The following is a 144,179-nucleotide window of genomic DNA, read 5'->3' on the forward strand; positions in this document are numbered from 1 at the left end:
ATATCCAAAACTACCTCAGAAACAACAGTCCACCTAAAGGAACCCGATATCATTCTTTTTTCTTACGATTTATACAAATTGGCAACCTTATACCTGCTGTCATCATTTTGTTAGAAGTAGACATTGTTTTCTTCTAACCTTTTGAAATAACCAGAAAAACTTGTTTCTCTACAAGAACTACCACCTGCTACCTAAGCAAGTTATTAGAATTAGGAATGATTTATAGCATCACCATACCAAAAGACATACTATTAGAATATCTAAATTCTTTAGGTAACTTTCCCAACCGATTAAACCAAGCTATTGTGTAATACCCCTAATTTTAAAAGGATAGTTCAGCTATTTTAATTAAGTATTTTGTTGTATTTTTTTTTATTTAATTGTATTATTTGTGTGATTTTTGACTTAATTTAATTTTTATTTCTTTAATTGGATAAATGGACTTAACTGTAATTCTTTGAATTGTTTGCCTTAATTGTATTATTGGATTATTTGGTTTAATTAAATTATGTGATTTAATTGGTAAATTATTTTTATTGTGTTTATTTTCTTTAATTGTCTATTTATATTTTTCTATTTGGAATTCACGTGTGTATTTGGATTAACTTGTTTAACTGTTATAATGTAAAAACTTAGGGTTTTCTTTTGGTTTACACGTTCTAGCCGACTAGGATTTAGATTAGGGCACTGTCTCTAATATTACATGGACTAGGGTTTATTGGTCTACGCCTATAAATATAGCATTATGGTGGTTTAGGGTTTTCAAAAACTTAAACGTGTATCTGTAAAACAAGAAATAGGGAGAAACAGAGAGGCTGTGAGGGAAACAGAGCAATCTTGGTGAGGGTTTCGGCTGTGGATCAACGGACGGACGTAGGAGAAGGTGGAACAGTAGGAGGTTGATTTGTCAGTGGATAGACGTCGTCGGAAAAGCTTAGAGAGACGGCGACAAGGTTTGGTTACCAAACTGTATAGACAAGTTCTTTTCTTCCTCTCTCCCTTGGCTTGTGTTCTGTGCATACCTAGAGGATCTCTAGGATGTTAAATGAATATTAATTGAACCTTTCATGATTAATATATGTTAATTTGATTGTTTGTATGGGCTGAATTTTGTTTGAAACAATTATTGCAACTGTGTTCTTCGTTGACTGTTTTAAGCATATAAATTGTTGTTGTTTTAAAATACTGTATTAGTTCTTGCCGTGGTAAACTAAGGACTGGGGGTTGTCACTGGATATACATTAGACAGTTAGGACCAATTTTAAGGAAGAATAGAGGGGTAGGAAAAGGCCGGAGATGAGGCAGAAGGTCGAAAACGGAGAAGGAAACAAGCGGGGCTCTCAAAGGAGGAGAGAGTAGGCTCCAGGAAGTTGGGAGCCGGCTCCCCTTATAGAGCCGGCTCCAAGGGCTAGGGAGCCGGCTCTAAGTGGTCTAGAGCCTGCTCTATTTATTTGAGAGCAGGCTCCCTTGGTTAGGTCACGTTTGGTTGCATTCTGGAGTTGTTTGGGCACTATTTGGGCCAAGTTTGGAATTCTGAATTGTTTCAAGGACTGGAATAACAATTTTAAAAGTGATTTCAAAGGATTTTAGACTCTCTAATTGCATGCTTTGATCTATAGAACTAATAGAACAAACAGTGTAAAAATAAGCAACTTTGCATGTTACTAACGGATAGGAAGGATTAAACTGTTAAATCACGTTTTAAAATTTTAACGGATTGTAGCATGGATTCTAATCATGATATTAGACTGTATTAGGACTACAAGGCATAATTTATCTTTATATGCTCATGGTGTTCATAGTATGGATGTTTTTAAACAATGTCGCACACTGTTAACGGATATAAAGTGTCTAGTTGGTTAAATTTATTTAGGCAACTTAGACGATTGAAGGAGGATTTTGAAATCTATATTAGATACATAACAGGGTCATGTACTGGTTAGATTTTACTTGTTCTTGGGTTGAATTTTAATTAATGAACTGTTAAGATTCTGTTCCATTAATTAAATGGATGTTGTGCTGGATTTTTAATTGTGTAATTGCGTTCGCAGTTGCATCAATTATTGGTTGGAATAAGCATGTTGACTCATATAGTTTCTTGTATGCTTGTTAGGAAATAATGGATGCTTACATACCTTACATGTATAATCAATTATATGGACATTGTCAGGGTAGTATCAAATAAGCAGGTTAACTTATATCTTTAATATTTTATTATCAATTGTTGGAGTTGTGGTTTAGTTGATATTTACATTCATTATCTATATTATCAACTACTGGATAGATGGATTGTATGCACTGGTATGGGACGGTGGCATACTAAGGATGGATTAGTTTCAAAATACTATATCTTACCTATACGGAATAAGGGAATGGATTATATAATAAATCCTACTTATATTTAAGTCGAATCAGCTGAAACAAAGTTGAATGACTGACTAGATTATTTGCTATGGATACGTAAGTTTGTGCAGCTGAACAAGCAGAACGGCTTACTATGGATACGTAAATCTGTGCAGCTGAACAAGCTGAACGGCTAATTGGATGTATGGATGGACAGGATAGGATTTTAAATATATATTTATGGTACCACGGTTTGAGCTTGAGTCTTACAGTTGACGGTTAGGGAGCGTATATGTAGTGGATACGTAGTTGGCTATGATAGGTTGAGGTATACCCTGTTAGGTCTAGGTACTCACGCCCACCTTTAGGTGCGTTTTCGCATGTTGCCTTCTATTCAGGTTGAGGCCCCTTCGTAGTCCAGTGAATGTCCCTTAGTGTGGATATATATGTATTTATGGACTAGATGCATCTTAGCATTGCTTATCATCCTCAGACTGATGGACAGACTGAGAGGGTTAATCAGAATATGGAGGATATGCTTCGATCGTGTGTTTTTGATTTCAAGAGCCACTGGGAGGATTATTTACCGCTTGTGGAGTTCGCTTATAACAATAGTTTTTAGAAAATTATTGGGATGGAACCATTTGAGACATTATACGGCCGACCGTGTCGATCGCCTGTTTGTTGGATGAAGGTTATCCCTTTGGTGCGTGTTCAGTGGAGTCCTCACAATGAGGCTGAGCCTACTTTGGAATAGGAGGATGGTATTCGCTCGCAGTTTCCTGAAATATGGGAAGAAGGTAAGAGCAAATTCTAAGGACGAAATTCCTTTTGTTAGGGGGGGAAGAATGTAATACCTCTAATTTTAAAATGATAGTTCTGGCATTTTAATTAAGTATTTTGTTGCATTTTTTTTATTTAATTGTATTATTTGTGTGATTTTTGACTTAATTGAAATTTTATTTCTTTAATTGGATAAATGGACTTAATTGTAATTCTTTAAATTGTTTGCTTTAATTGTATTATTGGATTATTTGGTTTAATTGAATTATGTGATTTAATTGGTAAATTGTTTTTATTGTGTTTATTTTTTTTAATTGTCTATTTATATTTTTCTATTTGGAATTCACGTGTGTATTTGGATTAACTTGTTTAACTGTTATAATGTAAAAACTTAGGGTTTTCTTTTGGTTTACACGTTGTGGCCGACTAGGATTTAGATTAGGGTACTGTCTCTAATATTACATGGACTAGGGTTTATTAGTCTACGCCTATAAATATAGCATTATGGTGGTTTAGGGTTTTAGAAAACTTAAACGTGAGTCTGTAAAACTAGAAATAGGGAGAAACAGAGAGAGGCTATGAGGGAAACAGAGCAATCTTGGTGAGGGTTTCGGCTGTGGATCAACGGACGGACGTAGGAGAAGGTGGAACAGTAGGAGGTTGATTTGTCAGTGGATAGACGTCGTCGGAAAAGCTTAGAGAGACGGCGACAAGGTTTGATTACCAAACTGTACAGGCAAGTTCTTTTCTTCCTCTCTCCTTTGGTCTGTGTTTTGTGCATACCTAGAGGATCTCTAAGATGTTAAATGAATATTAATTGAACCTTTCATGATTAATATATGTTAATTTGATCATCTATATAAGCTGAATTTTGTTTGAAACAATTCTTGCAACTGTGTTCTTCGTCGACTGTTTTAAGCATATAAATTGTTGTTGTTTTAAAACGCTATATTAGTTCTTGCTGTGGTAAACTAAGGATTGGGGGTTGTCACTAGATATACATTAGACAATTAGGACCAGTTTTAAGGAAGAATAGAGAGGTAGGAAAGGGCCGGAGACGAGGCAGAAGGTCGAAAACGGAGAAAGAAGCAAGCGGGGCTCTTAAAGGAGGAGAGAGCAGGCTCCAGGAAGTTGGGAGCCAGCTCCCCCCTTTATAGAGCCGGCTCTAAGGGCTAGGGAGCCGGCTCTAAGTGGTCTAGAGCATGCTCTATTTATTTGAGAGCAGGCTCCCTTGGTTAGGTTACGTTTGGTTGCATTCTGGAGCTGTTTGGGCACTATTTGGGCCAAGTTTGGAATTCTGAATTGTTTCAAGGACTGGAATAACAATTTTAAAAGTAATTTCAAAGGATTTTAGACTCTCTAATTGCATGCTTTGATCCATAGAGCTAATAGAACAAACAGTGTAAAAATAAGCAACTTTGTACGTTGCTAACGGATAGGAAGGATTAAACTGTTAAATTTTGTTTTAAAAATTTAACGGATTGTAACATGGATTCTAATCATGATATTAGACTGTATTAGGACCTACAAGGCATAATTTATCTTTATATGCTCATGGTGTTCATAGTATGGATGTTTTTAAACAATGTCGCACACTGTTGACGAATATAAAATGTCTAGTTGGTTAAATTTATTTAGGCAACTTAGACGACTGGAGGAGGATTTTGTAATCTATATTAGATACATAACAGGGTCATGTACTGGTTAGATTCTACGTGTTCTTGGGTTGGATTTTAATTAATGATCTGTTAAGATTCTGTTCCATTAATTAAATGGACGTTGTGCTGGATTTTTAATTGTGTAATTGCGTTCGCAGTTGCATCAATTATTGGTTGGAATAAGCATGTTGACTCATATAGTTTCTTGTATGCTTGTTAGGAAATAATGGATGCTTACATACCTTACATGTATAATCAATTATATGGACATTGTCAGGGTAGTATCAAATAAGCAGGTTAACTTATATGTTTTGTTATGCATATCATGGAACAACTGATATCTATATTTAATATTTTATTATCAATTGTTGGAGTTATGGTTTAGTTGATATTTACATTCATTATTTATATTATCAACTACTGGATGGATGGATTGTATGCACTGGTACGGGACAGTGGCATACTAGGGATGGATTAGTTTCAAAATACTATATCCTACCTATACGGAATAAGGGAATGGATTATATAATAAATCCTACTTATATTTAAGTCGAATCAGCTGAAACAAAGCTGAATGACTGACTGGATTATTTACTATGGATACGTAAGTTTATGCAGCTGAACAAGCTAAACAACTTGCTATGGATACGTAAGTCTGTGCAGCTAAACAAGCTGAACGGCTAACTGGATGTATGGATGGACATGATAGGATTTTAAATATATATTTATGGTACCGCGGTTTGAGCTTGAGTCTCACAGTCGACGGTTAGGGAGCGTATATGCAGTGGATACGTAGCTGGCTACGATAGGTTGAGGTGTACCCTGTTAGGTCTAGGTATTCATGCCCATATTTGGGTGCGTTTTCGCATGTTGCCTTCTATTCAAGTTGAGGTTCCTTCGTAGTCTAGTGAATATCCCTTAGTGTAGATATATATGTATTTATGGACTAGATAGATATTGTGAGATATCTAGGTTGTATCTGCGTATCGGGTCACTGTGTGGACTGCAGTTAGATTAGAACTTGTTCGTGGGCCTGACCCACTCTTTTATATTTTTCAGGTATCGGGCGGTTCCAGCCTTAGAGCTTGATTGTGCTTGTCGAGGACAATCTCTCAGTCATCCTGTAATACTCCCTAATTTTGGAACACGGGTTAATCAAGTCCGCGCACAAAATTAAGGGATATCAAAAAATTAAAGTATTTAAACAAGCACCAAGTACAAAAAGAAATAAAAAGAATAAATAATTTGCTGAAGGAAAATCTATTAAATAAAAATTCCATTAATAATTCTCCCAAAAGTTACAATTCGGAAATCCTTTAAATCAAGGATCCCTGATAACATAATCCAATAATCCAATGGTCTCTAAATAATATCCATTATCTAACAATAAGAAAATATCCTACATTGAAATAAGAAGAAAGAATGGATAAGTCCTCCAGCTGCGGATCCTCAACCTTGAGACTTGAACTTCTAATAACCTGAAAAATAAATCGCAGGTTAAACCCTACGAGCAAGTTCTCTCTACCAGACCTCTGAAAACCAATAAATAGATCATCTCTGATCAAAACCAAAACTAATAAACTATCACAACTATTACCAAGTTCATCAATTCCAAAACCATTATCAATGATTAATTAATAATCAAACCCAGCCCAATCCACAATTTCTTTTAAAGAAACTCCTTTAACCCTAACTCCATCCTAGACAGCAATTTAATAACTTAAACCATAAAATATAATTAAAAGAACATTTTATTTAATTCCCAAAACCAATAATGATTTTAAGTATTTAAATCACACAGTCAATATCTAGACCTTGACAAATCATCTATGTCACTACCAGTATTATTTTATTAATATGCATAAAATAATACACTAACCTGTAAGTACTAGACTATTCTACTTTAAGAATATCTAATCCTAATCCAACTTACACAAACAGTAACCATAGATGATATATTTTAATCATCTAGCACACAACAATATAATTACACTTTGGCAAATCAGCCATGCCATTTTAAATATATTTATTTATATATCGGCAACTCAACCATGCCTCCTTAAGTATGTTTATTTATACATTGGCAATTCAACCATGCCTCCACAAGTATATTTATTTATACTTTTAATTAGCAACTCATCCATGTTTCCCATGTATGTGTTATATTCATACAAATATTTAGGTAATATATTTAACCCTTTAGTAATTCATCCATACCTACACCTTAACCATGAACCATTTTTAAATTTAACCATATGCTAAATCATACATAACCATCTCATGCATATTGTACGCATATCATTAATTTAATAATTAACATATCAAGACATACCAAATAAGAATGATAATATTAATTATCTTAAATGATATATATCTACATACCCATATATCATATAATATATATATATATATATATATATATATATATATATATACTTCCCTCCAAACCAATCACATATTAGTTAATTCATATATATACATATATAACATAAAAATATATATATGTACACTTCCTTCCATAACCAATATATTAATTAATTATAACTACGCCAATTAAATGCAACTAAATATTGTAGTAGCATCCTACAGCGCTCAATCATTTGAAGTAGATCATCTAGTGCTTAATTTCAACATTAACAAGTGTGAAATCAATTTTGGGACATCACCGGACCCCACAAAAGCTTTCCAAGACCTCACACTCATCTCCACGCGTCCACACGCGCTGCCACATGTTTATAGAATAGCCACACGCGCTTCCCTTTAGTAGCAGGCGCGTCCACGCGCCTGTAGCCTCCCTCAGCACATGCTGGCACGCAACCATTGGCTACATTCAGTGGTCCACCATGTAGCCACCCGCACTGAATCCCTCGCCTTCATCAAGCCGCATCCCACGGTTATAAATCCAAATGCAAGGGAACACGCCCACACTGGATTATCCTACACCCATTAACTCTATCCAACGGCCTAGACACACACACTTACCCTGGTACCATATGCCGTGCCACACTGAATCCTTTTTTTTGATTATCAGGACCATCCTAAGGTCCTGATTTTAAGCTCACAGTAGCGCTGTACGCCGCGCCGCACTGTAGCGCACCCCTTATTGGAGCGCCAACGTATATATAAACCATATATATTATATATATATATATATATATATATATATATATATATATATATATAAAATTTTACACAATTAAATATAAAAATGAATCTAATTAATTCCAGGAAAATATAAAAAAAAATACCAGAAAATATAGAAACCATAATTAATCCTCTTGGGTCACCAATTCACCTATACTTTGATTTTTAAAAATATAAACAACACCTACGTACACCATTAAAATCCCATAAATCCACAAATAGATATAACAATTTATATTTTTAATTATTCTGATCTAATTATGATTTAATCAGTAAATTTAATTTAAAATTCTGATACTCAAAGTGATAAACTTATGGGTCCTAAGAGGAGAGTTAGAAAATAACTTGCCTGAAGGTTTCGAAACGAAACCAACGCTTCAATCTTTGATTGTCTTTTCAAATTCCGGCATCCTCTTTCTCAGATCCGGCCTACTCCTTGTCAGCTTTCCCTTCTTCTTCTCTCTCTATCTCTCTTATTTTTCTAACGTATCAACCTTTTTAACCCTAAACCTTATGTGTATATTTATACACATAAAAACTTAAATCCTATTCCTAATAGGATTACCAAATAGAATAATAAAATTATACTCTTTAAATAATATAATATATAAACATATATTATATTACATATACATATATATATCTCCCATAATTAAACCATCGGTTAATTAAATCATATAGACTTATATATATCCATAAATATATATATTTCTATATACATCTTTCCCTAACAATTATTAATTAATTATATTTATATAGTTATAATTAATACAAAAATGATCATTTAAATAATTAAATAACCATGGGCCTTTATTAATTAACCAATAAGGCCTCCTTCAAGCCCAAGACCATATCCTCTGGTCCAACTTTCCTTAAGCCCAAATCCAATTAATTAAAATAATTAAATAACCACTTAAATTAAAATAACTAATTATATAAAGCACATAAATAAACAAGAATTTACAACTAAGTCATACCATAGTAATAAAATCAACACGCCAATAATTTAATCAATAAAGAACCACACAAACAATCAATCATCATACATAATCACGAAATATAACTTAATTAAAATAAGATAATTAATCTAGCACTCAATAAAATAAAATAAATCATTGAAAAATCAAATAAAATAATTAATCCTAATTAATAAATCCTTTAAAAATATCGGGGTATTACACATCCGCATACGTAGGACTTCTCTCGATGTTCTAGTTTAGTTTTATTTTCTATTATCTCAATTCAGTTGGAATTTTTATTTAGGGGTCCACTAGATGGATTCCTAAGTTGTACTTTTGGAGGTTTTGGAGGATTTGATATTGGATACTTCTTTTAGCATTATTCTATTTCTTATTTCATTCTTTTTATATTCTGTGTTCGCTTTAAAATACTTTAATTGTTTGATACTTCCCTCGGGTTTGGGCATGGGCTTGATCAACCCGTGTCTCGAATCTGAGGGGTATCACATATTGCCTTCGAACAAAAACATACACAAAATTTCATACCAGAAAGTCCAATTCTCCTTCAAATCCACAGTACTCCTCCAGAATGGGTAAAAATGGAGCTGTAATTCTTGGACAACATCAAATTTACATTCATTTTGACCCAACCGAAGTCAAGGTTCTAACAAGACATATCGATTTTGTAAATAGCTTTCATAATGATATGGAACCAGCTACCTTTAACCATTTGATGTACTATAAAGCTTATCGTCAGGTTAACCCAAGTTGCAACCCTGGTTTTAGACTCTACGACCATAATATAAATATGAAAATTTTCATCAAAGATAGAATTCCCTATGTCATCAGATCTCCCCCAGAAATTGAGACATCTCCAGAAGTTAAAGAAATAATAAATGAAGAAAAAATGTTGCTTGAGCAGTTCGAACTTGCCTACAGAAATGAAGAAACTAGTTCACCTGACAGCATTGATGCATATGTGGCCCGCATAGATGAAAGTCCAGCAGATATCAATACCGACAGAAATTTGTCCAATATGCTAGAATTCTAATAATTTTAAGAGCATCCAAGAAAAAACAGATTCTTAACAGTGTACAGATAAAAGCAGATCCACCGAAAGTAGACTCTCAACAATAAAAGTTGATAATACTCTCCAGAAGCAGACATCAATAGTTCAGCAATAATTCAAACCATCTTATCTCTAAAGTATCTTGCATCTCAACCGTCTATGCAGTATCTGCAATCTCAACTGAAGATTCATCTCCCACCATATCTATAAAAGGAGCCACTCTGCTCAAGAATAGATCATCGAGTTTTAAAGCAATCAAGTTAAGAGCCATCAAGCATTTCAGCTTTTAGTTTCCTAGTGTAATTCCTTTCAGTGTGTTTCTTTTTGTAAAATATTGTGTGAGAGTGTATCCATGTATAAACAGTGTGTATCAATGTATATATTTATCGTGAAATAAATTATCCAGTTTACTCTTATTCAAAAATTCCTTTTCTTTATTTAGTATTTTCAGTACTTCTGGGCAACAGACTTCTGTCGGCCAAAAGATCAAATATATAGATTTTATTTAACCAGACAGTGTAAATCTTAGAATTTTCTTGAATCCAACCAGTATAAGCAGCCTTAGTTTTAATATAACAATTTCTTCTGTGAGTTGGCTCGAACTGTTGGCTTGTTGGCTCGTTCTTGCCGGTGTTCAGACGTTTTTATAGGGCGTTATCAGAGTGTTATCAGGTTCGGCAGTCATTTATGTGATTTAATTGTTAATTTTATTTCTACGTTATTTTGCATGCTTCTATTCGACTATATTGAACTTAATTTTGGTATTAGAGCCTATACTATATAAGATCTTTTGTCTAAAGAAGTGTACAAGTCCATATTAATCTATTGTGAAATTTTAATTTATTTTGAAAAATTAAAAAGTTTAAAAATAATTTGTTCAAGAACCTTTTTGTAAGTTTATTTCATGTTCTAAGGCTTTTATGTTATAATAATTTATTATTTTGGATCATTATAGTAATATAATTTGTTGTGGGGTATAAAGTATAAAATGAAGTACATTTTAGAGAAATATTTTGATGGTCCACCCAATTATTAGTACTTTAAAACCTAGACCTCATTGTATCGAAATATGTGAACCTTAACCCATGTATAGGTAAAAATCCTAATAATATATCCCCAAAATCAAATTTTAATTGAATTGGACCACTGACTGAGTGATGGTCCTACCTAATGTTCTGGTAGCTCGTGTGATTTGACAAAAGTTGGGGAAAGGAGAGCAGAGTAGTGAGTCACGAATGAGCGAGCATTTAAGCTTCAATCAACGATTGTCTTCTTCTCAATTAAGATATAAGGCGGCTCGAGTCGTTTGAAGAGCCTCCCATTAGTCCATCACCACAGGCACAGACTCTCCGATCTTTGCCCAATCGTCCGATCCGAAAATGAACGACACAGATGTCTCCAAGCAGATCCAGCAGATGGTCAGATTCATCCGCCAAGAAGCCGAAGAGAAGGCCAACGAGATCTCTGTTTCTGCTGAAGAAGTAAGCCAATTCTCATCTCAACTCCAATTTATATCCAGATATCATTCAATTTATATATATATATGTATGTGTGTGTGTTTACATGAGAGTGATATCGATTGATGGATATAGTTACGTATAGGTATAGAGATATAATGGATTTATATACGAACGTTACGATTGTCACAGGAATTCAACATCGAGAAGTTGCAACTGGTAGAAGCGGAGAAGAAGAAGATCAGACAAGAATATGAGCGTAAAGAGAAGCAAGTTGACGTTCGCAGGAAAATGTATTTTACTTTAACTCTTCCCCTTATACGCGCGCACACACGCATATATGTTTGAATGTATGTATAAACTCAGTACACAATTTTATATCTGTTTAGAAACCTAGGTCAGTTTTAAATTTTAATCGTTGTGGTTAGAATGGGTTGAGGACCATTATAAATCAGTCTGGTGATATGATATGGTTTTTATTGTTTCCTTGTCTGATCTGACTAAACTGATTGTGGAGTGTATTTTATTGTTAAAAATGGATCTGATTTCTCAGTTTCTGATGTTTTCATGTATCAATTAGACTTCTTTTCTTAATGTTGAATTATGTTCTCTAGATCCGTATAAATTAGACTTCTTTTCTTAATATTAGTCTAAAGTGTTAATTGTACACCAGTTTAGCAACCAAAAATTTTAATAATATTTATGGATTGCATTTAGATGGGGGCAGGGAGATAGATGGAGATTTGATTTTTTTGGGTTAAATTTCCCCCTTCTGATCATGTGTATAATTTGCCTACCAACTGCTGCTGATCACATGAGTGGATAGCCTTCAACTCATGATCAAACTTACTATTGTATTCCTTGCTTTAAAACATGCACACTGTTGCTGTTTGTAGTTCACAGTTGATCGCATGTAATGATGCAATGCAGAGGAATTATTCTGGTCTCAAATGAATCAGGGCCCCATGCTGTAAAAGAAAATTTAAGAAAGTAAAAAACAGTTACATTTGTGTTTGGAAGCCAAATATCCACGTCTTGGAATTTGAGGAATCTAGATGCTACCAAACGTATCTTTACAGTTGTTTTATGAACTCTAGAGGACACCAAGATAGGGCAGCTATACTAAAAAGTTCTGTTTTCAATTACATGCTTTTTGGAAACCACTTCTCCCCTCACCCGACAAAAGAGGGGGAATAGTATTTTTCTTTTTCTTTTTTATACTCAAGTTTGGATTAAAAAAGGGAATTACATTTAAATTAGTTTTCGAATTTGCTAACCACTTCAACTATAGTGAGGTTCCCCCACTGTTAAAAACATATATATGCGGAATTAGGAAAATAAAATAAATCGGTTTAGAGGGCAATAATTTCATAACCAGATTATAATATCATATGCACTTATATGGGGTAAAAAGATGGAGCTTTGAAGAGAAGACTTCCTATTGTCATCTTTTGAGCATATTTAAATTTAATGATGTCAATAAGTGCTAATGAATTTCTTTATATTGATTTGCAGTGAGTACTCTATGCAGCTCAATGCTTCTCGGATCAAAGTTCTTCAAGCTCAGGATGATTTGGTTAGTTCCATGAAAGAGGCATCATCAAAGGAACTCCTGAATGTCAGCCTTGGTCACCATGGGCTCACGGAACTCCTGCATATCGGCCATGATCACCATATGTACAAACATCTTTTAAATGGTCTCATTGTTCAGGTCAGTGAAAATTTACTAGATTTCGATACCCTTATATAATATATATACTATAATGTTTTTCTGTGAGAATATATTTCATGCATCACGATTAACTTGTTACATCAGTTAAGTGAATGATATAGTTTGTTCTGTTATTGATAAATTTGGGTTATGGTTCTCCCAGTCTTTTAAATTTTATACTTTCTCAGAAAGTTCTCGTGAAACATTTTCTACGAGTTTATAAGAATTAGATTTTTCCATCACTTGAGTTTTTGGTAAAAGAGAAAGAAGTGGTTGAGAGGATTAAGGATACATTAGGAGCCATGTGAAGTTTATATGCATAAATATTCAAGTTATCGCATAGGGAAAAAATATATATAAAATGCACATGAAAAATATTTTTTTAATTAATTTTTTTACTTCTGACATGATCTTGAAGTTCATTTGTGAAAACTCGAAATGTCATCATGATTACTCTTAATTTTGCTATAGTTGCTAGAATTATTTATGTTGGCATTAATATTCTAGTAGTGGCATTAGCCTCGAGGTTGAAGTTTTGCTTTCCAAAGCCAACGAAAAAAAGAATGGATCAATGCAACTTTTATAGGGCATTGCATTATGCATTTTAAGTTCTGAAAATGAGAACTTCTAGAATGCTATATAAAAATAAAATTATTATTGTAATTCGGAGATTTGACTAGTAACGCTAGGTTTGCCATATTTATTGCAGAGTTTGCTCAGACTAAAAGAGCCATCTGTATTATTGCGTTGTCGGAAAGATGACGTAGATTTGGTGGAGTCTGTTTTGGACTCAGCAAAGGAAGAATATGCAAATAAAGCGAATGTTCATGCACCTGAGATTATAATTGACAACGTCTACCTTCCTCCTGCTCCTTCCCATCATCACGCGCATGGTCTCTCTTGGTAATCTATTATTTGGTTAAAAATAAATATTTAGAATAACTGGAGTAGAATCATTCACATGGTTTTTATTATGTGCTGCAGTTAACTAGACAGCAGCCAGGCAATTAAATGTGCCGAGTCAGATTTTAGCCTCCTAACACCCAATTTTTAGTACTTAGTTAATTGTTATTATGAAAAATTGATGATGGAAAAATCCTCTATTGATGCTCTTATTGGGTTTTCAGCTATGGAGGTGTAGTGTTGGCTTCTCGAGATGGGAAAATTGTGTGTGAGAACACCCTCGATGCAAGGTTGGATGTTGTATTTCGTAAAAAACTTCCAGAGGTAATTTTGATCTGAATACCCTTATTTTTTCCTTTTTTCTATGACTATGAGTATTGTCGTGTGTTGTCTTTGCCTTAGGATTTTGTGATGTCACAATTATAGAGCATCCTTAAGTGTTCATATTTTATCTTTTCATATTTTCTGCAAGTATGAAACATTAGAAAATGCATCAATCTTCTACAACCGAGGTGTTTGGAACGCTATTTGTCCATTACTCCACCCTTGTGTGCACTTGTTCTCCTTTTATCTATATGGACAACTTGACATTCTGTGTTCGCCTCTAATTCACTTCCGCTTTTATGGATAAACTTAAGATCAAACTTCATCCAATGTCAATGAAGTAACTGCTTCCATGGATTTCTCTGCATAGTTCTTTCATGATGAAAATGCACCAGCATTGTTAGTAAATGATGACAATTATGCTTTATCTGCCTGATAGGAATATTAGTGGTGTATCCTTCTGTTCAAATTGCAACTCTGACAATAGGAGGCGTAAAATATTTGGTGCTTACACATTTCATGGATGGGTGTTTCTTATATGCTTGAAACTCCCAGCAGAACCTGGTTTGCCAATTATATAAGTGAAAGAGTGATCCTAAGTTAAATTCTTCATCAGTTAAAGCCCAATTTAACCTTCTACAAAAAAAAAATCTTTTCATATGGATATCAACTATGTATTTTTTTTTCAAAGTTCTGTTAAGCATTGTGTGCTATAAGGGAAACCATAGAGAGAGGGGGGCTGGTCCAATTGCTTTAACCAATATTGTGTAGAACAGGCGGTCCATTAGCTACCAATTTCTGCTGACATAAAGAAATAGTTTTTATGTGTACAAAATAATTATTCCTTAAGGCTTTTGATAAGTAAATCGAATTTTCTATTTTTGTATCATAAAAATTATAACTTTCATAATCGTTATTTTGAATATGATCAACACACAACAATGATGTGCACTTTTCTATTTAGAGATAGTTGTGATACTCCTATTCTCCTCCCATGCAGACCCATGCAATAAAGCCTCCCCATGTCGTACTTTAATTTTTTTAATAAATATTATAAAAAATTCAATTTATTTTTGTGTGTGAACTAAATGGTTAACCGAAATTATGAAACCATTGTTTTGAACACAAGTCAGGCAAATGTCTTGAGAGGTTTCTGTGTCAATACATGCCTGGCACAGACGCCATTCCTTCAATATGTCTGTGCGTCTTAAATGCTATGTATGACCTTGTTTCAAACCCGTGTCTGTTATTTTTTCGTGTTGCAGATTCGCAAGCTGCTCTTTGGTCAGATTGCTGCATGAAGGGCTGGTGTTCTTTGTATTTATCATTTCTTATTTTTTCAAGCTCTCGAGATTAAAAGATTCAATTATGGACAACTGTTGTCTAATGGCTTATTCATGTACGTTTTTTTTTCGTGTTCTCTAAAATGCTTTATTTGCTTGCATGAATGAGGCTGCTCATTCTGGGATACATTGAAAAACATATGTGGTAGGCTGTTCATTTCTTTGTTGCTGCTCATTTTGCGATACATGGCAAGACATTTGTGGTTTGAGTAATATTTATTTGAGAATTCAAGCTTGAGCTAATTTCTTTTACTGAATAAATATACCTTGATTGGATTTAGGCTGTGTTCGCTTGAATTATTCAACATATAAGTTTGGACATAGTTGTCCGTGGACGTGACCCCTAAAAAAAAATTGTTTGCACATTTTATGTTGTCAGCATCACAATACTACCACTTGAGGTACTTCTGCTGAGGATCCACATAAATATAGCAACAAAATAATCATATAGAAGCGACACAAATAAATAGAACATAAGTGAAAATTCAAACTGATTCTCTAAATAATTAGCGTTTCAATTTTTAAACACATGGACTTGATTCTCTAAATCTCTTGTTTAACAATATTATTTTTAATTTTAATACAGTTAAATACATTTGTTCCATGTATTAAAATATAAAATAAATGTGTTGAAACCGAACATAATGTGTTAAAAAATGAGCTGTTACGGTACATGGATGCCTTGCATAAAGAATATCTAAACAACCAAGTTGTTCTGAATATATATATAGATCATTAAACTTTCTCCATACCAAATATGATAACAGATATTTAAGTATAAAAACGATAATTATCAAAAATATATTAGTTTTAATAACTTTCCTTTCATCTCAATTCAATTTCCCAATTTGTATCTTTAATTAGAAGAGCCAAGACCAAATTGTTTTGAAACCATCAAGAAGGGGAATGGGATTCAAGGGTCTTTTGATGGTGAGATCTGTTACTCTGCCATGTTAAACAAGAACAACAATGGAGAGAAGGAAGGGACCCCACCAAAAAGTTTTTTTTTTGGTCAGGAACCAAAAATTATGCCCAAGTTGTTAGGAAGCCCTCTCATAATGAGTTATTATTCAAGCAATGAATTAATTAACTCATTAAATGAGGTATTTGGCTTTTCACAATTTTTATAAATTGTCTTAATTTAATAATTAAATTAAAAAAAAAAAAAAAATCATGCTTCATGTCACAGGCTCAAGTAGAGATGACAAAATTCTTATTCTCTCCGGGTTCTCGCTCCGTCCCACCTGTCCCATTTAGGATGGGTGGGTTTGGAGACCCTTTTATGTCAATGTAGATTTCTGAACCTCGGCAGGTGGGGATAAGATAAACGGGCCCCGTTTATAATGTAAGCTTACAAAAATACCCTTAAATATATATGTTAAAGTGTGTGTGTGTGTATATAACATGTGGAAACAATTTAAAACTTAGCAAACAACCTTTTATTTTTATTAATAATCTTTTTCTCTTCACATTTTTATATCTTTCTTTTACTTTTTTCTTCCTCCAACAAAGGATATAATTTTTTTTTTTTTTTTCTTTTAACCTTTTTTCTTTCTCCAACAAAAGTAAACAATTATTTATTTATTGAATTCAAAATATCCTTCAACTGATAAAACAACTGCAATGATAATAAGAAGGTTAGCCGTTATGGGGGTGGGATGGGGATGGAGTGAGAACGAGAATGGAGGTGAAAGTGAAAATTTATTTAAGTATAAAAGCTAGAGTAAGGGTGAAAAAATTTACGGGGACGAGAATGGGGGATTGAGATCCCCCTGGCATCCCTTTTCTCAAGACGGCATCACTTTTGTTAATTTTCTCACCTAGCAGATTTATTTGTTTTTGGGTAAAATAATGGCCAACACATTTTGCTTTCAAATCCAATTGTAAATCTTTGTAGTATCGAAACCGATGCTGCTATTGTTTACCTTAGATCGCACCTTACGCGATATACTTTTCAAATCAAATAAATAATCTTCGCAAGATCCAAATTGAAACCAATGACACTACTTATGTTTAAATTTTCCTTTTTTAACAATAACATTTAGTTTCTTGATTTGTGTGAAATGAAAGATTGCTAAGAATATTTCTAAGATTGCTAAGAACATTTTGTTTTAAAAAACTTGACAATTAACCCAACCATTGTAAACTCAATATATATATATATACACACACACTTACTGTTGCCTAATTTTATTAGTAAAATAAATAAATAATTGTTTAGGATCGAATATTGCCTTTATGGACTTCACGTGATTTGAAAAGATAAAGGCATTGTCTTTGCAACTTTTATCAACTTTACATGATTTGAAAAGATTATCTCCATGCCTCGTAAATGTTTTAATAATATAGAATGACCTATTTCCCTATTTAAAGTTTAAACCTACCATCTTAACATTTTTCGTTACCATACGGTCCATACCTATAATAACTTGTCGTGTAGCAAAGATTTACGTCACTGTAGAATAGATAGTTGTGTGAGTTCTTTAAATAAAAGAGAAAAGAAAGTTGTTACACCTCCCTCCTTCACCCATTTTAATTAATGTGCTCATTTCTAATACTTAATATCATTTTTATATGTTGTCAAGACGGCTTGACACGCGTAGAGGTATAAAGTGAAATCGTTAATTAGGTTTTTTAACGTTAAAATGTACTCAGTTTTTAAAATAAAATGGTATTCCTTTCGTCCCAATTTAAGTGTCATTTATAAAAAGTAATAATTTTTAAAGAGATATGTGAGACATTTATTGTTTTTCTGAAAAATTATTAACTTATTTTTTTAAGTTTTGAATATTCAAATTTAAAATTTTAAACTCAACAAACATATATGGAAAGTGAAATATATTGTTATTTTGGGGCAGACAAAAAAAAAAAAAAAAAAAAAAAAAAAAAAAAAAAAACCGTAATACTTATTTGGGGACAGAGTGAGTATAAATGTTCCTAACTCAATAATAGAAAAATCAAATATTTGGATATTTTTGTCACTTACACGTATAATTTTTTTTTTTTTTTTTAAAAGTAATTGGTTAAAAGAAAAGTTCATTTATGAGAAAAATTCACCGTGTGCGCAATGTGCACATACGGACAACATCGAAATCACAATCAGCAATAACTGCATGCAACCCATAAAATTATATTAATGGTGAAGTTATGTTGCATATTAGTGATTCTCAGTTTATGCAAAAGCAAACACACACAATATTGAAGTAACATATTATCTTTAATTTTAACTTTCCTTTTCAATTCTTTCACCCAACCGTGTGTTTTGTCTACATAAAAAAAATAAAAAAAATTAGAAGAATTATATTTTATTGACCAAATTAAAGAAACTTTTTTAAAAGCGACCTTGTTAATTATTATTTTATTTTCACAGGAAAATAAGAGAAAAGAAAATGAGAGAAGAAACCTGTAACATTGATAACAATAAATATTTATAATCCATAGAAGCAATCGTGATTAATTAATATATAACGAAAGTTGACAATGAAATTGTTCACAAGTCACAACTATCATATATATTATATAGTTAGGGTGTAGTAATAAAAACTTAAGCTTTGCAAGAATAATGCAAATATAGAATGATTTAAAGAAAGACAACTACTGTATTCCATATATATGTATGTATGTGTGCGTGTGTGTGCGCGCGCCTGTGTTATATATATATATATAACAGATGCAATGATGCATCAGTAATTAGTTGTGGGGTTTACTGCATTCCACTGAAATGAAAGACAGCTACTATATTGATTGCTATTTAATGTTCGATATTAATTCTGTCCTAGTCCTTTGCCAGATTATACCCATTTCTAATTAATGCATGTTGCTATTTCTATCAAGCTTGGCAATATTTGTTTTGACTGTTAGATGAATTACGGAGTATATATGAATATCACTTTCATGTCATCAACATTTCAACCACTAAATATTTAAATTTGTCTCGTGTGATATATATATATATATATATATAAATAAATAAGTCAAGCTAGGTATTCAACAACAATAATGCATGATGATATATATTTGCCATTGCAGTACTGTGAGTGCATGCACCTCAAGTTCTTGGCAACTGTTCATCAGAAGCCGATCGAAGCATCGATAAATCTTGCATTTTCAAGCAGCCTATTGTTTGCTACTGTTTATTTGATCTTGAGGGCTCCCATTTTTGCCTCTCTACATCAAAGATTTCGACAAGTTTGATCTCAACTAATGGACTTTTCACACGGTGAGTAATCAGAACTGATGAGTCAATGCTTGTTTTTTGTGTTTTTTTCTTCCCAAATTTGCATTCACAAATTCATGATAAAGACACAAATGGGCAGTGTGATATTCTAGGAAATTAACAGAAAACTAAAGTGGTGTTGAATAATTTCATATGAAAAGATATATAAATTAAGGTGTCATCTAGATCTGCATGAGAGAGATGATGATGATGATCACAAGTAGCACTCGCAGAGAATACAAAACTGAAACATCTTGTCAATAATATTGTGTTGTTATATACACATTTATGCAAATAGTGCATGATTTTGTAACTCATCTGCATAATTAGAAGTTTAATATTATTAACAATAGTCCAATTATTATGTTGCTCCTCCCAAGAGGACAACGCATCTTCCTTTCTATATATATATATATATATCTAACATTTATATGAGAAATCAACAACATCATAGTTGCATGTACAACATGAGAGATTTTCCGTCGTTTGCTGCATCATTTTCCATGTCTCGCCAAAATTCTGTCCCAGCTTCCCCCTTCACCTTAAGTGACTAAATGTGTCCATGGGAACACTGACAGAAACCTTTCGAATAAAGTGAATTTGTACAGCAGAACCACATGAATTCAAAGGTCTGAGCATTCGGTAAAATATTTAATAGTCCGTGAGCAGCGATTATGTTATGTCCCTGGCCAATGAAAATCTCATCCTTCCCTTTACGGTGGTAGGAAATGGTTAATTAGTATTAGCAGGGGAGGGAGCAAAGCCAAGGGCGGATTTAGAAGTAATCCCACAATTCTTTTTTTTACTATAAGTAATTTTAGTCCAAGCCAAAAAAATATAAAAATTTATTATTATTATTATTATTAATATTAACCCATCCAAAAAAATATTAACCCACCTCATTAAAAATTCCTGAATCTGCCCTTGGCCGGGAGTACTATTTATCCAGTAGCCTAGGTACTGAATACTCCCAGTATACCGCCAAATACAGATTAGATTCACTACAGAGGATGTTGATTCTCATCCCACTTAAACATAATACGTGGATGGCACATTCCTATTCCAAAAATGTGACTGTGACTGTGAGTGTGTCCTTCCATGCATCACTGACTTTGATTGAGGCTTTCTTGTCCTTTATTATTTGGACCAACAAACATTTTTTTGACTGGTAGCCACAGGAGGAATCCTAACGCGCTCGTCATTTCCAGCTACACGCAAGTGAGTCCTATCACTCCACGTGAAAGGTGAGAAATCAACTTTCCACAAGTTTGTAGTGTACTGTGGTAGTAACGTAGTGCATCTCCATTTTATAGTCCTGCAAGTAGTTCATGAAAACTGAGAATCAATTTGACTAATCTATATAAACATATGGTGTTCACCTTTCTAATCGTCCTAGTTTGAATTGTAAGTTCGATCCCAACTCGAAAACTTCTATTTTCATGTTGATGTTCTTCATGTTTGGTGTGCTTTTCTTTGGTTCAGTTGTAAATGTAACTGCGTGTATTTTTCTTTGGGATTGTGTTTTCTCGCTTGGCTTCTAGATGTTTCAGTACCAGTCCTTCCGTTCTACCAACAACTTTTATTTGTATTTTTGTTTCAAATTAAAGAATAACTTTACATTTTGGAACTGAAGGATCAAGTGTGTCCGTGTCATTGCTCGTGTCATCTGCTTCATGAAGATGACGAAATGTGTTGTGAACTTAAAACCTAGCCAAGTAACTTTTTGAAATCAATTTATCTTCCATTCCGTTCTATCTAGGATGATATAGCCTCAGTCAAACCACTTGTTACAAATTCTACCCACGTTAACTTTGATCTACACTTTCCCTAACATTACCCTTAAGTGACATGGTCACCTCTTTCTATCTAGCTCAAGATACACAAATCAATATGCAATAATTATCAACGCATCTCAAAAGGGAACCATGAAATTTGATAGATGCCATACCTGCTTGTTTGTTTTGAGAGAAGCAAATGCTGCAAGCACCACATCAGATTTTGTCAAGTCATGAATTTAATGAAATTCAGAACCACAAGCAATGTTATTTTTTTATTTTTTGTCTCCCAAAGATTCAGTGCATGAAATGTTCCACAAGTAATAGGGTGAAAGTAAAACTCAAGCAAACAACTGAAACCAAGTCATTGAACATATTGATATTTAGCAATACTATTTATTCAACTAAAACACCAATATCTAATCAATAATCCTTTTTTCTTTTCTTTTTTTCTCTTCTGAAGCTGCATATTTCTAAGGAAAGAATGGGTGCAGACATCTGGACCATTTTCTGTGGGGATTCTGAGTTTTCATATGAAGGACAGAATTGCAGTTCTGGTTTACGGACCGTTATTGATCCATATTCATGTATCAACCATGTTTTGAACATTTCTTTCGATATCATTCTCTTTTTCATCGTATTATTTATGTTCATTCATAAATCATCCTCGAGCAAGATGGTAGCCTTGCCACAGTCTCAACACTACTGGCTAGTATCAATTTCTTCGGTCATTTTCAATAGTGGGTTGAGCTTGGCTTATCTTGGACTTGGGATATGGATAATACAAGAGAAATTGAGATCAGAACAGAGTGTACTACCTCTGCATGGGTGGCTAGTGGTTTTGTTCCAAGGATTCACATGGTTGTTACTGGCTTTAACCATGAGTCTCAAGAGGCAATATCATACAAGAACAGTTAAAATTTGTTCAATTATAGCTTTCTTGGTTGCAGGATTCCTCTGCATTTCATCTCTGCATAAAGCTATCACAGACAAAGTAATATCAGTTAAAATTGTGTTGGATATTTTATGTTTTCCTGGAGCAATTCTACTTCTCTTCTGTGTTTTTCAGAGAAAAGAATGCGTAGGTACTGAACCTGGCACCAATATTGATGCACTCTATGCACCTTTACAAAGTGAAGATGCAGAGGCCAGTCGTGAGATCCATGTGGATGACAATACCACTCCTTTTGCCAAAGCAGGATTTCTTAGTAGGATGTCGTTTTGGTGGTTGAATCCATTACTGAAGACAGGTAAAGAGAAAATTCTTGAGGACAAAGATATTCCAAAGTTACGCCAGGAAGAACGAGCAGAGACATGTTACTTCTTGTTCAAGGAGCAACTGAGCAAACAGAAACAAAGAGACTCATCGAATACCCCATCCGTTTTCTCGACAATATTTTTCTGCCAATGGAAAGCTATTCTAGTGTCAGGGTTCTTTGCATTGTTGAAGGTAGTCACAGTGTCTACTGGTCCTCTGTTTCTCAAAGCTTTCATCCTGGTGGCTGAAGGCGAAGTGTCTTTTAAATATGAGGGTTATGCACTGACTGGAGGGCTCTTCTTTGCAAAATGCTTAGAATCACTATCGGACAGGCAGTGGAACTTCCGGACAAGACTAATTGGGCTTCAACTACGGTCTTTGCTCTCTGCAGCTATTTATCAGAAGCAACTACGACTCTCAAATGCTGCAAGGGAAAATCATTCTCCTGGCCAGATTATGAACTACGTCACACTGGATGCTTACAAAATAGGCGAATTTCCATACTGGTTTCATCAGATATGGGCAACAAGCCTTCAGATTTGTCTTGCATTACTTATTATTTACAATGCTGTGGGGCTAGCAACTGTTGCAGCCTTAACGGTAATAATACTAACAGTGCTAGGAAATTCTCCAGTGGCAAAAATACAGCACAAGTACATGACAAAGCTAATGGTGGCACAAGATAAGAGACTGAAATCTATTTCTGAGGCACTTGCAAACATGAAAGTTTTGAAGTTGTATGCTTGGGAGACACATTTTAAGAATGTTACAGAAAGCCTAAGGAAAGAAGAATCGAAGTGGTTATCAGCAGCTCTGACACAAAAAGGCTACAATCTGGTTTTATTTTGGTCATCTAATATCATAGTTTCAGCTGTTACTTTTTGGGCGTGCTACTTCCTCAGTATTCCTCTCAATGCTAGTAACGTTTTCACATTTCTAGCAACATTACGCCTTGTTCAGGAGCCTATTAGGTTGATCCCTGACGTCGGTGGTGTGTTCATTGAAGCAAAAGTTTCATTTACTCGGATTGTGAAGTTCCTCGAGGAACCTGAATTGCAGAACAGACATTTTAAGCAAAATTTTTCTAGGAAGGAACTTGAGCAGTCTATACTCATCAATTCGACAAGAATTTCATGGGATGCTACATCTTCAAAGCCCACCCTAACTGACATAAATTTTGTGGTTAAACCTGGAGAGAAGGTTGCTATATGTGGGGTAGTTGGCTCAGGTAAATCAACCCTTCTAGCCACAATTCTTGGAGAAGTTCCAAACATCAATGGCATAGTAAGTCCTTAATTTATCTTCTTAGTTTCTCTTCTAAACCAAGGATTTAGTATCCTATCATTTCACGTTAAGGCATGCTGTTGTCTAGAGAAAAGTACCATGTCAGCATTGGAATATTAGCACAACAATAGCTTGCTAAATAGTTAACCACTTGCAGGAAATAAACTAGAAGTTAAATTGTTCCTAGGAAGCTATAGAAATATGGAATTTTTTTTTTTAATAATTGAGAAGTCCATAGCTTCTAGATTGGTACTTTAATTTACCAGTGTATTTTCTGCATCATATTCCAGGTTCAAGTTAATGGAGAGATTGCATATGTTTCTCAGACAGCATGGATCCAGACAGGGACTGTACAGGAAAATATTCTCTTTGGATCTGCCATGGACCGACATAGATACCAAGAAGTACTTGAAAAGTGTTCCCTAGTAAAGGACTTGGATATGTTTCCATTTGGTGATTGCACTGTAATAGGAGAACGAGGTGCTAATCTCAGTGGTGGGCAGAAGCAGCGGGTTCAACTTGCACGCGCACTGTATCAAGATGCAGATATATATCTCTTGGATGATCCATTCAGCGCTGTTGATGCGCATACAGCAACCAGTTTATTTAACGTAATTACAATCCTCATCTCACCAATTTATTTTTTAAGTTGAAAACTAATTAGTACGTGTTATGGTCAGGAATATGTCATGGGAGCTCTGGCAGGGAAGACAGTATTACTTGTGACTAACCAAGTTGACTTCCTTCCTGCATTTGATTCAATTTTGGTTAGTAATTTAACCAATACCTCTCTTCATTATCCTTCTGCAACAGTATTCTTTTATATTCGACAGTATGGCAAACTTCCATTTCTTTTATATGTGCCTCCAATAACTTGATACCTAACACTCTGAATCTGTCCTTCTCAGCAAGAATTTGTAATAAAATAATATCATTTTGTTGGCAGTTGATATCTGAAGGGAAAATCCAGGAAGCGGCTACCTATTATCAGTTGTTGGCTGCTAGTCAAGAATTTCAGAACCTTGTCAATGCTCACATTGACACTGCAGGTTCCAAGAGAAACACTGAATGCAGTTCTTCTCAAAGGCCTAAAACTCCCAAAGAAGAGATCCAGAAAGTTAACACTGAGGAACACTTAGACGCAACAAAAGGAGATCAGTTGATTAAGCAAGAAGAAAGAGAAAAAGGAGATACCGGTCTTAAGCCTTACATACAGTATTTGAGACAAGACAAGGGATTCTTGTACCTCTCCCTGTCAGTTATAGCCCACATTATATATATTGTTGGGCAGTTTGCTCAAAATATTTATTTGGCTGCTGAGGTACAGGATCTTAGTACAAGCAGATTGACTATGGTCTTGATATACTCAGTTATTGGGTGCGGCATGTCACTGGTCTTGTTTCTTAGATCTTTATATTTTGTTATTTTAGGCATCAAGGCATCAAATTCTATTTTTTCCAAGTTAATGAGCTCTCTTTTTCGAGCTCCAATGTCTTTTTATGACTCAACACCTCTGGGAAGGATACTAAGTCGGGTACGAACCTACAAAGTTTAACTTCAATGCAGATCATGATCCAGAGAATTCCATGACTTAATCCTTCTATTTATTTATTTATTTATTTTTTCTTTACAGGTATCTTCTGACCTGAGTATTGTGGACCAAGAACTGGCATTCAAATTCAGTTTGGGCATAGGGACAACCATGAACACATATTTCAGCTTTGGAATATTGGGTTTCCTTACCTGGCCAATCTTATTTGTCATAATACCCATGATTTATGTAACCATACTCATACAGGTAATACACCAATGCTAGTGGTTTTGTACTGCACTTTACCAAAAATATTAATTGAAAAGGTAGAATGCATCCTCTGGACTTTTCTGATGCATCACAATATATTTGTTACTGGGTTACTACCCACACAAATTATTTAGCGACATACCTACACAACATACATTTGTTAGGGGCCATTTCTTGGCGAAATGGTAAAAGGCTGACAAGCATGAAGATACAGATTTGAGAGCAGCCACTTTATACACAAGTACTGTTAAAAGTCAAGTCTATCTCTAGTTGTTCTCTCTCGACATTCCACATAAGGTGGGACCAGCACTAGGTAATGCTCATTTACCTACAGAGCATAATATTTTCTTCAAAACACTGGTCCATCAGGTGACTTAGCTTAAAAACTAAAATTAGATGGTTGTCTACAACAAATTTGCCTAAATCCACAGAAACATATGCCTTCTCCCTACCCCAGAAGATAATATATCAATAAGTCATAGAAATATCCACCATGTTCCTAATGCAATTGACAGATGTAGTGCAGGCAGCTCCATAAACTTTGTATGTTTTCTTTTACTTTAGTCTTCCAAACATTTTATTTAACTGTTTTGTCTTAACAAACAGAGATTCTATTTTGCTTCTGCAACTGAGTTGATGAGAATTGAAGGCACAACGAAGTCTCTAGTTGCAAGCCACCTAGCTGAATCCATTACGGGAGTAATGACCATCAGAGCTTTTGGACAGGAAGAACGATTCTTTTCAGAAAATTTGCAGTGTATTGACAAAAATGCAAGTCCAAACTTCCATAATTTTTCAGCAAATGAGTGGTTGATCCAGCGTTTGGAAATATTATGTGCAATTGTTCTCTCATCCTCAGCGCTTGCCATGATTTTGCTTCCTTCAGAAGTTTCTCAATCAGGTTAGTGATCATTATCTTCACCCATATCAATTTTGCATTAAAAATTTGCCTTAAAATTTCTTAGGGTTTCTGTAATATTTGGACCTGTGTCAGTTCAATTTTAAGGTTTAAACTATTTCTTCCAGTAAGTTATTTGAATCCAACTCCTTAAAAAGAGTACCAGCAAATCCTGCCTTGCACTACAAGTTATGCCTTCATAATATGAAATTTCATGGCTCTTAGTAATATAAACCGTGCCATAATTGGATTTCGTCTATTGTATAACACCTTGAACATGCAGAACACACTCTCAAAGAATTCATAATGCTCATGGCTTCCTGATCATGCAGAAAACATCTCAACTTGAGCCCTTAAACATTGCTACATGCATAAATTAAAAGGAGTGGTTTAATTTAGTTGAAATGATACATGATCAAGTGTGGTTAAACTTGGTTATCGATGTTCTGATGGCAGGATATATTGGAATGGAGCTATCCTATGGTCTCTCATTGAATTTATTCCTTGTATTTTCTGTCCAAACCCAGTGCACGCTGTCAAATTTGATTATATCTGTAGAAAGGCTAGAACAGTACATGCATATTCCTAGTGAAGCCCCTGAAATTATAGAAGGCAACCGACCTGCACTCAACTGGCCAGATGTTGGCAAAGTTGAGATATGTGATTTGAAGGTAAATATGACATAAAGTAGACTATTTTCTTTTCTTTATTAGTTTACACTTTCAAGATTTAGGGACTAATAATTGAAAAATGACATGAGCAGGTTAGATATCGGCCCAATGCACCTCTAGTTCTTCAAGGGATCAGTTGCACATTTGAAGGTGGTCACAAAATCGGAATTGTTGGAAGGACAGGTAGTGGGAAGACAACTCTGATTAGTGCCTTGTTCCGCCTGGTAGAGCCTACAGAGGGAATGATAATTATAGATAACCTAAATATTTCTACAATTGGGCTTCACGATCTGAGATCTCATTTTGGAATCATTCCACAAGATCCAATTCTTTTTAGTGGATCCATGAGATACAATCTAGACCCCTTATCGGAGCATACTGATCATGAAATATGGGAGGTAAGGTTTCTGAGTCATATTAGAAATGATTAGGAATATGGATAAGAGTTTCGATCCTACCATGTTCAGTGGCTTTTTATATGTCCATGAAATGTTAGACAAATAGTTGCTGATCAACTATACAATACAACTGTATATCCACCAGAAAACCTCCTGAACTGTGTAAATGAATTGACAAATGGCAATGCAATCTTAGAGCCCCACCTAATCTTTAAATAAGTTCAATTAATTACCAGGAATATTATCGCTGTGGAGGAATATGAAATACACATACTATGAGCTTACAATTATTATTTTTACTGGGAAAAACTTACAAATTTGTCCATTTCTTTTATACATCCAAAATAAAATGTTCTAATGCATATTTTTTTAAACAATGGTATAAAGATCCCTCTCTCTAAATGCCCTTAAAAAATATTATTTTTAGAATTTCATATTACTTTATTTCTTTTAAAAGACCAGGAAAGTATTAATTGGAGACAAAACTATTTAGACTTGCTATTTCATTTAAGAAAAAAAGAATAATAATAAAAGGACCATTTAGGTAAATAACATTATCTTCATGTAACTTTCATGCGACACAATCCATGAAATGGAAATCTTCTAAAACTTTTCTATGAAATTTTCATCTTAAAAGAATGCATGTTAGAAAACTTATTTTCTTTTCTTCCACTTCACTTTCTATTACTTTCACATTCCAATATCTTTTTTCTTCTAACCAAAAGATGCCTCAAGTAAATTGACAAAGAAAGTAGGGACATCAAGTAGCTATAAAGAAAACTACGTGCCATCAATACAATAACAAATGGTGAATGCCAATATGTCAACTAAAGTGTTGTTGCTCCTAATACAATTTCTAACAATGTGTTGAAGGTACTTGAAAAGTGTCAGCTTCGAGAGGCTGTTCAAGAAAAAAAGGAGGGCTTGAACTCCTCAAGTAAGAATCAGAATCTCTCTGTTCAAATCTCTTAACTAAAACTGTTACTGATAACCTAGATTGTAGTTGTGCAAGATGGTTCAAATTGGAGCTTGGGACAAAGACAGTTAATTTGTTTGGGAAGAGCAATATTGAAAAGGAGGAAAATATTAGTGCTAGATGAAGCCACCGCATCTATCGACAATGCAACAGACTCTATTATCCAGAAAACTATACGTACAGAATTTGCAGACTGCACTGTCATAACAGTGGCCCACAGAATATCTACCGTTATGGACTGCACAATGGTGCTTTCTATTAGCGATGGTGAGTTTTATATCCTGATGTCGTGTATAATTAAAAAAAGTCCCATTTTGTTTGTCCAAAGATTGTAGGACAATAAACTTGGTTTACTGTTTACAGGAAAGCTAGTGGAGTATGATGAGCCCATGAAGCTCATGAACAAGGAGGACTCTCTATTTGGGCAGCTGGTTAAGGAATATTGGTCTCATACTGGAAATGAAAGTGAGCACTCAGAATATTGACAAGGAATGCAAGAGTTGCAATAGTTAATAGAGTTTTCAGTCTTGAAGGCATTGGAATGTTATGATATGCATAAAAAGGCTCTCCCTGCTGGACACCAGGTACTGTGAAGTATCAATCAAAGTCGTGTGTTGAAATCTTTAACACTATACCAATCAGTTTTTGGCATAAATTATAATATATATTTTGAAGGAATCAAAATAAATCCAAAACTTCCCCTCCTAACCCAAATTTGGTCAGGGAAATTGGGAATTATAAGAGTTTTCTTAGATTTAGTAGGCTGACATTTTGTCAGAGATGATGGTGCTGAAACAGGTCCCAGTGAACTAACTGAGCTGGTCAAGCCGTTGAGGACCGTATGAATCTGCAAAGCCGTGGTAACGGTAATGAGCACTATGCTGGATATTGTTGGTGTATCAAGGTTATAAAATTATGATATTCAGGTACCTTTGTGTTGGAAATTTTAATGTATAATATATTTTGTGGTCCTTTGCACAACGTTTTCTAAAATTGAATTGCAATGTAATTATCAAGGTTTGATGGATTGGGTTGTAATTCCCAATTATGTAATCAGATTGGTAGTGTGTTTTTTTTACCGCTGGATCGTGTTTTACCCAATTTTCCTGGTGGGATTTAATCTCAAATGTTGATGTCTAGGTCTTCATAACGGCAAGGGAATCGTAGATATACTTGTTTGTAGAAAATTCTGTCTCCCTTAAAGTTATTTTATGAAAAATATTATGTAACCCATCTCATACCAGAAACCATAACAACTCCCAAAAGCGATGAACTCTTTAGGATTTTTGCATCATAAGAAAGGTACAATAAAATTATTTCCTCCAAGTACGCATAAGCAAAATCACCCTATTCGCCATTAATCTTCATGATCTCTAGATAATGTTGATATGATGTTTTATATTTTATTCCCAACACTTCATGTCTGACATCTCTAAGACTCTAACTAGCCTCAAGCCAAGCCAAATGAACAGACACATATCATGGTGATGATAAAACGAAGATGACAATGATGATGTATCAGGGGACTGCGCACATGGGTGTCTTGGCACTCAAAACCACCAAACACCACCTGTATTTTGCTGTGAGAACCCGTAAGCTCATTTTAAGCACCAAGATAGTTTGCACAGCTCGTCGAACCTTAAATATGCCCACTGCCTCCAAAATGTCATATGAACTCTCATGCTTATCTTTAGTGTCATGTATCAGTGTAGTATCGGGAAAGCATAAAGAAATATTCAGAATTTTAAATCCTCCTTCTATTTTGATGGACTTGTATTCTCATGCCTAATCTGTAATGCTATTTTTGTGTAGATGTCAATCCACCATGTTAGACATACTTGAATATGAATCTGCTTAAACTTAAGACTGATACATTTCCCTAGAGATGATACAGAAAAGGTGCATCGCTGAATAAACGTAAAACAGTTCACTCTGCTAACACTATTTTCAAGCACAGGGCAAAAACCGATGTAATTGACAATGGTAAGGTACTAAAGTTTACAATCTATAGAAAAAAGCAGCCAAAAAATTACTGATACTACCAGTCTGTTAAATCCAAAACTAATGAGAACTAGACCATAATTTGCTCAAGGATGAGGAGCCCCTTAGAAAATTCAAATTAACTTCCTGGTCCGCCATTTAATCACAACAAGAACACAAATCACTCTTAAGAACACCCATTAGAAGCACTTGTGCTGTGTCTACATATGCAGGGATTGGACATCTTCAACGTATCTTTGCCTTTTCCAGATGTGAATCCAGAGAATGCCCCTGTTATTACATGGTCCCTGATGAGAAAATTGTAAGCATCTAATATGAATCCTTAACAACATCAATTTCTTCATTAATTCTGAATACACCTCATCAGCTAGGTGTGCTAATCGACTCCTTGGAATTACACAATTACCATCTTCAAGAGCATTAGCAATCCGGATCATTGAGCCTATAATCATGCTAAGCTTCTGACTAAATGCACCAGCCAATTGCACTTTCTTCTATCACCCCTAAGGCCCTAGTGGAAGATGTAAATGCGGATAACACTTGCAAACCAGGCAGAGACATGGCTTCTAATAGAAAAGAACGGAAAAAGAGAACTTACATAATCAACTGCATTCATAAGGGATAAAGGCAAGGATGACGCGACAACCAAGGCTTGCACACTTAGTTGATCTTTGGGCACTTGTGCCTTCAGATTTTTTTTTTTGAAAAAAAAAAAACAATTCAGGAATTCATCGCTCCATAGACTCTCCTCCCTGGCTTCTCACTCTCGCCACTATTTTCTGAAACTGATATACTTATGACTCTGTCACCAATCAAGAAATTTGACTCAAGGTGATAGCTAGGTCATCCTCAAAATAGAAAATCTTACACGAACTAAGCTAAAGAACCAAAATACCATACATGAGATAACCACTTCAAATCTCTCATTCCTCCATTTATTTCTAAATTGAAAATGTCTTGTATTTTCAGCATCAAACATATTTCCATTACCATAATAATAACTTATGCGGCAGAGATATATATATATATATATATATATATATATATATATATGCAAGTCCACTTCCATCTGTAATCCTAAAGTGCTCTGAAATCAGAATGACTTGTATGAAATGTGGCCAATCTTGTGAAACAATAACAACAAATGTATACACCACATATAATTGTAAGGATTTAAGGCTTTCTATCTCAACAATTACCTCAATTTAGCTCGAGATTGTTCAACTTTCAAGAGAAAAATGTGCATGGTATTGAGACTTTTCAAGATGAAGCAACAGTTTAAACTAACAGCAATACATGCGTGTGATTTATGAAGTCAGTAGTTCAAATAATATATATATAAATATATATATATAATATATAAGAGAAAGAAGATGAGTATCCGAAAGTCGTGGACTAGAATGGAGAGCTATACTTTTAGCAATGGAGAGAGAGAGAGTGGTTGCCTTTGAGTCCCCGAATTTAACTTTGGCGAGTTTCATTGAAATCCCTCGCATTTCCTCCCCCTATTTATAAGAATGGTTGGAGTAGCTGAGAGGTTTAATTTTATTTTGAATAAATTACTCTGACGTCCCTAAGGTTTGGAGAAATTGCACAACTGTTATGCATTTATTATTTTAACTTCTCCTAAACTGTTTGACAGCACTCAAGGTGATTTTGAGTATGAAAAATTAAGGGTTAATTACAATGACATCTTATGAGATTTGCCATAACGACAGGCATATACATATTAGGCATTTTTTGAACAATAACACCCCTGTCAAAAATTTCAGCCAACCAGCCCCTAAAAAAATGGTAAAAGACAAGATTGCCCTTCAATATTTAATTGATTTTTAAATGTAAAATATCTCAGGACATAAATGACAGAATTACCCTTGATGTATACTAACCACCATTTCTCTCTAAGCTCTCATCTTAGATGTTGGTGGCGGCGACGAAGTGGACGGTGGTGATCCTAGTCAGAGAGATGATTAGGTGATGAAGATGGAACGTGGGTGTAAAGGACATATTCAAAAGTATGGTTAGGACTATAGACACTCCAATTTTAATGAACTTTTGTTTTGACATTTAATTGGCCCAAACTTGGCCCATTTAAATTATTTAATTAGCTCAGTCCAGGTGATTAAATAAAAAAATAATTATTCCTAATAAAATATATTTGGAATAATTATGGATAATTATCACAATAGAATCGGCCTGGCTCAATTATAATTTTGTCCTTATCAAGAGAGGACACGTGTTATTATCCTATTAATCCAATAAGCCTATAAATAGAGGCATGGAGGAAAGAGGAAGGGGTCCAGAAATTAAGAGTCTCATAAATCCAAAGGGCCAAAAATCCAGAAGGAGAGAAATTAAGAATTCTAGAAATCCAAAATTCTAGAGAGAAATACAGAAGCTTTGCCAACATTCATCCCCAACAGAAAATATATTTAACAGAAAATATATTTAATTCTTCAATTAATTCCAAGCCAACGTCCAATTGAAGTCCAAACTCTAATCCAAATAATTGCAGTGTAATGCTTAAAATTACCGCAACTAAAGTTCCAAGCTTAAATCCATGCACTGCATAAAAGTATTTAGTATTTCAACAATTAACATCCGAAGCATGCATAGATCACATCTAATGTATCAATGACTCTATCATGCATTAAAATTATTTGTCAATCATATTATAGTCCAATAAAATTGCTAAATTAATTTAGCAAGTTAATTCTCTCCATCCGATAACAGCGTGCTAAGTTATATACTAGTATACTGTTTAATCTTTTAGCACAGAGCCACAATATGCTACAAGTCTAATTTTGTTAATTGAAAGACTCCATTATACCTCCAAACTTTAATTTAGAATCATATTGTCGCACCTTAAATTGTCAAATTGAAATTAGGCAACTTAACTTCCTTCTAGTAGTTAACCGTGCGCAAGTTGTTAATTAACGCACTGTTAATTCCATTTATACAAAGAGGGTATTTTATGCAATCTAAGACCTTGATTACATGTTAAATTAATTATTAAAAATCCCCCTAAAGTTTTAAAACTGTTCGAGAACCCCAAGTGCCCAAATAGTAGCCAAAAAGTCACTGTACGCTTCAAAATGAAAGAGCCTGCTTCCAAAATAAGTGGAGCAGGCTCCACTTTGCCTAGAGCCGGCTCTCCCACAAGGGGGAGCCGGCTCCCCTTGCCTAGAGCCGGCTCTCTCCATGGGAGAGCCGGCTTTCTCCCTTTTGAGAGCCCCAGTTTGTTCCCTCTTCGTTTTCGACCATCTGCCTCGTCTCCGACCCTTTCCTACCCCTCTGTTCTTCCTTAAAACTTGTCCTCACTGTCTAATATATATACAATGTTAATCCCCAGTCCTTAATTTACCACAGTACAAGTTAATATAGTGATATAACACAACGACCAATTTAATGCTTTGAAACAAACAACGAAGAACAGAGTTGCAAGAATTTATTTCAGACAATATGCACATATACAGATGATCTAATAAACTTATTCCAAGCATGTAAGATTCAATTAAAATTCAAATACAATCCTAAAGATCATCAAAGGATGCACAGAACACAGGCAAAGGGAGAGAGACAGAATAGAACTTGCCTTTACAGTTTTGGATTCAAAACTCTGTTGCCTTCGTTCTAAGTTTTTCCAGCGATCCAACTCACTGTTAAATCTCCTATTGCTCCATCTTCCCTTCTCCTATGTCTGTCCTTCAAGCCACGGCCAAACCCTCACCAAAGTGACTCTATTTGTTTCTCACAACCTCTCTCTGTTCCTCTCTGTTTTCTCTCTCTCAACTATACGTGTATAGGGTTCTAAACCGTTTTGAGAGTATACCAGTATATATATATAAAAGCACCAAGGAACCCTAAATCCTAACCTCCGATGGAAAACCTAATTAACCCTACAATTTAAAACACTAATAATATAAACCTAATTAACTCATTCAATTAAAATAACAAATAGTTTAAACAATAAAAAAAAAACGAATATAATTCAATTAAAGAAAATAAAACTACAATTAAACAATTAATTAAAACAAACCATTTAAATAAAACAATTAATTAAAACAAACCATTTAAATAAAACAATTAATTAAAACAAACCACTAATCAAATTAAAATCTGACACCTAAGCACATATCCACAAAATCAAATTAAAATTTCACATAAAATAAAATTTAAATTCCAAGCGTATCCTTTTGAAAACTAGGGATACTACATTCTTCCCCCCTAACAAAAGGAATTCCATCCTTGGAATTCACGAAATTCTGAAGTATCTTCATTAAAATTCGTTGACATTCCATTGTGGACGCTGCCTCTGTGTAGGAGTTCCACGAAATTCCAAAACCTCCAAGAAAATTTATGGGTCTAATATGAAGGAAACATAAAAATTATTCAACACATAAGTTGTATGTAGCAACTACTCATCCTTGCCCGATGTTTTGATACAGGGTAAAGATCCACAGTCCTCCAAGTTCTATTTAAATAAAACAATTAATTAAAACAAACCACTAATTAATTTAAAATCTGACACCTAAGCACATATCCACAAAATCAAATTAAAATTTCACATAAAATAAAATTTAAATTCCAATCGTATCCTTTTGAAAACTAGGGATATTACAAATAACATATAAAAAATTTAGCCCAAATAGAGACAGATTTCATGAGATATCATATTGTGCGTAATGTATTTTCATTTTTTTAGACTCACCATTTAAAAAAAAAAAAAATCAAAGTGAATAATGTCGCTGTTGGGGCTAATTTTTTTATATTTTATTATTCATATGTAAATAAATAATTCTGAAAATTTTATTGCAAATATCCCAAGTATTTATTTTCTAAAAATAAAATAAGATTGTTGAAACTGATTCTTAGATTGCCTATTTCTCTCTGGTTATGGTGGCATATTGCAAAAATCTTATATTTCTTAAATCTTTGTTTCATAAGCATTCTGAACATATATTATTTGTAATTTTTCGATATACGGTTTGTGAGATATGAAATTTTGAAATTTGGATGAATTAGGAATCAAATAAAACAGTAATAAGGGCATTTTAGTCCAAACATTTGCTCTTTTATCTCTTTCAGATAATTGGAGGGGGTTCTTTGGTAATAATAATAAATAATAATAAAAAATACTGAAAAAAATACATAGTCAAGGGGAGTTTATTGTACTCTGCCCAAAAAAAAATTGAAGAAAAAAAGTAAGGACAAAAATAATAACAATGAAACTAAAGTATTATTTTAAATATTGTTAACGACCACTAGCTTTGGATGCTAATTCATCAAAGACCAATGATCTTTAATTTAAACTAATTTCTTTTTTGAATTCTTTCTAAAAGTTATACATTTAAAATAGGCAAAAATGCAAAAAACCCCCCTGAACTATCTCGGAATCCGCATTTTTCCCCCCTGAACTACAAAAATGAACAAGTCAGTACCACAATTATCAAAATCGTGCAAATTAACCCCTCAAATGCAATTCCGGCCACTTTCCGGCTGACCTCATTGTAGATTTACAAAACTACCCATTGTAATTAAGAAAAAAAATATATGAAAATAGATAAAAAGTGTGAAATACCCTTAGTGCCCCTCTTCGATATACACTTAGTTTTCCCAAACATTGCCTAAGTGTTGTAACTTTTAACCATCTGTATTAAGTGCTTAAAGAAGAGGAGATGCAATGTCACGAACGTAGGGCTTCGAAGTGCGATGAAGAGTAAGAGTCTTTGAACTATGATTTGAAGTAGTTATTTTGTGGTTTTGCTGTTTTGTATTGACGATTGAAGAAATTTGAAGTCTCACAATCGATCATGCAAGAAAGAGGGTTGAATCGTAAGTGTTCTTACTATTCCAAATGTTGATTTTAGTTACAAAATCGGTACTTGATGTATTATTTTGATGTTATTGTTTGTTATGGTTACCGAATACTAAATGTCACTAAGTTTCTAGGGTTTCTGATATTTTTTCTATAAAGTGTTTGTAGTAGAGATTTTTGCATGTGTATGGGCTTTGTTTTATGTTGCGATTGTTGGTAGGGTTTCCGAAATCTTGATTTCAACCTTTTATATCATATATAAATTATATATATATATATATAATTTATATATTTTATTTTGTTGGTACGCTGTCAGCACAATAATTGAGATATTGGCAAGCATGTGCGCATTGGTCGTCTATATAATATACATGGGTCATTATAATACATGAATTCTTTTGGATTTTAACGGTTTGGTATAGACATAAAACTGCCTTTATGTTTATGAAAGTGTATTGACCCCACTGTGTGTCATTGTGTTGTGCTTTGGGGTTTGGTTCTTGCTTTTTGTCAATGTGTTGTAGTTGTTATCATTGTCTTGTATTTGTCATCTACTAAAATTATTGCTATTGTTAGGTTGTTGTGTTGTATTTATTATATTTCAATTGTTAATTGCTTTCTGTTTTGTTAATTTTAATTGCAATGGTAATTATTAATTTTTTTTTTTTTTTTTTTTTTTTTGTTAACAGATTATGTCTAGGTTAGTTAGTTTGGAGGTACACCATGGAGGATATTTTAAGGGCACCCCTTAATTATACAGGTGGCACTGTAACTTTGATTCATAATGTAGATCTGGATTACTTAAATTCTTTTGATTTGAATCATGTGGTGAAGAAGCTTGGGTATGATGAGAGGAGGACCGAATTATATTATAGGAATCTAATGGTGAGCAGTGACGAATGGATTAAACAAATATTAAAGGATGAAGTTGTATTGGGCTGCATTAGTTGTCATCAGAGGTTTAGTTTAATTAAAATGTTCATCATCTCACCTAATATTGAAGTGGTTGATGAGGAGGGGGATGGATCAGCGCATGCTGAGTAGGAAGATGAAATCCTAGAATGGGCTACTGAGGTGGCAAATGGTAATGTTGAGGTGGCAAATGGTAATGTTGAGTTGGCAATGAACAATGGTGATGGGGAACAAGGTTTAAATGATGCCGAGATAGATGATGCTGAGATAGAAGATGCTGAGATTGAGCATGGGTGTGATGGTGAGATAGAAGATACTGAGATAGACCATGGGTATGATGCTGAGATGGAAGGTGCTGAGGTGGAGCCTAGTGTTGCTGAGATGGAAGATGAAATGGCACATCAAGATGGTGAGATGGAGCCTACTGAGAACAATGAACATGCCAATCCTGGGGTGGTTGTTGATGACTTTGATCTGCATGAGATGGAATACAATTTTTCTAACATTGAATCAACATATGCTTCAAGTAAAGAGTTTCAAAGTTTAAAGGGGTCATCTGAAGATGAAGATGAACGAGAGAATAATGATGGAGACTTAGAGAATCCAAGGGTTATTGGGTTTGAAGTGGGAAAAAAATATGAATCAGCAGAAAAGTTCAGAGTGGACTTGAGGGCTCATGCTATCAGTGAGAAGTATGACATTAGATTTGTGAAGAATGAACGAGAAAGAGTTACTGTTAAATGTGCTTCTGATTGTGGGTGGAGGATACATGCATCCATCAACACTGAAGATGGCAGTTTTGAGATAAAGACATTCCAATCAACTCATCATTGCTCTTATACTAAAATTAACAAGCAAGCATCATCTGCTTTCTTGGCAAATAAATACATGGAGACCTCGAGAGATGAACCTACATGGAAGACTGGTGCAATGAAGAAGGCTATTTTGAGGGATTTGGATGTCATTGTTTCTAGCTCCAAGGTTTATAGAGCAAAGAAGAAGGCAGTTTCACACATTGAGGGGAACCATGGGTCACAATTCAGAAGAGCTAGAGACTACTGCTATCTAGTTCAATCCATAAAACCTGGTAGCATTGCAGTCACCACTGTTGACAGGCCAACACTTAAAGATCCTGCAAGATTTGAAGGGTTATTCATTTGTTTTGAAGCAATGAGTAAAGGTTTTTTAGAAGGGTGCAAACCATTCATTGGAGTGGATGGATGTTTCTTAAAGGGTCCTTACAAAGGCCAACTGTTAAGTGCACTTGGGAGGGACGGAGACAATGGGATTTTTCCTATTACTTTTGCTGTAGTGAGAAGTGAAACAAAGCAGTCATGGAAGTGGTTCATAGAACAACTAGAGAAGGCTTTGGGCCCATTACATCGGTTTACATTTATGTCTGACAGACAAAAGGTAATAATTTATTTTAAATTTAATTTATGTTATTTTAATGTTTTCATAGTTTGCATGTTCATTTAACTAATGTTTATATGTTTCTTTCTTTGATAGGGATTAGTTGAAACTTTTGACGACATGTTGCATGGTTGTCATCATAGATTTTGTGTAAAACACATGTATGAAAATTTCAAGAAAAAGTTTAAGGGGGTGAAGTTGAGAAATGAGATGTGGAATGCATCACGTGCACTTACTGAGAATGTATTTAACTATCACATGCAGATTATAAAAGACATTGATAAGGGAGCGTATGAGTGGCTTGCAAATGTGCCTCCTAGGTTATGGTCAAGGCATAAATTTGAGGATAATTCAAAGTGTGATTTAGTTGTCAACAATCTCTCTGAAACATGGAATGACAACATTGGTGATGCTAGGGATAAACCACTCATTACTATGTTGGAGTGGCTTCGTGGTTATTTGATACATCGCAATCAGTCCAGAAGGCAGTGAATTCAAAATCAGACTGGGTTGTTGTGCCCTACCATAGCAACTGACTTGCAGAAGCGAATGGATGACTCTAGACATTGTACTACCAAAAAGGCAGGTGATGATATTTTTGAGGTTTACTATAAAGATGTTAATGAGGGTGTTAACTTAGCAACTAGAACGTGTAGCTGTCGAGAATGGGATGTGAAAGGTATACCATGCATTCATGCCATTGCATGCATAATATCTGAAAGGGGGCAGCCTAAGAATTATGTGGACAGTTGTTACCCTAGGGAGACTTATTTAAGGACATATAACCATATTATATACCCTATGCCCCTTAGGAACTTGCAACGTGAAATTGACACTAATCTTATACACCCACCTATTGTTAAGCCTCTAACTGGTAGGCCTAAAAAGGCAATTGGTGAGGTCAGTAAACCTGGTGTTGGTAGCTGGAAAAAAAAAACATCTAAGTTGTGGTAAATGTGGGGAGACAACCCACAACATTAGAACTTGCAAGGCAACTGAGGCAATACCTAAGAAAAGAGGTCAAGTAAGAGGTAAAGGAGGTAGACCTCGTCTGCCTGTTGTTTCTGGTCTACCTGGTGCACTGCCAGACCATATAGATATACAAAATGAAACTGATGCAAGAGGAAGAGGGGCTGGATGTGGTGCAAGAGGAAGAGAGGTTGGATGTGGTGCAAGAGGAAGAAGGGCTGAAAGGGTTATACCTAGCACTGAAAGGCAACTACTGGAGGTATGCTGTTTAAATTACTGTATGTTCTCATAGATTATTATAATTTCACCATTGTAGTAAATTTTTTTTTTTTTTTTTTTACTTAGGTGATTACAATACCATCAAGGTATGAGAATTTGTTGAACAACTTGTTGAGTAGCCAACCATCAGTATCATCAGTTGACTTAAATGTTTTGTGGAGTAGCCAAGCATCATCATTATCAGGAAGGTATATATTTTTAAATTTATTTCCATAGTAGTGAAGTATCATTATCTCAGTTTAATCCCAATGTTATTAGTATTTTCTTATGGCAGACCCACTACAATGGACCCAACACCCACTACAATAGACCCAACACTTTAGGTAGCATTGGGATTTGAGTATGCAGCTGATGGATATTATGGAAAGAAGTACTTCTGTTTTTTGTTGTGCTTTGGTATACAAAATGGATTAGATGGCAACATCCAGCTTTTGGGGTATCTAGCGTAGATGAACTATGTTATGGAAAGAAACACCTTTCGTATTTTGGTATGTTTTGGTCTATGTGATGGTACAATGGTTTATATCTGTGATGGTACAATGGTTTATATTTCTTATGCTATAATGGTTTGTTAATTATGACAGCTCTGTGCAGTTGTGTTCTTTTATTGCAGTTGTGTGACTTTTATTATTTTATGAACTTTATGCAGTTGTGTTCTTTTACTGCACTTGTGTTACAGTTAGAACTTTATGATGTTGCCATGTTGGTGCAGTGAGAACTTTATTATGTTGCTAGGTTGGTGTAGTAAGGACTTTATGATGTTTGTAGGTTGGTGTAATAAGGAATTTGTGTTGTTTTTCTCAGGTGATCTCACTGAGCACTTAGTGTTGCTGCTTATTCAATTGTGTGGTCATGTGATTTAGTTGACAATGTGCATCTATATTTTGTCTGTGTTAAAGAAACCTACTGTTTAGCAATGTGCACATGATGAACAAAACATAAATTACTTCCAATTATATTTATTACGTTACATTATATTAACTAACCACAAAATTAAGATCATAATACCACATGATATAAATCCTAACATGAAAACATTGAAATTTGTCCTCATAGCTACAGGTTGTTCCACTTCCATGTCTCTCATTACAACTTGTGCTCTCAAACATGATATTGTCTTCATAGCTGCCTCTCTTTCCATTCTGCTCCAATTAAGTTTTCTTTCTTCTTCATTATGTTGGGGATCTATCCATCTCAAGAACCCACAGGACCACATTGGATAGCTTCCACATCAACCTTCGCCTTAAATTTGCAACAGTTGTTGCTCTTCTCAAAGGAGATTTTACTCCACAATAGCAATACAAATCTTCATGCATTTTACCACGATATGGTACATTATTCGAGCTTCTTGAGCTCATAGATGCCTACAAACAATTTATACAAGTTCATAAATTTATACTCACTGTATAACTTAAAAAATAATTAATTAAAGAGTAAACACACAATTATATATTTATATACATATACATATACATATACATATATGTTCTAGTATTTTCTAGTACTACATTATATATATATATATATATATATATATATATATATATATATATATATATATATATATATATATATATATATATATAATACAGAAAAACCCACACACACATATATACATATATATTTACGTATATACATATATATTCTTACCTTAAACTTTGTTCTTCAAATTAGTGGAGTATTTGGTGCAGAGGTGGAGGCAACAACTTAGCGGATGGAGAAGGGCAAATGAACAAAGCTACAACAACTGGGTTCATTTATAGGCAAAGGGCTACAACGGTAATATTCCAAGGCAATTTCGGAATTACATGAAAAGGACAGTCACGTGCTGAGCTTGTGGACTGGAAAGTGGCCGGAATTGCGTTTGAGGGGTTAATTTGCACAATTTTTAATAGTTGTGGTACTGACTTATTTATTTTTGTAATTCAGAGGGGTAAAATGCGGATTCGTGATAGTTCATGGATTTTTTTGCATTTTTATCTTTAAAATATGTAGAGATGTGATTAGTGAGATGGATATCTGATAAGTCTAGAAAAGGAAGAAACCAAATGTGTGTATTAATTTCTAATTAATGTTTGCTATTTCTATCAATTGATTTGATTGACAATGAATATGACTTTTATGTTGTCCACACTTCAATCACTAAATATTTAAAGTTATCTTCATATGATATATAAGTCAGTCAAGCTCTTTAACATTGCACAATCAATTTTACCTAAAAAAAAAACATATATTGCACAATCAATCATGCGCCACTGTAGTATTGTAAGTGCATGCAATCATTCACATATTTACTTTATTTATTTAAAATTCAAATTATTATCATTTATTTTAGAAGATAAATAAAATATTAATAAGTCTCGAGATTCTTGATTAATCAAAGATTATGCATTTTCAAACATTCTAGTACTGGTTGTTGGTTATTTTTATCTTTAAGGACTTGCATTTTTGCACATGCACACCAAAAAATTCAACAAATTCGATCCCAATTAATCAACCTTTCACAAGGTGAGTAAGTAATCAGAACCGACTAGTCTAAAAACTATTGAATATTTTTTCAAAATTTGCATTGAGAAATTCATGATAAAGACGCCAATTGACGGTGTGATATTATGTCACTGTGACTTTGCGACAAATAATATAAAATAATTAACACAAAAAATATTATTAGTTTTGAAATTTTAATCTCTTCTATATTGCCCCGTAAACTAAAGTGGTCATAAGAATTTCTTATCAAAAGACATAAAGGTATCCTCCACATCTGCATGAGAGAGATGATCACAACTTCACAAGTAGCACTAGAAAGTTCAAAACAGTAAAGCATTAGAGTCAGAGACTATAGAGAGTGTGAAAACTGAAATATCTTGTCTATATTGTTATTGTTATATACACATTTATGCTAAATACTAATAGCAGTGCTTAATTTCTTATCATTTAAAAAAATATATATATATATATATATATATATATATATATATATTTTACAGCTACATATTAAATAATAATCAAAAATATTTTTTAATACTCCGCATATAATATTACCCATAATACTATATTATATAATAGTGTAAAAAAGGAAATTGTTTCTTTCTACATTTGCTTTTGTTGAATCTGCAAATCGAATAGATTAATAGAAAAACATTTGCAACAAACTTAAGCAATCTTAAAATTAATAGTCCAAATCAAAAACATCATCATGGTAAGTCCAATCAACTCTATTTCTTTCTTTTTCTTTTTCTTTTTTCTTTTCTTCTCAAATGGTAAGTCCAATGAACTTTTTCATAGCACATTTTCAATCAACTTTATTTCTTTCTTTTTCTTTGCTTGTCGGAGGTAAGTCCGATGGACTTTTTCATAGCGACATTTTCTTGTACATGTGTGTCATACACACGGATGAGAGCCTTTTTGGTCGTTTCGATCATTATTTGCTTAGCCTTTATTACCGTATTGCCAAAAGTCTGTCCCGAGTCCCAACATCCAATTTTTTGCCATGGTCAACACTCAAAAACAATGAAGTTAATTGTTGTTTTTTAATCTACGGGTTTCGATGAGTCACGCTTCTTCAAGGAGGACATATTTTTGAGACAGTAATAGTATTATTTATTACTTTAAAAAAATATTTTATGAAAATTTTACCATGTGACAAATGCTGTTACCTCTTATATATATATATATATGTGAGTGTTATTGTGTCCTTTCGTGCATTTATGTCCTTGATAATGGCTTTCTTGGGCCTACGCTAATAATTTCTCTGTATATCGTCCACAAAACTTTTTTGGAGGGTCTCACGAGCTAACATTTCCAGCTTACATGAAAGTGAGTATTATCAACTTTATATACAGTCCTGCAAGTAGTTCATGAAAACTGAGAATCATTTTCAGGCACCCATGATCTCTCTAAACATACGGTGTTCTCCTTTCTAATCATCCTAGTTTGAATTGTAAGTTCGATCCCAACTCTAAAACTTCTGTTTTCATGTTCATGTTCATGTTCATGTTCTTCATGATTAGTGTGCCTTTCTTGGGTGCAGTTGTAGATGTTACTGTGTTTTTTCTTTAAGATTGTGTGTCTTCTAGCTGTTTCATTACCTGTTAATCCGTTTTAAAACAGCTTTCATTTCTACTTTTGTTTCACTGTCTTATATATTTTTTTTCTTCTAGGAAACCTTCAATTTACTGCTCAAAAAATATTCTAGGAAACTCAATAATTCTGTGTTGTTGTTGATGAAACTTGCAGATTTCATAGTAGCAAACACTACTGAACATTTTCAACCTTGTTTTTCATTCACTCACTTCCTGCAAGCTTCAAAATCCTCTTGAATTCGGACGAACATATCTGTTAGCACAATGCTATATGTTTCCTTTGGCCATTCTCTCAACTCTGTACAACTATGGGAGTTTCTCTTTGTCCTCAGTTTAGTTTGAAAACCCTATTTTATCCAAAAGGATGGCTCATTGTACGCACTCCTGATGTTTTTTCGTAATGCTAGACACTAGTTTCAGAATCTGGAAGATGTTAGGACCAGCATGTTATCTCTAGAGAGTATACACTAGACAGACAGTGTTGGAAACCTAATAAACATGATCTTTTACTTGTATCTTTTAAAAAATAAAAAATAAAAATAAAAATAAAAATTACTATAAATTTGATTTGGAAGATCCCATGTTACATGGTACTTTAATATGCTTGGCAAGTGGGAATTATTTCATTTTTAATGAATTTTCTTAATATTCAACACAAATTAAATAATTTACGCTTTGGAACTGAAGGATCAAGAATAGTAAATACGGATGTGGTCTCTGTGTCGTTGCTCGTGTCATCTGCTCCCTGCTCCATGAAGATAACTAAATGCGGTGAATTTTAAACTTACACAACTCAAATTAGCCAAGTTACTTTAACGAATCAGTTTATTTCATAACCACCACCACCACCAACAACAAAATGAAGTCTTTTTTTTTTTTTTTCCCAACTACATGAATCCGAGTCTTCTGTTCGGCTATATCTAAAATCATAGCCTCAGTCAAACCACATGTTACTAAACTATACCCACATTAACTAGGTCTATCCATTCCCCTAACAAATAGTCTATACACGAATTATGTCACTCTTCCAAAGTGGCTCAATATGCAACAATTATCAATGAATCGAAAAAGGTAACCATGTAATTTGATAGATGCTATAACTACTTGATTGTTTTGGCAGAAAAGCAAATGCTGGAAGCACCGAATCAGATTTTGTCAAGTCATGAATTTAATGATATTCAAGAGTGCATGAAATGTTTTACAAGCAATAGGGTGAAACAAAAACTCAAGCGAAGAACTGAAACCAAGTCATTAAACATATAGATATTTAACAAAACTTCCTTTTATTCAGCTAAAACACCAATATCTAATATATAGTCCTCTTTTTTTTTCTCTTTTTTTTTTTTTTTTTTTTTTTTGAAGCTGCATATTTATAAGGAAAGAATGGGAGCAGACATCAAGACCATTTTCTGTGGGGATTCTGATTGTTCATATGAAGTCGGGCAGAGCTGCAGTTCTGGTTTTTGGACCATTATTAATCCATATTCATGTATCAACCATGTTTTGAACATTTCTTTAATATCGTTCTTTTTTTCCTCTTATTATTTATGTTCATTTATAAATCATCTACGAGCAAGATGGTAGCCTTGCAACAGTCTCAAAACTACAGGCTAGTATCATTTTCTTCAGCCATTTTCAATAATGGGTTGAGTTTGGCTTATCTGGGACTTGGGATATGGATAATACAAGAGAAATTGGGATCGAAAGAGAGTGCCATACCTCTGCATGGGTGGCTAGTGGTTTTGTTCCAGGGATTCACATGGTTGTTTCTGGGTTTAACCCTGAGTCTAAAGAGGCAACATCATACAAGAACAGCAAAAATTTGTTCGATTATTGCTTTCTTGTTTGCAGCATTCCTCTGCATTTCATCTCCGCGAGAAGCTACCACAAACATGGTATCCTGGTGGCTGAAGGCGAAGAGCCTTTTAAATATGAGGGTTATGCACTGACGGTAGGGCTCTTCCTTGCAAAATGCTTAGAATCACTATCGGAGAGGCAGTGGAACTTCCAGACAAGACTAATCGGTATCCAAGTAAGGTCTTTGCTCTCTGCAGCTATATATCAGAAGCAACTAAGACTCTCAAATTCTGCCAGGGAAAATCATTCTCCTGGCCAGATTATGAACTATGTCACAGTGGATGCTTATAAAATAGGCGAATTTCCATACTGGTTTCATCAGATATGGGCAACAAGCCTTCATATATGTCTTGCATTACTTATTGTCTACAGTGCTGTAGGGCTCGCAACTGTTGCAGCCTTGACGGTTATAATATTGACGGTGGTAGGAAACTCCCCAGTGGCAAAATTACTACACAAGTGCCTGACAAAGCTAATGGTGGCACAAGACAAGAGACTGAAAGCTATTTCCGAGGCACTTGCAAACATGAAAGTTTTGAAGTTGTATGCCTGGGAGACACATTTTAAGAATGTTATGGAAAGCCTAAGGAAAGAAGAATCGAAGTGGTTATCAGCAGCTCTGACACAAAAAGGCTACTATCTGGTTTTATTTTGGTCATCTACTATCATAGTTTCAGCTGTTACTTTTTGGGTGTGCTACTTCCTCAGTATTCCTCTCTATGCTAGTAATGCTTTACGCCTTGTTCAGGAGCCTATTAGGTTGATCCCTGACGTTGCTGGAGTGTTCATTGAAGCAAAAGTTTCATTTACTCGGATTGTGAAATTCCTGAATTGCAGAACGTACATTCTAAGCAAAATTTTCCTATGAAGGAACTCGAGCAGTCTATACTTGTCAATTCGACAAGAATTTCATGGGATGCTACTTCTTCAAAGCCTACCCTAACTGACATAAACTTTTTGGTTAAACATGGGGAGAAGGTTGCTATATGTGGGATGGTTGGCTCAGGTAAATCAACCCTTTTAGCCACAATTCTTGGAGAGGTTTCAAACATCAATGGCATAGTAAGTCCACAATTCTGCTACTTCTTTTCTTTTCTAAACCATGGATTTTAGTATCCTCTCAGTTTTCACTGTAAGGCATGCTGTTGTCTAGAGATGGAGAGTTCCGTGTCAACATCAAAATATTAGCACAACAATACCTTGCTAAATAGTTAACCACTTGCAGGAAATAAATTAAAAGTTAAACTGTTCCTACGAATCTATAGAAATATGGAGATTTTGTTTATAATTGATAAGTCCATAGCTTCTTGATTTGTACTTTATTTACCTGTGTATTTTCTGTTTCACATTCCAGGTTCAAGTTAATGGAGCGATTGCATATGTTTCTCAGACAGCATGGATCCAGACAGGGACTGTACAGGAAAATATTCTCTTTGGATCTGCCATGGATCGACATAGATACCAAGAAGTACTTGAAAAGTGTTCCCTTGTAAAGGACTTAGATATGTTTCCATTTGGTGATTGCACTGTAACAGGAGAACGAGGTGCAAATCTCAGTGGTGGGCAGAAGCAGCGGGTTCAACTTGCACGCGCACTATATCAAGATGCAGATTTATATCTCTTGGATGATCCATTCAGCGCTGTTGATGCACACACCGCAACCAGTTTATTTAATCTAACCACAATCCTCATCTCACCAATTTATACTACAGCCACATTTGTTTTTAAGTTGAAAGCTAATTAATACATGTTACGGTCAGGAATATGTCATGGGAGCTCTGGCAGGGAAGACAGTATTACTCGTGACTAACCAAGTTGACTTCCTTCCTGCATTTGATTTTATTTTGGTAAGTAATTTAACCATTACCGCTCTCCATTATCCTTCTGCAACAGTAATTCTTTTATATTCAACAGTATATATAGCACACTTCCATTTCCTTTATACGTGTTTCCAATAATTTGATACCTAAACCCGTGTCCAGAATCAGTTCTTCTAAGCAAGAATTTGAAAAGAAAATAACATCATTTTGTTGACAGTTGATGTCTGAAGGGAAAATCCGGGAAGCGGCTACCTATTATCAGTTGTTGGTTTCTAGTCAAGAATTTCAGAACCTTGTCAATGCTCACATTGACACTGCAGGTTCCAAGAGAAACACACAATATGGTACTTCTCAAAGGCCTAAAACCCTCAAAGAAGAGATCCAGAAAGTTTACACCTGGGAACAGTTGGACGCAACAGTAGGAGATCAGTTGATTAAGCAAGAGGAAAGAGAAAAAGGAGATACCGGTCTTAAGCCTTACATACAATATCTGAGACACAACAAGGGATTCTTGTACCTCTCCCTGGCAGTTATAGCCCACATTATATATATTTTTGGGCAGTTTGCTCAAAATCTTTGTTTGGCTGCTGAGGTACAGGATCCTAGTAAAAGCAGATTGAATATGGTCTTAATATACTTGGTTATTGGGTGTGGCATGGCACTGTTCTTGCTCCTTAGATCTTTTTATCTGGTTGTTTTAGGCCTCAAGGCATCGAATTCTATTTTTTCCAAATTAATGACCTCTCTTTTTCGAGCTCCAATGTCTTTTTATGACTCAACACCTCTGGGAAGGATACTCAGTCGGGTAAGAACGTACAAAGTTTAACTTCAATGCAAATCATGATTCAGAATTTCATGACTTAACACTTCTATTATTTTTATTTAATTTTACAGGTATCTTCTGACCTGAGTATTGTGGACCTAGAACTGGCATTCAAATTAAGTATGGGCATAGGGACAACCATGAACACATATTTTAGATTTGGAATATTGGGTTTCCTTACCTGGCCAATCTTATTTGTCATAATACCCATGATTTATGTTACCATACTCATACAGGTAATACACCAATGTTAGTAGTTTTGTACTGCTCTTTAACAAGAATACTAATTGAAAAAGTAGAATGCATTTTCCCATCCTCTGTGGACTTTTCTAATGCATTGCAATATATTTGTTACTGGGTTACCACCAGCATACATTATTTAGGTCACATACCTACACAAACATACATTTGTTAGGGGGCATTTCTTGGTGAAATGTTTAAAGACTGACAAGCATGAAGACGTGGGTTCGAGTTTGAGAGCAGCCACTTTATACACAAGTACTGTTAAAACTTAGGTCTATCTCTAGCCGTTCTCTCCCAACATTCCACATAGGCGGGACCAGCAATAGGCAATGCTCATTTGCCTATGGAGCATAATATTTTCTGAAAAACACTAGTTCAAGGGATCAGTTGCACATTTGAAGGTGGTCACAAAATCAGAATTGTTGGCAGGACCGGTAGTGGGAAGACAACTCTGATTAGTGTCTTGTTCCGCCTGGTAGAGCCTACAGAGGGAATGATCATTATAGATAACCTAAATATTTCTACAATTGGACTTCACGACCTCAGATCTCATTTTGGAATAATTCCACAAGATCCAATTCTTTTTAGTGGATCCATGAGATACAATCTAGACCCCATATCGGAGCAAACTGATCATGAAATATGGCAGGTAAGGTTTCTGAGTCATATAAGAATGATTAGGAATACGGATAAGAGTTTCTATCTTTCTCCTAGTTGGTACTCACACATACTTGTCTCTTCTGAAACTTGAACCCCTGACCTCCCTTTGGGAAGTAAGAGACTGATAGTTTCTATCTTTCTGCTAATGGTAAAACACGAACTACCATGTCAAGTGGCTTTTATATGTCCTTGAAATGTTAGACTAATTGTTGCTGATGAAATATACAATACAGGTGCTATAAAAACAAGATCACCTAACTTACTTCCCTTATACTTTTCTTGCAAAAAACAAGATCTTCTAGAGTAGTCTGACCCTGTGAAACAAATCGTACTGGCCGCTGAGAACAGACATGTCAAGAAAATAGGAAAGTTATATGAACTTACAATTATCATTTTTTTTTAAAAACAATGGTATAATGATTCCTTTCTCTCTAAATACCCTAAAATTTTATTTTTTAGATTTTCACTTTACTTAAAAAAATATATATATATATACTAGGAAAGTATTAATTCGAGAGAGAACTATTTATGCTTGTTATTTCACTTGATATAAAAATGGGCCATTTAGGTAAATAACAATATCTTCATGTAACTTTCATGCTATCCAAACCATGAACTGGAAATCTTCTATAACTTTTCTATAAAAGTTTCATCTTAAAAGAATGCATGTTGGAAAAGTTAGTTTCTTTTTCTTCCACTTCACTTTAGATTACTTTCACTTTCCAATATCTTTTTCCTTCTAACCAAAAGAAGCCTCAAGTAAATTGATGAAGAAACTAGGGACATCAAGTAGTGTTAAAGAAAACTTAGTGCCATCACATCAAAAACAAAATGGTGAATACCATTATATCAACGAACTTGCTGTTGCTCCTAATACAATTTCTAACAATGTGTTGAAGGTACTTGAAAAGTGTAAGCTTCGGGAGGCTGTCCAAGAAAAGAAGGACAGCTTGAACTCCTCAAGTAAGAATCAAAACTTGTCTGTTCTAGTCTCCTAACTAAAACTGTTACTGACAACCTAGATTGTAGTTGTGCAAGATGGATCAAATTGGAGCTTGGGACAAAGACAGTTAATTTGTTTGGTAAGAGCATTATTGAAAAGAAGAAAAATATTAGTGCTTGATGAAGCCACTGCATCTATTGACAATGCGACAGACTCTATTATCCAGAAAACTATACGTACAGAATTTGCAGACTGCACTGTCATAACAGTGGCCCACAGAATACCAACTGTTATGGACTGCACAATGGTGCTTTCTATTAGTGATGGTGAGTTTTAAATCCTGATGTCATGTACAAATAAATAATAAAAAATAAAAATAAAGTCTCGTTTTGTTTGTCCAAATATTGTAGGACAATAAACTTGGTTTAACGTTTACAGGAAGGCTGGTGGAGTATGATGAGCCCATGAAGCTCATGAACAAGGAGGGCTCTCTATTTGGGCAGCTGGTTAAGGAATATTGGTCTCATACTGGAAATGCAAGTGGAAGCTCAGAAGATTAACAGGGAATGCACAAGTTGCAGTAGTTAATAAGGTTTTCAGTCTTAAAGGCATTGGAATGCTTTGATATTCATAAAAAGGCTCACCCTGCTGGGCACCAGGTACTGTGAAGTATCAATCAAAGTCGTATGTTTATTTGAAATCATTAATATTATACCAATCAGTTTTTGGCATAAATTATAGTATGTACTTCGAAGGAATCAAAATAAATCCTAAACTCCCCCTCCTAACACACATTTGGTTGGGGATGTCGAGAATCATAGGAGTCTTCCTAGATTTTGTAGGCTGAGATTTTGTCAAAGATGATGGTGCTGCAATAGGTCCCGTTGAACTAATCGAGCTGGTCGAGCTGTTGAGGACTGTATGAATCTACAAAGCCGTGGTAATGGTAATGAGCACTTCTATATTGGATATTGTTGGTGGGTACAGTTTTCAAAAACTTGATATTCAAGTACCTTTGTGTTGAAAATTTTAATGTAAAATATATTTTGTGTTCCTTAACACTACATTTTCTAAAATTGAGTTGCAATGTAATATTGATGTTTAATGGATTGGGTTGTACTTTCCAATTTGACTCAAGGTGATAGCGAGGTCATTCTCAAAATCGAAAATCTAATTCAAACTAAGCAAAAGAACTAAAGTACAATACATGATATGACTTATCAAAAAAAAAAAGTACCATACATGATATGACCACTTCAAATCTCTTATCTGTTTGAACATTCGTCCATTTATATTTAAATGGAAAATGTCTGGTAATATCAGCATCAAGCATATTTCCATTACCATAATAATAGCTTATGAGGTCCACTTCCATCTGTAATCCAAAAGAGATTGACCAATCTTATTCAACAATAACAGCAAATATATACACCAAACATATAGTTACGAGGATTAAAGGCTTTCTATCTCAACAATGACCTCAATTTTATCGAGAATGCACAATCTTCAAGAGAAAAATTGCATGTATTGGGACTTTTCAAGATGAAGCAACATTTTAAACTAACATCAATGCATGCGTGTGATATATATATATATATATATATATATAAGACAAAGGAGAGGAGGAAGATGAGTACCTGAAAGCCAGGACCCGGAGATAGAGAGAGAGATTGAGGGAGAGTGGTCGCCATTCTGTCCCAAAATTTGGCTTGGCAACGTGTTTCATTCAAATCCCTTGCATTTCCTTTTCTTTATGTAAGAATGGTGGAGTATTTAATTTTCTTTTTCTTTCCCATAATCCAATTGAATAAATTTTAGAGTTAATTTTTACTGACACCCTTTAAGTTTGGTTAAATATCACCTTAAAATATCTTTAATAAATACTATCGCTCAGACTCCAAATTACTTTTTCATTACTAGCATCGTTAAAATGCGTATGAAATGACATTTTTATCCTTACTTTTTAAAGCCTTTTATTTTAAGACCTATAAAGACGAACTTACTCCCATCACCTTCGTCCTATCCCACTCTTAGGAAGTCTTATTTATTCCCTTCTTGAGGAAATCCAAGATGATTGTAGGAAGAGGAAAGAGCTGCAGGGTTAGAGAAGAATGGAGGCAAAATGGAGACTGTCCGAGAAGAAGAAGAATTCAAGAACTAATAAAAATGGTTCATTAGAGTCCGGGGGACCTTCTTCAGTGATGTTGGAATTAGAGGGTAAACCTCTCCAAGGTAATGCATTATTTTCCTTTTGAATTCATTTTTATTGTTTGTTTAATTCGTTTAATATATATATTTTTTTCAATATTAGGTCTGATATAAAATTTGTGCGTGTTAATAATATTTAACAATTTTCCTTTTGATTGCTGCATATAAGCTAATCTGCATATTATATATATATATGATTGTAAATTTGCAAAACATTTAGGGATAGTTTAGTCTTTTAGTATATTTTTTTTACGTTAAAGTTTTTTTTTTATAAAGTCAAAGGGCATTTAAGTCATTTTATATGTTGTCAGATGTCTAAAGATAATCGTTGGGGTGTTAATGAAAAACGGAACAAACGTTTGTAGTACGAGTGATAGTAATTTTCGAAAATTATTTTAAAGTGATATTTGGCCAAACCTAAGGGGATATCAGTAAAATTACCCTTAAATTTTATAAGGTAACAATTTTGTCGTTTTCTCATATAAAATGTATTGTAGTATAATATATTTTTATAATAAAATGATATTATTAATTTTTTATATTTAAAATAATTTTTCAATAACCAGCAAATGAGTTTAAGGTATATCAAAGTAATAAATATGTGTATAATTTACCTTTCCTTTTTCTAGCCCGTATTTCAAACATTATAAAATGTTATAAGTTATAACTATTGATTTTCTCTTTACTTTTCTTAGACCATCTCTAATGCAAAATGTCATTTTTGCATGTCAAATCTATATTTTGAGAAGAGATACAGTGTCAAAATGCTATATTTTAGTAATTCTATTCCAATTGTACATTTCATCCAAAATGTTATTTTTTACACAACAACCATAATTTTTCAACTACCATTCTCAACTACAATTTTCAACAATCATTTTTTTTTTTTTTTTTGAGTGTTTATATTTTATTTAGCTTATTTGTCTTATTAAAAATATATATATATACACACACAAACACAACAGACATATATATACACATATATAAATACACACAATTGACATATACATATATATACACACATAACACTGACATATATATATATATACAAGCACCACTGACATATATATATATATATATAAGCATAACACCAAATTGGCAGCCCATGCGAGAAAGGAAAGAGAAGGAAGAAAGCAATGACAGATTTGGTAATAGCTATATGTTGTGCTATATTTGGCACAACATTTGGCAAAGTTATATTTTGACAACCCATTTAACATGTAATTGGGGAGCCCATTTAAAACCCATATACTATATTTTTAAAATAGCAACCCAAATAATATCCCATTGGAGTTGCTCTTATATCATCCCCTCCCCTTTTTTCTTTTTCTTTTTTTCAATGGTAATATATTTGTACAACATGACTTGCCGCCGGCCGCGGGGGTGGGGGGGACTTAGATGCAAGTAATTTGCTATTGATTTTGTTTTTTTTTTTTCAAACCTTAACAATAAAATTAATAAATATACTAACACACTTATTTTTAAAAACTGTCCTTTTACTTTGAAAGACGGTAAACTAGAAAAAATAGAATTTCTGACGTGGAAGAAATAGCCATCCCTTTTGTTCTCATTTCTATTTATAATACAAGTTTTTCCGAGCAACGTGACAACAAGAGAAATAATGAAAGTAACTATTACGTAAAAGGTATTTCTCATACGCGAAGCCTTCGCTTTCTCTTTCAAAAAAAAAAAAAAAAATTCTTGTCGTCTTGGATCATTGACAAAAAGCCCTAAAATGGACCAACTCAATTCTTTTGGATCACCTGTGTGTGTCGGTTCTTTGCCATCCCATTTCCGCTTCAGTCTCTGCTTTCTCCCTTGGCTTGTACGACTCTGGTAGTAGCACGTGTGTGGCCCACCCCATACTCCATTTTTCCTCTACCCCGCTCCCCTGTCCCACCGCACCCAAAGGAAAACATTTTCCACTTCGTTATCCCATGTGCTGCTGTGCACAAGGGTCGGCCCTGCAGTCGTCACTTCCAAGCCGTGAAATATTGAATTAATGTTAATGAATTGTTGCTCTTTATTTATGCAGTATTTAGTCACGAAACACTAGTATTACATGTGTACTATAACAAGTTAAATGAGAGTCATTCCTATTAGATTGCAAGGGAGTTGTTCATAAACCGTTCGACGCAACTCAATTAAAACTTAGATCAGGCTTGATGTTTAAACTCATTTGATTAACTAGTTTAGTAATATTACATTTATGTTACATTCTTAAATATAATTATTATTATATCTTTAAATTTTAATAACTTGTCATGGTATTAAAAGTTGCAACTTAATAGAGGCATTCTTTGTACATGTGAGAAGTGAACAAATGGGTGTGTAAGTTTTTTAGCTAAAAAAAAAAAAAAAAAAAAAAAAAAAAAACCATATAAATTAAGACTTCATTTAGAGAGCTTCCTAGACCTCAAAAAGTCCTTCCAAGTTTCAAAAAATTCTGTTTTTTATAAAATAAAATAAGTGATGTTTGACTACACATTTACACATATGTAATGGCATTTTTTTCACGTTTGGAGGTTCATTTTAGAAAAGTGTATATATATATATATTCCTTTTAGAACTTCTTTTTAGGAAGCTATTTTTTTATTTTTATCTGAAGCTTGATTATATATATATATATATATATATATATATATATATATTATTATTATTATTATTTTTTTTCTTCAAAAAGCCCAATGGTTAGGCATATCAACGAATATCAAATGACGGCATGGAGGCACACAGGCAAGCCACCTAGCTCCGTCAGTAGTCGAGGACCGACCATACATACTGGAATATATTTCTTTCAACATTTTAGCCAATGCACTTCCACACTCTCTTTAATATGGTCCAATTGTTTCTTTTCAATTAGTCAGTGGTAAATGCAAATTATACTTGTACGCCGTTTGTGATTGTTTTTCTAATGTTTTAAAACTTTTTTATTTTAAAAATTATGTTTAGATGTGTTTGGTAATAATTAGAAGCTCTTTAAATGATTAACGAATTTAATTCAGTAAAGCATTTGAATAAAGTTAGAATTTGTAACTTATTGGTTCATGAAACTAGAATTTGTAACTTATAAAACTGCGAGGTTTTTAGGTAACTCTTTTTTATTAGACAATTTTGTCCATTTTATTTTTTATAACGACAATTGTACCCATTTCTTAATAAAGTTGTTATTAACAAATATGCTAAAATTGTATTAAAAGATATTATTGCAAAATTAGCAATAGAATCATTTAAAAAAAATTGTTACCAAATAAATAAATAATTTAATTAGACAAAGTACTTATCATAATGTGTCACCAAATATTTAACATATTTTTTTATTGACTGTAATTTTTTGACACTATTGATGAAAGCGCTTTTTTTATTCCAAAAGCAATCCCAAACGGGCTCTTGTACAAACATCTTTATGTTTGTTACCATACATGAAAATTCGATTAACACAAATATTAGTTTTTGGTTGGCCAAGCAGTCACACATACTTTTGCTCATATTTCGGCTCAAATTCCTCTTCTTTTTTTAAGATAGGTAAGTACTTACACACACTTTTGTCCATGTTTCTCTTTGAGGGTTAGAGGCCCTTTGGTACATAAACATAATATATATATATATATATATATATATATATATATATATTGAAAGGTTAAGAAGTTCGAACACTCGACCTTCCTTTCAAAGAGGAGGACTTGTACCAGTCGGGTTATTGCCCTTGAGTTTGGGTGGTTTGTTTAGGCTTCCCTTTTCTTTGGAGCCGTGTTGGGTCCTAGACTTTTGTCTAAAGGTCATTTTAACTTTAGTTTCATATATTAATTTGGTTGGCCCTTGTATATTTAAAGTTTGATCCCAAAGGATTGTAATCAAGCATTGTTCGGTCCCTAAGAAGACTTTTTCCCTGGAAATGAACATAACTTTTTAAGCTTATATTCTACGAGTACTCCAGATAGCATCAGGGTTGACAATTCATGAAGCATGGGAAGCAAGTGCCTTTAAAAAAACAGAGGTTCCTAATATTTGAAGGAACTAAAAACAGAGCACGCGATTGATGAATTCCAGAAATATTTAATTAATGAATCGATTACCGTGCAGGAATTGAATACCAACTTAACGTTTTGGTTGGTTAACTGAAAGGAAATGGGCTATCACAATCAATGAGTGGGGAGTCGACTTTTATTATTAAAAGGTTACTTAACCTTGTGTCTCTCCTTAGTCAAAAGAAGCAGCCAAACATAATGGATGTGAGGTTATTGGGCAAATTATATTTAAAATGGCGAGGTGTTGAAAGAACTGAAATATTTACCTAAAACATGGATATATGTTGGTTTGTGTGAAAGATGTAAAAGAAAGAAATTAGTGGAATTGAAATGAATTAATTAAATATATATGTGGTGAAGGATATTTAATATAGATGTGTGTGTGTATTCACTATTTTAGGAGTGTGTGCATGTGTTTAGAATCACAAATGTTTGGATGAATGACTTTTTCTCAAAAAAAAAAAAAAAAAACCCAAATGAATGAATTAGGTAGCGCCTCTTATCTTATATTGCATCCAACTTGACAGATGACAGGCAAGTTGGCAACCTTGGATCTCTTCACATGGTCTCAAAGCTTTACACAGAAGACTTGTCCAAAAAGGTCTCATTCCTATTTGAAAGGTAAGGAAACAGTAGAAGTTGTCAGTCAGAGAGAGAGAGAGAGGAAGCCAAAGATTTATGTATTTATATATTCACCAGTTTTTCTGTTCGGTGAAGCAGAAGAGGACTCCCTCACATAATTTTCTAGGTCCATCCCTGCATAAGAGCGCACTGAAGAAGTAAAAAAGAAAAGCATAGAAGCGTAAAGTCACAACATTCTTTGTGGTTGAAGTTATGTAGACTAAGTTGAAGCTGATAGAGATGCACTTGGGTCTTGGTTTGAGAAAGTAAAAATATGATAGATTTCTATGAATGGTGGTTATTTCACGTGCCGTGGAGCGCGGGGCATGACATGTAACATTAAGATGGATACTGACAAGTCCAGAAAGGAAAACAATATTTGTTTTTGTTTTCAATCCATAGAATAAAATCATGATTAATTAATATATCATGATATTTCAAAAGTTGACTATGAAATTCGTCATTACTTTATCATATGCAGCGTGAGTAATAAGATAGATAATCTTATATGACAGAATGCGTGCAGGCACTTCAAGTACTAAATAATTAAATATGTCCGAAATTTTCTTTTTGTTTTACCCTGACCTGCATATGATATAAGTCAAGCTCCCCCCTAATTGTTTTTACCCTCGCATAATTTTCTAGGTCCGTAATTGTATATGATATAAGTCAAGATCTTAAACATATGCCCATTGCAGCACTATTTTTGGCAAATGTTTCCTCTTGCATCAGAAACCGAAGCATTGATGGATCATGCATTTTGAGCAGATTATTGTGAGTGTGTCCTTCCATGCTAACACTGACCTTGATAGAGGATTTCTTGGCTTATATCTGGACCAGCAAATCTTTTTTGACTGGTAACCGGAGGATTCCTTGCGCACCCATCATTTCCGGCTATATGAAAGGTGAGAAACCAACTGTACACAAACAATTGTAGTATATATTCCTGCAAGTAGTTCATGAAAAGTCAGAATCATTTTCAGGCAACCATCATCTCTATAAACATATGGTGTTCTCCTTTCCAATCTGCCTAGTTTGAATTGTAAATCCCAACTATATATATATATATATTATACTATATAAAGATGCAACTATGTATTAGTTTTTTGTTTTCATGTTTTGTGCGCTTTTCTTTGGGGCAGTTGTAGATGTAACTGTGTTTTTCTTCAAGATTTGTTGCTTGGCTTCTAGTTGTTTCATTACCCATTCATCTGCTCTAAAAACAGCCTTCATTTGTAATTCTGTTTCAAATATACACCATTGTTTCATTTCCAGGAGATTGAATTAGAAAATAAACTGAAACATATTTTCTTCTAAATATCTATTCACATGAGCGAAACCATTGCTGGAAACAAATCTACAAGAACAATCAAAATCTTCTCTAATAGTTAATGGGTAACTCACTGTCTTGTATTTTTCTAGGAAACCTTACATTTACTTCTCAAAAACTCTAGGAAACTCGATAATTCTGTGCTGTTGATGAAACTTGCCGATTTCCTAGTAGCCAACACTACCTATCATTGTCAACCTTGTTTCTCATTCAGTCATTTCCTGCAAGCTTCAGTGTCCTATTGAAATGGTCTGTTGTCTGTTTTCAAATCTGTTAGCACAATGTTTTATCATTAAAAACCATAGTTTATCCAAAGGGTTCCTCATTCTATGCAGTCATGATGTTTTTTGCTAATGCTAAATACTATTTTAGAATCTGGAAGATGTTACGAACAACATACTATCTATACAGATTAGAGACTAAACACTAGGGTTAGTGTCAGAAACCTAATAAACATGATCTTTTAGTTTTATCTCTATAAATTTTGTTTACTATAAATTTGATTAGGAAGATCCCACATTTACCTAGAACCTTAATATGCTTAACAAATTGGAAAATTTTCCTTTTTAGTGAATTTTCTTAACATTCAACACAAATTAAAGAATCATTAGCGAATGCAGATACATGTCTTTGTGTGGTTGCTCGTGCATCTGCTCCGTGAAGACTAGGAAATGATCTGTGAATTTATAAACGAAACAATTTATATCATAACCACCACCATCAAAAACAACAATAAACAAAGCCTTTTATTAACTACATGAATCTTATTCTTCCATTCTGTTCTATCTAAAGAGTATAACCTCAGTGAAATCACATGTTACAAACTCTACCAACGTTAACTTTGGTATATCCCTTCCCCTAACACATTACACTCAATGTGGACCATGTCACTCTTCCTAACTGACACAAGATACATAAATTACTATGCAATAATTATCAATGAATAGAAAAAGGTAAACATGTAATTAGATAGATGCTATAACTGCTTGATTATTTTGATAGAAAAGCTAATGCTGGAAGCACAACATCAGGATTGTCAAATCAAGAATTTATTGAATTCAATAGTGCATGAAATATTTTACAAGTAATAGGGTGAAACAAAAACTCAAGCGAAGAACTGAAACCAAGTCATTAAACATATAGACATTTAAAAATACATTCATTTATTCGACTAAAGCACCAATATCTAATCTATAGTTCCTTTTTTTTTTTTTTTTTTTTTGAAGCAGCATATTTCTAAAGAAAGAATGGGTGTGGAGGATATCTGGACCATTTTCTGTGGGGATTTTGAGATTTCATATGGAGTCAGACAGAAATGGAGTTCTGGTTTTTGGACCATTATTGATCCATATTCATGTATCAACCATGTTTTGAACATTTCTTTCAATATCATTCTGTCTGTCATCTTATTATTTATCTTTATTTATAAATCATCCTCGAGCAAGATGGCAGCCTTGCCAAAGAACCAACACTACTGGCTAGTATCAATTTCTTCGGCCATTTTTAGTGGTGGGTTGAGTTTGGCTTATCTGGGACTAGGGATATGGATAATTCAAGAGAAATTGACATCCGAACAGAGCTTAATACCTCTGCATGGGTGGCTAGTGGTTTTGTTCCAGGGATTCACATGGTTGTTGCTGGGTTTAACCATGAGCCACAACAGGCAACCTCATACAAGAACAGTCAAAATTTGTTCGATTATCACCCTCTTGTTTGCAGGATTCCTCTGCATTTCATCCCTGTGCGAAACTATCACAGACAAAGTAGTATCAGTTAAAATTGTGTTGGATATTTTATCTTTTCCTGGAGCAATTCAACTTATCTTCTGTGCTTTTCAGAGAAAAGAATATGCAGGAATTGAACCTGACACCAATATTGATGCACTCTATGCACATTTACAAGGTGAAGAAGCAGAAGTCAGTAGTGAGATCCATGTGGATGACAATATAACTCCTTTTGCCAAAGCAGGATTCTTTAGTAGGATGTCATTTTGGTGGTTAAATCCATTACTGAAGACAGGTAAAGAGAAAATTCTTGAGGACAAAGATATTCCAAAGTTACGCCAGGAAGATCGAGCAGAGACATGTTACTTCACGTTCAAGGAGCAACTGAGCAAACAGAAACAAAGACACTCATTGACTACCCCATCAGTTTTGTTGACAATATTTTTCTGCTACTGGAAAGCTATTCTAATATCAGGGTTATTTGCATTGCTGAAGGTAGTCACAGTGTCTACTGGTCCTCTGTTTCTCAAAGCATTCATCCTGGTGGCTGAAGGCGAAGATTCTTTTAAATATGAGGGTTATGCACTGACTGGAGGGCTCTTCCTTGCAAAATGCTTAGAATCACTATCGGAGAGGCAGTGGAACTTCCGGACAAGACTAATCGGTATTCAAGTAAGGTCTTTGCTCTCTGCAGCTATATATCAGAAGCAACTACGACTCTCAAATGCTGCCAGGGAAAATCATTCTCCTGGTCAGATTATGAACTACATCACAGTGGATGCTTACAAAATTGGTGAATTTCCATACTGGTTTCATCAGATATGGGCAACAAGCCTTCAGATATGTCTTGCACTACTTATTATTTACACTGCTATGGGGCTGGCAACTGTTGCAGCCTTAACAGTGATAATATTAACCGTGCTAGGAAATTCTCCAGTAGCAAAATTACAGCACAAGTACATGACAAAGCTAATGGTGGCACAAGACAAGAGACTGAAAGCTATTACCGAGGCACTTGCAAACATGAAAGTTTTGAAGTTGTATGCTTGGGAGACACATTTCAAGAATGTTATAGAAAGCCTAAGGAAAGAAGAAACAAAGTGGTTGTCAGCAGCTCAGTTGCAAAAAGGCTATTATTTGGTTTTATTTTGGTCATCTACTGTCATAGTTTCAGCTGTAACTTTTTGGGCCTGCTACTTCCTCAGTATTCCTCTCAATGCTAGCAATGTTTTCACATTTCTTGCGACCTTACAACTTGTTCAGCAGCCTATTAGGTCGATCCCTGATGTTGGTGGAGTGTTCATTGAAGCAAAAGTTTCATTTACTCGGATTGTGAAGTTCCTTGAGGAACCTGAATTACAGAACAGACATACTAGGCAAAATTTTCCTAGGAAGGAAATCGAGCAGTCCATACTCATCAATTCAACAAGAATTTCATGGGATGCTACATCTTCAACGCCTACCCTAACTGACATAAATTTCGTGGTTAAACCTGGGGAGAAGGTTGCTATATGTGGGGTGGTCGGCTCAGGTAAATCAACCCTTTTAGCCACAATTCTTGGAGAGGTTCCAAACATCAACGGCATAGTAAGTCCTTAATTATGCTTCTTATTTTCTTTTCTAAACCATGGAATTTAATAACCTCTCAGTTTTCACTTTAAGCTATGCTGTTGTCTACAGATGAATAATACAATGTCACCATCAAAATATTAGCACAACAATAGCTTGCTAAATAGTTAACCACTTGCAGGAAATAAACTACGAGTTACACTTTTATTAGGAAGCCATAGACGTGAAGATTTTGTTTATAATTGAGAAGTCCATAGCTTCTAGATTTGTACTTTATTTACCTGTGTATTTTCTGCATCATATTCCAGGTTCAAGTGAATGGAGAGATTGCATATGTTTCTCAGACAGCATGGATCCAGACAGGGACTGTACAGGAAAACATTCTCTTTGGATCTGCAATGGATCCACATAGATACCAAGAAGTACTTGAAAAGTGTTCATTAGTAAAGGACTTAGATATGTTTCCATTTGGCGATTTCACTGTAATTGGAGAACGAGGTGCTAATCTCAGTGGTGGGCAGAAGCAGCGGGTTCAACTTGCACGCGCACTATATCAAGATGCAGATATATATCTCTTGGACGATCCATTTAGCGCTGTAGATGCACATACCGCAACCAGTTTATTTAATGTAATGACAATCCTCATCTCACCAATTTATATTACAACCAAATTTGTTTTTAAGTTGAAAGCTAATACATGTTATGACCAGGAATATGTCATGGGAGCACTGGCAGAGAAGACGGTATTACTTGTGACTAACCAAGTTGACTTCCTTCCTGAATTTGATTCTATTTTGGTTAGTAATTTAACCATTATCAATCTCAATTATCCTTCTTCAACAGTGATTCCTTTATATTCAACAATATAGTAAACTCCATTGCCCTAATATGTGTTTTCAATAATTTGATACCCAAACCCGTGTCCAGAATCAGTTCTTCTGAGCTAGAATTTGAAAAGAAAATAATATCATTTTGTGAACAGTTGATGTCTGAAGGGAAAATCTTGGAAGTGGCTACCTATTATCAGTTATTGGCTTCAAGTCAACAATTTCAGAACCTTGTCAATGCTCACAATGACACTGCAGGTTCCAAGAGAAACACAGACTACGGTACTCCTCAAAGGCATAAAACCGTCAAAGAAGAGATCCATAATGCTTACACTGAGGAACAGTTGGACAAAACAATGGGAGATCAGTTGATTAAACAAGAAGAAAGAGAAGCAGGAGATAATGGTCTTAAGCCTTACATACAGTATTTGAGACAGAGCAAGGGATTCTTGTACCTCTCCCTGGCAGTTATAGCTCACATTGTATTTATTCTTGGGCAGTTCATTCAAAGTCTTTGTTTGGCTGCTGAGGTACAGGATAATAGTACAAGCAGATTGAATACGGTCTTAATATACTCGGTTATTGGGTGTGGCATGTCACTATTCTTGCTCCTCAGATCTTCTTATGTGGTTATTTTAGGCCTCAAGGCATCAAATTCTATTTTTTCCAAGTTAATGACAGCTCTTTTTCGAGCTCCCATGTCCTTTTATGACTCAACACCTCTGGGAAGGATACTCAGTCGGGTAAGAACCTACAAAGTTAGCCCAATGCAAATCATGATTAAGAGAATTTTATGACTTATACTTCTGTATTGTTTTTTACAGGCATCTTCTGACCTGAGCATTGTGGACCTAGAACTGGCATTCAAATTAAGTTTTGGCATAGGGTCAATCATGCTCACATATTTTAGCTTTGGAATATTGGGTGTCCTCACCTGGCCAGTCATATTTGTCATAATACCCATGGTTTATGTAACCATACTCATGCAGGTAATACACCAATGCTAGTGGTTCTGTACTGCTCTTTTACAAGATTATTAATTGAAAAAACAGAATGCGTTTTCCCTTCCTCTGTCGACTTTGCTGATGTATTGCAATATATTTGTTCCTGGATTACCACCAGAACACATTATGTAGGTGACATACCTACATAATACAACCATTTCTTGGTGAAATGGTAAAAGTTCAGGCTGGAGAGCGTGAAGATGTGGGCTCAAGTTTGAGAGCAGCCACTTTATACAAAAGTACTGTTCAAGATTAGGTCCATCTCTAGTCATTCCCTCCCGACAGCATAGACGGGACTAGCACTAGGTAATGCTCTTTTACCAATACAGCATAATATTTTCTGCAAAACACTGGTCCATTGGGTGACTTAGCTAAAAAACTATAATTAAATTGTTGTCTTTTTTAAAGAGGTTCAAAGTTTAGTCACCTGTGCATCCCACATCGCCTGGGGGCAGAGGTTGTTGACAATTATATGTGTGGACGCCTCATAACTGTGTTGATGCATTTTGAAAACCGTGAGCATGAAAAGTGTGCAAAGCAGACAATATCTACACAGCGGGGCGGGTCGTGAAAGATGGTATCAGAGCCAATTCCCAGCTTGAAATTGGGGGAAAGTGCAGAATCCCATGATGGTTAAGCGAGAGAGGACACTGCTCCCACGAGGGGGTGATTGTGACGTCCCACGTTTGCCTGGGGGAGAGAGGTTCTTGACACTTATATGTGTAGACACCTACTAACTGTGTAGATGCGCTTTGAAATCTATGAATATGGAGAGTGTGCAAGGCGAACAATATATACAAAGCAGGGTGGGGCGTGACACCAGAACTATATGTGTGCAACAAATTTACCTAAATCTTCTGCCTACCACAGAAAGTAATATATTAGTAATTCACAGCAATATCCACCATGTTCCTAATGCAATTGACAAATGTAGTGCAGGCAGCTCCAGCAACTTTGCATGTTTTCCTGTACTTCAGTCTTCTATAAAAAAAAATTTATCGGTTTTGTCTTGATAAACAGAGATTCTACCTAGTTTCTGCAAATGAGTTGATGCGAATAGATGGCACAACGAAATCTCTGGTTGCAAGCCATCTAGCTGAATCCATTACGGGAGTAACAACCATCAGAGCTTTCGGACAGGAAGAGCGATTCTTTTCAGAAAATTTGCAGCGTATTGACAAAAATTCAAGTCCAAACTTCCATAATTTTTCAGCAAATGAGTGGTTGATCCAGCGTTTGGAAATACTATGTGCAGTTGTTCTCTCATCCTTGGCGCTTGCCATTACTTTGCTTCCTTTTGAAGCTTCTCAATCGGGTTAGTGATCATTATCTTCGCCGGTATCAATTTTGCCTAAAAATTTCTTAGATCTTTGTAATACCTGGATCTGTGTCAGTGCAAGTTTAAGGTTTCAACTATTTCTTCCAGTAAGTTATTTGAATCCAACTCCTTGAAAAAGAACGACCAATCCTGCTCTACACTACAAATCTGGCCATCATAATATGAAATGTCAGGGCTCTTAGTAATATAAACTGCGTCATTATTGGCTTTCTACTCTTGGATAACACCTTGAACATGCAGAACTAACATTTTCTCATGGAATTCATAATGCTCATGGCCTCCTGATCATGCAGAAAACATCTCAACTTGAGTCCTTGTACTTTGCTACATGCATAAACTAAAATAGTGGCTTAAATTGGTTGAAATGATACAAAATCAGGAGTGGTAAAACTTGGTTATCAATGTTCTGATGGCAGGATATATTGGAATGGCGCTATCCTATGGTCTCTCAATGAATATATTCCTCGTATTTTCTGTCCAATCCCAGTGCATGCTGTCAAATTTGATTATATCTGTAGAAAGGCTAGAACAGTACATGCAGATTCCCAGTGAAGCCCCTGAAATTATAGAAGGCAACCGACCCGCACTCAACTGGCCTGCTGTTGGCAAGGTGGAGATATGCGATTTGAAGGTAAATACAACATAAAGTAGATTATTTTCCTTTCTTTGTTAGTTTTACGCTTTCAAGTTTTAGGGACTAATAATTGAAAAATGACATGAGCAGGTTAGATATCGGCCCAATGTACCTCTAGTTCTTCAAGGGATCAGTTGCACATTTGAAGGTGGGCACAAAATTGGAATTGTTGGCAGGACCGGTAGTGGGAAGACAACTCTGATTAGTGCCTTGTTCCGCCTGGTAGAGCCTACAGAGGGAATGATCCTTATAGATAACCTAAATATTTCTACAATTGGGCTTCACGACCTCAGATCTCATTTTGGAATCATTCCTCAAGATCCAATTCTTTTTAGTGGATCCATGAGATACAATCTAGACCCCTTATCGGAGCATACTGATAATGAAATATGGAAGGTAAGGTTTCTGAGTCAAATTAGAAATGATTAGCCCTTAGGAGTATGAATAAGAGTTTCGAGCTTTCTACTAAAGATAGAACGCAAAATACCATGTCTAGTGGCTTTTACATGTCCTTGAAATGTTAGACTAATTTTTTCCTTCTAACCAAAAGAAGCCCCAAGTAAATTGACGAAGAAAGTAGGGACATCAGTAGTTATAAATAAAATTAGGTGCCATCGCATCAATAACAAAATGGTGAATGCCATTGTATCAACCAACTTCTTGTTGCTCCTAATACAATTTCTAACAATGTGTTGAAGGTACTTGAAAAGTGTCAGCTTCGAGAGGCTGTTCAAGGAAAAAAGGAGGGTTTGAACTCCTCAAGTAAGAGTCAAAATCTGTATGTTCAATTCTCTTAACTAAAACTGTTACTGACAACCTAGATTGTAGTTGTGCAAGATGGATCAAATTGGAGCTTGGGGCAAAGACAGTTAATTTGTTTGGGAAGAGCATTATTGAAAAGAAGGAAAATATTAGTGCTTGATGAAGCCACTGCATCCATCGACAATGCGACAGACTCTATTATCCAGAAAACTATACGTATAGAATTTGCCGACTGCACTGTCATAACAGTGGCCCACAGAATACCAACTGTAATGGACTGCACAATGGTGCTTTCTATTAGTGATGGTGAGTTTTAAATCCTGGTGTCAAGTACAATAAAAAGTCCCATTTTGTTTGTCCAAAGATTGTAGGACAATAAACTTGGTTTAACGTGTACAGGAAAGCTAGTGGAGTATGATGAGCCCATGAAGCTCATGAACAAGGAGGGCTCTCTATTTGGGCAGCTGGTTAAGGAATATTGGTCTCATACTGGAAATGCAAGTGAGCGATCAGAAGACTGACAGGGAATGCACAAGTTGCAATAGTTAATAGGGTTTTCAATCTTGAACGCATTGGAATGTTATGATATGCATAAAAAAGTTCTCCCTACTGGGCGTCAGGTACTGTGAAGTATCAATCAAAGTCGTGTGTTTATTTGAAATCGTTAACATTTATACCAATCAGTTTTTGGCATAAATTATAGTATATACTTCGAAGGAATCAAACTAAATCCTAAACTACCCCTCCTAACCCACATTTGGTCAGGGAAATTGGGAATCATAAGGGTTTTCCTAGATTTTGTAGGCCGACATTTTGTCAGAGATGATGATGCTGCAACAGGCCCTGGTGAACTAATCAAGCTGGTCGAGTCATTGAGGACCACATAAATCTGCAAAGCCATGGTAATCATAATGTGAGCACTATGCTGAATGTTGGTGTATCAAGTTTTCAAAAATATAATATTCAGGTACCTTCGTGTTGGATTTTAAAATATAATTTGTGGTCCTTCACACTTCTAAAATTGAATTGCAATGTAATTATCGAGGTTTTAGGCAGACACATATTAAAAGAGAGAGAGAGAGAGAGAGAGAGAGAAGACATAGTGTATAATAGGAAAGAATGGAAAAGGAAAATTTATGCGATCGATCCCATCTGTATGGGATAAAGGCAAGGATGATGATGATGATAAAAATGAAGATGACAATGATGATGTATCAGGGGACTTCTTCGAACACATGGGTGTCTTTGCACTCAAAACCACCGTAGTAAACTCACTTTAAGCACCAAGTTATAGTTTGCAAGAACTTGTCAAACCTTTAATATGCCCACAGCCTCCAAAATTTCATGTGAACTTTCATGCTTATCTTTAGTGTCATGTCATCAGTGTAGTATCAGGAAAGGATAAAGAATATTCAAAATTTTAAATACTCCTATTTTGATGGACTCGTATTCTCATGCCTAATTCGTAATGCTAGACATTGATTTTTGTGTAGATGTCAATCCACCATGTTAGACATACTTGAATATGAACTTGCTTAAACTTGAGACACATACATTTCCCTAGAGATCATATAGAAAAGGTGCTTCACAGAATAAACGTAAAACATTTAGCTCTGCTAACTCTATTTTCAAGCATAGGGCAAAAACCGATGCAATTGACAATGGTAAGGTACGAAGGTTTAAAATCTACAGAAAATAGCAGCCAAAAATTATTGATACTATCAGTCTGTTAAATCCAAAACTAATGAGAACTAGACCATAGTTTGCTTAAGGATGCGGAGCCCCTCAGAAGATCCAAATTAACTTCCTGGTTTACCATTTCATCAGAACAAAACACAAAGCACTCTTAAGAACACCCATTAGAAGCAATTGTGCTATGTCTATATTTGCTGTGATTGGACATCTTCAACTTGTCTTTGCCTCTTACTGGTGGGAATCCGGAGAATGCCCCTGTTATTACATTGTCCCTGATGGGAAAATTGTAAGCATCTAATATGAATACTTATCAATATCAAATTCTTCATTAATTCTGTATACACCTCATCAGCTGAATATGCTAATCGACTCCCTTGAATTAAACAATTAACATCTTCAAGAGCATTAACAATCCAATTCATTGAGCCTATAATCATGCTAGCCTTCTAACCAAATGCACCAGCCAATTGCAATTTTCTTCTAACACCCCTATTGGAAGATTTAAATGTGGATAACAGTTGCAAACCAGGCAAAGACATGGCTTCTAATAAAAAAGAATCGAAAAAGCGAACTTATGTAATCCACTACATTCATATGGGATAAACGCAAGGATGACGCAACAACAATGGCTTGCACGTTAGGTGATCTTTGGGCACTTGTGCCTTCAGATTTATAAAAGAAAATTCAGAAATTCATCATTCTGTGGACTCTCCTCCCTGGCTTCTTCACTCTGGTCACTATTTTCTGAAACTGATATACTTATGACTCCGTCGCCAATCTACAAATTTGACTCAAAGGTGATAGCTAGGTTGTCCTCAAAATAGAAAATCTAACTAAAACTAAGTTAAAGAACCAAAATACCATACATAATAAAAACCACTTCAAATCTCTTATCTGTTTCAACATTCCTCCATTTATTTTTAAATGAATATCTTGTAATATCAGCATCAAACATATTTCCATTACCATTATAATAGCTATGCGGTAGATAGATGCCAAGTCCACTTCCATCTGTAATCCTAAAGTGCTCTGAAATCAGATTGACTTGTATGAAATGTGGCCAATCTTATTAAACAATAACAACAAATGCACACACCAAACATATAATTGTAAGGATTTAAGGCTTTCTATCTCAACAATGACCTCAATTTAGCTTGAGATTGTTCAATTTTCAAGAGAAAAATGTGCATGTATTGGGACTTTTCAAGATAAAGCAAAAGTTTAAACTAACAGCAATGCATGGGTGTGATTTATATATATATATATATATAAGAGAAAGGAGTTGAGGAAGATGAGTACCTGAGAACCAGAACTAGAATGGAGAGAGAGAGAGAGAGAGTGGTCACCTTTGTGTCTCCAAATTTGACTTGCTGGCGTGTTTCATTTAAATCCCACGCATTTTCTTTTCCTCTCTATAAAATTAAATGGTTAAGACTATTTATCCAAATACGAGAAGATATTAACAATTTAACACTATTTTCTCTTCTTTTTTTCTTCTTCCCAAAGTTAATATATTTAATAAAACAATTGATATTTAGAAAAGGAAAAGAGATTGAATGGGATTTGACATGAAATCACATATATGTGTTTGGAATAAACTAAAATTTAATTATAAAAGAAATGTTTCTTTTACCATTTTATTTGAATTGCAATATAATGATTCATTAGAAAGAAAGGCAAATTGGATAGGTTACAAATTCTAGTTAAATAATTTACAAGTTCCATTAAATTCTGAGTACACTGTATTTTGGGATTTCAAATCCTATGAAATTCAATTCCTTTTTAAATTCCATTCCTTCCAAACAATGAGAATTCTATTTAGAATTCCAAATCCCACCAAATCCTGGATTCCAAACACAGTGTTAAGTCTTTCAAGAGAAGGGAGATCTCCATCGAAGACCCAGGAGCTCAAGGCAAGGACAGTTCACCTGCATCTCTCTCTTCCTATCGTCTCTCTCCATACGTATATACATATATGTCGTTCTCTCTCTATGTGTGCCGTGATCTCTCTCCTCATTTTTGTCCTCTCTCTCTTTCCCTTTCTCTGTCTCTCTCTAAATACATTTCAACACATAACATTGAAATGTGTGGTGTGTTACTACCATTAATATGTCACATTCAAATGATAGAACTGGTGAAGGTCTGAGGTACAGAGCTAGGGTTTGTTGATGTGGTGTTGATGCACAAATTAGAATAATAACATGACTGTAAGAAAAACAAAGGAAGATTGTATCATTAAAAACAGTTTAAGAGTATAATACAATCAAACATGACCTTCATCTGATCGAGTCATGATGTAAATATTCACTGTCGATGTTATCAAACAATTGAAACTCCACAAATATTATCAATCCATTCACCGGAGAAATCTTTTTTTTTTTTTAAAGAGAAGAAAGAGACAGTTATACAGATTCTCGTGAGCCCTCAGATCAGCTCGCCGGTGAAAACTCCTTAAATTCGTCGAATTCACTTCACCTGATATATTCCATCTTTCAGTCTCTCTAATGTTTGTTTGTTGTCATTCTAAAATAATGTTTGTTTGTTGTTACGTTTAATTGATGTTACATGTTATGCTGTGTTTTTCTTTCTGTTAATAAATAATTCACCCAAAAAGAGAACTTGACAATACAGAATTCTTAATACAAAAATCGTGATAACCCAAAATATTATTCATCCAAGAGAGATAGAAAAGAATAATAAAAATAGTCATCGAAGAGAGATAGGAAAGAATAATAAAAATAGAGTTCAAGTTCTTGATTCTAAATATAATCAAATACATTATATTTTTCATTTGAAATAGTAAAAAACTCAAGGGAAATACCATTACAAACTTGTACAAATATATAAAGTATTGACTTACAACATTGTAATCAATTAACTCCAATAAAAAGACAACATTATATACAATACAAATTATATACTAATTATGTTTTATTTTTTTCAAAGAGAAAAAGAAAATAGAAAAAAAAAAAAGAAACTCTGAAATTTCTTCCACACAAGTCATTCGGTTTGAAATTGATTGCAACAAATTATATCCGTACGGTTAACAAACTTGCCCTTTTAAACGAATAATCAACATTAACACAGGGGCGGTCCTATTTACATTTACAAAGTACATACATGCCCAAAATAATTATATATGTAAATATTATACAATAAATATATATATATATATATATATATATATATATATATATACATTGTATAATATTATGCACTATGCAGACCCAAATACACTTGAAAACCATATACAACCACCACCACCACCATCATCCTAAACATAACTTATATTTTAAGAAGATATAAGTGCTCAAATAATATACCTATATATTATACACAATATATATATATATATATATATATATATATATATATATATATATAACCCTAATTTGTGAGTATCAATGAATCTGTAAACAGTAAAATTGAAATTAAAAATCCATCCTAAACCAAATCGATTGATCTCAAATTAATTGAGAACCAAATTGAAAACCCATGAAAACAATTGGTCAAACCCTACACACACACACACACACACACACAATATACATTTAAATCTTAAATTAAGATAGAGAAGAGACCCAAATGGTTTTCTTTACACCACTGATAAGGACAGTACCATTGAAAGGTCGGAGCTTGATGTACGTGTTGAGAAACGTGCAAGTTTTAAAAACTTTTCGAGAGATTTTAATTCATAGATCTTGATTCATCACATAGAGACAAGTTTTACGCAAAAATAAAAATATGATGTATCATTCAATTAACAGATTGAATACTTACATCAAAGGTCTGAGTAAACCTTTAAAACTTTCCTCTAAAGTGAATGTTCTCACTTATTGTAGATCCCTTAGCAAGATGCCTTCTTCTTGGATCTCCATCTTCTTGATAATTGTTTTGCCTTTAGGAATCACTCATAAGCCTCCATGAATGACCTGGGAAAACTAGGCTTGTGGGAGCCTCCATTAGATGAGAACATAAACCCTAATTTTCTAGAGAGAAAATAAATTCCTTTTTCCTTCTCATTAAAAATCACCTCCTAAAATATACATAGACCATGTATATTTATAGGCAACATAAAAATAAAGAAAAGGAAACAACAAATCCTTCTCCATCTCTAATTCATATGTCTCAAATCTAATATGATTCCAATATCAAGTTGGGCTATGAGTGAGAATCCATTGGGCCTATTATTTTATTGGCTACAATGAATTAATAATTGGCCCAGTCCATGGACCCAATTCAATTAATTCATAAATTAATTTCTACTCCACTAAAAGAAATTAATTGAATTCTAATTAAATAATAAATAACCTCTAAGTCAATATTGCACTTTGACCCCTCTATGCATAATTAGTTATCGGATAAATAAAGCCATCAATCCGACTACTTAATTAATATATCTATTTTGGTACCTCTGATTATTTCTGGCTCGATCACAATAAAACATTTATTTGACAAAAATAATAATTTAAATAAATAAATATATAATAAATCATTTTGTCTAAAAACACACGAAGGCCTTCGAATTTACTTTGTAATCAACCATAATCAATACAAAATAAATACAAGTAGCAATGATGCAAATATTTAAAATATAACCCTCTAACTATTAATTACATAACTACCCAAAGTGTCGGTCTAAGGATCCCGAAGAATCCGCCGAACAAATCAAAGTAATTATTAATTAATAAAAGAGTCTATACTTTTCTCATGCTTAAGAGTCAAATGCCATGACGGTGATAGGGAGTAATTGCATTCGACGGCTCTCGCAATATATCTCAACCTAACGCGGATCCAGTTCAAGTCTTAATTAATTATGAGTCCATCCATAATTACCGACTATGAACAATTTATAATTACCATTTATATATCATGCATTGATTGCCATCACATACATATATATAAATATTTCTTGTAATTACATGGACACTATCAATTTCATAGTGAATCGAAACATAATACATTGAATTCACCAATTATATAAATCATAAATATTTCAGATATGTCAGGAACATATGTCACTATAATCCAGATAGGAATTTGCTATGCCAGGGCATATAAATCCCAACAGCTCCCACTTGCCCTCATAGCCAATTCAAATTGCACCTAACTCCAATGTTATCCAGATGATGATCAAAATTATTGATCAATGACACCTTTGATAATGGATCAACAAAGTTGTGTTCCAATGCAATGTTCTAACTACAAGTGCATTTTCTTGCCGGACATTATCATGTAGAACATGATACTTCCTCTCAGTGTATCTTGTTCCTCTACAGAACCTTGGGTCATTGGTTTGGACTACTTCTGCACTATTGTCACAACATAGCTCAATAGGCAGGCTAGTATACTCCACAACCTCTAAATCAGTGAGATCAAACTAATAGGCTTCCTTTGCCGCCTTTAAGGCTGCAATATATTCCACCTACAGGTTTGAGTCAGCAGTTGAAATCTGCTTAACAATCTACCAACTGATCTCCCTTCCATTAAGTGAACATACACTAAGTCATGAACCTCATAGTATCTACTTCTGATTGAAAATCAGAATTAGCATACCTGACTAGGACCATATCATCACATCCATAAATGAATATGATATCATTGGTTCTCCTTAGGTACTTAATGATATTTTTCACAATAGACCAGTTGTCAAGTCCAGTATTGGACTGATCTCTACTTACTATCCCTACTATGTAGCGGATGTCCTGTTTGGTATAGACCATGGCATATATGAGACTCTCATATGCCGAAACATATTGTTCCAGTCTCGTTTGCTCAATTTCCTTTGATAGTCTTGAAAAACTACTTACTAGAGAGAGCCATCCATATCAATACAGCAAGAACTCATTCTTTGAGTTATGCATACCAAACCTGGTCAAAACTTTATCAATGTAGGATTATTAAGATAAACCTATTTTTCTTTTAACCTGATCTTGCAAAAGCTTGATCCTAGGAATCTAGCTTACATCCTGAAAATCCTTCATTTAAAAGTAATTGAACAACTACCTCTTTATTGATGACAAAACTTTCACATCATTCTAAATGAGTAGGATGTCATCAATATATATAGAATTAGAAAAATAATGACATTCCCTTGTACACTCATGATTTATTCACTAAGAAATCTTCTGGTATCTTTTTGTAGATTAACTTGCCTTCCATAGGAATCACCTTACTAGAAAGTTCTACAAGATCCTAGAATTTATTAGAATACATAGATTCCAACTCTGATTTCATAGTAACTCACCAAAACGATCTGTATCCACATCGGTTCACGCTTCCGTGTAGCTTACTGGGTCCAACTCATGTTTAACAGGGATGTCCATAATGGTCTCACCTAAAAACATGATTCTGTCGAATTGGATGATAATCCTCCCACTACATCAATGTACCGATGCAAGAATCTGTGTAGTAGATGATGCTAACGCATCAATAGGGAATTCATATATTATTCTCAATCTCTATAATAAGTGTGTTCACATGTGGTACATCTGGTATTCATACCATATTCTCTAACATTATGTTACTAGGTATGTGATTCATAATATGATTCTCCTATAGATAAACAGTGAGTGTAAACAATCAACTTTTATCTTTGAGATCATAAAATAATTCATCCTAGTGACTTAAGAGTAGCTATCAAATCTAGCATGCCTATGATCTGCTTCCAACTTACTTGTCCATATCAAACGCACATGTGCAAGACTACCCCATACGTGCATGTGATTCAAACTAAGATTTAGTCAAAAACACAGCTCAACGGTATCCTTGAGACAGACCAAGATGGAATGCAGTTCATAATGCGCATCAATGTCATTAACGTTAAACTCTTAAATGAAAGAGATAATGTGGCATAACTGATCATAGATCTAACCATGTTAAGTGGAATTCTGTTATTCCTATTTGACACCTAAATACATTTAGCGTCAATTGCGGAAAACTGGTACATAATACCCTCATTGACCATATAGTCTTTGCACTATCCCAAGAAATACTCATATCCTCGATCAGATCGAAGTGTCTTGATAAGTTTACCTAATATGTGTTCCACATCAGTCTTAACCTTCTCAGAATATACCAAGAGTTTAAGACTTGTGTTGCATCAGATAAACTTATCCAAAACGTGAGTAATCTTGCTTGGATGTTCATAAGACCACACGTGTCAGTGTATACCGACTCCAATTGTCCTTTATGTCTATTTCATCTGGCTGATTAAGCCCTAAGAGTTATCTATCCTTCAAAACAGGGTTCACAAGTTTGGTTTAGGCTCCCCTGCCTCACTAGGTAATTAACCTTCTTTGACCAATCTTTGAATCTTATTTTGATTGATAACAACCCAAAAATAGACATTAAAAATACAATGAGTCAGGAATAACAATTTTTCTCTTAACATTCAATCTAGAAGATGCAACATTAATTTTTACATCCTGCAAATCTTAAGAGTTTGTGATTATAGTATATTAACCATCTTTCAATGCACCAGAAGCAATAGCATATCTATTTAATTTTATAAAACCAGTTTTACAAAATAATAACACAGTTTTTATAAACCATAAGTGAAACAAAAGTTAGATTGCGTCTAACTTCTGTGCATAAAGATAGTTTTCTAATACTAATATCCTCATACTCTCTAATTTCAGATGTAATACTCCCACTGACCTAACTACAACCTTGACATCAGGTCAAAAGATAAATATATATCCATATCATCAAGGTTTCTGGATTCCTGAAATCCTTACGATGAATTGCAAACATGTTTAGTGGCTCCAGAATCTATCCATCAGGAATTAATAGACGCAACCACATAACATGGCTCAATGATTAAATATATATTATCCTATGCCACGTCATTGCTTAAACAGTTCGTCCTTTAGTGTTTTAGTTAGCGACAAAAGAAACAGTTTTCTTCGCCCTCAACATACACTGCCTTATTCCCTTTAACCTTTTTGAATACCCATGTTTTGTGCTAGCCTAGTCCTATTATCATCCTTCTTCTTTGCTTTGCCCGTCCACTTGGGCCTAGAAGAAGATGGTATAGACTAGGTTAGATTGATAGGAACACCCATACTCTTGATTATCCCTTCATCTGTTACCAATTCTATAAGAATATCAGCGAGTGTAAACTCAAACTGATTCCTTATTTAATTCACTCTGACAGAGTCGAACGAGTTTGGTAACAAGGCAATAATCATGTCAACTTGAAACTTACCACCCAAGTCAGCCTTATTGATCTCTAGCTAATTTTTAAATAATAAACAATCATTTTTGAAAATTCGATTTCATACTGGAGTTCCTTAGGCTATCTTGATGCTATTCAAGTCTGACATAGTACTTTGGTATACTCTCTATCTAATCTCACCAAAACATCTTATTGACATTTAACATGATGCTTGAAGAAAATAAAATAATGTAAATGTTAGCTTTGGAGCGTATTCGAGGTAAACTCTAGAATATTGCACCAATTCATCTCATTTGCCTTATTTCACTTATTCAAAGTATTAATGTTCTCTTGGGTATCTTAAAGTAAAATGATTATGTTTTAAGAGTAGTAAATACATTTGTACCACCACGTTGTGAATAAAATATCTAAATTCCTTTTCTAGTCATTATAAATGAAGTCCACATACATTGAAATTAGCAAGCAGATAAAATGGATTAGACATAATTAGTCTGAATATAAATGCATTCATACAATATGCAAGGTGAATTATTAATACTGTCATGCATGTTTAAAATTAAAATGAATTTGTTTACCACATAATATAATAAATCTCAATCGAACAAGAGATCATTATCATTATTGGTGAACAATCCCTTTTAATTAATGTGGGTCCCTCAACTCTGTAGCATAATAAATCAACCAATCAATATGTCAATAACTTATCCTGTTGGAGGAGTTCATTATTACTATTGTAGAGATTCATTTGCTATTAGGTGAGAACTTCCATTAAAATAATATGTGGGTCCCTTAACCACTGCATGAAAAATCGGATAACCAATACACCAATAACTTATTTGGTTGGCGAAGTTCATTATTGTTATTGGCGGGCAAATCCCATCATCTCCATATTCCTTAAGACAATGTCTTGTCTATCTATATGAAATAATTCCCGATTATGTTTAGCCTTTCTAAAATCACCTAGTGTAGACCACTCCGTTGGGGAGCTAACACTATTGATTTTAGATTGAGTGTATAACGTTATTAAAGCTCTAATGAAAAATAAAACATTAAATATCTTGTCATTATAATCTAGACTCTTTAAATCATGCGTAGGGCCTTATTTTTAAAGATCTAATTACAATGAACATTTAATATTATTATTTTTATGAGATAACCATTCTTGTAATATTAAGACTCTTCAAGTCATGTATGGGGCCTTATTTTTGAAGACCTAATTACAATGGTGTTAATAACGAAAGCCATATGGCAATGTATAAAAATCCCCGCTCCCACTCAATTTTTAATCATCCATAATTAGGGTTTTCATTTTATTCATTTACATGATATAGTGCATGCAAAACGTCTTGATTTTAATCTAATTAAATTTAGAAAATATTTGGACTTTAAACGATTCACTAATATTTAATTTGAAGCACACTTTAAAAATAATTTACAAAAAATAATTTTGCGTTTCCCAATAAGTGCCCTCAAATTAATTAGTAATCAGATCCAATTAATTTTCATAACTTAATTAATATAAATCAAGCCATTTAAATAAATATCATGGATCCAATGCATGAATAATAATTAATTAACAATTATATATTCCATGCATTTCATACATCGCATAAATAAATAAATGACGGATAAAGCAAATAAAATGGCCAATGGAATCAGCTTTTAACATTTAACTACTCTAAGTATTGCGGGAAGATCATCGATCGGCTTGCAAACACCCACATAAGGCCGGAACGCACCGGGAGAAGCAAAACACCGATTGGAAAGCGCCTGGAGGGCCCCACATGCGCTCACACGTGCTTGGGGCATGCTGCAGGTGAAGACACGCGCCCCCACGCGCTGGCACGCGCCTAGAGCGCGTGGGACGCGCCCTCACGCGCTGGCAAGCGCGTGGGGCGCGTGGGACGTGCCTCTACGCGCCTGCACGGGCGTGGAGGTCATCCAACCATTGCACGCGCCAGCATATTTCACCTCCTGACGCGTGTTCCTCACGCGCCAGGCTCACCCTCTATGCACCATATCTGATTCCAGCCTCCTCCGATGCCTCTTCTCGCCGCCGGCGATGCTCCGGCCATCGGAAAAACGCCGAAAAATTCCAGAAAAATCAGAAAAATTCCCAGAAAATTAAATTAAGCCTAAAAAAATTCCAGAAAAATTCCAAAAAATTCAGAAAAATTCCAGAAAATTACTGAAGCATAATTTAACCCTTTTGGACCTTCTTGAAACTTCATAGCATCCTTTGATGAATATTACATTGCTTTAAAAATATTTACAACTTGAAATACAATGGGAAAAATAAATTACATCATTAAACTTTCAAACGGCTAAATCAAAGCCTTAATTACATTCATCCAAAGATAAAATTACATTAATTTAACCTATAAGCTTCATCCATGGCCCAACCATACATCATCATTCATTTACAATTATTCATACATCATCATGTATCAATATATATCAACATATTAAATCATACATCAACATACATCAATAAATAAATATATATGCATATCAAAATTGGATTCATGAATGATGAATTTTGATAAAAATATGATCTCTAGTAATAAATCAAACCATGCTCTGATACCACTGTTGGGAAACGTGCAAGTTTTAAAAACTTTTCGAGGGATTTTGATTCATAAATCTTGATTCATCACATAGAGACAAGTTTTACGCAAAAATAAAAATATGATGTATCATTCAATTAACAGATTGAATACTTACATCAAATGTCTGAGTAAACCTTTAAAACTTTCCTCTAAAGTGAATGTTCTCACTTATTGTAGATCCCTTAACAAGATGCTTTCTTCTTGGATCTCCATCTTCTTGGTAATTGTTTTGCCTTTAGGAATCACTCATAAGCCTCCATGAATGACCTTGGAAAACTAGGCTTGTGGGAGCCTCCATTAGATGAGAACATAAACCCTAATTTTCTAGAGAGAGAAAATAAATTCCTTTTTCCTTCTCATTAAAAATCACCCCCTAAAATATACATAAACCATGTATATTTATAGGCAACATAAAAATAAAGAAAAGGAAACAACAAATCCTTCTCCATCTCTAATTCATATGTCTCAAATCTAATATGATTCCAATATCAAGTTGGGCTATGAGTGAGAATCCATTGGGCCTATTATTTTATTGGCTACAATGAATTAATAATTGGCCCAGTCCATGGACCCAATTCAATTAATTCATAAATTAATTTCTACTCCACTAAAAGAAATTAATTGAACTCCAATTAAATAATAAATAACCTCTAAGTCAATATTGCACTTTGACTCCTCTATGTATAATTAGTTATCGGATAAATAAAGCCATCAATCCGACTACTTAATTAATATATCTATTTTGGTACCTCTGATTATTTCTGGCTCGATCACAATAAAACATTTGTTTGACAAAAATAATAATTTAAATAAATAAATATATAATAAATCATTTTGTCTAAAAATACACGAAGGCCTTCGAATTTACTTTGTGATCAATCATAATCAATACAAAATAAATACAAGTAGCAATGATGTAAATATTTAAAATATAACCCTCTAACTATTAATTACATAACTACCCAAAGTGTCGGTCTAAGGATCCCGAAGAATCCGCCGAACAAATCAAAGTAATTATTAATTAATAAAAGAATCTATACTTTTCTCATGCTTAAGAGTCAAATGCCATGACGGTGATAGGGAGTAATTGCATACGACGGCTCTCGCAATATATCTCAACCTAACGCGGATCCAGTTTAAGTCTTAATTAATTATGAGTCCATCCATAATTACCGACTATGAACAATTTATAATTACTATTTATATATCATGTATTGATTGCCATCACATACATATATATAAATATTTCTTGTAATTACATGGACACTATCAATTTCATAGTGAATCGAAACATAATACATTGAATTCACCAATTATATAAATCATAAATATTTCAGATATGTCAAGAACATATGTCACTATAATCCAGATAGGAATTTGCTATGCCAGGGCATATAAATCCCAACAGTACGTATATGGAAAAACATTAAAGATCCAACAAGAAAATAATACAATAAGAAAGCCTAAGAGATTATGCTCTACCAACAAATTAAAAACAAGCTACCAATGGGTAGATTAGTTCTACAAGTAATAAAAATAAAAATAAACTAATCCAATCCAAACATATAACTTTGCCAGAATATTCCTTGCTCTACTTCTTTGCTGAATTTTGAAAGTTCCATCCGTTTGGATCTTAGAAAGAGAGAGTTAAATATATAGAATACTTTTGGAGGGAAATTTCAATTTCAGCCAAAATTCTTGTATAAATCATAGATACGTATGTATGCATATACAGCTCAAGTAAATATTTTTTTTACTCAATCAGCCATGTCAGCAGTTTAGTTTACCCCTCCATGGACAACCTCCAGTGAGAGGTGCCTTGGAGAGGATTTTTTTCCCCCTCGTACACGCCAATTAAATACAATATATTATTTTATTATTAATAATTTTATAAATAGATAAACCAATTATTTTTAAAAAATAGTGCCATTATTATTGAATTAATATACCAATAATCCAACGACACATATTGAAATATATTTCCTTCAACATTTTAGCTAATGAATGCTGCTTGTTCCACACTTTCTTCAATATGGTCCAGTTTAGTACTTTATGTCATTTCTATTCTTTTCAATTAGCCAGTGTCTAATGCAATTATACTAATAAAAACATCATCATGTTTGTTATCATACAAGAAATTTGTAAATTATAGTTTTTGGGTGAATAATTTTATATAATTATATATATATATATATATATATAACAGGAATATTTAAATCACAATTAGGAATAACTAGCTGTGTGTGGCGCTTATCGATAATCCAAAGGTCTACAAAACTTAATGCCGGGAGTTGTTCTGAATATTAATGATTCTGAGTTATGCAAAAGAAACACTAACAGTGAAACCAAAGGATTGTATATTAATCAATCATTGTTACGACTCTTCCAGAAGGAAAAGTAGTAAGACTTTTGAAGCTTACTATAGAAAGTGTAAAGGTTGATATGTCATGAAGCATGGGAATCGAAGTGCCTTAAAAAAACAGAGGTTCCAAATATTTAAAGGGCAAAAAAAAAAAGAAAGAAAAAAAAACGAAAAGAAGAAGAAGTAATGCTATTACGGAAGCCCTCCAACTAATCCGCTAGTGAGTGATTAATTAATCAAATAAAAATACCGGCATTAATACCAACATTATACTTTGTTTGGTTAAAGGGGCAAGACATTTATTATATTCACGGAACAAGAAGAGCAGTGTCATCATCAATAATAATAAAAAATATATTGAAAAAGAGAATGGCTATGAAAAGTTGGGGTTTTTTTGTACATTCTCTTTTTTCATCAATACATTGCCATATCTTTCAATATATATATATATATGAGTCGACAGATGCATTTGTAATTATGTGTCGGTTTGAATTTGCACTTCATATATGATATAAGTCAGTCAAGCTCTTCAACATTGCATGATATGCCCAATGCAGTACTGTAGTAAGTGCATTCACCTGAAGTTGTTGGGTAGTAGCATCATCCATTTTTTGGCAATTGTTGTGGATCATGCATTTTCAAGCACACTATTGTTTTCTACTGTTTATTTGATCCTGTCTCTGTACATCAAAGATTTCAACAAGATTCATCCCAACTCATCGGCATTTTCCCACGGTGAGTAATGAGTCTAAGGTTGGTGATTAATTAGGGACTACTGAATTTTTTTTTTTTTTTTTCAAAATTTGCATTGAGAAATTCATGGTAAAGATATCAATGGACGGTGTAATATTCTGTTGCTGTAAATTTGCATTGACAAATAATACAAAGAAATTAATAGTGCATAATTTTGTATCTCATATTCACAATTGAATTTTCATATACAATTATATTTTTATAATTTGGCTACTCTAATAAGAACCAGACCTCAATCTTAGCCATATTATACATTCTCTTTTTGCAGACTTTTTTTGTTTTTCTTCTTCTTATTTTTATTTTTATTTTTATTTTTGACCAATAATACATAACAGTCGTGATGCTGTAGATGCATACTATTAAGAAGGGTAAATTGAGTAAATATTAATATAATATGTATGTGGAGGGAAAAAAAACTCCCTCCAATAAAAAGTGCACACGTCACCACTACACATATCTACATTCCAAGGACATATAAGGCCCATCATGCTCAAACCCAAATTGAGGGTATTTACAGCCCAAGACCATTGTTATTTGTCCTCCAACCTCCATCAAGGCCGAATCAAGAGGTCATCAGCCCAACTTGTTAATATTTAACATCCGGTCCGTTACTCAAGCCCAGCCGGATCAAAATATGTTCAGCCCAGTTATTCAAGAATGCACAAGTCCTACCAGTTGAAGGAGAAAATTCTGAGATAGTAAGTTCTGTACAAGGCAAGTTCTATGTATGAAAAATTAGACAATGGAAAGAACTCTATTAGTAAAGAATGTTTATATAGAAAGAATTGGAGGGCAAGCAACGCGAGTCCTACCATAATTTTACAATCTTTTGTATATAAATAGAGGCTAAGACCTCCAATAAAGAGATCAAGCAATTCTACGCTTCTCTATACACTGTTCTTATTTATTCTTATTATTTTTTTGAGTGTGTTGTTCTATTTTTCTCAATCATTATTGGTTGAGCGAAATTTTGCACTTACAATGCAGTATAATATAATAACATAATAGATGGCTAATTCTTAGGTGTGGGTAAATAATATGTAAATTCTCGAATCCGATTCAATCCAATCTGTGCAAATCAAATCAGATTGTTACACCCATATATAGGTGGCGGATTCAAAAAAAAATTCAATCCGTAGCTCGCAGATTGAGCTGTTAAAATCTGATCCGATCCATAAGTCCAATCCAATCCGATCCACGAAATATATATATACATATATTCAAATAATGTATTAGTTAATTTAATTAGTTAATGATTATTTAATAAACTCTAAGAATGTATTAATTGGTGATCATTTAAATGTATAAATTAATGTTGATAAATTAAAATTTTATTTATTGGGCTATGGTTAAAAAATAAGCACAAAATTGCAATCCCAAATCCGATACAATTCGATTCATTATTTCACAAATTGATGGTGAATTAAAAAAATTTCAATATGTGGAGAATGGAAAAGAATTTGATATACAATCGAATTCGTTATTCCACAAATTAAAAAAATTTCAATACGTTGGGAGTGGATCCTAATTGGATCCGTGGCTACCCCGCTAGTAATAGGTTTTTTTAATTATGAGAGAGATTGTTATACCAACCACGTGACCAATGTTCCAACCTCTCCTCTGCTCTGCACGGAAATTCACGTGTTGGCATAATCAGGTTATCAGCTAGTCTCTCAACAAAAGAGTAAAGCAATAACATGTGTGAATGTTATATTAGAAATTTAGAACAGTCTGGTTCTATTATAATTTCATCATTTGCAATTTCGTGTCAAAATAAAAAAATAAAAAAATAAAAAAAATTGCTATTTCAATTGAGGAAATTACCATTTCAAAAGGATATAAATATCAAGGGAAAAAACTAATATATATATATAAAAGAAAGGCATTTCTTGTAATAGTAATTATAAATTTTGTAAAAAAAAAAAAAAAGGTTTCAGGAACATTAGAAGAAGAAAAAAAAGAGTATCAATAGTATGAAAATTAGAAGAAAAAAAAATATATATATATATATATAAGCAATGTCTTTCTTGTAAGTTTGACGGTTTTTCAAAAGATTTTTAAAAAGTATTTTTGATTTTTGATTTATATAAAATAAGTTTTAGGAACATCCTCGATATGCTTGTGAAACATTCGATGCAATTTCTCTTTAAAATTTTAGATCATATATATTGCCTCGTTGAAGTCATGTAGGGCTATTTTTCTTATTACGTTTTATTTTTCTCCGATAAGGCTTACCTATCATTCAAATATTTTTCTTGTGCTTTTTATGCAAGAGAAGCAGTAACTTAAAAGCACAATTATTATAATGTATAATGTAAGAATTAATATTAGTATGTATCATGTAATGAACAATATAATGCAAATGCCCTACATTTTTTTGGAAAGTAAAAACCCTAGCTTTGTTGTGCTGCACCATGGAGGTCTGCAAATGAAAGCAAGAAGACCCTAATCTCTTTTAAAACCTACACAACTCAACCAATAACAACAAACAATGCCTTTTTCCAACTATAACCTCAGTGAAATTAACATGTTAATTCTACTCCTGTTAACTTTGATCTATGTCACTTTTTCTGACTGACCAAGAAACATAAATCAATGGATCGAAATTGGTAATTTGATAGATCCTATAAATGCTTGATTGTTTGGACAGAACGGCAAATGCTGGAAGCACCACATCAGATTTTGTCAAGTCATCAATTTAATGAAATTCATGAGTGCATTAAATGTTTTACAAACAATAGGGTGAAACAAAAAACTCAAGGGAAGGGCTTAAACTAATTCATTAAGCATATAGATATTATACAATACTTCCATTTATTCAGCTAAAACACCAATATCTAGTCTATTAGTCTTTTTTTTTTTTTTTTTTTTTTTTTTTGAAACTGCATATTTCTAAGGAAAGAATGGGAGCAGACATCAGGACCATTTTCTGTGGGGATTCTGAGTGTTCATATGAAGTCAGACATAATAGCAGTTCTGGTTTTTGGACCATTATGGATCCACATCCATGTATCAACCATGTTTTGAACATTTCTTTCGACATCGTTCTTTTTTTCTTCTTATTATTTATGTTCATTCATAAATCATCCTCGAGCAAGATGGTAGCCTTGCCACAGTCTCAACACTACAGGCTAGTATCAGTTTCTTCAGCCATTTTCAATAGTGGGTTGAGTTTGGCTTATCTGGGACTTGGGATATGGATAATACAAGAGAAATTGAGATCAGAACAGAGTTTCATACCTCAGCATGGGTGGCTAGTGGTTTTGTCCAAGGGATTCACATGGCTGTTTCTGGGTTAAACCATGAGTCTCGAGAGCAACAACAGCGAAAATTTGTTCGATTGTCGCTTTCTTGTTTGCAGCATTCCTCTGTAGTTCATCTCTGAGAGAAGCTATCACAGACAGTAGTATCAGTTAAAATTGTGTTGGATATTTTATCGTTTCCGGGAGCAAATCTACTTCTCTTCTGCAGGAAATGAACCTGAAACCAATATTGATGAACTCTATGCACCTTTACAAGGTGAAGAAGCAGAGGCCAGTGGTGAGATCCATGTGGATGATAATATCACTCCGTTTGCCAAAGCAGGATTCTTTAGTAGGATGTCATTCTGGTGGTTAAATCCATTACTGAAGACAGGTAAAGAGAAAATTCTCGAGGACAAAGATATTCCAAAGTTATGCAAGGAAGATCTAGCAGAGACATGTTGCTTCGTGTTCAAGGAGCAACTGAACAAACAGAAACAAAGAGACTCATTGAATACCCCATCAGTTTTGTCAACAATATTTTTCTGCCACTGGAAAGCTATTCTAGTATCGGGGTTCTTTGCATTGTAGAAGGTAGTCACAGTGTCTACTGGTCTTCTGTTTCTCAAAGCCTTCAGCCTACTCTTCCTTGCAAAATGCTTAGAATCACTATCGGAGAGGCAGTGGTATTTCCGGACAAGACTAATTGGTATCCCAGTAAGGTCTTTGCTCTCTGCAGCTATATATCAGACGCAACTATGACTCTCAAATGCTGCCAGGGAAAATCATTCTCCTGGCCAGATTATGAACTATGTCATAGTGGATGCTTATAAAATAGGCGAATTTCCATACTGGTTTCATCAGATATGGGCAACAAGCCTTCAGATATGTCTTGCATTACTTATTGTCTACAGTGCTGTAGGGCTCGCAACTGTTGCAGCCTTGACGGTTATAATATTAATGGTGCTAAGAAATTCTCCAGTGGCAAAATTACTACAGAAGAGCCTGACAAAGCTAATGGTGGCACAAGACAAGGGACTGAAAGCTATTTCCGAGGCACTTGCAAACATGAAAGTTTTGAAGTTGTATACTTGGGAGACACATTTTAAGAATGTTATAGAAAGCCCGAGGAAAGAAGAATTGAAGTGGTTATCAGCAGCTCTGACACAAAAAGGCTACTATCTAGTTTTATTTTGGTCATCTACTATCATAGTTTCAGCTGTTACTTTTTGGGCGTGCTACTTCCTCAGTATTCCTCTCTGTGTTAGTAATGTTTTCACATTTCTCGCAACTTTACGCCTTGTTCAGGAGCCTATTAGGTTGATCCCTAACGTTGGTGGAGAGTACATCGAAGCAAAAATTTCATTTACTAGGATTGTCAAGTTCCTCAAGGAACCTGAATTGCAGAAGAGACATTCTAAGCAAAATTTTCCTATGAAGGAACTCGAGCAGTCTATACTTGTCAATTCGACAAAAATCTCATGGGATGCTACTTCTTCAAAGGCTACCCTAACTGACATAAACTTTGTGGTTAAACATGGCGAGAAGGTTGTTATATGTGGGATGGTTGGCTCAGGTAAATCAACCCTTTTAGCCACAATTCTTGGAGAGGTTTCAAATATCAATGGCATAGTAAGTCCATAATTCTACTACTTATTTTCTTTTCTAAGCCATGGATTTTAGTATCCTCTCAGTTTTCACTTTAAAGCATCCTGTTGTCTAGAGATGGAAAGTTCCGTATCAACATCGAAATATTAGCAAAACAATAGCTTGCTAAATAGTTAACCACTTGCAGGAAATAAACTAAAAGTTAAACTGTTCCTAGGAAGCTATAGAAATATGGAGATTTTGTTTATAATTGAGAAGTCCATAGCTTCTAGATTTTTACTTTATTTACCGGTGTATTTTCTGTTTCATATTCCAGGTTCAAGTTAACGGACAGATTGCATATGTTTCTCAGACAGCATGGATACAGACTGGGACTGTACAGGAAAATATTCTCTTTTGGATCTGCCATGGATAGACATAGATACCAAGAAGTACTTGAAAAGCGTTCCCTAGTAAAGGACTTAGATATGTTTCCATTTGGTGATTGCACTGTAATAGGAAAACGAGGTGCTAATCTCAGTGGTGGGCAGAAGCAGCGGGTTCAACTTGCACGCGCATTATATCAAGATGCAGATATATATCTCTTGGATGATCCATTCAGCGCTGTTTATGCAACCAGTTTACTTAATGTAACGACAATCCTCATCTCACCAATTTATACTACAACCAAATTTGTTTTTAAGTTGAAAAACAAATGTTATGGTCAGGAATATGTCATGGGAGCTCTGGCAGGGAAGACAGTATTACTCGTGACTAACCAAGTTGACTTCCTTCCTGCATTTGATTCTATTTTGGTTAGCAATTTAACCATTACCATCTCCATTGTCCTTCTGCAACAGTAATTCTTTTATTTTTGACAGTATAGGAAACTTCCATTTCCTTTGCATGTGTTTCTAATAATTTGATACCTAAACCCGTGTCCAGAATCAGTTCTTCTAAGCAAAAATTTGAAAAGAAAATAATATCATTTTGTTGACAGTTGATGTCTGAAGGGAAAATCCTAGAAGCGGCTACCTATTATCAGTTGTTGGCTTCTAGTCAAGAATTTCAGAACCTTGTCAATGCTCACATTGGCACCGCAGGTTCCAAGAGAAACACTGACTACGTTTCTTCTCAAAGGCCTAAAACCACCAAAGAAGAGATTCAGAAAGTTTACACTCGGGAACAGTTGGACACAACAATAGGAGATCAGTTGATTAAGCAAGAGGAAAGAGAAACAGGAGATACCGGTCTTAAGCCTTACATACGGTATCTGAGACACAACAAGGGATTCTTGTACCTCTCCCTGGCAGTTATAGCCCACATTATATACATTGTTAGGCAATTTGCTCAAAATCTTTGTTTGGCTGCTGAGGTACAGGATCCTAGTACAAGCAGATTGACTATGGTCTTAATATACTCCGTTATTGGTTGTGGCATGACACTGTTCTTGCTCCTTGGATCTTTTTATCTGGTTGTTTTAGGCCTCAAGGCATCAAATTCTATTTTTTCCAAATTAATGACCTCTCTTTTTCGAGCTCCAATGTCTTTTTATGACTAAACACCTCTGGGAAGGATACTCAGTCGGGTAAGAACCTACAAAGTTTAACTTCAATTCAAATCATGATTCAGAGAATTCCATGACTTAATACTTCTATTATTATTATGTTTTTTTTTTTTTTTTTTTTTTTTTTTTACAGGTATCATCTGACCTGAGTATTGTGGACCTAGAACTGGCATTCAAATTAAGTTTGGGCATAGGGACAACCATGAACACATATTTTAGCTTTGGAATAATGAGTTTCCTTACCTGGCCAATCTTATTTGTCATAATACCCATGATTTATGTTACCATACTCATACAGGTAATACACCAATGCTAGTGGTTTAGTACTGCTCTTTAACAAGAATACTAATTGAAAAAGTAGAATGCATTTTCTCATCCTATGTGGACTTTTCAGATGCATTGCAATATATTTATTACAGGGTTACCACCAGCACGTCCAGCATACATTATTTAGATGACATACCTACACAACATACATTTGTTAGGGGCCATTTCTTGGTGAAATGTTTAAAGGCTGACAAGCATGAAGATGCGGGCTCGAGTTTTACAGAAGCCACTTTATACACAAGTACTGTTAAAAGTTAGGTCTATCTCTAGTCATTCTCTCCCGACATTCCACATAGGGGGGACCAGCACTGGGTAATGCTCATTTACCTATGGAGCATAATATTTTCTGCAAAACACTGGTTCATCAGGTGACTTGGCTAAAAAAAAAAAAAAAAAAACTATAATTAGATGGTTGTCTTTCTCAAAGATGTTCTCAGTTTAGTCACCAGATCTATATGTCTATAACAAATTTGCATAAATCCAAAGAAATATATGCCTTCTCCCTACGCCATAATAAAATATATCAATAAGCCATAGCAATATCCACCACATTCCTAACGCAATTGACAGATGTAGTGCAGGCAGCTCCAGCAACTTTGTATGTTTTCTTGTACTTCAGTCTTCCAAACATTTTATCTGTTTTGTCTTAACAAACGGAGATTCTATTTTGCTTCTGCAAATGAGTTGTTGAGAATTGAAGGCACAACAAAGTCTCTGGTTGCAAGCCACCAAGCTGAATCCATTACGGGAGTAATGACCATCAGAGCTTTCGGACAGGAAGAACGATTCTTTTCAGAAAATTTTGAGCATATTGATACAAATGCAAGTCCAAACTTCCATAATATTTCAGCAAATGAGTGGTTGATCCAGCGTTTGGAAATATTATGTGCAATTGTTCTCTCATCCTCGGCACTTGCCATGATTTTGCTTCCTTTTGAAGCTTCTCAATCGGGTTAGTGATCATTATCTTCGCCCGTACCAAATTTTCCTTAAAATTTCTGAGAGTTCTGTAATACTTGGACCTGCGTCAGTTCAAGTTTAAGGTTTAAACTATTTCTTCCAGTAAGTTATTTGAATCCAACTCCTTGAAAAGAGAACCATCAATCTGCCCTACACTACAAATCTGATCTTCATAATATGAAAATTCAAGGCTCTTAGTTATATTAATCGTGTCGTACTTCGCCTACTTCTCTTGTATAATACCTTGAACATCCAGAACTAACATTTTTTTTCAAAGAATTCATAATGCTCGTGGCTTCCTGATCATGCAGAAAACATCCAACTTGAGCCCTTATACTTTGCTACATGCAAAAATTAAATGAGCGGTTTAATTTAGTTTAAATGACACATAATCAAGCGTGGTTAAACTTGGTTATCAATGTTCTGGCAGGATATATTGGAATGGAGATATCCTATGGTCTCTCATTGAATTTATTCCTTGTATTTTCTGTCCAAACCCAGTGCATGCTGTCAAATTTGATTATATCTATAGAAAGGATAGAACAGTACATGCATATTCCTAGTGAAGCCCCTGAAATTATAGAAGGCAACCGACCCGCACTAAACTGGCCAGCTGTGGGAAAAGTGGAGATATGTGATTTGAAGGTAAACATGACATAAAGTAGAATATTTTCATTTCTTTGATAGTTTTTACAGTTTCATGATTTAGGGACTAATAAGTGAAAAATGACATAAGCAGGTTAGATATCGGCCTAATGCACCTCTAGTTCTTCAAGGGATCAGTTGCACATTTGAAGGTGGTCACAAAATTGGAATTGTTGGCAGGACCGGTAGTGGGAAGACAACTCTAATTAGTGCCTTGTTCCCCCTGGTAGAGCCTACAGAGGGAATGATCATTATAGATAACCTAAATATTTCTACAATTGGGCTTCATGATCTGAGATCTCATTTTGGAATAATTCCACAAGATCCAATTCTTTTTAGTGGATCCACAAGATACAACCTAGACCCCTTATCGGAGCATACTGATCAAGAAATATGGGAGGTAAGGTTTCTGAGTCCTATTAGAAATGATTAGGAATAGGATAAGAGTTTCAATCTTTCTGCTAATGATAAAACGCAAACTACCATGTCAAGTGGCTTTTTATATGTCCTTGAAATGTTAGACTAATAGTTGCTGATCAAATATACAATACAACTGTAGAAAAAATGGGAATACAATGTTAGAGACCCGCCTAATCTAAATGGTTGGATAGAAAGATGGGGAAAGTGAAGGAAATGAAAATTTTTAAGCAATTTAAGATTTGGATAGCAGGAGAAGGAATTTTTTTAGGGAAAATAATGTTTGTAACCAGCTTACTTCCCAATTTCCCATTGATTTTTCTTGCAATAAACAAGAAAAAAATTGTACTTTCCATTAAGAATAAACATATCAAGAAAATTTTATTTTGCGAAAGTTATGTGAATTTACAATTATATCCTTTAACAATTTTTTTTTTTTATTTTTTTTAAAAAAAACTGACAATTTTGTCCATTTCTTTTGGGAAAGGGGAAAGTTATGTGAATTTACAATTATATCCTTTACCAAAAAAAATTGAAAAAAAAATAAAATAAACCTTACAATTTTTTGTCCATTTATTTTATTTATCTAACATTAAAAAAAATTAATGCATAATTTTTTAAAAGAATGGTATAATGATTCCTATCACTTAAGTGCCCCAAAAAAAAAAAAAAAAAAATTTATTTAGATTTTCACATTGCTTGACTTGTTATTTCATTTGATATAGACATATAACAAAGGACAATTTAGGTAAACAATAATATTTTCTTGTAACTTTCATTATGCAAAGCATGAAATGGAAATCTTTTACAACTTTCCTGCTAAATTTTTATCTTACAAGAATACATGTTGGAAAACTAATTTTATTTTAGTCCACTTCACTTTCTGTTCCTTTCACTTTCCAATACCTTTTTCCTTCTAAGCAAAAGAAGCCTCAAGTAAATTGACAAAGAAAGTAGGAACATCAAGTAGTTATAAAGAAAACCAGGTGTCATCACATCAATAACAAAAAGATAAATGCCATCATATCACCAACTTCTTGATGCTTCTAATAAAATTTCTAACAATGTGTTGAAGGTACTTTAAAAGTGTCAGCTTCGAGAGGCTGTTCAAGAAAAAAAGGAGGGCTTGAACTCCTCAAGTAAGAATCAAAATCTGTCAGTTCAAGTTTCTTAACTAAAACTGTTATTGACAACCTGGACTATAGTTGTGCAAGACGGATCAAATTGGAGCATGGGACAAAGACAGTTAATTTGTTTGGGAAGAACATTATTGAAAAGAAGGAAAATATTAGTGCTTGATGAAGCCACTGCATCTATGGACAATGCAACAGACTCTAATATCCAGAAAACTATACGTACAGAATTTGCAGACTGCATTGTTACAACAGTGGCCCACAGAATACCAACCGTTATGGACTGCACAATGGTGCTTTCTATTAGTGATGGTGAGTTTTAAATCCTGAAGTCATGTACAATAAATAAATAAATAAAGTCTTATTTTATTTGTCCAAAGATTGCAGGACAATAAACTTGGTTTAACGTTTACAGGAAAGCTAGTGGAGTATGATGAGCCCTTGAAACTCATGAACAAGGAGGGCTCTCTTTTTGGGCAGCTGGTTAAAGAATATTGGTCTCATACTGGAAATGCAAGAGGGTGCTCCAAAGATTGACAGGGAACGCACAAGTTGCAATAGTTAATAGGGTTATCAATCTTCAAGGCATTGGAATGTTGTGGTATGCATAAAAAGGCTCTCCCTGCTGGGCACCCGGTACTGTGAAGTATCAATCAAATTAGTGTGTTTATTTGAAATTGTTAACTTTATACCAATCAGTTTTTGGCATAAATTATAATATATACTTCAAAGAAATCAAAATAAATCCTAAACTCACCCTTGGTTAGGGAAATTAGGAATCATAAGAGTTTTCCCTATATTTGTAGGCTGACATTTTGTCAGAGATAATGGTGGTGAAACAGGTCCTGGTGAACTAATCGAGCTGGTCGAGCCATTGAAGACCTTATGAATCTACAAAGCCTTGGTAATGGTAATGAGCACTATGCTGGGTATTGTTGGTGTGTGAAGTTTTCAAAAATTATGATATTCAAGTACCTTTGTGTTGGAAATTTTAATGTGAAATATCTTTTGTGGTAGTGAGCACTACATTTCCTAAAATTAAAATGCAATGTAATTATTAAAGTTTGACGGATTGGGTTGTACTTCGCAAATTTGTAATCGGATTGGTAATATGTTTTTTTTATTTATCTGCCAGCCATCTACCCAAATTTGACTCAAGGTGATAGCTAGGTCATACTCAAAATAGAAAATCTAAATAAAACTAAGCTAAAGAGCCAAAACACCTGATATAACCAATTCAAATCTCTTATCTGTTTAAACATTCCTCCATTTATTTTTAGATCAAACATATTTCCATCACCACAATAATAGCTTAAACCGTAGATAGATGCAAGTATACTTCCATCTATAATCGTACTGTGCTTTGAAATCAGATTGACTTGTATGAAATGTGAGCAATCTTATTAAACAATAGCAACAAATGTAACCAACAAATATATAGTTGTAAGAATTTAAGCCTTCCTATCTCAACAATGACCTCAATTTAGAGTGAGATTGCTTTAACTTTCAAGAGAAAAATATGCATGTATTGGGAGATTTCAAGATGAAGCAACAGTTTAAACTAACAGGAATGCATGCGTGTGTTTGTGTGTGTGTGTCTATGTGTGTGTGTGTGTCTATATTATATAAGAGGAAGGAGTTGAGGAAGATGAGTACCTGAAAGCCGTGGACGCCTTTGTGTCCACTGAGAGAGTGTGGTCGACTTTGTGTCCACGGAGAGATTGAGAGTGGTCGCCTTTGCGTCCCCAAATTTGACTTGGTGGCGTGTTTCATTCAAATCCCTCGCTTTTCCTTTTCCTTTTCCTTCCATTCAAATCCCTCGCCTCTGTGTCACAAAATTTTCTATTCCATGCCACTACCCCACCTTATAAAATTAAAATGTTACCGTTACTATTTATCCAAATATGATTAAATATTAATAATTGAACAATTTTTTATTTTAACTTATCCAAACATATTGATTTCTTCATTTTTAATTTTGGGTAGAATACACTAACACCCCTTGAGGTTTGACATAAGGACAGTTAGGTGAAAGTTAGCTCTTTTTGGAACAATGACACCCCTTGAAGGTTCAAAAATGGACAAAGGCAACCCATGCAACCAATTGGCAAAAAATATTGACTAAATTGCCCTTTGACTCTACAAGTTAATAAATTGGACTAATCTACCCCTCATGATCAATTTATGCATCTCTACCGAACTCGCTGCCGGCTCTCTCACCATCACATCACCGGCTATTTTGTCCTCCGGTCTTGGTCTCGGCATGGAGCCTCTCTGTTCACAAGCTTTCGGTGCCAAACGTCCAAACCTTCTCTCTCTACACCTGCATTGATAGAGGAGAAAAGAGAGACCTCCTCAACGAAAACCACCAACAAAACCCAGTCCCGCAGTTCAGACTTCAGATCCATCTTTCTTGCTCACCGTCGCCAGTTTAGAACCTTGCTCGTCGATCTCCTCCTTGCACACCCATCACTGGAATTGTGACCGCAGATCACCACACCATCATCGCCGATTCAGTTCGTCCACCTATTCGTTGACCCATCAGACACAGCTTCGCCGTCAACCACCGCGGATCTCTATCAGATAACACAACAGAGATTGGCTAATTAATTTATTTGCTAAATCAATTTATTTATTATAGTTTTAGTTTCTTCAAGCTAGGCATTTAAAGACTCAAATTCACACACATACGTGATTTTCTAACACTATTTTTAAATGGAAACAGAAGTATAATGTTGTGAAAATATCAAACCGTCACAATGCAGCTGCATTTCTGCCAAATTTTCACTTTGCTTCGCCTTTTAAACGCGTTAAACTCCTATGAATTTGGGAAATATTCAGAATTTTATACATGATGTATATACTCCTTTAGCAAACTCTACAATTAACAAAGGATTTGATCTAAATTCCTACCTGCTCTGCAAATTTCCTTTTGTGGTTATCTGCATATCTATGTTATCAAGCAGAGCCTAGAATCAGTGCCATTCAATTCTTCCACTTCTATGAATTACGACATTTATAAAGCCAATTGGATTTAGCACTGGTTTAAATTATTATCTTGACTAGAAGAAAATGAGAAAATTGTGCATGTTTTTAATTTGGTTTTGATAAATATTACATCTGCCGGTCATTATTCTGATCCTCCCAATGAGTTTCTGCTCGAAGCCAAGCTGCTGTCTACCAAAAACACAAAACACAGCTACCACCATAAAATAGTCATTTGTGAAAATAAGAAATACTGAAAAAATTTCAAGCCTTAGAATATATCTCATAAATAAATAAATATTTATTTATATATATATATATATATATATATAACTCACCCAAAATTCTTCATCGATTAGCCACAAAATTCCCGAACTCAATTATATTTTATTGAATGAACTCTTCTATTTTCTTCAGCTTTAACCCTCATTTTCTCTCTCTAAAACTATTCTCTCTCTCTATATCACTCTCTCAGCAATCCCTCACCCCTTTTCCCATTCAGGGGCAATTTCGTCCTTTTAACAGGTCTGTTCTTTTACCATAAATCTGAATTTAATATTAAAGGGCAATTTTGTCTTTTCATATGATTTAAGGCCTTGTTTGGATGGAATTTTTTTAAGGGGGTGTCATTGTCCCAAAAATAGCTAACTTTCACCTGAGTGTCTTTATGTCAAACCTCAGGGGGTGTTAGTGTACTTTACCCTTTAATTTTTATAATCATGAAACAAAAGTGTTACATTTAGTACTCATTAGATATGAAAATATAGTATTTCATCGTTCCTTAATTTCATTAAATTTTGACTCGAAACTAGTCTTTAACTTTTGATAATTGATAAATAAGTAAAATTGAGTTATGGATGAATACAATAAAATGTTTAAATTTACAATTATTTTTCTTTTTATCGTCATCTCAAATTTAAATTTGAATTTGAGATTAAGATCAAAACTGAATAATGGAGCTGAGTTCCACTTGTTTGCAGATTTTTTTATTATTATTATTTAAATGCAACCCTAGTTCTGAGCAAAGAATTACCATCTTACCAACAAAGACGAAAATACAATACACACACACGTATATTCCGTATATATCACAGTCCCCTTTTGTAGTATTATTGTGGAACTGCGTCGTTTGGCGAGGCATTGCTGCATACATAGGCGCCATAGGAATCATCGTCGTTGACGGTACCCTCTGGTCGATCGTTAAGGACACTACCCTTTCACCTCCTGGATGAGTCCGCCACTCCCAACTGTATCACCTTGACGTTATTTACCACCATATATATTCACCACCAACCCTCCACCCACCATTTCTGTACCCCTCTCTCTCTCTCACTCTTTAAACCTAATCCTCTCCAACCCCTCTCTCTCTCTCTCTCTCTCCCCTCCCCACCATGGACGCAGCCTCCCTCTCTCGCATAGGCCTCGCCGGCCTTGCCGTGATGGGCCAAAACCTAGCCCTTAACATCGCCGAAAAAGGCTTCCCCATCTCCGTCTACAACCGGACCATCTCCAAGGTCGATGAAACCCTAGATCGAGCCCACCGCGAAGGCAACCTCCCGTTGACCGGCCACTACACTCCACGCGACTTCGTCCTCTCTCTCCAAAAACCCAGATCGGTCATCATCCTCGTCAAGGCGGGCTCACCCGTCGACCAAACCATCGCCGCCCTATCCGAGCACATGGACGCCGGAGACACCATCATCGACGGCGGCAACGAGTGGTACGAAAACACCGAGAGACGGATCCTGGAGGTCGCCGATAAGGGTATTCTTTATCTCGGCATGGGCGTTTCCGGCGGCGAAGAGGGTGCTCGTCACGGACCTTCTTTGATGCCTGGAGGCTCGTACCAAGCTTATCAAAATATAGAAGATATAGTTCGGAAAGTGGCTGCCCAAGTCGAGGACGGTCCGTGTGTGACCTATATTGGCGAAGGAGGGTCTGGTAATTTCGTGAAGATGGTACACAATGGGATTGAGTATGGAGATATGCAATTGATTTCGGAAGCGTATGATGTTTTGCGCCACGTCGGAGGACTTTCTAATGCCGAATTGGCGGAGATTTTTGGGGAGTGGAACAATGGTGAGCTTGAGAGTTTCTTGATTGAAATCACTGCAGATATTTTCAGGGTCAAGGACGACCACGGCGATGGTGAATTGGTGGATAAGATTTTGGATAAGACGGGGATGAAGGGGACTGGGAAATGGACTGTCCAGCAGGCGGCGGAGTTGTCTGTGGCAGCTCCGACCATTGCAGCGTCATTGGATTGTAGGTACTTGAGTGGGCTGAAGGAGGAGCGAGTGGCGGCTGCGGAGGTGTTGAAGGAGGCAGGATTGAAGGAGGAGGTTGCTTCAGTGAAGAGTGGGATTGATAAGAAGAGATTGATTGATGATGTGAGGCAGGCATTGTATGCTTCCAAGATTTGTAGTTATGCTCAAGGAATGAACTTGTTGAGGGCCAAGAGTGTGGAGAAGGATTGGAATTTGAATTTTGGCGAATTAGCCAGGATTTGGAAAGGTGGGTGTATTATTAGAGCTGTGTTTCTGGACAGGATTAAGAAGGCATACCAGAGGAATCCGAATTTGGCGAGCTTGGTGGTGGATCCGGAGTTTGCTAGGGAAATGGTGCAGAGGCAGGCAGCGTGGAGGAGAGTTGTGGGGTTGGCAATTTCAGCCGGGATCAGTACTCCAGGAATGTGTGCCAGTCTTGCTTATTTCGATACATATAGGCGTGCCAGGCTTCCTGCAAACCTTGTTCAAGCTCAGAGGGACTTGTTCGGGGCTCATACGTATGAGAGGATTGATCACCCTGGATCATTTCATACCGAGTGGACGAAGCTTGCACGAAAGAGTAATGGTGTTGCTGCTTTCAAATGAGCTTTCTGTTGTTCTTTAACTCAATTGTTCCTTTTGAGGGTTATTGGTGTTTGTAGTTGAATTGTGATTGCATCTGTTGCCCAGGATTCCCTGCTTAGGCATTACCTTGCTGTAATTTTTGCCTTTTTTTCCCCTTATAATAAGTTGTGCATGCCTTTTGAGAAGTGCAGGTTTCAATTTTTTCAAATGATTTTTCATGCGAAGAAAAGTTTTTGCTTATCCTTGCTTCTTTTTCTGTCACATTTCTTGTGTATAATTATCATTCCCTTTTTACCTTTGATACATGTTAAACTTTGAAATTAGATCATATAAAAGGAAAGTTTCTTTCCTTTCCCCTTATTTGAAACTAATTTAGTTACAAGAAGCATATTTTAGATTTCTATGGATGACCAGAAAATTCAAATTTGTTCCTAGTTTTGGGAATACTTCAGTTTGGAGCTCTGTATTTTATTCTTCTTTCAAGATAGGGGAAAGGAATGGAATAATCAGTACAAATGAAATTGAGCATCTGATCCATGTTTATCTTTCAAATTTGGCTCTGTGTAGATGCATACTTTATCTTTAAGTTATTTTCTTCCCTTTTTTTTTTTACCCATTTATTATCATGCAAATAAATGTTGTGCAACGGATTTAGTACCAAAGAAATGCCCTTGAATATTTCTGTGATCGTTCCATGTACCTACTCTTTCCTCTATAGTAACCAGTCATTGTCTTGTTTACTTTTTGTGTTTGATTTTTGTTGATCACTGTTAATTTGCATGGTACAATACAAGATTCGTCATGTTACATTGATTTGAGAGTTTGCATCTTGGACTTAAAAGTGTGGGTCTAGTTGTTAAACATTGTCTAACCTTAACCCCCTGCTTTGCATTATTTTTGTTATTCTTGCATGTCTTGCAGTAAGATGAATCCTCTTTGTTATGTAGAGTCTTACTCTGGTACTTCACCCATTGAATTATAAATGTCACATAATAAGACGTTAAAGCCAGTTTTTTCAGTGAACTTGTATCTCACTAGGTTGTTTCATGCTTCCTTTGGTGGTTTCTTTCATGTGTTCATGGTAGCTTATTTTATATATTTATGGAAAGGCAGAGGCAAATCTATTGAATCCAAAAATGCATTCTTGAAAATGGTTTGGAGAGGTATCAGATTAGACAAACTGGTTCTTCAGTGGATAATGTGGAGGGGTAACGTAAAGTTACCATCTGTGATGTTGTCTTGGAAATCAGCTACATGGCTTCTGAGTTACAATTGATTGCTGCTACATGTAGGTCCTTGTTTTATTTGTTTGAGGATTTACTTCTTCCTCTTTTTGATTTGTTAGGTAATTACTTCCAAGTGTTCAAGTTTTCTTATTCATTGTTGCGCCCCACGCTTTTAAGTTTTTTATTGATTGCTGCTGCACGCTTTCTTTAAATATAATTTTGTTGTTCTGGATCTTTGTTGAACATTTGGCTAGCTTATTTTATATAGAGAGACTTTGGAGAGAGAATCATTTCTCTTGTATATACAGCAAAATTTGGGACTTGAAATTAGTACTATGTAAAGTTCATCATAGCCTTGTATAAGGCTTTGTCTTCTGGTTTTTAAAATGACAATCAGCTTGCTATGATAAATTTATGGTGTCCTTTTGCTCATTAATTTGAAGAATATATTTATTTTCAAATATTTATATACTGTATTTTAAAATGACAATAAAATATTTTCACACGTTGTTTGCACTTTCCGCTATAGTGATGTCTTTTGTCCTTCTGTTCATTAATTTGAAGTCTTTTCTCATTTTCAAATGTTCATATACACAGTTATTTAGACTTCTCTCTCTCACTGTGTATGTGTGTGAAAATGCAACTGCTTCATGATTATATGATCAGATATCATTTATATGAATGAAAATTGTTTGTGTTGCTATAAGTCACATACAAAATTTCAAAGTGACTCCAAACAAATCTTGCTGCTAAGATTCATTCTTTACATATGAAGTAAACACCTGTAACATCCCTTTAATTGACAGCCCTATCTCTCTCTCTCTCTCTCTAATGTTCCAAACTATAACCTGATAGTACCTTAGAGGGATTGTTTATTCTGAAAAAAAAATAAATATAAAAAGAACAATCAACAACAAACCGCCACTGCCAGAGACCAAAAAGGGAAATGGAAACATAAAAGAGCTATGGAACACTTAATCCTCAAGGACTGGATGAGTTCTTGTAACAGTTGCAGAAGGCATTTTAGTGGTACCAAGCCATATTGTTTCAAGAACCACGTCTTCATCAGCTTGTCTTTCCATTTCGTCGATTTTCTTCTCTTTCGAGAGCTTGACAAGTACCACCCCAACAATACTCACCACAACCACCCCAACAAATCCCATCATCATAAATCTAATCGCCCGCAAATCCCACGCCTTCTGCTTCTTCTTCTTCAATGGAGCAATGATCGCGAAATGACCCTCACTTCTACTGTAACATACATTTGGGGAACTCACATCGCTAAGATAAACTGTCCCGCTGCCATTAAAACCAGTACATGTTGTTCTTGTTGCAACCGGGACTGTAAAATTGGGGAAATGAATCGATAAGGCGTTGCCCATTGTGTCAATTCCGAGCTTACTGAAATCTTTATAGGTTGAATTTGGGGCAGTGTAAACCATGAAGCCAACCACAGAAGTTAACAGTGTGTAACCTGGCGCATTGTAGTAGTAAGAAGACCAGTTGCCCAAATCTTGGAAGACTAGAACAACTCTCCTCACATGAGGCATTGGGAGAGATCCTGGTGGGATGCGAAAATCGCCAACGTTACAACCACTACTCCACAAAGTCCTGCTTCGAAGCCGTACAACCGAAACTTCCATGCCTGATAGATTAGCAGGCAGTGTGACTTTTTGTAGAACACCAGTGTGAGATCGGTGTTGGATTAACGCGTTGAGAGCAAGATCCCGAAGGAGACCATCTAAATATTCACGGGCAAAATTATCATAGCTGTGGACTGATGAACTGAAGAACAAGTAGAGAACCAGCCAGATAGTACACCAGCTCCTGTTGGAACCCATCAGAGCCAATCTAAAGATCTGTTGATCAGTGCATGATATATGAAAGACCGTAACTAGAGTCGCAATTCTCTCTCTTCATATTCAATTGGATCTGGATACTACGCTATCATCTAATAGTTTGGTTCTGGAAATGCAAGTCTAATCACCTGATCAATTGGCAAGATTCTTGGAAATGGCTAAATTTTGGTTGATTAGGTGTTAAGAGTAGCAGAAATTGGTGATGACAAAAGGGTCATTGAAGAAGATGGGACATGGGACTATAGAAGACTTGCCTTGATTCAGTTGATTCTGTTCTACGAAGTTATGCAAATAATGGGTCCTACTTGAAAGGTGGAAAAGAAATAACTACATCTTTTAATCATAGGTTTCCACCATGGGGTAATGCAATCATATTGTTGGTGGTTGACAAATGATGAATCTTGCTCCATAGTATGCGGGGATTAACTCAGTGAATGGTGGACTGAAAAACGTTAAGATGATAGTGAACAGCCTAATTTTCTGTGATGCCAAACATCCGACTTCATGATTTGCAAACTGCTCAATGTGCCAAAGAGACGACACTATTGAGAAGGCAATTTTTTTTTCCCTGATACCAATAGGATTTTATTTCAATTCGAATTGATGCCAAGAACTTGGCCAAGAGGGTTCCACTCTAAACCGCAGGGATGGCTTTATCCACTTTTTGCACATAAACACGCACACACACAATATAAACCAGTTTTTGATTCAGATGGAAATGTGTAATATGAGGTACAAAGATGACATGCAAGTACATATATATATATATATATATATATATATATATATATATATATATATATATGTTATATACACAATGGCTTAATACAAAAGCATTCATTTCAAGTAGCTTAGGATCCCATCTGACCCCGAATCCCTACTATTAACCCTAATCATCGAGCCTGCAAGACAAATTGTACCTACTCCACATCCTGTCATCTAAGAACTAAGAGCAATGTTAAACAAAGAAACATAAATGAAAGCTCCGTGAGACAAGTCTTTGGAGAAGACTCATTGCCTGATGGTAAGCTCAGCCCTGAGATGGAGGATACCATTGATGAAATAAAGGCTATCCTCAGCCATGAAAGCAGTCCAAGGTATACCAAACAGGTTCCTATACCCAACAGCTTTTCCTCCAGTAAATGTGTAGTTTCCTTTATACTTGCTCGCATACTCTTCAGCCGGCTTTGACCTCGCTGCAAACTCATAGTCAACTGCAAAAGACACTGATCCCTTCTCTTGCATTCCTAGAAACAGCCCAAAGCAATGAAATGAGCTTTGTTGGTCCATGTTGCAGTGGGCAGACAGGAAAAACCCCTGCCCACCAAGATGGAAAGCCTGTGAGTAGACCCGGCCAGATGGAAACAGATGTGCACACTCCTCCCGTCTCAGGTCTAGGTACACAATACACTGCTGACGAGGCAGTTCAAACTCCACCACCTTAACTGGACGGTACTTGTATGACCGCTCTACAAACCGACGAAATGTGGCATTAGCCTCCTCTGCAGCAAGGGATCGCTGCCGATATGGTGCCTCGGCCTTAAAAAAAAGAGCCTCAAGGACAACCTTAGATGAAAGTTCAGGATCAAAGTCATTGCACGTTAGAACTTTCTTCAGTTTTCTGCAAGTCATGTATGGGAAACGGATAAGACGACCAAGACGTGAGCCTAGGACTTCTCGCCGTTCCTCCAGTTTTGGGTAATGACTGCGGGCCCACTTTAGCACAAAATCATAAACAGCATCCTCTGAAGCCACCTGTAGATCATCACTGGATAGTACCGCTTCAATTCCGGCTAAAGGCAAGTTCAATACCTCCTCTTGGAACCTGGAAAGAAACAGAGAATCATATTCATATCTCAATCAATGAACTCTAAGAAAAAAGACCAAATGATTCAGTGGTTCTGAGAAAAAAGACCAAATAAAGTCCATTTAACAACAAATTTGAATGGAGGTAAAGATATAGAGAGGAAAAAAGAAATCAATTCCCCAGTGCTGGTTCCCATTAATAAGGTTATTGGGAGCACGGACTTGGCACAAACCTAACATTTTGCACAATGTGGTGACCTTCAAAGTCAAACTTGGATTCTCATGATTGTAGCACATGCACCAAGCAATGGCTTCTAAAGAATGGAGGTAAAAACCTAAAACAAATACGTAGTGTGTGTGTGTGTGTGTGTATATATATATATATATATTTTAAAACGACTGGGGATAAGATTACCATTGAAAAAGATATAATGGATTATCAAAAAAAAGGAATGATAGGAACATGACATAAAGAGAGAAAACAGTGAATTATACAAGGCACGATGATTCAAAGAGGAAAAAAAAGAAATTGCTTATTCAGAAAAGAAACCATTTCCAGGAGTATTCATTTCCTCTCTTTGTTACTTCTGAAGCCAAATATTTAACTAGATCAAAAATGAAATTGACTGGATCTATGTGAAGTAGAAGAGCTCACTTAGTTATGTCCTTGTAACGTGCAGCAAGAAACTGCTTCGCCGCATCTGTCAGTGGCTGAACTGCATCAGCCATTAAAACACTATAAGGGAGATCCAAATAGAGCAAGGCAGACTCGCAAGTCATTGGCAAGTTTCGCAATAACCGGCTGCAGTATCTCATGCATGAAGCAACTTCGAACTTGTCCGCAGCCATCAGCACATCCAGCAAAGCAGAAGGCGTGGTTGTTGATAAAGTGTTACTATACATAAAATTCAGGAGTTCCATGAGGGCAGCTTCTTCTGATGACCAAAAAAAGAAGGGAAAAAAAAAGAAAAGGGAAAGAAGTGTTGTAAGGATCATGTTGAGCACTCAAAATTTTCCTAAAAGGAACAAAGGGGGAAAAAAAAAAAGGGGAAGATAATTATGATAAAAGAGTAGAACTATAAATGGGTTCAAGTAACAAACTAGGCCATGTTAGTGACCAAATGAAAGTGAGGCAATTTTTATATGAAATGAACCAACTATTTCCATTGACACCAATGATTACCAGAGGCATGGATTCGTAGAGTTACATGTCGCTGCTCTGACTCCCTCATCCCATTCGAAAACAGCTACAAGAAGAGGCCCAATATCAACTTATTTAGCAAGCCATTAAGCCAAGTTAAAAAAAAAACAGCACAAACAAGATTACAGTAGTCTTCACCTTGTAAAAAAATGGACTCTTTGCTGCCAGAATTGGAGAGCTAATGTGTATAGTCTTGACTCGAAGAACTGTTGAACAGTCCATACTCCACGATGGATCAGTGCTCTGAACAGCTTCATCACCTACAAAAAGTGTCTAATAAACTTGAAATCTGTACCGCACAACCAGCTAATATCATGAAAATTATATTCAACCCATGGCTGACCAAATGCAACCTATCCTGACAGCATTTTTAACTTCAAAACTCGAGTGTAAAATATCATATCTGAAGTTTTATTGCAACAAACAACAGAATTTAGTTTATTGGAATCAAATTTATGTTAGAGACAGAAAGACTTGATTATTGTTATTGTTATTATGTTTGTTACCATCATCATCATCACTATTATCATTATTATAATAGATTTCCTAGTGGGAGAGGGGAGTCGTACCAAGTTAAATTGACATGTCAAAGATCAAACAAAAAAGAAAATGCATACCAACTTGATTCATATTCATTCCCACAACTGAGGGTGATTCCTCTATCATTGCAACAACTTCCTCATCTTGATTTTCATAGACAACACCATCCTCTGTGTCCGGCATGTTACAGCTCAAAATCTGCTCATCATGGTGCAAGAGCATATCTACAGCTAAGGATAAAAGAGAAATTATAGCCCAAGTCAATAAATTAGAAATTGACATGAAAGTTAAACTTCATAGGGTAAAGTGCAAAAAAACCCCTTGAACTATGTTAGAAACTTAGACTTTACAAATGACCCCCTTGAAGTATATTTTGTGTATAATACCCCTTGAACTATCACATTTTGTTGCAAAATGCCCCAATGCCTTAAATGACCATAATGCCCTTTCCTATTGAATTACACTTAATCTATTTTTCTTATTGAAATAAATTTGTACTAATTTGATGACATATTCTCAATTAAATTTGCATAAATTTACCTTTAATTTTTAAAATTAATTGTTTAATTAAAATTTTAAGCAGAAATTTTTTTTAAAAAAAATTAATTAATTTCTTAATTTTTCATGAATATATTGCATGAAAAAGAAGGTATTTTTATTTAAGTAAATTGTAAATTTTTCACGAATATATTGCATGAAAAGGGTAATTTTCTACTGTAAACAAGTTTATACGAGGATAATAAGTTTTATTATAATTAGAAAGGTTTTAATAATAAGTTAATCAATTTAGAAAATGGTAGTTACAAATCTTTTTTTTTTTTTTTTTTTCCATTTTTTTATGATAAATTGATACTAATAATAAAATTAAGGTAAATATTATAATTAACATTTAGATAAGAGAAAAGATAATAAAAATAATTTAATAAGAAATGACAAATTTAATGAGAAATGGTAAAATAGTATGTGTTTGTCCTTCATGACAACAAATCAATAGTCCAGGGGGCAATTTTTAGTTCAGGCGGTTATTTGCAACAGAGCAGTGGTTCAATGGTTTTTTTTGCACTTTAACCATCTTTATATGATATGTGATGCTTGTCAGAAGGTAAACCTAAATGTATTCATGCGACAAAAATATTTCAAAAACATAAAAATAAGAACTGTTTAAATGCATAGATGAAGCAGAATAACTGGCAATTCTGATAACCTTCCAATCTATAAGACAATGAAGGGCATAAAAGTTGGAACTAACAAATTTTTAAAAATGGGCTTTTATAATGTTTTTCAACAAATTTCATCCGCACCAATTTCCACATGAACATTAGTCCCTTCTCAACTTCAGCAGCCTATTCAAACACCCACCCCACTCCAAAAAAACAAAAACAAAAAAAAAAAAAAGAAAAAAGAAAAAAGAAAAGAAAAAAAGAGCACCATCCGTGTCACAACCTTGAGGTGTGAGCACTGAATCAGCAAAAACACAAATCCAACGCCAAAGGGCATATCTACCATATCATCACTCCATGCCTAATCTATCAAATTCAAGTTGCAAGCACTGCAACGCCTAAAACATAGTGGGGGCCATATATAAACCAATTTCAAGTACACTCATCTCAATACAAAGCTTCACAACAAACCAATAACCTGTCAAGACTCCGACTTTGTCAGCAAATATCAAAATTCCCATTGAATTCACAGTTCGTGTCACCAATGTTCAATATAAATAATAAACAACCAGCAAATCGAGCACCCATCAAATTCGGTAATTGACATACAAACAATTATATATAATGATCATCACCAGTTAATTAAAAAGAAAATGCACATAATATAGCATATATATACAAATATATAAATTGCAAAGTTACCAGTTTCTTTCTTGATTTCCTCTCTCCTTCGCTTCCGATTTCGGGCCCAGTCGGCGATAGTGTTACAACCTCCGTCGCCGTCTGATTTAGTATCGGGCAAATCAGCCACAACCTCGATTTTCAGAACCCGATCAGAGAAGTTGCTGTCGTTGAAAGCGAAGGCGAAATCCGAATCAGAACCCGACTCACATCGCCCACTGCCAGGAGAGAAGTCCGAATCCATGGTTGTTTGAGGATCGAACAGGTCTACGTTCAAATGTTTCATCAACAAAAAAACGAAATGGGGGAGAGAGCAAGTTGCGAAACCTAATCGTTTGAAGAGCGCTATTGACGAGGAACGAATCTCAAGAAAGACTAAGCAGTAGTTGAAACTGCAAGAGACCCATACGACGAATCGAAACAAACTGGAAGCAGCGTGAGAGCAATCGAAAAAGCCCTAGAATTTGGGACTAATTGTTTGGAGTCTTTCGACTATGCAAAAAGAATACACACTCCATACATATTACACGTGGGCTCCATAACTACCTGTTAGTTGGTTCCTTGGTTTGTAGGGTGTTTAGGTATTTTTTGATTTATTTCTTAAAAAATTATAATAAAAATAGTAAATATAAATAATCACGAGAACATAAATTAATGGAATGTTAAAAAATAATCACGAGAGATTATCTTTTGATTCCTAAACTGCCCTCTACACTCTTTGCGAAGGCAACCGCCGAAAAAGGCTTCCCATCTCCGTCTACAATTGGACCATCTCCAAGGTCAATGAAACCCTAGATCGAGCCCACCGCGAAGGCAACCTCCCCTTGACCAGCCACTACATTCCATGTGACTTTGTCCGCTCTTTCCAAAAACCCAGATCGGTTATCATCCTCGTCAAGGTTGGCTCACCCAGATCGGTTGCATTTGTAGAGAGAGAAGGTGACGAAAACGAAAAGACTGGAGAGAGAAACCAAGATGAAGGAAGAGGACCCAAACGACTTAACACTCCTCGACGCCGCCGCCGACCACGAAGGACCTTCCGGTGATGCCGATGGCGGCGATGTAGTGCTAGAACACCGTGGCAACGGAGACGGGACTGGTGGCGGCAATACTAGTAAAGCCCACCGCGGTTCTGAGTCGACTCATGAGCAAGTTCAGGGTGAGGAATTAGAGCTTGATCGCCCGAGGAATACCCGAGCGGTCCGGCAAGTCTCGCCGCCTACGGTATCTCGATCCTTGCGTGAAGCGCAAGCCCTTTACTGGTAACCACCGCCATGACCAATTCAATCTTTCACTTTCACTTTTTAGTGTAAAGATTATGTATATGTGTCTGTTGATCGGTCTATAGTATTCAGTTCTGATTTTTTATTTCAAATCTAAGGGTTTTTGTGGATTTCGTTTTCCGACTGTTCTAGTATTTTTTTTTTTTTTTCTTGATTCAAGATTTAATGGTTCTCTCTGTGTTTAGTAGTTGGATTAGTTGAGTTTAGTTGGCATTAACTTTGTGTTTTGTTGAATGCGGTAATCTAATTCTTTGTTGGTTGATCTCTGATTGTAAATCTTCCACATTTTTATTTTCCGTTCTTCCAATGTTCATATAACTCCTGTATCTCTCTGCACACTTGTGGTTTGTTTTTTGTTTCATTTTAAACTTTATTTTATGAGGATTTGTTTGATCATTCAATTGAAATTGAACTTCTCAGATGTAAAAATTCAAAAAATGTAACATTATTTGTTACTTGTATGGTAGCTACTGTTTTCCAATGGATTCATTTGGATGATATATTTTTAGGGGCCCAAATCCCTGCTGTGAGTTACCTTGCAGTCCCCTGCTGTGAGCTGATGAAAAGCCTTAGTTTGATCACGTGTGCTTCAGTTTGTAATATGTCTGTGGACTCCACTAAAATGGTGCAAAACGCATTATTATGTTAAATCTGCCTTCCGTTAAACATCCATCTCTGAAAAAGCCCAAAAGAGCCGGCTCTACAAATTAATTGAGCTGTCTCCAAAAAATTGGGTTGAGCCGTCTCCACATTTCTTCTTGAGCCAGCTGTCCATTATTTTTTTTTTCTTTCATTTTTATATTTTTTTGTTTGGCAAGGAACCGGCTCTAAAAATTCTGAGAGCCGGCTCCATATTTATTATGAGCCGGCTCAACAACTTAGAGCCGGCTCCATTGAACTTCAAGAGCCGGCTCCATTAAATCCTAAGAGCTGTTAAATTTAGGTGTGAAATTAGTTTGGTAAAAGTGTGAAATTAGTTTGTTAGAACTGTGTGAATAGCTTATTTTGATGGTGAAGGTGATCAGTGTCCCTACTTATTAAACTTTACAATGTATTTTTTCTCATAAATATGACATAATAACATGTGAAATGTGTAATTGCCGCATACATGAGAAGACAAAATATTTGGATAACACATTGGTATCTAATGAAGCCAACTCAATTTAAAAAAAACAATTATGGAAGATTTTACATTCACTAGAATGGTTATTGAAGATTATAGAAAAAAATCCTACAATTAACCAAGATTTCAAATACGCTAGAATGCTTAACTAATGTCAATTTCAAGTAAAAAAAAATCATAATTTACACTAACGGATAACAAATGAAAGAATTAAAAAATGTTAAATCTAGGTGTGAAATTAGTTTTGCAGAGGTGTGAAATTAGTTTTATAGAACTGTATGAATAGCTTATTTTGATGGTGAAGGTGATCAGTGTCCCTACTTATTAAACTTCACAATGTATTTTTTCTCATAAATGTGACATAATAACCTGTGAAATGTGTAATTGCCGCATACATGAGAAGACAAAATATTTGGATAACACATTGGTATCTAATGAAGCCAACTCAGTTAAAAAAAAAAAACAATTATGGAAGATTTTACATTCACTATAATGGTTATTGAAGATTATAGAAGAAAATCCTATAATTATCCAAGATTTCAAATACGTTAAAATGCTTAACCAATGCCAATTTCAAGTAAAAAGAATCATAATTTACACTAACGGATGACAAATGAAAGAATTAAAAAATGTTAAATTTAGGTGTCAAATTAGTTTTGCAGATGTGTGAAATTAGTTTTACAGAACTGTGTGAATAGCTTATTTTGATGGTGAAGGTGATCAGTGTCCCTACTTATTAAACTTCACAATGTATTTTTTCTCATAAATGTGACATAATAACCTGTGAAATGTGTAATTGCCGCATACATGAGAAGACAAAATATTTGGATAACACATTGGTATCTAATGAAGCCAACTCAGTTAAAAAAAAAAAAAACAATTATGGAAGATTTTACATTCACTAGAATGGTTATTGAAGATTATAGAAGAAAATCCTACAATTATCCAGTATTTCAAATACACTATAATGTTTAACCAATGTCAATTTCAAGTAAATAAATATTATAATTTACACTAACGGATGACAAATGAAAGAATTAAAAAATGTTAAATTTAGGTGTGAAATTAGTTTTGTAGAGGTGTGAAATTAGTTTTGTAGAACTGTGTGAATAGCTTATTTTGATGGTGAAGGTGATCAGTGTCCCTACTTCTTAAACTTCACAATGTATTTTTTCTCAGAAATGTGACATAATAACCTGTGAAATGTGTAATTGCCGCATACATGAGAAGACAAAATATTTGGATAACACATTGGTACGTAATAAAGCCAACTCAGTTAAAAAAAAAAACAATTACGGAAGATTTTACATTCACTAGAATGGTTATTGAAGATTATTGAAGAAAATCGTACAATTACGCTATATTTCAAATACGCTAGAATGCTTAACCAATGTCAATTTCAAGTAAAAAAAAATCATAATTTACACTAATGGATGACAAATGAAAGAATTAAAAAATGTTAAATTTAGGTGTGATATTAGTTTTGCAGAGGTGTGAAATTAGTTTAGTAGAACTGTGTAAATAGCTTATTTTGATGGTGAAGGTAATCAATGTCCCTACTTATTAAACTTCACAATGTATTTTTTCTCATAAATATCACATAATAACCTGTGAAATGTGTAATTGCCGCATACATAAGAAGAAAAAATATTTGGATAACAAATTGGTACCTAATGAAGCCAACTCAGTTAAAAAAAACAATTATGTAAGATTTTACATTCACTAGAATGGTTATTGAAGATTATAGAAAAAAATCCTACAATTATCCAACATTTCAAATATGCTAGAATGCTTAACCAATGTCAATTTCAAGTAGAAAAATATCATAATTTACACTAACAGATGACAAATGAAAGAATTAAAAAATGTTAAATTTAGGTGTCAAATTAGTTTTACAGAGGTGTAAAATTAGTTTTACAGAACTGTGTCAATAGCTTATTTTGATGGTGAAGGTGATCAGAGTTCCTGTGATCAGAATTTTTAGAGACGGCTCTTTGCCAAGCAAAAAAAAATAAAAATAAAAGAAAAAAAAAATAATGGACAGCCGGCTCAAGAAGAAATGTGGAGACGGCTCAACCCAATTTTTTGGAGACGGCTCAATTAATTTGTAGAGCCGGCTCTTTTGGGCTTTTTCAGAGATGCCGAGAGATGGATGTTTAACGGAAGGCAGATTTAACGGAATAATGCGTTTTGCACCATTTTAGTGGAGCCCACAGACATATTACAAACTGAAGCACACGTGGCCAAACTAAAGCCTTTCATCAGCTTGTAGCAGAGGACTGCAGGGTAACTCACAGCAGAGGATTTGAGCCCTATTTTTAGATTATGTAAAATATTGACGAGTGATTAAGATTCTGTGAGATGCCCTTATTGTTGCATGCAAATCACACTAGAGGAGATAATGACTGCATAATGGTTATGGTTGCATGAGCAAAGAGTGTGGAGGGCAGTTTAGGAATTAAGAAACAATCTACAGTAAATTTCCATGTCCAAGTCAGCATTTGAAAAAATTTCATTAATTTGGAAAAATTAAGTTTGACTCTACCTTTTTGGCATTTGACCACAAAAATACCATTTTTATGAAATTATCCCTTGTTTTAAAGGGGAAAATAAAATTATTCCATATGGTTGAAAGTAATTCTTTTTCCTTTGAAATTGATCATTTTTCACATTTTATTCATTTAAATTATTTTTATCTCACACAACTTTTCTTAACGGCTGTGGCTCTCATGTTTCCACTTCGGTTCCTACACGGTGTAATTTGCCGTTTTCGCACTCTTGTTCTCGCTCTTGTTCTTGCTCCTCTTATGTGTTTAGTCATGACCCATAACTCGTGTTTAGAAGCATCAAATTGGTGTTTTGAATTTGAAATTTAATGAAATTTAATTTAAAAAGTACATTTCCTAACACATCATCAAAGTTTATAGTTGAACTGGGCATTTGATCCATCAATCTATGAGTTTGATTCGATTTGTGTGGATCAGATCGGATTGTTAGACGCACAGTGAGTTCAATAATATGAAATTTGTAATTCACGGATCGAATTACAAATTGGGCTATTAAAATTTCCATCTGATCTGTGAGATTTATATATATATATTCTAAAAATGTACTAGTTAGTAGATGCCTCAATAGCCTAGTAGGTAAGTGCCGTCGGTGAATTTTAGAGTGTCAGGCTTCGACTCTCTACATCTACTAATCTAACTTGTAACCCTTTATGCTTGTTAAAAAAAAAAAAAAAAATGTACTAGTTAATGATCTTTTAAATTAAAATTAATCATTTGAATTAATGTTGATAAATTGAAATTTTATGTTATACTTAAAAAATAATAATAATGGGCTATTTAGGAAAAACCCCAATCAGTGAATTCGATCCAATAGGTTATTCCATGAATTTGATCAAATCCGATCTATTATCCCACGAATCTTGGACGATCCTCTGATCTGACTTCCTGAACAAAGAGAAGAAAAGGTGGAGTAGGCTCCGACGAACAAGTCAGTGTACAAAGTAATCTCTATGGAGAAATCAAGAAATTGAGTTAGGATCTATCACATACTTTAAAATGTCGATTAGCCCCCTCTATTGCATATCTTAAAACGTCGTGAGTTAGGATCTATCACATACTTTAAAATGTCGATTAGCCCCCTCTATTGCATATCTTAAAACGTCGATTAGCCCCCTTTTTAAATGATTTAGGTAGACTTATCGTCATCTTAATCCTTATTCCTTATCGTAATCTGTAAGCTTAATCTGTATCGTAATCTGTAATCTATATGCTTAATCCTTATCGTAATCTGTAGAGCTTATCTCAATCTTATGAGATAGTGGGTTAATTTAACAACCTTCCCCTATCCGCGGGGTATTTAAATTATACATCCATCGTTATATAATCTTTCAAAAAATTAAAAGACTTACCATTATTACATTTTCTAGCACTCTATTTTCTCAACCTCTTACACCCTCACCATAGCCATCTCCACCTCTACCCTCTAAGGATGGCCGTCACACCCCTCCCCTCTCAACCTCCAACAATCACTATATTTATAGACCATAATTTGAATAAGAACCAATATATCCACGCAGATATACTCGTGAATCAAAACATATACTCTCTCTCTATATATATATATAATCACACATTGTTCTTGTAAGTTGTAGGTTGGAAAACCTTTAAATTTTTTTTTCAATTAGGGCCTGTGATTTCCACCACGGATCTTTAGCGGATTCATATTTTCTCAATTCGTTGGACCGGATCAAATCCAGTGTGCTATTCTTCTAGGGCCAGGTGGAAATATTTCCAGATCGAAAACAGTGGGCTAAGCTTAGTGGTCGGTATGGCAACCACAGGCTTGGTCTGGTGCTATATGGGCCCTAAACAAAGTCTACATGATGAATTGATTTAATTGAAGCAAAATTTACATTAGAATTTTGAAGGTAGTCCACTAACCCTCACCCCAAAAAAGATAAGAAAAAAAAAAAAAGGAAAAGGATTTGCTTAGCATAAACGTATCTAATCACATCAATAAAGCACAGGTATTCGGGGAATAATTAATCCAATTATTAAAATCTTGATTCAAATTTAACATGTAAAGTGAAAAAAGAGAAAGGAGAGTATAAGAAGTTAGAAGAAAGGGCTTGTTTGTGATGTATACACTACTTTAAGTACAAGTTTTTTATATATAAACATTCTTAAATATTGCTAATTGAGGATTAACACTTTTCATGTGAACCTTAGCTTTATAATATTCACACACATATATATACTTTTCTTATATTATTTAATAATTATTGTCACTATTGATGCTTAAACAGAGAAAAAGTTACATTCTGTCTCTGCGTGGGGTATTAGAATTAACCCGCCACCTCCTTGTGTCTCCGACAAATTAGCCTTTATAATAGAATCATTTTAATATCCTACAAATCATGTCCATCCTCCCAAATTATGGGGTTTCATTCACGGTCTCACGTGATAAACGTGTGAATAACACGTGCCTCAAATGAAAAATGAGAATATGGAAAGGGACAGTTTCGAATGCAATGGCTTAAATATCTTTGGAGATAAAAGAGCATCCTAATTTATTATGTTTTCCTATAAATGAGAGTGGATTTTGACGCAACAGAAAAATTATTCAGTTGGATACTGAGGTTAATTTGCATGCAAACCCTCCATAATTAAAGTATTATTTCCTATACATTGAAGTAGCCCATTTATATTTTCTCATTCATCAACTCTATAATCTCCACCGCATTTTACTTGAATTATTTTATTTTAGAACCATCAATACATATTGGCTTCGTAGAAGGATACTTGGAACAGCTTTTCAAAGGATGTTTTTGGCAATTTTTTCTGGATTTGAAAGATATTTTGAATAGTGTTTCACTAATATTTATAGTGTTGAGATTATTAAAAGATTTTAAAACTCATTTAAAATATTTCAATATCTCTTTATTATTTAATTTCACTATTTGAATTTTATATTGTAATTTACGGAATTAATTTATATGAACGTTAGATTATAACGTATAGAATTTATTGGGTTTTATTATAGCAAATAATGGTAATAATGAGTTAGTTGTTTTGGCTTTTTTGATAAGGCCTATATATATGGCAATGGGATGCACACTCAAAGGGATATACCCATCTCCTCTACTATATTTGCGTATTACTTTTCCTGTGATTATCTCATCGATATTTTTCATATATTTTACCTATATTTCAATATTTTGGGCAACTCGACATTGGAGACTTGGTCTTTTTGTCTTCCCGTGTTTGTGCACATAGAGGAGGTGCCGCTGAGAGCTGATTGGGTTGTATCTTGGAGTTGACTAGCACCGTTCGTACATATACGTAAGGGAGGACTATCAACTTTAGGTCAACGTGTTTATCACGTACCTCTCTATATCGGCCCGCCTTTCTTGAACTTTACTTTTATATTTTATTTGTTTTATTTCATTGTCTTTTACATATAACAATTATATTTAAATTGTGTGTCTATATATATATATTTGCATGTAACTAATATCATACAAAGCTACCATATTTTCATTAATTTAATTTCTGCAAAACTTATTTTAATTGTCAATTATATTTATATAATATTTTAGTATGATTCATTATAATATTTTAATGCATAAAATTATATTTCCATAACATAAAGTGCTTTTGAATATTGGAAGAGCATTGTCTGGTACCCACCAACTTTTCCAAAATGCTCTATTAAAAATCACAAGAAGCTGAATTTATGTTCTAATGAAACTTTTCAAAATGTTGTTTTAAAAATCATGGCAAGCTAATTTTATGTTTTAATGAAACTTTTCAGATAACTAGTGTTTCTTTTTATTATTGAGAGAGAGAATAAAATTCCAATGGTGTCCTAATAAAACCCTAATAACGTCACGTTGCATATATATATATAGACTGTTATAGACGATCATCTTTTGTCAATAAAATTAACTCCATCCAACTCACTCAATAGTCGACTGTTATTGAGAGTTAAATCTCTCTTTCATTACACACAGTATTATCACATCACTTCAATAGATAATCATACAGATTTATGAATAACACAATATTTTACATAGTTCACGTAACTCTAGGGTTACATCTATGGAAAGATTTTCATTATTATGAATCAATAAGGAGAATATACAACCAAATGTCAAAGCCTTACTCACCCACTCACCATCTCTTTTGAGACTATATTTATACATTCCCCTCCTCACAACACTCACCTTTAATCCCCTTAAATATTTTCTCTTTCTGTTTCTCTACACGTCCCAATCCATCTCTATTTATAATCTTCAAACTCAATTCCTTATTATAAAGTATTCCCCAACTTGCGTAGAATGAGTTACCATATTAGTTTTCAACTTTCTAAATAGCAGTTTTTTGGCTTCCACAATCAACTGGTTCAACTTTTCTTAAACTAGTTCAATCGGTATTACAATCATATCCAACTGATTCAAGAACTGATTCAAGAAAAAATTAATTTGATTGCAAATAACTTTTGAATTTGTTCACTTCTTCCATAACATTACTTGCACACCAAATTCAAACCACAAAACCCAACATCTTTTCCATTTGTCATCCCCTATGGTAAACTATGTTGCTTTGTTTCATTCATTATTTCCAATCGTAACAAAAAACAATAAAAATATATACATTTTTGTTTGTTTATTTGTCTCTAGTTATCAAGCCTAATTTTGGTTATTTACCAAATAAATATAAATATATATATATATATATACTTCCCGTCTTATATTAATAGTTCATTATCTCATTTTTTGTTATCCCAATTTAGTTGTCACATTTCAAAATTCAATACACTATTTTTTATTACATTCCCAATTTACCTTTAAAAGATTAAACTAATTAAAATTTCAAAATAAGTGGACCCCATTTTTCATATTATTACTTTTGAAACCCAAAAATAAGTGAACCCCATCAAAAATCAATACATTACTTTTAAAGGAAGGATAAATTTGAAAATACATCTTTTGCCAACCCAATAAAGTATAATAAAAGTTGTTGCCTTAAAAAGTGTAAAATGTGAAATTGGACTATTATTAAGGGACAGAGGGAGTCTATATATTTAACTTTCATAAGTTTTCTCCAATACCGGAAGAATGCCATCACCGGCCTTCTGACAAATTACCATCGCACATTGGAATCTAGTAGAAGAGTTTCATCCAGTGTTTTGTCAAACAGAATAACAAGCTCTGTTTCCAAACACCAAAGCTCAAGTCAAATGAAGGTGATAACTATGCCAAATGAGTCTACAACTCTTCTAGGACATACATACGTGTGTGCATATACTCTTGATATGAGATTTAAATTTCCATTAGAACTATGAGATTTTTTTTTCAATGCATATGGGATAGAGAGACGAATGTGTTATGTGAGTATATATCGGGGCGCTCTAAGAGGTCCGACCCATCATTGTCCAAAAAAGAAATGTAGTATGTCTAAAAATCAGAATCTCAGTCTAAAAAATCATTTTCTTCCTAGTTAGGGCTCATCGTTTGTTCACTTGCTGCTTGGTTCCTTGCTACAAGTCAAGATAAGGGCCTACTTTGTTTAGTTTTTTGAGAATTGAAAATAAATAAAAAAAATTGTACAAAAATTTGTTTGGTTGACCGTTTCTAATAATTATTTTTTAAAAACTCAGTTAAAACAAGTCCTACAATTCTATTATAATTATCTGAAAACACTTTTACGAGCTTTTGAAAACTGTTTTTTTTAATAGTAAACCAAGTAAAGCCCTAATGCAGTTCATTCACTAACTCTCAATATATGTATTTAAATACCGATATTATACTAGCCTCCAACTCTGTAAGTAGGAATTTTCTTCTCCCAACTGACGTGGCCTAATAAAATTTTGACATATATATACCCGGGTCATGTAATATTTAAAAAGATACCAAATTGAAACAACTTTTCTTTGGGTTAACCCGATTTATATATATATATATATATATATATATACACATGGGTTTTATTTGTGTTCTCGTATATAAGATATATATGAGAAATATCTAATATGACATCTATTTGGTACTGTGTACCTATATATATAATACATATATATATATCTATATATGAGGGGGATTACTGGATTGTGGCTAATGTGTATATATATAAAATATATATATGGAGAAAATTCTTCACCCTGTGTATCCATAAGATAGCCCCTGTATATTATATACACACTGATAGTCTCTGTTCTTGCAAAACAAAGCATCTCTGTTTGAGTTTCAACCAGCTGATTCGCAGTTGGAGGATTCAATATAATGTCATGTATATATTTGTGGGATCTTTTTGGTGGGGATGCTGATGCTATCACGCTAATTATAATCTTAGGTGAAATGCCAAAAACACTAGTAACATTTTGGACACAAAATAGAAAAACTCTGGGATTGTCAACATACAGGTGGATCCTATGTTTTGCCCTTTTTCAACTCAGAGATTCACCTACCCATTTTGATGCTTCCTTCCACAGCCCGAAGTTGAATAGAATATATTGACCATTGCCCCATTCACATGAAACACAAGGAAACAAATTGATTTTCTACACACTCCACTGAAACAACAATACACATTCATGTGAAGGGTCATTTTCATATATTTGAATGTCAAAATTAATTATACAGCAAATCAAATCAAAACAAAAAAAACAATAATAATAAAAGAAAAAGTGAAGGAAGTGGAAGAACTCCTGGACATTTTTCTGCAGTGTTACAGTTGGATTCTCAGAAGGATATTTCGGTAATTGCACCATCTGGGAGACCCCCATGTCTAGGAACTTGTTGCAGCAAATTGGCAAGACCCAAGAAGCTACAGTTGTTGAGTGTGAGTTAATGCGTATTAGTAGTCTAATCTGGATCAATAGCAATTAAAACCTGCATTAATTTCAAGTTGAATTAAGCTGCTATAACAAGATTCACAGTTAATAACTTCCAAAAAAAAAAAGATTCACAGTTAATAATGCTATGAAAAATGCAAAAAAAAAAAAAAAAACCTATTAATTTTCTATTATAAAAAATCACAGATTTTAAAGCACAAACACAAACCCTAGTCAAAGCATCACTAGTCTAAGTAAGATATGATCAAGAAAAAAGGCCGTAAATTAAGATCTTTTTGCATACCTTGAAACATTGATCATTTGGTGCATCACACCACTAAGGACTCCATAAAGCTTATGCTGCCAAACAAGATTTGTGGTTAAATACCACGAAAAATGAAAGAAATCACAGCTTTTAGGTCACAAACACAAACCCTAGCTAGTTAACACGAACCCTAATTAAAGCAGCAATAATCAAATTGAGATCAGAAACAAAGGCAGTAAAGATCTTTTTAACATACCTTGTTGATTGGCGAGATCATAAAATGTTAAACAAGATGAACAGTTATAATAATTAAAAACACTACGAAAAAAGTAAAGGAAAACCCCATAAATACCACAGCTTTGAAGTCACAAACACCAGCCCTAGTTTTTTTTGTTCCTAACAGCAGTCCTAGTTTAAACAACAATATCCAACTAAGATGTACATACCCTTGACTATAAATACATATATATGTATATATAGCAAGCAATTCTTCCAAGTGAACAAACAAGATATACAGTTATAAAAAAGCTGAAACAGTACTGAGAGAGAGAGATAGAGAAATTCAACAGATAAAAATGGCGAATCATACTTTGGGAAAAAAATGGTGAATCACATATATTAGTTAAGGTCTGTGAGATCAAAATCTTTAGTAGGAGCAAAAAACTGGCACATATATATGTCTTTTTTGGACAAGATAATAATAATAAAGGGAGCTCCCTTCAGTCCAAGTACAGAAAGCTTAAGATTCAATCTGTCTCCCGCGTCATTCACTCATTTACTGAGTATATATAAGCATTCACTCAGTATTTGGATGAATGAGTCAGCAGCTAATTGAATCTTACTGCCACCTATGAGTGGACTGAAGAAAGCTCTCTTTAAATCTATCCATCCATGAACACAAAGGTTAAGATTTATTGCAAAATTAGCAATTACATGTTAACAGATCTATGCATGCAATAACTTCCATAAATAATTTAAAGTATAAACATCACATATTAATTAAACCCTAAATCAAATCAAACCATATATCAACATCTTGGCATGATCATGAGAACTCTTCATTGTAAAACATAAGATATATAGCATCAACCTAAGGAGGAGGAGATACAGGAGAGAGAGAGAGAGAGAGAGGAGAGAGGCTCTAGTTCAACCGTCAGTGGCCCAACTCAACAACTCATGAGATGCGTGGGAGAACAATGGCATTAAATAGGTATGAGAAAGGCAGTGATTAGACAATATTAGGGTTAAATTATAGAAATAAGAAAATCAAAAGGATTTATTCATATTCTTTCTTTTGAGTTGCCCTGCAGCAGACACCAATCCTATTGCATAATCTGGAAAGCCCATAACTTCCTTTGCATATGCCTTTAACTTTTATGAAATTTTAATATATATATATATGATATACCTGATAGTAGTTTATTATTGCTATACAGCATTTCCCGTGCCGACACTCGACCACCATCATTTTTTTCTTTTTTTTATTTATATTTTGTGATTTTTATCAATGAAATTGCATAAAGATCGAGCAATTGACTTATGTGATGGTGATTGGGAAGATTAATTACTGGTGGTCAAAAGATAATGGTATAAATGGTTTTTTTTTATTTTTTATTTTTATTTTTGTCTGCGGCAGGAGTTTTGCCAAAAAGAGGAAAGACAATAAAGGAAAAGAGAAAAAATAACTTATCCAAAAAAAATTATAAGAATTGTGCAAATTTAACTTTAAAAATTTTTTACTCATGCCATAAATTAACTTTTTGTAAGGTTCATTTCCAATAATTCAAGGGTTGGTTAGGGGTCCTTTGGCTTGTAAAAAAATAAAGTCATTGGAGATTAAAAAAATATCTTCCCATTAAAGGTTTGTTATATTATTATAGATTATAATGATTTTATAGATTTATACTCATTTAATTGACTTAAAATTTACATGGATAACAAAAACTGCACATATGATATATTCATGAGCGAGTACTAGAACATTAATATGCTGATTATTTAAACTTCTTGTCAACTTAATAAAAAAATATGCTATTGAAACCCTAGGATTCCATAGATAAACCTATCTGTATAGGTTGCCGTTTTGGAGAAAACACTCTTTGGAAAGTATAAACCTAATTTGACAAGACCCAGTATCCTTTGTTTGTGTGATTGTGCTTTGTCTTTTTGTATAGCTCATGTAGGTAACACTTTATAGTCTTATTTTAATGTTTTTAATGGTAAGTTAGAATGTACTTTATAGTTTCACCGCCTTTGTTTTTAGAATGCAATCATCTAATTGATTAACACCGTTGATACCATATCACACATGAATGACTATGAGACTCTTTACGTACTTAGTTCTCACTAAGCACCAAAAACTCAATTAATACAGCACAGCAGTGTCAGCTATGGTGTAACCACACAAACAATGAATAATAAGAATTTCTATTCAAATTTTAATAATTAAAATTGTATATACGTTGAACTTAAAAAAAAAAAAATCTACATAAGGAATTTGTCCTTTCATTTTGATTGGATTGTATAATTGAAGACTTTAGTAATATGATGATCGCAAATATTATACTGAATGATAAGAACGCAAGTCAAATGATTCAATGACAATGAGAATGTTAACTCGTTAAGTGTTTTTCATAACATATGTTTGTTTTCAATGGACTTGAATCCTCTCTGGTGCTGTAGAGGGTTGATCATGATAGGATGGACTAACAGAGAGTAAAAGCCATACATCATATGCGCCACTTTGGTAAAGCAAGTGCACCCCCTTTCATCTCAATGTTTGCAACCTTCAACCTCCTTCCTTAACATTTGTAAGGACTCAATCAGTTTGCTGTTCACTATTTATTGTTCACTTAAGGAAACCCAACTACCGGCGACCAAAAACATTGAATTGAGAGAGATCATAAATTAAGCATGAGAAATGATAGAAGTCAATAGCTGTGTTGTGGTACGCCTTACAGATATGTGATCGAGACGCAGTGTTTCACAACTCACAATTACTGTTGTGGTGAGCTCTATAATTCCGTGAGACACTTGACTTTTAAGTGTTGGTCAATTTTATAACTTTTCATCTCTATTTATTTATTAATAATTAAGAGTCTGACTTTTTGATCACTTTTATAATTTTTTCTCTTTATTTATTTATTAATAATTAAGAGTCTTTATTCCACACTAACTATTTACAGCATTACACTCATTAATATATGTGTTTGGGATATCTAATTATGCTAAGCTACTAGTCGATGATGGAATAATTTATATTAAAAAAATGAAAGAATTAAGAGTTGAGTAAGGGACAGAAAAGAGTGGGGGGTACCCAGAAAAGAGCCAACAGGAGCCATGATGGCAAAGAGGAAATAATTGAAAATGTGTGTATTGTGGGGGAAGATCACATCAGATTCTCAGTAGTCACTACTACTCAGATGACTGTCTTGTCAACCCAAAAGCCTGCCTGTTAAATGGTACCCTCATAGTCCCAACTTACCTTTCTCATTTCATATCTCCATTTAATTGTCTAATCAACACCTTTTCTATCTCTCATCCATCCATCTATCTGTGCTTCATTTTTTTTTATGTACACACACACACATATATATATATATATATATATATTATGTTTTAATCAAATTTCTCTTCTTTAATCACTCCTTGACACCCGTGAGCTGAGCTCGATCTCTGGAAAAGCCATTGCAGGCTAGAAGTAGTATACTTAGCTTTAGTTGAGTTTCTCACTCTCTTGTCATTCATAAATATGCTCCTCTTTTCCTATTAGAAAACGTAAGATCCAAGATATATATGAGCATTTTACTGTAGCTTTCATTTACTCAATTGATTGTTTACATTTTGTGAAAGCATTTGCACTATATATATGAGATGAGAAAAAATAAAATAAAATAAAATAAAAAATAAAAAGGAAAAGAAAAAGAAAAATAGTGGTACATCTATTTCAAATACTGATAAATTTGTAGTAATATATAATCAAACATAATAAGAGGAAGAGTGGTAATTAGTTTTTTAAATACTCACATATGCTGACTTGCTATGAAGCTCGAGCACCTTATACACTTTTCTTTTTGGGAGGAAAGAAGACTTCCATCTCCAATTAAAACTCTCCAAAACGCAAGATAGTTTGACCACCTGTAAATTTTCATAACTTGAGATCATATCAGAAAAAATAATCCATCGATCTGCTATAACACTTTTAGAAAATCACTTGGTTAGCAATTCCCCATTCCATATCTTTAATTTGCCACTGCTCATGGTTCATAAGAGGTGTGACTTTTCTTGAGACTGTGAGTGTCAAAAAGTGAAGGAGTCAAAAATTTAGTTTTAGGAGATTTTACAAATTAAATTAACTCATTTTAATTTTTTTATTACATAAGTTGAATTCAGGATTAATGGTCCCATGACATTTTTGTGTATTTTATTATTAATATTATTATTATTTTATCACGAGAGAAAAACTCACTTTTTTTCGTTGTAAAATAAAGAAAATACCATTAGACTGTAGTTTCGGAAACAAAATTTGTGAAATTATCCAACCTTTTTAAATTGGATATTTGAGAGAAACCTCCCTTCGTAAACGGGCGAAGGGGGAAGGAAAGAGAGAGTAAAAGTTGCAGAATGCCTCGGTAGTAAGGAACACAAGTACCCACAGGCATAGGCACAGAGAGTTGATCAGAGAGAGCCATTTGTTGCCTCATTGGACAAATAGGGTTGTCCCATGAAATGACCTTCCGCTTCAACAGCTGTTCTCAGCTTCTTACATTATCACATACACACACACGCATTATCACTTACAATGTGTTTGTCTGACTGTGAGTGTGTGGGTAGGTTGCAAGCAAGTTGATCTATCTATATCTCCTTTGTGTCATAATGGTTCGCCAGAATTATTATTTGTACCAGCCTTATGGTCCTTTCTTTCTTTCTTTCTTTCGTTTCAAAATTCTATTAGTCATCTTTTCTGCACATCATCTGTGCTCCACACAGGCGATTTGATGCTAGCTGATTTTCTCTCTGTCTCTCTTCTCTGAAGAATTACTGTTTCAACTATTTAGTTACAGCTTATGTAAATACAAGTACTTTTTTTTTTTTATCCAGCTAGCCCACCCCTAGTTTCTTGGGAAAAGTTTAAGAATTACTGAGGGTTGTTTGGTTTAGATAACTGAAAATAATAAAAAAAACTTGTCAGAAATATGTTTGCTTTAGTTTTCTTAAAATTAGTTATAAAAATGATTCTTTCAAAATAATTTTTTTTTTTTTTAAATTCTTGAGAAATATTTTTAAAATTATAAACCAAACATATTCTAATATAAAATTTTAAGAAACGAAGGCCTAGTTCAATGTCACAATGTTTGGCCAAAATCAAATTTAGTTGGAGAAAAACTTGTTTGAAAGTTCAATATTAAAGAGAACTGGGATGAGAAGGCCCCCTAGCATTTTTTGCAGGAGTGTAAATAGAGCTGCAAACGAGCCAAGCGGTTCGCGAACTATTTGGGCTCGGCTCGTTAATTACTCGGTTCGAGCTCGATTCATTTTTAAATGAACCAAGTTCGAACCGAAATTTGAGGTTCGATTCATAAACGAGTCGAGCCTGAACATCAGTAGGCTCGACTCGTTTCTTCATGAATCATTCATGAACTGAGCTCGATAAGGCGTTCGCGAACATATTCAATTATATATATATACACACATATCGAATTATAATATATAATTTTATGTTCTGAAGGCTTAGTCCACAGGCCCATTAAATTTTTTAGTTATGTTTTAGACCCAATTTTATTATTTATTCATTTTAAAACAAAAACCAAGTCCATATGTACAATCAAACACAAGCCCATTAAATTTTTTAGTTATGTTTTAGACCCAATCTTATCATTTATTCATTTTAAAACAAAAATCAAGCCTATCTGTACAATCAAACACAAGCCCATCTGTACAATCAAACCCAAGCCCATGTCTTATATCTAACCCTAATCATCTTTCCTTTTTTTAAAATTATCAGTAGCCCAAGCAGTAGCGGCAACACACTCAACAATTTGCTTTCTGTCATGGAATCTTACTCTCTCTCTTTCTCTTCTTATATATGATTTTTATGTATTAATTGTCTTTCATCCAAATTGATTTTTAGTATAGATTTTGGGGTTTACTATTCATCTGTGCATCTCTCAACTTCTTTCATCAAAATCAACTCTGGTAAGTTTAATTTTCGATCAATTTATCACTTTCTTTTTTTCTCAAACTTTCCTCTTTTTATTGCTGCAAATCTATTTCTCTCATTTATTTATTTATTTATTTTTTTTTTTTTTTTTTTTTTTTTTGTTAAGATCGATTAGATGAGAAATACAAAAAAAATAAAAATAAAAATAAAATAAATTACTCCAGGCTAGAGCACACCACGGCTCAGCTTGGCTCGGCTCGATTGCAGCCCCTAGGTGTAAGTCGTGTAATTAGTCCTCCTTACATTTTATACTGAACATAAAATTGTTTTTTAAGTGATAAATCAAACAGATTAGGTCTCTCTTTGCTTTCTTTTGTTTCTCTTTTTCTTTCCAATAGATTGATTGGTCACTTGACTCACTCCATAGTTTTATATAAATTTACTTTCTTTTATATTCTTCCTATTAATAAAATGAATTATTTGATCTTTTTAGCTATAAGCTTCTACAAGAATGGATTCTCACGTTCTTATTACCCACTGCAGAGTAACAATCGGGGACAGTAACAATTAGTGGTTGAGTGTTGAGACGTGAGATAGTATCTCTTTTTGTTGCAGAGGCTCTCATTTGTCTACTTTTCTTCTCATCTCAATAACAATTATTAACCTTTTTTCTTCTAAAATTTCACAGGGCATATCGTCGCTACATAAATTGCAGCGATTTTAAGTTTTTAGCAACACTTCTGGCACATGTGTATGTGGGGTCATTACGGATAATATATAAGATGATATGCGCTGAAATGTTACAAATTTAACCTTTTAGAGTACATTAGATGAGGAGATTTTATGTGTTCTACTTGTGTGAATGGTAGTTTAAGTGGCTTGACACCACTATTATAAAATAAAAATTAAAGAAAAAATGTTCATTTTTCAAATATATATATACAAATACTTTACCTTTCCAAAAAAAAAAAAAACTTAAGCCTAATAATTAAATGAATACTTGAGGTATGTAATCTTTTAAACTTTAATTATTTTTACAAGTTAAATACAAGAAGGATAAATTTAAAATATTATAAAATAATACATTAACTTTTTAAATTGGGAAGGTAGACAAATAAAGTAACATGACAGATGAGTTGAAAATTATTTTTAAAATTACAAACCAAGTAAATCCGACTAAATGATAAAGCAAGATTTAGTCTAAAATAAATTCTTGCTTTATGATTTAGTCGGATTTACTTGTTTTGTAATTTTGAAAATAATTTTTAAAAATTTAAAAAGTATAAAATTATTCTTAACTAATTACAAAAGATTTTTAAAATAAATATTTTTATAATTGAGTTTTAAAAAAATTAAACTAAACAAAATTTTTGTATACTTTTTTATTTTTGAAGCAGCAATACATTCCTCTCTCCTCATGACGAGTAGGTGACAAATGCAAACGTCTGCTTCTTAGCTTTCCCTTTCCCCAAACAGAATCTCTGAAAGAAAACAATTCCCATCACACATGCTCTGTTTGATCCTCTAGGAGATGTGTGCCCTCTCTCTGCTCTGGTTTGATTTTCCATATAAGTTTACTGGCGCTTTGCTAAATATAGTGACCAGCTTTTTACTCACAAAACTCGCTTTTTCTCTTTTTCAAAATCGAACAACTCACTTGTACCATGCACCATCTTTAACCAACACAAGTGATTTTTCTTTCTGTCATTGTTGACATCTATTTACTTCGTGTCAAAATTATACTTGTCCACGTGTTGGATGCCTAATGGTTTCATTCAATCAAAATTTTGTTTCACTTGAAACCATGCCTTGCAATTGCGGTCATGATATAACGAATTCGAACAAAATCAATATAAATTATTGTGATGTAATTGACTCAGACAAAAATAATATAAATGGACCGATACGAATCGCGTATGAAACGATACAGCAAATCATACTTGAGACAATAAAATTTGTTTGGGCTAAATCTTTGATACGTGAATAAGAAGCTCCATCTTTATTATTGCTTTTTTTTGACTTTTTTAATTGATTGGACTATTTGGAGCACAAATAGTAAATTGAGCTTATTAATTTATTATTGTTTTTTCTTGACTTTTTTAATTGATTGGACTATTTGGAGCACGAAGGTTGTCTTATATTTTATTATCGATAATAAATTGAGCTTATTAATTCAACAACAAATATATTATCAATAGTTTACAATTAACAACAAAATAAAAGTTATCAATAGTAATTATCAGTTTCATTCCATATTCAAAAATAAAAAATAAATAAATAAATTCATTTTTTATTTCAACAAAATAAAGTATGTAAGAATTTATTTTTGGCATTTATTTTATATTCTACAGGGAAGCATATGCTTCAGGATTGGCACTCAAGTAATGCATTTGCTTTCACTTTGTCACCTTCAGGAGCCGGTCCCTTCTTTTTTGTAGGCGTAGCCCATATAGCAATTGTTATTTCTTTTGCTACAATTGGCATAAGAAATAACAAAGTTAAAAAGTAACGGTCCATATAATATTACATTAGAGAGTCAATTTTTAAGCCTACCTGTTATATTTTGAATTAGCAGCTCATATGGCAGTCCCATTGGAGATGCTCTTAGTTTGTCTTCTTCAATTTTGTAAGATGTCAACCTTTTTTATTTTTTTCCTTCTTCCATTAACCAAAAAAATATATATATATACTCGTGCACTCACTTGTCTGTACGAGAAGTTGAAACTATTTATTTTTTACTTTACAAGTCGAGAAAGTAATATTAAATAGCTGCCTTTGGAGAAAATGGTAATCATTTTAAAACAATATTATTTGCTTAGAATATCTAAAACATTTTGTATTTTTTTTTTTTTTTTTTGTCAACCAATTGGAATTTTCTACTGTTCTATATTTTCATTTCTTTAAGAACATGAGAATGTTAAAGCAGTGTAATAATAGTGTAATAATAATCTTAGAGAGGCCAAAAAAAAAAACAATACTAATCTGGTGCACAAAACTCTCGCCATTACGAGATCTAAAAATAGTGTTCATGTCATTCTCCATCCCCCTTTTTCATACATGTTCGGTCGATATAACAATCTCACATCTCTTCTCAAAATTGTTTAGCAGAAGGCTATCCCATCCTCCTTTAAATCCTCCGGTCCTTCTGCACCATAAATTTCAACTTCATCAAAACTTAAACACTCACAATGTCTATTTATATAGCAAATTAAATATATTAATGTTATTTTCCATACGCAAACAAATATTCATACCTAAAATTTACACTTCATAGTTCATAAATATCACATAAGTAAATACATAGCAAATTTGGAATATATATATATACACATACATACACACACATACCAATTGAGCAAATAAAACATTTGTAGTCCATGAAATATTTCATCGAACAAAAATAAGGTAATGATAGAATTAGATTTAACTTAGTTAAAAATATTAAATGTGGGTGTTCTTCAAATCATCTAAAAGAGTCCCAAGTAACTCAGTGGGTACGGAGGGATTGTTGGTTACTAAAAATAATAATAAATAAATATATTTAATAAAATACAAGGATATAATATTAAATTGGATAATTTAAGATTTATTGTTTTGACCTCCCTTAGGCTATGTTTGGTAGGATGGGTTTGAAAGGGGAGGATAACATTAGTTATAAGGGAAAGGGAAGGAAAGGGAAGGGAATGATAAGTTTAATCCTCAATCGTGTTTGGTTGATTAATGAAGGAAAAGAAAGGGAAGGATAACAATCATGTTTGGGAAAAGAAAGGAAAGGGAAGGATAATAAAAAAATTACTATTATGCCCTTTATATATTTTAACAGATAAATTTTTAGATTTAAATATGCAACAATATTTTTACCCCAAGATTCGGTTTTAAGGCTCAGTTTGGTAGCAAATGCCACATTTATCTTCTCTTTCCAAATCAATATTTCAAAACTCAACAGCACTTAACTAATTTATGCAGTGGTATTGAGGCTAAGCAGCCCAACTCTGCCATGAGAAAATCTGCTCGTGTGCAGCTGATTAAGAATGGGAAGAAGATCGCTGCATTTGTACCCAATGATGGTTGCTTAAACTATATTGAGAAGAATGTAAAAGTCTTCGACAAAACTAGTGTAGATCTTCTTTAATTGCTTGCTTTGTGTCGTAGGACACAAAACAAGCTAAAACTTATAAAAGGAGCCGACTCAAGTAAAAGTGGAGGAGGCTCCAATATGAATGGAGCAGGCTCTACTTTAAGTAGAGGAGGCTCCAATATGAGTAGAGCAGGCTCCCAAAATGGGAGGCGGCTCCTTTCAAGAAAAATTGTTCTGGGAACCAATTTTATGTCATGTTAGATGGCAGAAGTAAAATAAAGAAAAAGAAATGCAATTTACCCAAAAATAAAAAATAAATAAATAAAATGTAACTCACTTTTATTCCTAAAATGAAGTTGAAATAATATTCATACTCAAGAGCACAAATGAATTTCCTATTAAAAGTTTGATTTCCTTCAACAAAAAAGATGATAAAATCAACAAAACAATAATAAAGTCAATGAAATAATCATATTGGTAAGTACTGAAACAATCAACAGATCGCATAGAAAACCCAATTACTAGATCTTCCTTCAAGCAAGTAACAACAGAGAAAGTAAAAAAATAATCATTAATTTAATCTTTAAATTTGGCTTCTTACTTTTTTGGGTGAGAGGGGTTTGATCACAAATGTAATCAATGATGATCAACAACATAAAACAGTAAGTTAGGTTCTTTCTGACTTTATTTAAAAAAAAAAAAAACTTAACAACCCAAGGCATGAAGTGGATCGAACATACAGATCCACCAATTTCTTGCAAATAATGACCCCAAATTAGGAAGTGCCGAGATATAATGGGAATAGGACACTTGAAGGGAGCCGGCTCAACCATGATCATGGAGCCGGCTCTTATGGGTTTTTGAGAGGTGCCGAGTGGAGCCGGCTCTTCCTTTTTGTAGAGCCGGCTCCACATTTTTTTTGGAGCCGCCTCAAGTAATTGCTGGAGCCGGCTCTCTTGGGCATTTGAGAAATCCCGAGAGTTGGTGTATGCAGGCCAATAATACAGGCCCTAATATGAAGAGCAAATTTGAGGGTAAAATTGGCTTAACAAATATTTTGTATGCCATTGCTTTCCCTTTCCTTCCTTATCCTCCCAATTTTGGAAGGTTAAAAAATTACTGTACGTTGCTTATAAATAACCCTCCAAACCCCTCCCTCTCCTTCCCTTTCCCTCCACTAACTTTACCCAAACACAATTTTTTTATTACCCTCCATCCCCTTCCCTTCCCTTTCCCTTCAAACCCATCCAACCAAACTGACCCTTAAGGTTTGGGTGCATGCTCAACAACCCCCGTCTCCATCAAAACTTGTAAAAAAAATTCATAAAATGACCAAGTTGCCCTTACACTTATTTTTTCTTTTTAATTTTTTTTTTTTATTTACAAGATTTTTTTTAGGAGAGGGTACAGGTGGTGGAGAGGAGATAAAAAGTAATAAGAGAGATGAGTTAAAATAATTAATTTTTTTAGATTTTATAATATATTTTTGTTATAAAAATATATTACATATAATAGTATAATTGACTTTTTATAGTCTTAAGGGATGTCAGAATAATAAATCTCAAACGTTCCACCCTTGTGAGAATTGTCCAAACTTCAGGAGAGGTAAGTGTAATTTACTCTATTAAATTTACAACATAAACATAAAAGAACCAGTAGATATAATAGTATGTATATGATGTATGTACATATATGTATATTATAGTTCGCCGTATCGATCGATACGCGATCCTTTTTTAAAGATCTCATATCGGTCAATTTAACCAGTTTACATTAATTTTGTTCAATCTATTACACTGCGACTAGGGGTGGCAATTCGTGTTTGTGGGTCGTGTCGATATAGTGGTATTATACTAAATAGGTAAATCCAAACCCAACTTATTTAATAATCGTGTCAATAATTTTCAACACTAACCCAATCCGTTTATTAAATAGGTAAACGTATTAACCTGTTTAATGACTTGTTTATCAAAACGAGACATTTAATATTTAATAAAATACTAAATAATAGAAGGAAAAAAAAAATTGTCATAATTAATCTAAATATTCAAAAAAAAAAAAAACATAAGACATAGACAAAGTTTATGTTAAAATGACTTAACTATCCATAGTAAATAAGTTTAAACCGGTAACATATTACACATGTCATATTCACTATTATAACATGTTGAGTTAAATGGATCATAAACGGGTTACACGGGTTGAACCTCTTCAACCCTAACTCGACACAGTTAAGTAAACGGGTTAATCGTGTCGACTTTTTTATGATCCAAACTCGTTTATATTAAACCTAAACCCTTTTAACTCGTGTCGTGTCGTGTCGTGTCGTAATTTGTCACTCCTATCAGCAACCAGTAAGAGCAAAGGCGAGATAAGTCATGTAATAATAATAAAAAAAGAGAGATTTACCAACGTAAAAATAACACTCAACGAACAAAATTGTGTGACTTTGTATATGACGTGATTCTATCAAATGTATCACTCCCAACATCTTGAAGTTGGTCCCTTTCAACCTTTGTCAAGGGGATTGTGTGTTTCCTAAGAATTACTCCTTTGGCGTTCCGTAGCAAATTGTATTGATACAGAACGTATAGGTACATGATGCTGAAACAGTAATATCATTGATGGGCATTACTTAAGTTGCTTTACAACAAACAGATTTATATCAAACCATTTGTGGAGTAGAAACTGCATGTGTATCTATGTGTGCACTAGCAACCATGTGCTGCCCGTGAATTAATTGTCCCACGTATATTTTGCTTTGAACCACAAATAGTGCTTGTTTGGTGTTATTGTAATTAAGAGAAAAAAAACATGTAGAAGTGTTAAAAAAAAGTATTGTGCATTAGAAAGCCACTTTTTATATTGATTATTGGAAGTACTTTTCTTTTTAGTTTGGAAACAGTATTGATTAAATCACTTTTCATTTTATATATATATATCTTTATGAAAATTAAAAGGAATGAACTTGTCAATTAAAAAAAAAAAAAAAATTAAAAAAACCTGAAACTTCATACATCTAAGACTAGGCTGAAAGCATAAAAATTGAGCTTTAACTAAAAACTTTACAGAAATAAAGTCAATCTAAGAGTAATATTTTCGTTACCAAACACAAATGAAAGCAAAATTTTAAAAACAGAAGCACTCCAGATGCATCGTGTGTACAAAATAATACAGTATGATCCATCTTCTATAGGCATAAAATACACATTTTTGTTTGTGACTTTTCTTTTCTCCAAGTTTTTATTAGTTGAGAAAAACTAACACCTTGCTCCTGTAAATGGCTAATGTCTGTAATCAAGTCCATTTCCATTTCCACCATAATTGAATAATAGTAGCAGATTTAGAAAAGGTAGATATAAAATATATACTTTTTTTTATTAATTTAGAGGCGGTTACAATAGGAAAAGCTACAAAGAAAAACACTAAACAAGACTCATAAGAGCTCTCTCTTGACATCTCACTCTCTACAAGATGCAATCTCTATTCCTCTTTGTATAATAGACCAAAGAGAGGATTTCAAAATATACTACTCAAAAGTCTGAAACTGTATTTCAAAATGGCAAATTCTTTAGTCAATGCACATTCAAATTGAAAGCACTCTGGATCAATCAACGTTCTTCGTGCTGCAAGTGGCTAAAATCAATTTTTTTTTTTTTTTTTTCTTTTAACTTCCTTGCTGTATGAGAGGAAGATGTACAGGAAGCAGAACAAGGAACAAACACAGAGAAATAGATATAAAACAGTATGACAAAACTCACACAAGGCAAGAGGTGAACACAAGACAATAGCACCTACCACTACAACGAATCTATACAAAACCTAGTGAACCATTGAAAGACTGCAAGAGGGAGATGGTCTTATAAATGATTTGGCAAGGCCAGTGCAGCCTTCTAAGTGCATGGTTTGGAGCATTTGCCGGTACTGCCTGTGAACCTAGTAAGGAATTTGAAATCTCTCAAACTAATCCCTCTTGCTTAGATGGCAAATAGGAGGCCAATTCTTTCAATAAATGATATATATATTTTTAAATAATAATAAACAACACTTGAGCTCCACCAGAACTTGGAAATAAGAGTGTTGATATTGTCACAAGGTGTCAAAGGAGTTTAAAAGCAGACATCACTACAAATATGGAATGGACAGAAACATATCAAGGAGACTAGGCCATAAAATAAAATAAAATCATTGGGGAGATAATTTCTGAAAAAATAAAAAATAAATAAAACCATTGGGGAAACCCAAGATAACGAAGCCATATCTTTAATTTAACTCCTAAAGAAGCTTAGAGTCCAGTAAACTAATCAGAGCATTGATGCTGAAAAGAATATAGGCTTTATAGTGATTAATACTCTGACATACGGTGCACCAAATTCTCCAAGAGCTTTCACTAAAATGGAAACAACTCGGAAGGGATGGCTTGAAGAAAATAATGCAGTCATCCCCAAACAAAGGACATGAAATGGAGGGACTCTGATGGCCACGTTCGATGGGATCGGCTTCCTAGGGACGAAAACAACAAAGATGTGGTCAGAAAGATGTAAATAACCAACACGTACAATTAGTCAATTTGTTCGAAAGGAAAATTAAGTTATTCGAATGTAGTGCAACGATATGTCAATTGAGAATTAGAACTGATTGTTATGTGTGTAATATTGGCATGGTGTCTCACTTATTTTTGTGCATGAATACAAGATGAAAACGTTGTGCCTTAAAACTACCAATCAAGTAGATGTCACCCACATGTGAACACTGTAAAACCAAAGAACTCACAATTGTCAAGGTTCTTGAATTCCATCCTAACCGTTTGGCCACTTAATAATGATACGCAATGTATATAGATTAAAATTCCAAAAGTACAGTAAAAAGAGGATAGAACTATATTTGCAATAGAGCAACATACAAGTTAAATTTGTACTTTGGTCAATATTCACAAAACAAAATTTATAGAGTTAAGCTTACCAATTCACATGCCTTTTAGAAATTTATGAAGCTCTGAACCTATCAAATCATGTAAGCCAGCCTAAGAAGGACCTTTGGAAACTTTTAGATTTGAGCGCGAGCGTTGACCCCTTGTCCTTGCTTCAAGTAACTTTGCCTTCAAAGTGTTCTCCTTTAGGTCCTGAGGCAATTTAGAAGAAGACTCAGATATGTCAAGATCTTGGGATGGGAATCCAGTGGTCCATTGTCTTACTGGACTGGTATGACTCGTCCATGCAGAGTTCCCCGACTCTGCTGACAAAAAATTATTTCTTAGTATATAATTGTCGATGACATAATTTGAGTTCAATCCATGGATTCCATCGAATTTATCTATTCTTTCATAATTGTCCTCTTCTGGAGCTTCACAAATTTCGGACTTCTTGGAAAAGCTTATTTCAACAGAATTCCCTTCCCCGGCTTTCCTTTTTTCTGTATCCACGACTTGGGTTATGCTACCATTACATGACATGGCCCGAGCCATCTGTTCTATAAACTTCACCTGCAAGCTGGTAGGATTTCGCCCTTTTATTCTTTCAATGGATGAAATATTTTTCTTTGTATGATGTGGCTTCACTGTGTCATCAATACAACTTCCCTCAGCTTCATCACCCCGTGGTTTTAAGTCACCAGCACTTCGTTTATTTAGCTCAAAAGAATGTGAATCACTGCCTTCAGAACCTTCTTCATCACACACAGGGGAACTAACAGCCATATTCAAAGGAATGGATTCAAGAGAATTACGGCAAATTCTGGTACCCCTTGGCACAAAACTACAATTACTGTTAGACTTGCCAGTTCTTTTAGCTTGAAGAAAGGTCTCGATTTCAGAGCTTAATTTGTCAACTGTTGAGTATTTTTCTCCAAAGCCATGCTGAGTTTCTAGTTTCATCTGCATCCGTCCATCAAGCCACAATTCAGATATATTGAGAATCAATTGATCACGCTCAATCTTGTCTGCTGAATCCTCGTCATATATGTGTTTCATAGCATGCAACTCTTGTTCAAAATCTCGTATTCCCCAAGCAAACTCATCACAAAGGTATTCCAACTGCTTCCGTGATTGTCTCTCTCTTTCCATCTCTTTCGAAGCATCAGCAAGAGAATTCTTTACCTCATAAAGCTCTCGAGATAACTTTCTGTGCAGTCCCTCGGAGCGTTTCCTTAACTTCTTCTCAGCTTCCAGCTCATCCCTCACAGATTGAATGGCAATGTTGATCTGATCTTGCTCCTTGCTCTTCCTAACTAGTTTACTTCCTGCAATTTGCTTCATCAAGCCATCTATCACATGTCTATCAGCTTGCTGATCTTGAAACAACTCCTTGATCCGGGCATGGGCACCATCTAGCTCCTTTTTCAATGCTCTCACCAATGAATGGTTGGATGCATGTTGTTCTTCCAAGCTCCAGATCCGATTCAATACTTTTAGCAGTTCTGTAGACGTTTTTAGGCCATAACCTGTGTCACCATTCCTTCCCTTGAAGTCCACAAAACTGGTAGGAGTGATAGCAGGGTTATATGTCGCCACCTGAAACAGAAAACAATCAGATCCATTTAAAGAGGAATAGTACCACAAAGGTTCAACAAAAAAGATGGCAAACTAATCGACAAACTCTACGTGATTGTAGGACTGCTCATCAATGAGTGAAAATATTTCAAGTACCGTGACTTGTGTAGCTTCTTACAAATTTGATTTGAATAAGGACAACTACAAACCTGTCATCTCAAATGGGACCAACCTTAATCTGTGTTGTAACATAATTCTTTTGGATGGTTCCATTGATCCATTTAATATCTTTTGGATGTTATGCAGGACTCATCAAAATTACTCCCTAGTTCTATTCAAATTAAAACCAGAGTAACATATGATAAAAGAAGAGCTAGGAAGTAGGACCATTGCAAATTTAATTGGAAATGATCAATGCTTGTCTTCTCTATGCTCCCCGGTTTTTAGTTAAAAAAAGTGTTTGCTAGTTGAGAATGAATGAAATACGATGATGTTACCTCCATAGAACTGCCATAACTAGCAGGAGAGACAGGTTGTATAGCATGATTGCTCCTTTCAATTGATAGATGATGTTGCATTAGTGATGCTGCGACATGCCTCCCCAAACTGCTTGTAGTCTCCTGCTGCTAAGAGAAACCAGACAAGGATTTGGTATGGAAATAAGAGGGACTTCGCAATTAAAATAGCTTCAAAGTTCCAACTTTCATGGATGATGAATTCATTAGTGTTATAAGCCCCATAACTTAGTGAATTTCAACAGACATTATTCAGAAAACCAGTTCAAAAAACATGCCAACTAAACAGTCCCCGCCTCTAACCCCATGTAACTTCTATAGTGCCCGTACCTCAAGTCCATTATAGGTCAATCAGCTCAGAATTTTCTCAAGGGGTATGCCGATACAAGTGATTAAATAGTTACTCGTATTATATATCACTTCAAATCAAAATTGAAAAAAAAAATTAATAAAAAAAATAAAAATCTTAAGACAGTAAAGCAACCTATACACACCGCTATAAATTACAATGAAATTAGGAGAACCATCGAATTATTAAGATAATTGGCATTGATTAAACTGAAAGCACTGCTTAACTTCTTTGGAACCAACAGAAAGCAGATATAAGAGCAAAATCAATTAGAAACAATAAAATAATGGGAACGGCTAAATACAACAATTCCATAACAATAAATAGTAAATATAAAACAACAAACGTTGTATATAAAGAAGAGGGGTCCTGTTGGTGTATAACAGGCATTAAGGTCAAACAAACCACCATGACAACATTGCCATAACCAAATTAAAAAAAATAAATGAACATCAACTAATAACTAAAGCGTAAACATAAAACAGTCTCATCAAGAAGACAAGCTCATCCAATTAGAAGTTCAAGCAAGCCAAAACCAACAAATGCCCAATTGGACAATGATCGAATTAACAACACAATCAATCGATACCCAAATGAATATACACACATTAAGTAGACATCACTATATATTATACAAGGGAGTATAGTTTTACCAGATCAGGGGAACTGGGGGAGGAATCGGGAAAGACGGTGGTGGTGGAGGGGATGTCAAGGCCATTGTCCTTGTAAAGGTGGCGGTGGTGGTGACGGTGGAGGCTGCGCAGCCTAGGAGGTGGAGCAGTAACACCATGGTGCATTTTAGAGATGGGGAGGTGGTGGTAGTAATGAAGCTCCCAGAAAGCGGCAGCAGCGAGCTTTCTAGCAGAGACTAAAGTGGGTGGCAATTTAAGGATGCTATCTTGCGCACCACCACCACTCCATGGGGTCAAAACTGGAGTGGTATGTCCCCCTCTTTTCCCCACCACCAACACTCTCTTCAACTTTTCCCCCAAATTTTCTTGCTTTTCTGCTGGCCTTCCCCCACTTTTTTCTCCCCTTTTCATCTCTCTCTCTCAACACTTTCTCTCTCTAAACTGCAAGGGGATGTACGTTCTCTCTCTCATCCATGTTGTTTGCATTGGGAAAGTGTACTATAATAGACATTCAATTTCTTAGTAAGTACTTTCTTTTCTCTTTTGTTTTGCGTTCTTTCTTGTGTACTCTTCTTGTTCTTGTCCAGCTTCAATGGCGAAAAAGCTTTATGAGATAGTGATTAATCACTCGCCAAGAACCTCAAAACTGTAATTGTGCTCAACTGCTTCGTATATCTAGTCACACCCTACAATGCGGGACGGAAAGTCAACACACACACATATACATTGCATGTATTCTCGTGTAAATTAAGTGCATTTTTTTGATATATTAAGTGCATACCGATTTGAATCAGAATTACTAGCAAATACTGGTAACTAATACTACAAATTATTTTTGTGCAATAAAAGTTGCAGTTGACAAATTCCTTCTTAAATTAATTGCATATATATCCATCCACATAGTGTCTGGTTGGTCCAATTTTTTATAACTGAACTGACGAGTCTGAAACTTGCTTTCTGGTTTTCATTTACTTGACGTGTTACATCTACTTTTTCTTTTATCAGATTCTCGTTCAGTCTTCAGAAAATTTGGTACAGTAGTATGTTACAGAATACAGATTGTACAACTAGGATGTTGGCAATTCTTATGGGCAGCTTATTTAAGAGGCTGATAGGAAAATTAATAATTACTGTATATAACAATCCTTTTTTTTTTTCAAATCTAGTGCTGCAATTGTCTCCTGTATGGTTCAAAAACGAAGAAGTGAAAGGATTAAAATAAATAAATAAATAAAAATTACCATCATTTAAAAAATGGAACGATTTAAAAAGAAAACAGATGACTCCTTTCCATTGCAATCTCGTGGAAACTCCCTTCATGACCATGTCTCATTGGATAATATAAAGAGAAAAGTGCAAAAAAAAAAAATCCCGCAAAATCTGCATCTAACCCCCTCAATTACCAAAAATGCAAGAAACTCTCCAAACTATACAAAAAAGTGCAGATGACTTCATTCGGCCAAGGGGTGAGAATTAGCCGTTAAAATTTGCTAAATTATTTTAAAAGACCATATTACCCTTATAAGCATGAAAAGACATAAATGCCTTTTATTTCTAACCATTAGACCCCAATATCCTAGTCCTAAGCAACAAAGCCAAACATGGCTTTCCCAAAAAAAAAAAGCCAAAACATGGCTTAAACAAATTTCACCAAAAAATCATATTCGACGAAAAAAAAAAAAAAACCCCAAATCACTAACTTTGCAACTGGTAGGGTTTTTTGCTGCCGACAAACCCAGAAACGGCACCGACGAGGTATCCAACGAGGACATAGGACAGAGGACGAACCGACGACGTATCCGGCCAGAAACGGTCGTTGTCTTTTATAGCTTGCTGGGTTGCTAAAGAGGCATTTATATCTATATATACACATACAAACATATTTATTGAAAATAATTTCTTTGAATTCGAATCAAAACCCCAAATAATCGATCTCACGAAGCCAAAGTCGAAAATTTTGGACTTCGAATCGATCTCACAACACTCACACTCTCTCTCTAAAACGAACAACAACGAACTGCTGTTAGGAACAACGAACTGCTATTAGGAACAACGAAGACTCATCTTCCGATGTATGGCTCTGCGGTTACCGATTCGGTTCCGGTGAGAACAAATCCGGCGGAGACAAAAAGACGGCAGTGGGCGGCAGCGAGCGGAGCTTGATGACAGAGGATAGTAGTGATGTGTGGACTCGGCGAGAGGAGCTTGTGGTCCAGAAATTCCTCCAGGAGGCATCCGCATCGGATAATTCCCACCTCCCTCCTCCGTTTCGGCTTCTTCCGGTGGTGATGGTGGGGCTTCGTCGGCGATACCCAAGAGTGACGTCGTCGATATCAGGGATGACCAGGCTCATTGTCGTCGTCATCAAGCGACGACGACTGCAGGTTCGACGACGTCGCCTGATTCGGCTTCTCTTAACATTCCCAGCCATAATGTTCTTACTGACGAACACGAGGACGGCAACAACGATGATGGCGAGCGAGAAGGTGTGATTCAAACCCAGAATACACAAAATACCAATTTGATTTATAGATATATACATCCCAATTAATACAACCCAATTAAACCCAAAAAATCTACTTAGTTTATTTGTATATTCATTCGTGTACATATATGTGTACATATATGTAGAGAGAGAAGATGGGTGTTCTTCTGTATTGGATTGAGTTGAATTATTAAAAAATTGTCCCTTTTTGTGTGATGGATGGATGAATTGGAGTCAAATCCCTAATTTTTTAAAGTTGCATAGCAGACAGAGGAAAGAAGGGAAGGCCAAATCCCTAATTCTTTAGAACCCTAATTTCAGAAAATCCCAAAAATTTCAATCCATTGACACATGAAAACATAGAAGAAGATGATGACCTCTCATAGATGTTGAGAGAAGGGTTGCAATCGATGAAGGTGGTGACATAGCGTATGCCATTCTCAACGTTGGTGCGAAAGGTGAGGATGAGGGGAATACACGCAAGGCAGTATGAAAATACAAAGCAAGGGGGTTTTTTGTATAAAGGTAAAACTGTCTTTTACCTTTTCTGGTGGCCTGAGTGGGCAAATTGTAACAAATTAAAAGTTCAGGGGGGTTTTTTGTAGTTCAAGGGGTTAGTTGCAAAACCTCCATAGTTCAGGGGAGTTTTTTGCACTTTGCTCTAATATATATATAACAAAATTTAGAGCATGAAAAGTTGAGGGTTAAAACAAAGAGTTGATAATCAATCAATACATACAGACACTATCTCTATCAAGAACCTAGGCCATGCACAAGAATAAACCTCTAAGGTTGCCACTCTGAAACCTTACCGCTAAGTTATGACCATGGCCGTGGTTATCATCTCCAAACTCTCTCCATTGTATGTCTTCGACACTTCACTGGTTGAATCATCAAAGCTAACTTATAATAAAAACAGAACCAAATATACCAATGAAGTTATATATTCACATGAATTCAGCCCATAATTACTGCAATTAGTCCCGGCTGCAATGAAAATAAATACAGTAATCACAATAACTCTTCCTACATGTTAAGTTTCACCGGAACATATTTCTTCCCAAATGCTATTTAAGCATTTTGCAGTCAAAGCAGAAGACAGTTTCCTCCACATGGTACAATGAAATAATCTGATTGCTGGAACACCCCTATTATAAGCTACATGATCCCAGATTTCACTAGGTTAACTGATAAAGAGATCACATGCTGATCCCAATTTTCACTAGATTATTTAATCAAAAGACTCTCACCAAGTTTTGTTCCGGCTTACATGTGATGCTAGAAGAAAATTGGAGAAAAACCGAACTTATAATGTTATTACACATAAAGTAGAACATCAAAACTCATGCTTGTCAAATTGAAATGATATGCACATGGCATTATTTCAGCCTAGTACCAGGATTATGTCAACGAAATGAGATGATTATCTATACATCAAGAGTGTGTCAAACCTCATATTCTGAACTTAAACATGCACCGCCAGGAAACAGTCTCATCGAGTATTTGTAATTTTCTCATACCTAAATAACTCGGGAATTCAGAAACAAGAACAATTCATGACCTCCTCACCTTAACTAAAGTTTTAAGGATTCAAGAAAACGGTGACGCAAGAAAAACAGATGAAAAGGAGAAAGAGACTCAAGGTTTCAAAGAATCAGCAGCATCGCAAGTCTCGGGAGGATAAACAAACACCCATCTCCATATCTGTATTTAATTTTGTAAGAAATTTGTCTCAATTTATTTAGAAGTACCCATTTGGGCAAGCAAGATCACTGAAAAAAAAAAAAAAAGAAGTAAAACTTTTTTCTTGTTAGATTAATGTCCTCCTCTAGGATGCCAGGGAAAATGGAAAAATATAGATCAGGACCAAAATTTACCACCACCTGCTAGGATCAAAGCTGAAGCTGCACGATTATGGTGAAATATCGAGCCGTGGTTCAAAGCAGAAGCCAGTGAAAAGCTGAAGAGGAAACCTCTTGGTCACAGGACATTTCTGTGACCAGCTCCAGTGCTTCAAATTCACATCAAACACAAGAAGAGCTGTTGAACCATAGCTCTGAATGTATATAAGATCGCCAGAACCGCTGCTTGCAAAAACATCATCAAACTCGCCAAATCCTTGAAAAAATTTATGAGGCATGCGGGAAACCTCTTCCCACTCCCTACCTCTTAGAACCCAGATGCCAATTCCCTTAATGATCCCTGGTCGGTCTCGTCTCCCAATACCTCCCACCATTACAAGCTTATCCTTAATGTTCATAAGCCGTCCACAAGTGAGAAAGCAGGGTACTTGGATTAAAGTGTCAATTAGCTTGTCCTCGGAACACTGGTTATAAAGATTATAAGCTAACAGAGCATGGCGATTTTCTGTCCTACCCATTTCTCTTGTGGAGTGGACCAGGATATATAGAATTCCATCACAAATCACGCCGTCTTCTCCTACTCTCCAATCTGCCAAAGTTTCCTTTACAGGAGATGTCCATGTTACTGTTTTCGAAAAATAGACGTGAATTGAGATATCCCAGTAAACAAAATCTTCCGAGGCTCGCTTAGAAGACATGAGAACGACGGTATAACAGTGTGATGACCTGTCAACTGAAAATGCAAGAGCTGCATAGTCAAAGAATTTTTTACCTAAAGGCTCCTCAAGTCTCTTGACGTCTTTAGTGAATGGGTTACAAACGCATAACTCGATCCTGCTGTCACTATTCATGACACAAACCAAACCACACGACGAAGCAACATACCAACTGGGTGCTCTGATGCACGGGAGTTCAAAGCAGTACCATTTCCGTAGCGTGGGGTCATAAGCATATCCAATGGGTTCATCAGAGGAGGTGAACATGAAGTACCAAGGTTTCTGTGATAAGATGCCTGATATGTTCAACATAAACCTTCTAGAGTGCACAATCTCATTCCATTTTTTACAAACACAACTTGATTTAGAAATGCATGCAAAGGGTAGAGATGCCAAAATTTGTTCCAGCAGATCATTTGGGAGGACAGAATCAATGGAGACATGATTGGTTTCTTTATCATCTTCGTAAATCAGCTCCAAGCACGGATGAAATACCCCAGTTCCTTTTCTATTATCATCGAGCTCATCATCAAACCAGGATGTGTCCGCGTCCATAATAAGTTAAAAGAATCCTGGGACACGATGGATACATATAAATAAGATATGTGTGTGTGTGTGTGTGTGCAGAGACAGAAGAGAAGAATGTGTCATTGAATTTCTTGGATTAAAAAGATAAGGAAACATTGGTCATAACTAAATAACAATAACGATTAGACTAAATTCATCATGAATTGTATAACAGAAAGTAATCACACCAAGTTGAGAGAACCCATACCAGACATTATCCGGTTAACCACATAAAAATGATAGATTTCTTTGCATTTGACAGAAACATATTGCAGACATCAATGGTTACATAAGTTTTTTATTAAGAAATTAAACATAAACAAAAAACTACGTAGAAAAAATGTAGAATATTTCTTTTAAAACATTAAAAAAGAATGCACATTTTCAGAACCTTATTTTCAAGACAAATAAATAAATTAAATTTTTGCACTAGACACAAACATAACAATAGAATTCTTTGCATTTGGAAAAAAACATACATACAGATGATACGATTAGTTAAATAAATATTTGATCAAAAAATTTACACAACCAAAAATATTAGCTAAAAACAAAAGAGAATATTTGTTTTCAAACAAAAAAAAAAATGCAGAATTCCAGAACCTTATTTTCAGGATAAGTAAAAAAAAAAAAAAATTAATGTCTTCAAGGTTAACAAAGAAGCTGAAATTGAACATATTACATGTTACATGCGTATGTTTCAGTATGAAGGGAAGGCAATAAAATACATAAATAGCCTATCGTTCCAACAACTTACAAAATAACAAGATTAATTTAAGCAAATAAATGCAAATTAAGACATTCATATACTGAAACATACCAATAAAGGTAATTTCACAGCCTATAACACATAAGAGTTACAACAGTTCAAAAGCAATAATTTATTAAAAAGAGGCACTTTTAGGAATTAAAAATCAAACCTTGCACAGATTCCATGAGCAATTTGCAGGCAGTAGATTACACACAGACCAATTAATGAACGTAAAGAACCAAATCATATTTATCTAAAACCACTGGCGACAGAAGGTAAATTCAAGATTGAAAAATTACATAAATGCATTCACAAATACATATATACAAGAAAAAATAAAAAAAAAGAAAAAAAATCAAAGTTTTAACGACTGTCATAAAAAGAAAGCCAAGAAAGAACATACCAGGCAGGATATTCACTCGACTCCTACTTGTATCCGTATATTTATCAAATACCTCCAATTTAGAGAGAGACCCACCAACTGTATATAAAAAGAAAAAAATAAATAAAGGATGATTTTAGTGAAATAGAGGCGAAAATATATAGATATTAGCAGAGAAGAAGGACACAGTTGAAGCCAGAGAAGGGCATCTTATATTCTTATGCGTCTGATTTATATATAATATATATATAGAAAGAGGAGGAAACGTTCCAATGAATAAAACGACAGGAATTGAATGAAGTGGGAGGCGGTTTCCAGTGTGTGCGGGTTGAGACTTGAAAGTTGTTACAGGCGGCGGGTTTGTATATTTCGATAACAGAGAAACATCACGGTCTAGAGAGAGAGAGAGAGAGAGAGTGTGTGTTGTGTGTGTGAGAGAGAGAGAGAGAGAGAGAGAGAGAGGTGGGGATCTGTGCGTGACAAGCGGTGTTCCGGTTTGGTCAATCTCTTAATTCCACGCGCCTTTCACGGATCCAGACTCGCGCTTCAATCAACTTTT

General features: G+C 34.4%; 8 protein-coding genes and 2 pseudogenes across 12 annotated transcripts; 6 read left to right on the top strand and 4 right to left on the bottom strand.

Moving 5' to 3' along the window:
• Positions 1-11,163: 11,163 nt before the first annotated feature.
• LOC132308242 (V-type proton ATPase subunit E-like) lies at positions 11,164-15,937 on the top strand. Its single transcript, XM_059806264.1, has 6 exons — positions 11,164-11,437; positions 11,606-11,706; positions 12,929-13,124; positions 13,834-14,027; positions 14,252-14,351; positions 15,617-15,937. Exons 1-6 carry the CDS (start codon positions 11,336-11,338, stop codon positions 15,650-15,652), a joined length of 729 nt encoding a protein of 242 aa, XP_059662247.1. The 5' UTR covers positions 11,164-11,335; the 3' UTR covers positions 15,653-15,937.
• A 5,232-nt stretch (positions 15,938-21,169) lies between these two features.
• On the top strand, positions 21,170-30,049 carry LOC132308243 (ABC transporter C family member 10-like). The gene is made up of 12 exons (XM_059806265.1): positions 21,170-21,314; positions 22,149-24,227; positions 24,518-24,838; positions 24,908-24,994; positions 25,174-25,761; positions 25,861-26,025; positions 26,635-26,929; positions 27,383-27,597; positions 27,690-27,995; positions 28,869-28,932; positions 28,999-29,238; positions 29,335-30,049. The coding sequence occupies exons 2-12, from the start codon at positions 22,170-22,172 to the stop codon at positions 29,454-29,456; spliced, it is 4,461 nt and encodes a 1,486-aa protein (XP_059662248.1). The 5' UTR covers positions 21,170-21,314; positions 22,149-22,169; the 3' UTR covers positions 29,457-30,049.
• A 16,000-nt stretch (positions 30,050-46,049) lies between these two features.
• Positions 46,050-52,116, top strand: LOC132309903 (ABC transporter C family member 10-like; annotated as a pseudogene).
• An 8,292-nt stretch (positions 52,117-60,408) lies between these two features.
• On the top strand, positions 60,409-67,445 carry LOC132308244 (ABC transporter C family member 10-like). Its single transcript, XM_059806266.1, has 11 exons — positions 60,409-62,289; positions 62,580-62,900; positions 62,982-63,068; positions 63,254-63,841; positions 63,923-64,087; positions 65,123-65,417; positions 65,858-66,072; positions 66,166-66,471; positions 66,774-66,837; positions 66,904-67,143; positions 67,237-67,445. The coding sequence occupies exons 1-11, from the start codon at positions 60,424-60,426 to the stop codon at positions 67,356-67,358; spliced, it is 4,269 nt and encodes a 1,422-aa protein (XP_059662249.1). The 5' UTR covers positions 60,409-60,423; the 3' UTR covers positions 67,359-67,445.
• A 17,878-nt stretch (positions 67,446-85,323) lies between these two features.
• On the top strand, positions 85,324-91,391 carry LOC132309904 (ABC transporter C family member 10-like; annotated as a pseudogene).
• A 5,043-nt stretch (positions 91,392-96,434) lies between these two features.
• Positions 96,435-98,335, top strand: LOC132308246 (6-phosphogluconate dehydrogenase, decarboxylating 1, chloroplastic). Its single transcript, XM_059806269.1, has one exon. The coding sequence runs from the start codon at positions 96,690-96,692 to the stop codon at positions 98,169-98,171; it is 1,482 nt and encodes a 493-aa protein (XP_059662252.1). The 5' UTR covers positions 96,435-96,689; the 3' UTR covers positions 98,172-98,335.
• Positions 98,336-99,950: 1,615 nt separating this feature from the next.
• On the bottom strand, positions 99,951-101,577 carry LOC132308247 (uncharacterized). The gene has a single exon (XM_059806270.1). The coding sequence runs from the start codon at positions 101,215-101,217 to the stop codon at positions 100,351-100,353; it is 867 nt and encodes a 288-aa protein (XP_059662253.1). The 5' UTR covers positions 101,218-101,577; the 3' UTR covers positions 99,951-100,350.
• A 341-nt stretch (positions 101,578-101,918) lies between these two features.
• Positions 101,919-107,997, bottom strand: LOC132308245 (BTB/POZ domain-containing protein POB1-like). 2 transcript variants are annotated; one of them, XM_059806268.1, is made up of 6 exons: positions 106,645-107,997; positions 104,860-105,006; positions 104,381-104,502; positions 104,225-104,288; positions 103,697-103,976; positions 101,919-103,060 (listed from the first exon to the last, which is right to left on the bottom strand). In XM_059806268.1, the coding sequence occupies exons 1-6, from the start codon at positions 106,907-106,909 to the stop codon at positions 102,247-102,249; spliced, it is 1,692 nt and encodes a 563-aa protein (XP_059662251.1). In that variant the 5' UTR covers positions 106,910-107,997; the 3' UTR covers positions 101,919-102,246. The 2 variants fall into 2 exon arrangements, with proteins under 2 accessions (XP_059662251.1, XP_059662250.1); XM_059806267.1 differs by having other exon boundaries at positions 104,860-105,012; positions 106,645-107,992.
• A 24,273-nt stretch (positions 107,998-132,270) lies between these two features.
• Positions 132,271-137,614, bottom strand: LOC132308249 (uncharacterized protein At5g41620-like). 3 transcript variants are annotated; one of them, XR_009482408.1, is made up of 4 exons: positions 136,879-137,614; positions 135,859-135,984; positions 133,837-135,382; positions 132,271-133,377 (listed from the first exon to the last, which is right to left on the bottom strand). XR_009482408.1 is itself a non-coding variant. In XM_059806271.1 (3 exons), exons 1-3 carry the CDS (start codon positions 137,266-137,268, stop codon positions 133,898-133,900), a joined length of 2,004 nt encoding a protein of 667 aa, XP_059662254.1. In that variant the 5' UTR covers positions 137,269-137,614; the 3' UTR covers positions 133,732-133,897. The 3 variants fall into 3 exon arrangements, 1 of the variants encoding a protein (XP_059662254.1); XR_009482407.1 differs by having other exon boundaries at positions 135,859-135,987; XM_059806271.1 differs by lacking the exon at positions 132,271-133,377 and having other exon boundaries at positions 133,732-135,382; positions 135,859-135,987.
• A 3,409-nt stretch (positions 137,615-141,023) lies between these two features.
• Positions 141,024-144,080, bottom strand: LOC132308250 (F-box/kelch-repeat protein At3g61590-like). Of its 2 annotated transcripts, XM_059806274.1 has the most exons (3): positions 143,808-144,080; positions 143,642-143,719; positions 141,024-142,492 (listed from the first exon to the last, which is right to left on the bottom strand). In XM_059806274.1, exon 3 carries the CDS (start codon positions 142,473-142,475, stop codon positions 141,255-141,257), a length of 1,221 nt encoding a protein of 406 aa, XP_059662257.1. In that variant the 5' UTR covers positions 142,476-142,492; positions 143,642-143,719; positions 143,808-144,080; the 3' UTR covers positions 141,024-141,254. The 2 variants fall into 2 exon arrangements, with proteins under 2 accessions (XP_059662257.1, XP_059662255.1); XM_059806272.1 differs by having other exon boundaries at positions 143,642-144,080.
• Positions 144,081-144,179: the final 99 nt, after the last annotated feature.

This window comes from Cornus florida, unplaced genomic scaffold, assembly GCF_030987335.1.
Source record: "Cornus florida cultivar Cherokee Brave unplaced genomic scaffold, ASM3098733v1 CherokeeBrave_3.0.0_Hap2_Chr05, whole genome shotgun sequence".
Taxonomy (NCBI): domain Eukaryota; kingdom Viridiplantae; phylum Streptophyta; class Magnoliopsida; order Cornales; family Cornaceae; genus Cornus; species Cornus florida.

Bases quoted from the DNA above. Each gene is read 5' to 3' on its own strand.
- LOC132308242 (XM_059806264.1), top strand. From the start codon at position 11,336: ATGAACGACACAGATGTCTCCAAGCAGATCCAGCAGATGGTCAGATTC. The intron at 11,438-11,605 runs GTAAGCCAATTC...CGATTGTCACAG, and splicing joins TCTCTGTTTCTGCTGAAGAA to GAATTCAACATCGAGAAGTT. The intron at 14,352-15,616 runs GTAATTTTGATC...TTCGTGTTGCAG, and splicing joins TTCGTAAAAAACTTCCAGAG to ATTCGCAAGCTGCTCTTTGG.
- LOC132308246 (XM_059806269.1), top strand. From the start codon at position 96,690: ATGGACGCAGCCTCCCTCTCTCGCATAGGCCTCGCCGGCCTTGCCGTG.
- LOC132308243 (XM_059806265.1), top strand. From the start codon at position 22,170: ATGGGTGCAGACATCTGGACCATTTTCTGTGGGGATTCTGAGTTTTCA. The intron at 25,762-25,860 runs GTACGAACCTAC...TTTTCTTTACAG, and splicing joins TGGGAAGGATACTAAGTCGG to GTATCTTCTGACCTGAGTAT. The intron at 27,996-28,868 runs GTAAGGTTTCTG...AATGTGTTGAAG, and splicing joins CTGATCATGAAATATGGGAG to GTACTTGAAAAGTGTCAGCT.
- LOC132308244 (XM_059806266.1), top strand. From the start codon at position 60,424: ATGGCAGCCTTGCCAAAGAACCAACACTACTGGCTAGTATCAATTTCT. The intron at 62,290-62,579 runs GTAAGTCCTTAA...ATCATATTCCAG, and splicing joins TTCCAAACATCAACGGCATA to GTTCAAGTGAATGGAGAGAT. The intron at 67,144-67,236 runs GTGAGTTTTAAA...TAACGTGTACAG, and splicing joins GGTGCTTTCTATTAGTGATG to GAAAGCTAGTGGAGTATGAT.
- LOC132308249 (XM_059806271.1), bottom strand. From the start codon at position 137,268: ATGAAAAGGGGAGAAAAAAGTGGGGGAAGGCCAGCAGAAAAGCAAGAA. The intron at 135,988-136,878 runs GTAAAACTATAC...GGTTTCTCTTAG, and splicing joins CCCCCAGTTCCCCTGATCTG to CAGCAGGAGACTACAAGCAG. The intron at 135,383-135,858 runs GTAACATCATCG...TTTCTGTTTCAG, and splicing joins GTTATGGCAGTTCTATGGAG to GTGGCGACATATAACCCTGC.
- LOC132308250 (XM_059806274.1), bottom strand. From the start codon at position 142,475: ATGGACGCGGACACATCCTGGTTTGATGATGAGCTCGATGATAATAGA.
- LOC132308247 (XM_059806270.1), bottom strand. From the start codon at position 101,217: ATGGGTTCCAACAGGAGCTGGTGTACTATCTGGCTGGTTCTCTACTTG.
- LOC132308245 (XM_059806267.1), bottom strand. From the start codon at position 106,909: ATGAAACATTTGAACGTAGACCTGTTCGATCCTCAAACAACCATGGAT. The intron at 105,013-106,644 runs GTAACTTTGCAA...TTTTATCCTTAG, and splicing joins GGAAATCAAGAAAGAAACTG to CTGTAGATATGCTCTTGCAC. The intron at 103,061-103,696 runs GTGAGCTCTTCT...GTTTCTTTCCAG, and splicing joins CGTTACAAGGACATAACTAA to GTTCCAAGAGGAGGTATTGA.